The 144,179-nt window shown below is 39.0% G+C and overlaps 2 protein-coding genes and 2 pseudogenes across 10 annotated transcripts in view; 2 read left to right on the top strand and 2 right to left on the bottom strand.

Moving 5' to 3' along the window:
• The window catches only part of BEND6 (BEN domain containing 6), an 89,144-nt gene extending 74,504 nt beyond the window's left edge, over nt 1-14,640 (top strand). For all 3 annotated transcript variants that reach the window (XM_060190008.1, XM_060190006.1, XM_007516485.3), the window contains one exon: nt 13,395-14,640. In XM_060190008.1, the coding sequence (XP_060045991.1) occupies nt 13,395-13,402 (8 nt within the window). In that variant the 3' untranslated portion in view covers nt 13,403-14,640. The remainder of the gene's footprint in view (nt 1-13,394) is intronic.
• Nucleotides 14,641-47,173: 32,533 nt separating this feature from the next.
• Nucleotides 47,174-137,051, top strand: ZNF451 (zinc finger protein 451). Of its 7 annotated transcripts, none has more exons than XR_009549514.1 (15): nt 47,174-47,299; nt 47,828-47,911; nt 66,036-66,116; nt 87,516-87,641; nt 89,383-89,494; nt 91,120-91,270; nt 94,637-94,763; nt 100,098-100,251; nt 100,916-101,063; nt 106,641-108,244; nt 113,235-113,375; nt 116,745-116,875; nt 119,316-119,592; nt 129,533-129,601; nt 136,234-137,051. XR_009549514.1 is itself a non-coding variant. In XM_007516483.3 (15 exons), the coding sequence occupies exons 1-15, from the start codon at nt 47,279-47,281 to the stop codon at nt 136,278-136,280; spliced, it is 3,183 nt and encodes a 1,060-aa protein (XP_007516545.2). In that variant the 5' UTR covers nt 47,174-47,278; the 3' UTR covers nt 136,281-137,051. The 7 variants fall into 7 exon arrangements, 6 of the variants coding, with proteins under 6 accessions (XP_007516545.2, XP_060045982.1, XP_060045985.1 ...); XM_007516483.3 differs by having other exon boundaries at nt 119,316-119,502; XM_060189999.1 differs by having other exon boundaries at nt 119,316-119,502; nt 129,533-129,613.
• LOC107522183 (cytochrome c oxidase subunit 6B1-like) lies at nt 83,625-84,748 on the bottom strand (annotated as a pseudogene).
• Nucleotides 84,817-85,102, bottom strand: LOC107522184 (small ribosomal subunit protein uS14-like; annotated as a pseudogene).
• Nucleotides 137,052-144,179: the final 7,128 nt, after the last annotated feature.

Genomic DNA, 144,179 nt, shown 5'->3' with positions numbered 1-144,179 from the left:
TGTTGTTGCCATTGGATAGGACAGAGAGAAATCGAGAGAGGAGAGAAGATAGAGAGGGGGAGAGAAAGACACTGGCAGACCTACTTTGCCCCCGGTGAAGTGAACCCCCTACAGGTGGGGAGCCGGGGGCTCAAACTGAGATCCTTATGCCTGTCCTTATGCTTCACGCCATGTGTGCTTAACCAGCAGCGCTACCACCAGACCTCCATGTGTGCAATTTCTTTTGTTTTATATTTATTTATTCATTCCTTCTTGTTGCCCTTGTTGTCTTATTGTTGTAGTCATTATTGATGTTGTTGTTGTTGGATAGGACAGAGACAAATGGAGAGAGGAGGGGAAAACAGAGAGGGGGAGAGAAAGATAGACACCTGCAGACCTGCTTCACCACCTGTGAAGCAACTCCCCTGCAGGTGGGGAGCCGGGGGGTTCCAACCGGGATTCTCACGGCTGTCCTTGCCCTTTGTGCCACCTACGCTTATCCCGCTGCGCTACCACCCGACTCCCTATGTGTACAATTTCTTATCTCACATCACTCCAGCCACCACCACCAGTTGATATCTTCCTTCCCCATAGTGCACTGAGTCCCCAACACAATCTCAACACCCTTCCCACTGCCCCCTACCCTTTAGAGTTCTTTTTTTTTTTCATTTTATTTTATTTATTTATTCCCTTTTGTTGCCCTTGTTGTTTTATTGTTGTAGTTATTATTGTTGTTGTCATTGTTGGATAGGACAGAGAGAAATGGAGAGAGGAGGGGAAGACAGAGAGGAGGAGAGAAAGATAGACACCTGCAGACCTGCTTCACTGCCTGTGAAGCGACTCCCCTGCAGGTGGGGAGCCAGGGTTCGAACCGGGATCCTTATGCCGGTCCTTGTGCTTCGCGCCACCTGTGCTTAGCCCGCTGCACTACAGCCCGACTCCCCCCTTTAGAGTTCTTTGCTGTAATGCAACAGGCTGCAGTTAGTCTCAGTTTCACTCTGTAGTTACCCTTTACAGAATATGTCTCTGGGGAGGGAGATAATCATTTATAGTAGTTTACAGTTGTTAACACTTGGGTACAATTTCTCATCTTCCCATGATAGATGTCTTCAGAACATTCTTCTCCTCAATTTTGATCCTTTGCCACCATCATACACCAGCACCCCCATGTCTCCTCCACTCCTTCCCTTCTCTTCCTTCCCCAGCGTCTTCTGCTTTGGTGCAATACACTACACCTAATTCAAGTTTCTCCTTGAGTTTTCCCTTTCTGTCCTTACTTGTTTTTTAATTTTTTTATTCTTTTTCCCTTTTGTTGTCCTTATTGTTTATTGTTGTTGTTGTTATTGTCGTTGGTGTTAGATAGGACAGAGAGAAATTGAGAGAGGAGGGGAAGACAGAGAGGGGAAGAGAAAGATAGACACCTGCAGGTCTATCTTTCTCTCTCCCTTTCTGTCTTCCCCTCCTCTGTCTATCTTTCTCTCCCCCTCTCTGTCTTCCTCTCCTCTATCGATTTCTCTCTGTCCTGTCCAACAACAATAACAATAGTAACAACAACAAAGGTAATAAAACTGGGAAAAATGGCCTCCAGGAGCAGTGGATTTGAAGTGCAGGCACCAACCCCCAGTGACAACCCTGGAGGCAAAACAAAACAAAACAAAACAAGAATTAAATTGCATCATAAAGATGCTCAGTGGTTACATACATGTGTGAGACCTTTGGTTCATTCTTTGATGTCAGGTTACAAAATACTACTACTACTAATAATAAAGCTGGTTATTACATAATGGTTATGCAAAAGGAATTTCATGTCTGAGGCTCAGAAGTCCAAAGTTCAATCTTGATCACCACTGTAAGCCAGAGGTGAGCAGTATTCTGGTTTAAAAAAAATAAAATACCCCCACCTGCAGGAAAGTCACTTCACAAGCAGTGAAGCAGGTCTGCAGGTGTCTACCTTTTCTTTCCCCCTCTGTCTTCCCCTCCTGTCTCCATTTCTCTCTCCTCTCCAACAATAACGATGACATCAATAATAACAACAATAAAACAATAAGGGCAACAAAAGGGAATAAATAAATAAATATTTTGAGAAAAAAAAAAGTAAAAATAGGGGGCCGGGTGGTAACACAGCTGGTTAAGCATACATCACGTGAAGTGCAAGGACCTGTGTAAGGATCCCAGTTCAAGCCCCCGGCTCCCCACCTGCAGGGATGTTGCTTCACAGGCGGTCAAACAGTCTGCAGGTGTTTATCTTTCTCTCTCCCTCTCTGTCCTCCCTTCTTTTCTCGATTTCTCTCTGTCCTGTCCAACAAAATGACAGCAATAACAACAACAATGGTAAACAACAAGGGCAACAAAAGGGAAATAATGGCCTGCAGGAGCAGTGGATTCGTAGTGCAGGCACTGAGCCCCAGCAATAACCTTGGAGACATAAATAAATAAATAAATAAATAAATAAATAAATAAATAAATACTAGATGGGGAAGAAAACCATCTAGCTCACTTAGTGGACCATATACTTTACCATGTGAGAAGACCTAGATTTGGACTCCCAGAACCGCATGAGAGCACCATAGGGAGAACTTCATGAAGCTCATGCAAAGACCCAGTGGTCATCTTTTTTTTCACAAGTGATTCAATTTTTTCTTTTTCTTTTTTTATTTCTTTACTGGGGGATTAATGGTTTACAGTCAACAGTAAAATACAATAGTTTGTACATGCATAACCTTTTCAAACAACAATACAACCCCCACTAGGTCCTCCTCTCAAAAGTTCAGTGTATTGTGACTCTCACACTTTGCTAGCTAAGAGATAAATGCTTTAATGAGCACTCAGAGCTTTACACTTTGACATAAAACTGCCCAGTTATTCTAATGTGTAATAGCCAAGTTCCCTTTCAAAGTGTTACCTAACTAGACCTTCATACATAGGATTGTTTTTGTTTGTTTTTTGGTGCACATCATTTTTTTTATTGAGGGGGTTAATGCTTTACAGTGCAAACACTGACACATGCATACAATTTCATTATGTAAAAGGCCCCCAGAGTTTTCTTCCTACTCTCCCTCCCTCTCCCTCCCCAGAGTCCTTTCCTTGTGCTTTGTGCCACGTGTACTTAACCCACTGTGCTACCTCCTGACTCCCTCTTTTTCCAATTTTAACTAATGCTAGGGCCAGGAGATTACATATCATTACTAGCAAGTAATATGATATGAAACACTTCTAAAAAAATTTTTATTTTTTATTTATTTTCCCTTTTTGTTGTCCTAGTTGCTTTGCATTGTTGTTGTAGTTATTATTGTGGTTGTTGTTGATGTCATCGTTGTTATATAGGACAGAGAGAAATGGAGAGAGGAGGGGAAGACAGAGAGGGGGAGAGAAAGATAGATACCTGCAGACCTGCTTCACTACCTGTGAAGCAACTCCCCTGCAGGTGGGGAGCCGGAACTCGAACGGGGATTCTTTCCCTGATCCTTGCACTTTAGCCACCTGCGCTTAACCCACTGCACTACCGCCCTACTCCTTTTTTTTAAATTTATTTATTGGGGAATTAATGTTTTTTAATGTATTTCTTTATTAATGTTTTACATTAAACAGTAAATACAATAGTTTGTACATACATAACATTCCCCAGTTTCCCATTTAACAATACAATCCCCACTATGTCATTTATCATCCTTCATGGACCTGTATTCTCCCCACCCACCCACCCCAGAGTCTTTTACTTGGGTGCAATATGCCAATTCCATTTCAGGTTCTCCTTGTGTTTCTTTTCTGATCTTGTTTTTCAACTTCGGCCTGAGAGTGAGATCATCCCATATTCATCCTTCTGTTTCTGACTTATTTCACTCAACATGATTTTTTCAAGGTCCATCCAAGATTGGCTGAAAACGGTGAAGTCACCATTTTTTACAGCTGAGTAGTATTCCATTGTGTATATATACCACAACTTGCTCAGCCACTCATCTGTTGTTGGACACCTGGGTTGCTTCCAGGTTTTGGCTATTACAAATTGTGCTGCCAAGAACATATGTGTACACAGATCTTTTTGGATGGATGTGTTGGGTTCCTTAGGATATATCCCCAGGAGAGGAATTGCAGGATCATAGGGTAGGTCCATTTCTAGCCTTCTGAGAGTTCTACAGACTGTTCTCCACAGAGGCTGGACCAATTTACATTCCCACCAGCAGTGCAGGAGGGTTCCTTTGACCCCACACCCTCTCCAGCATTTGCTGCTGTTACCTTTTCTGATGTATGACATTCTCACAGGAGTGAAGTGATATCTCATTGCTGTCTTGATTTGCATTTCTCTGACAATCAGAGACTTGAAGCATTTTTTCATGTGTTTCTCAGCCTTTTGGATCTCTTCTGTGATGAATATTCTGTCCAAGTCCTCCCCCCATTTTTGGATGGGGTTATTTGTTGTCTTGTTGTTGAGTCTGGCAAGCTCTTTATATATGTTGGTTATTAAACTCTTGTCTGATGTATCTTTACATGTATGACATGTAAAGATCTTCTCCCATTCTGTGAGGGGTCTCTTGGTTTGGGTAGTGGTTTCTTTAGCTGTGCAGAAGCTTTTTAATTGGATGTAGTCCCATAGGTTTATACTTGCCTTAGTCTTCTTTGTAATTGGATTCATTTCATTGAAAATGTCTTTAAAAATTATGCGGAAAAGAGTTCTGCCAATATTTTCCTCTAAGTATTTGATAGTTTGTGGTCTAACATCCAAGTCCTTGATCCACTTGGAATTTACTTTTGTATTTGGTGAAATATAGTGATCCAGTTTCATTCTTTTTGCATGTTTCAACCCATTGTTTCCAACACCATTTGTTGAAGAGACTCTGCTTTCCCCATGTAATATCTGGGCCCCTTTGTCAAAGATTAGATGTCTATAGGTGTGGGGCCTCATTTCTGGGCTCTCAATTCTATTCCACTGGTCAGTGTGTCTATTCATGTTCCAGTACCAAGCAGTTTTGATGACAATGGCCCTATAATACAGTTTGAGATCTGGGAGTGTGATGCCTCCAGTTCTGTTCTTTTTTCTCAAGATTGTTTTGGCAATTCTAGGTCTTTTTTGGTTCCAGATAAACATTTGTAGCATTTTTTCTATTCTCCTAAAAAATGTGCTTGGGATCTTGATGGGGATAGCATTAGATTTGTAGATGGCTCTGGGTAATATATTCATTTTGATGATGTTAATTCTTCCAACCCATGAACATGGAATATCTTTCCACTTCTTTGTGTCTTTTTCAATTTCTTTGAGTAGTGACTCATAATTTTCAGTATACAAGTCTTTCACTTCTTTGGTTCAGTTTACTCCTAGATATTTTATTGCTTTTGTTGCTATAGTAAAAGGAATTGATTTCTGGATTTCAATTTCTTCTAGCTTAGTGTTTGCATAAAGGAATGCCACTGACTTTTGAATGTTAATTTTGTAGCCTGACACTTTACTGTATTGCCTGATGATTTCCAAAAGCTTCTTGCTGGATTCCTTAGGTTTGTCCATGTATACTATCATGTCATCTGCAAATAAGGAGAGTTTGACTTCTTCTCTTCCAATCTGTATCCCTTTAATTCCTTGCTCCTGCCTGACTGCTATGGCAAGAACTGTGTTGAATAGTAATGGTGATAGTGGGCATCCCTGTCTAGTACCTGATCTGAGTGGAAATGCTTCCAGTTTTTCACCATTGAGTATGATGTTGACTGTAGGTTTGCTATATATAGACTCCACTATCTTGAGGAATTTTCCATCTATTCCCATTTTTTGTAGTGTTTTGATCATAAAGGGATGTTGTATTTTGTCAAAGGCTTTCTCTGTTATCTGTTGATATGACCATGTGGTTTTTGGTCTTGCTTTTGTTGATGTGGTGGATCACATTGATTGATTTACATATATTAAACCAACCTTGCATGCCTGGGATAAACCCCACTTGATCATGATGAACCATCTTTTTGATATACTGCTGTATCCGGTTGGCTAGAATTTTGTTCAATATTTTCGCATCTATGTTCATCAGAGATATTGATCTGTAGTTTTCTTTTTTGGTTGTGTCCCTGTCTGCTTTTGGTATCAGGGTGACGTTGGCTTCATAGAAGCTGGCAGGGAGTATTCCAGTGTTTTCAATCTTCTGGAAGACTTTTAAAAGTAGAGGTATTAGTTCTTCTTTGAAGGTTTTGTAGAATTCATTTGTAAAACCATCTGGTCCAGGACTTTTATTTTTGGGGAGATTTTTGATAACTGTTTCAATTTCATTAGCTGTGATGGGCCTGTTCATTTAATCGACTTCCTCTTTACTTAGTTTTGGAAGTTGGTAGGTATCTAGGAAATCGTCCATTTCTTCCAGGTTCTCTAGCTTGGTGGCATATAGTTGTTCATAGAAGCCTCGCATGATATGTTGAATTTCTGTGGTGTCTGTTGTGATGTCTCCTATTTCATTTACTATCCGATTTATTTGGGTCTTCTCCCTTTTTTGTTTTGTTAGTCTGGCTAAAGGTTTGTCGACTTTGTTTACTCTTTCGAAGAACCTTTCGTTGATCTTTTGGATGGTTTTCCTATTCTCAATGTTATTTATTTCTGCCATAACTTTAGTGATTTCTGTCCTTCTGGTTTCTTTAGGGTTCCTTTGTTCTTCTTCTTCTAGGTCTTTAAGATGTGCAATCAGACCGTTTATTTGTGCTTTTTCTTGTTTCCTAATGTGTGCTTGTATAGCTATGAACTTCCCTCTTAGGACTGCTTTAGCTGTGCCCCAATTATTTTGATAGCTTGTGTCTTCATTTTCATTGAACTCTCGAAACATTTTGATTTCTTCCTTGATTTCCTCTTTGACCCAGAAGTTGTTAAGAAGTGTACTGCTGAGCTTCCACATTTTGGCACTGTTACTAATCTTTTGTTGATTGTTAAGTGTTAGTTTAATTCCACTGTGGTCTGAGAAGATGCTTGGGATGATTTCAATGCTCTTGAATTGGCTGATGCTGTCTTTGGGGCCTAATATATGGTCTATCCGTGAGAATGACCCATGTGGATTTGAGTAAAATGTGTATTCCAGTTTCTTGGGATGAATGATTCTGAAAATGCCCAATAGTTCTGGTTTATCTATCTCTTCATTTAGCTCCCTTATATCTTTACTGATGTTCTGCCTGGATGATCTGTCAAGTTGAGAGAGTGGGGTGTTGAAGTCCCCTCCTATGATTGTGTGGCTGTTAATATATTGCTGTAGCTCTTTCAGTAGAAGTTTGATGTATTTAGATGGCTTCTCATTGGGTGCATAGATGTTAATAATTGTTAAGTCCTCTTGATTGACTGATGCTCCGAGCATTAAGTAGTGTCCATTCCTATCTTTTTTAATGTTATCTATTTTAAAGTCTATCATGTCAGATATGAGAATAGCTGCTCCTGCCCTTTTTTGTGGGCCATTGGCTTGTATGATAGTTTTCCATCCTCTCACTTTAAGTCTGTGTTTGTCTTGTTGAGTTAGGTGGGTTTCCTGTAGACAGCATATTGTTGGGTTGTGTTTTCTGATCCATCTTCCTACTCTGTGTCTTTTAATAGGTGAATTCAGGCCATTGACATTTATTGATAACAAAGATTGAAGATATTTTAACCCCATTCTTGTAGAGTTTTAGAGTGTTTTGATATATGTCCTATTTGTGGTGGTCTGATTGTTTATAGGAGACCTTTCAGAAATTCTTTCAGGGAAGGCTTGGTGATGGTTGATTCCTTCAACTATTGCTTGTCTGAGAAGGTTTTGATGCCTCCATCTAGTCTGAATGACAGTCTAGCAGGATATAGTATTCTTGGTTGAAAGCCTTTGTCATTGAGCACTCGATAGATATCTTGCCATTCTCTTCTGGCCTGTAGTGTTTGTATGGAGAAGTCTGCTGCTAATCTTTTGGGTTTTCCTTTGTAGGTGACTCTTTGTTTTTCTCTTGCAGCCTTCAGGATCCTTTCTTTATCCTTATTCCTTTCCATTCTAAGTATGATATGTCTTGCTGTCTTTAGGTCTGGGTTAATTCTGTTTGGGACCCTCTGGGCTTCTTGAATTTTTATATCTTAGATGTTGTCTAGACTAGAGAAGTTTTCAGCTATTATGGCCTGGAAAATGCTTTCTTTCTCTCCTTCTCTTTCTTCCTCTGGTTGCCAATAATGCGTATATTGTTTCTTTTGAAGTCATCCCATAGGACTCTGTTGTTGTTTTCAGCATCTCTTAATCTCTTTTTGAGATCTCTTACTTCTTTTTTAGTTGTCTCTAATTCATCCTCAATCTTGCTAATTCTGTCTTCTTCCTCATAGATTCTATTCTCTCTGCCCTCTACTGTTTTCTGGAATTCATCTATTTTGTTGCCCTGCTCTGATACTGTTTTAGCTTGTTCATCTAGTTGCAATCTTAGCTCAGCGATTTCAGCTTTCAGCTCTCTAATAACCATGAGATAATTAGTATTTTCTTCCATATTCTCATTTGTTGTTCCTGCATTTCTGATTACAATTTTTTCAGATTCTTTTTTTATATTTATTTATTTATTCCCTTTTGTTGCCCTTGTTGTTTTTTTTAATTGTTGTAGTTATTATTGTTGTTGTTGTTGTTGTTGGATAGGACAGAGAGAAATGGAGAGAGGAGCGGAAGACAGAGAGGAGGAGAGAAAGACACGTGCAGACCTGCTTCACCGCCTGTGAAGCGACTCCCCTGCAGGTGGGGAGCCGGGGTTTGAACCAGGATCCTTATGCCAGTCCTTGTGCTTTGCGCCACCTGCACTTAACCCACTGTGCTACAGCCCGACTCCCAATTTTTTCAAATTCTTTACTCACTCCTGTTATTATTTCCTTAGCTAATGTTTGGATGTTGAACTCGTTATTTTCTGCTTCACCCTCTGGAGGACTTTTAGCTGGACTCTTGTCCTGGTTCGATTCTCCAATATTTTTTCTTGTTGTTTTACCCATTTTATATATTATGTTATGAGTTCCCTTTATCAGTACTTTTCAAATTATTGATCACTATTGCCTGGATTGACTTGTGTCTAAGTAAGTTAACTAAAGGGTTCACAGTGGTGGAAGTTAACAGTTATTTCAATCCCTGAGTTGGAGCTCAGTGGTTTAAAAGCCTTTTTCTTTTTTTTTTCCTTCCCTGTAGGCTATGGGAGCCTGAGAGCTTTTAAACTATCAATAGGCTTCTTAGCTTAATCATTGACTCCTGACCAAGAGATAAAGCAGGGTGTGGCAGAGATAATCCAGTGGTTATGCAAAGAGACTTTCACAGCCCCTCAGCTATGCCACCGAGGTATAGGTCTTCTGAGTTTCCTGGTTAGATCTCTGTCCCCTGGTGTCCCTTCCTGTCGCTGCTCCAGATTCTGAGTGGTGAGTCTCTGGGGAGTCCTCTCCTCCCTTAAGCTGTCCCCTTGTTGGTGGAGCAGACTGGAGATGGTGTCTCAACTGATAAACTGCTGAACTGTTAGCAGTCACTTAATCTCTCCTAGGTCCCTCTCTCCTCTCTGTCACCAGCCGTGCGTGTTTGTACTCACCGGTGGTTTACTGGGTTCCTGTGGTCATTCTAGTCCTGTCTTGTTTCGGTCCCAGGTGGTCTCCTTTGGTATTCCTAGTTGATCCGGGAGAGGAGATGAGAGGAGAGGAGAGGAGAGGAGAGGAGAGGAGAGGAGAGGAGAGGAGAGGAGAGGAGAGGAGAGGAAGTGATCCGCTGCTCGTAGCTCTGCCTCTGGAGGTCCTACTCCTTTTTTTTTTTTTTTTTACCAGAGCACTAATCAGCTCTGGTTTATGGTGGTGCAGGGGACTGAACCTGCAACTCTGGAGCCTCAGGCTTGACATTCTGTTTGCATGACCATTATGCTATCTACCCCTGCCCGATATGAATCACTTAACTTTAATTTCTTCAATACTATGATGGCTAATAGGGTCAAAGACGATTGCTTACATTTGGAAGTCTGAGACAATAAAAGTGGTACAAGTGCCACCAAGTTGCAGATGTATCATGATGAAAACCTGACTTCCCTGGGCAGACAACCTCACCAATATGTCCCAGAAACCAGCCTCCCCAGGGCCCTACCCAAGAAGGGAAAAATAGAAACAATAAGGGCAACAACAAGGGCAACAAAATGGGGGGAAAAACTGCCCTTCAGGAGCAGTGGATTCATGCTGCAGGAACCAAGCCTCTGCAATAACCCTGGAGGCCAAAAAAAAAAAAAAATTGGAAAAAGAGGGCTTGGCAGGTGGCTCAGGGAGAGAGGAAAAGCTTATGTCTTGCATACAGTAGACCCTGGGTTCAGTTCCCAACACAAAATGACAGCACAAGGGACAGAGGTGGGTAGAGCTCCATGGATGGTGAAGTAGTCTTTAATCTCTCCTGCTTTTTCTCTTCTCTCTCTAAAAATATTACTTATTTAAAAATTGGCCAGGAAAGGAGGTCAGTGTTATTGTACAAGCAGGACGCCCAGGGTTTGAGACCCAGTGCAAGACGGAAGCAACATAGATGGCTCTGGGGAAACTCCATGAGTGACTGGAGTGATGCTAAAGGTGTTTCTCTTCTCTCTCTTCACTCTTGCTCAAAACACTGAAAGTTGAAAAATTGGACTTCTAAGGCTACTTGTGGTATTGCACATGTACAAGGCCTTGTCTTTATTCCCCGGAATTACAAAATGTTAACAAATAAATTGAAAATATTTTGCGATGACACAGTATGAGTGCCTTCTAGATATGAGTCTTGTTTTGAATTGCCACATTGGTTGTTATACAGATGCATATATCTTGGTGGGTGGCATAGCTGGAAGAACACACACATTACCTGGTTCAGTTGTCCCAAGAGAAGTGGAACAAGGTGTTTCTCTTTCTCTCTCCTCTCTTCCTCTCATTCTCTCTTTCTCCCTGTCTCCATCATAAAAGAAAGGGGAAAGTGGCCTCCAGGAACAATGAAGTCTTTGTATAGTGTGAACCCCAATGATAACTTGGTGGATTAAGAAAAACAAAACTTGAGGGTCAGGCAGTAGCGCAGAGCGTTGAGCGCAGGTGGTGCAAAGGACTGGCATAAGGATCCCGGTTGGAGCCCCCAGTCCCCCACCTGCAAGGCAGTAGCTTCAGAGTCAATGAAGCAGGTCTGCAGGTGTCTATCTTTCTCTCCCCCTCTCTGTCTTCCCCTCCTCTCTCCATTTCTCTCTGTCCTATCCAACAACAACGACAGCAATGACAACAATGATAAACAACAAGGGCAACAAAAGGGAAAAAATAGCCTCCAAGAGCAGTGGATTCGTAGTACAGGAATTGAGCTCCAGCGATAAACCTGGAGGCAAAAAGAAAAGAAAAAAAAAGAAGTGGGAATTAGCACTTGAAGGGAAGTTTTTAATTGGCAGGTATCATTCATTTGAAATGCAGCTATATCCAGATTATTTCAAAAGGACTAAGAAAATATTCTGAGAAAAACAGGTTCACATAAAAACCTAATTTAGCCATGCTTGAGGGGTTAGTCAGATATAGCACCATCTAGTGGAATACTGCAACATTTTTTTCGTCTTAGTTAATAAGCAGTTTAAAAGGTAACTAGTTCCACTAATTTAAAAACTACCCCCCCAATGTACTCCTAAAAATGTTTTTTGAAAAAATAAATTTTATTGCATACCTATTAACAAGGCATTGCATGTAGCAAAATCACAGAGGGTTTCACAAAATCCAATTTATCCAAGAAGTTTAGCAATCCCATCTACCCTGTGGTAGACTATGCACCCCACCCAGTACTGAGTTCAGGGTTGCTACAAATGGCTTGTAGTCATTTCCCATTAGGGTTCCACTGCTGCAAGGGCCATCTTTTTCTCCTTCATTGGTTATCATTCCCATACTGCCTTCTGTTTGTCTGCAGCTCACATTTTTCTAAGAGTTTGATCCTGCCAATCTCTGAAAATTTTAATTATAAAAATTTCAGGGTTCTGGGGCAACAGCACAAAAGTTATTTAAAAAAAAAAAAAAGACTCTCATGCCTGAGGCTCTGAAGTACCAGGTTCATTCTCCAGTACCACCATAAACTGGAGTTGAGCAATGCTCTAGTCTCTCTTTCTCCCTCTGCTCTGCTCTTTCTATTTCTCCTCTCCTTCACCTCTTTCTACTTCTCTCTATTATTTTTTCATTTAAATTATACATATATATTTTTGCCTCCAGGGTTACCGCTGGGGCTTGATACCTGCACTACATATCCCCTGCTCCTGGACGCCATTTTTTGCCCTTGTTGTTATTGTTGCCATTGCTGTTCTTGTTGTTGGATAAGACAGAGAGAGAGATTGAGAGAGGAGGGGAAGACAGAAAGGGTGAGAAAAAGACACCTGCAGACCTGCTTCACAGATCGCGAAGTAACTGCCCCTGCAGGTGCGGAGCCAGGAGCTCCAACAAGGATCCTTATGCGAGTCCTTGAGCTTTGCATCATGTGTGCTTAACCCGCTGCACCACCATCCAGCCCCCAAAATAAATTTTAAAAAGAAAAAGAAGAATTTCAGTAACTGGGTAAATAACTGGTAAAGCACAGGACATGCAAACCTGAGGCTCCAGTTCAATCCCAAGCATAGCATGTATTAGAATGGTCTCTCACTCCTCATTCCTCACTCCCTTCAAAATGTGTACACGAACATGCATTTGTGTGCGCAACTGGGTGCTCTTTTTTTGGAAGTTATTCATGTGTATGAGCTTTATTTGTTTCACTGACCTAAATAATTTAGTTTTTCTGCGTTTTGAAGGAGGTAAAACAGAATTAAAGATTTGCCTTATATTTAAACAATCAATAAATTTATTGAAAAATGATAATGGGTATATGGATGGCACAATTAATTTGTGTTTGAATTTCATGTAATAAAAGCCTTTTAAAATAAGAAATGAAGTGTTCTAGTGATTGGAATTTAAGTGTTGGAATTTTTAATAGGTCATAAAATAATTTCCATACTACCTCAATATTTCTTAGCAATTTATATTTTAAGCAAAAATTTGCAGTGGACACAAAAAGAATTCGTACAGGGGTCAGGCAATAGCAATGTCAGGTTAACTGCAGGTGGCACAAAGCTCAAGGACCAGAGTAAGGATCCCAGTTTGAGTCCCCGGCTCCCCACCTGCAAGGGGGTCACTTCACAAGCGGTGAAGCAGGTCTGCAGGTGTCTATCTTTCTCTCCCCCTCTCTGCCTTCCCCTCCTCTCTCCATTTCTCTCTGTCCTATCCAACAACAACGACATCAATAACAACAATAATAATAATAATCACAACACCAATGGCAACAAAAAAGGGAAAAAATAACCTCCAGGAGCAGTGGATTCATGGTATAGGCACCAAGCCCCAGCAATAAGTCTGGACACACACACACAAAAAAAAATTCATGCAATTGTTAAAGTACTTAATGCCTTTAACTTAAATGTGTTCTACTTTTTTTTAAACTTGCTTCTTATATGTATCATAGGAATCTAAACAAAGCACTCTTAGTTCCAAATCTAACACTGGATTTTGTTGGAGAATCTACAATTGCCTTGGCAACAAGCACAGAAAGACATATGCAGTAACAGGCTGCGAGACATCTATAACATCGCTGGGCTCTCAGACTGATGGAGCAACAGGCTTGCTGAAGAAGCTGCATGTAGATTCTACCCTAAATACCAATGATGCATTAAACCAGAGTCTTCCAACAGTCAAATAAGCATGCAGAATTGTTTTGTTGAAAATATGCATTTCCCCATTTTAAAATGCTTCTTTGTGCAGCTTAGTCAGAGCTTCTTATCATAGTAACAAAAAATTAAGCCCTTAAGAGTCACCATTGTCCTAACCAATCATTATGTAATTATTACAACTAATGACTGCCCACTTTAATTTTGACTTTTCTGAATAAGAAACTATTTGGAAAAGTAGACAGTGAAATTACCAATATTTATAATCATAAGGGCAGCAAAGTAAGCCAAAAATCTGATGATTGTATCTAACCAAGTAATAATTTTTAGCAATAAAATGATAAGATCATCCTTATGCCTAGAAATGTGTAAAACAGTACTCTGGGGAAAAAATGAGAGCAGAAAGTTCTTTTATTTTAATGTTAAACTACTCTACCACACACCTGCAAAACAAGTGAAAACAAATTTTGTGATTGTTAAAACAATGCATCAACTCTTGGAAAAAAAAATTTAATTTCCTCTATTCATTTACATGCTTCTAAATTTTTATTGCCCCAAAGAATATTAAACACAGATATATGATGTAAAGCATCAATGTCTTCTAAAACATCCCTTTTAAGATACAAGTATTTGTTTTATAATGTGTTATACTGCTTAGTTTTAACTGGTTTGTATTAATATTATCAAGAAAAACAAATTGAAAATCAAATCTTTTGGGCTTAATAAAATACATAAAAAGAAAAAAAGTGGAGTTTTGTAAATGAACGGAATACAATACATTTTTCATCAAGAGGCCTCTTTATGGCAGGCTGTCAGACATGACAGCTGTGCAATGCTAACTCATGCTTCATCAACGCACAGGACATGTTTAAACTTGTAAAAGAATAAGTACAATAATCACAAAGCTCAGTTCTATGGGTTCAGGGAACATTTCATAAATATTGCTTGATAAAAATGTGATCGTACAAAGTAAATATTCTGAAGGGAATAACTTATGCTACCATTTACTACTTTTCCTTAAATATAATAAATCCCACTGAAAAACCTTCAAAAAAATGTCTGTTTGATTCTTCATTAATAATGCATAAAATCCTAGGGTAGTGCAGTGGGTTAAGTGTAAGTGGGTTAAGAGCAAGTGCAAGGACTGGCATAAGGATCCCAGTTCAAGCCCCCAGCTCCCCACCTACAGGGGGGTTGCTTCACATGTGGTGAAGCAGGTCTGCAGGTGTCTTTCTCCCCTCCTCTCTGTCTTCCCCTCCTCTCTAGATTTCTCTCAGTCTTATTCAACAACAACAACTGTAACAACCACAACAAGGGCAACAAAAATGGGAAAAACAGAGGCGGGGCTACAAGCAGCAGCAGATCTGTTTCTCTGCTCTCCTCTCCTCTCACAGATCAACTAGGAATACCAAAGGATATCACCTGGGACCGAAACAAGACAGGACTAGAACAACTACAGGAACCCACCAAATCACTGCTGAGTGCAAACACGTGTGGCTGGTGACAGAGAGGACCCTAGGGAGAGACTAAGTGGCTGGTAACAGTCTGGCGGTCTATCAGTTGAGACACCACCTCCAGTCTGTGCCACCAACAAGGGGACAGCTGAAGGGAGGAGAGGACTCCCCGGAGACTCACCAAGTGCAACTCTGAGTCTCCATTGCTACTGCCCTCAGAATCTGGAGCAGCAGCAGGGAGGGACACCGGGGGAAAGATATCTAACCAGGAAACTCAGTAGAAGACCTATACCTTGGTGGCATAGCTGTGGGGCTGTGAAAGTCTCTTTGCATAACCACTGGACTATCTCTGCCACACCCTGCATTAGCACTTGGTCAGGAGTCAGTGATTAAGCTAAGAAGCCTACTGATAGTTTAAAAGCCCTCAGGATCCCATAGCCTACAGGGAAGGAAAAAAAAAAAAGAAAAAGGCTTTTAAACCACTGAGCTCCAACTCAAGGATTGAAATAACTGTTAACTTCCACCACTGTGAACCTTTTAATTACCTTACTTAGACACAAGGCAATCCAAGAAATAGTGATCAGTAATTTGAAAAGTACTAAGAGAGAGAACTCATAACATAATATATAAAATGGGTAAACCACCAAGAAGAAATATTGGAGAAACTAACCAGGACAACAGTCCAGCTAAAAGCCCCCCAAAGGGTGAAGCACAAAATAATGAGTTCAACATCCAAATATTAGCTAAGGAAATAATTACAGGAGTGAGTAAAGAGTTTGAAAGAATTGTAATCAGAAATACAGGAACAACAAATGAGACTCGGGAAGAAAACACCAACTATCTCAAGGTTATTAGAGAGCTGAAGCTGAAATAGCTGAGCTAAGAATGCAACTAGATGAACAAGCTAAAACAGTATCAGAGCAGGGCAACAAAATAGATGAGCTCCAGAAAACAGTAGAGGGCAGAGAGAATAGAATCAATGAGGCTAAAGACAGAATTAGGAAGATCGAGGACGAATTAGAGACAACTGAAAAACAAGTAGGAGATCTCAAAAAGAGATTAAGAGATGTTGAAAACAACAACAGAGACCTATGAGATGACTTCAAAAGAAACAATATACGCATTATTGGCTTACCAGAGGAAGAAAGAGAGGGAGAGGAAGAAAGCATTCTTCAGGCCATAATAGCTGAAAACTTCTCTAGTCTAGACAACATCAAAGACATAAAGATTCAAGAAGCCCAGAGGGTGCCAAACAGAATTAACCCAGACTTAAAGACACCAAGACACATCATAATTAGAATGGAAAGGAATAAGGATAAAGAAAGGATCCTGAAGGCTGCAAGAGAAAAACAAAGAGTCACCTACAGAGGAAATCCCATAAGATTAGCAGCAGACTTTTCCACACAAACACTGCAGGCCAGAAGAGAATGGCAAGATATCTACCGAGTGCTCAACGAGAAAGGCTTTCAACCAAGAATACTATATCCTGCTAGACTGTCATTCAGACTAGATGGATATTGTATGTTTCATGTTGGTTTGGTCTCTTCCCCCCACCTCTGGGAGAAATTGGTTTGGCCCTTGCTAGTTTCGCGCCTTACTTTCTCCCCACACCCTATGCTAGATAGTCTGGGAGTTCTTGGCGAGGCCACATGAGGAGAAGGATGCAGGAGAGATCTGTGTGGTGATTAGTTTGGGTTAGTTTATGAATCGTTGTTCGTAAATAAAGAAATACAGCTTCCCAGCCCAGCCGTGTGTCCTCGAATCTTTGTCTACCGCTGCGAAACTAGCCCAGCCTGCTGGTGCCCCCGAACTTAAACGACAGAGGGAGGCATCAAACCTTCTCAGACAAGCAACAGTTAAAGGAATCAACAATCACCAAACCTGCCCTGAAAGAAGTTCTGAAAGGTCTTCTATAAACAGTTAGACCATCATAAATAGGACATATATCAGAACACTCTAAAACTCTACAAGAATGGCATTAAAATATCTTCAATCTTTGATATCAATAAATGTCAATGGCCTGAATTCACCTATTAAAAGACACAGAGTAGGAAGATGGATTAGAAAATACAACCCAACGATAAACTGTCTACAGGAAACCCACCTAACTCAACAAGACAAATACAGACTTAAAGTGAAAGGATGGAAAACTATCATACAAGCCAATGGCCCACAAAAAAGGGCAGGAACAGCTATTCTCATATCTGACATGATAGACTTTAAAATAGATAACATTAAAAAAGATAGGAATGAACACTACTTAATGCTCAGAGGATCAGTCAATCAGGAGGACTTAACAATTATTATCATCTATGCACCCAATGAGAAGCCATCTAAATACATCAAACTTCTACTGAAAGAGCTACAGCAATATATTAACAGAGACACAGTCATAGTAGGGGACTTCAACACCCCACTCTCTCAACTTGACAGATCATCCAGGCAGAAAATCAATAAAGACATAATGGAGCTAAATGAAGAGATAGATAAACTAGAACTATTGGACATTTTCAGAGTCATTCATCCCAAGAAACTGGAATACACATTTTACTCAAATCCACATGGGTCATTCTCAAAGATAGACCATATGTTAGGCCACAAAGACAGCATCAGCCAATTCAAGAGCATTGAAATTATCCCAAGCATCTTCTCAGACCACAGTGGAACTAAACTAACACTTAACAATCAAAAAAAGATTAGTAACAGTGCCAAAATGTGGAAGCTCAACAGTACACTTCTTAACAACTTCTGGGTCAAAGAGGAAATCAAGGAAGAAATCAAAATGTTTCGAGAGTTCAATGAAAATGAAGAAACAAGCTATCAAAATATTTGGGACACAGCTAAGGCAGTACCGACAGGGAAGTTCATAGCTATACAAGCACACATTAGGAAACAAGAAAAAGCACAAATAAACGGTCTGATTGCACATCTTAAAGACCTAGAAGAAGAACAAAGGAACCCTAAAGCAACCAGAAGGACAGAAATCACTAAAGTTAGGGCAGAAATAAATAACATTGAGAATAGGAAAACCATACAAAAGATCAACGAAAGTAAATGTTGGTACTTTGAAAGAGTGAACAAAATTGACAAACCTTTAGCCAGACTCAGAAAACAAAAAAAGGAGAAGACCCAAATGAATCGATACTAAATGAAAGAGGAGATATCACAACAGACACCACAGAAATTCAACATATCATGTGAGGCTTCTATGAACAACTATATGCCACCAAGCTAGAGAACCTGGAAGAAATGGACAATTTCCTAGATACCTACCAACTTCCAAAACTAAGTAAAGAGGAAGTGGATAACATGAACAGGCCCATCACAGTTAATGAAGTTGAAACAATTATCAAAAAATCTCCCCAAAAATAAAAGTCCTGGACCAGATGGTTTTACAAATGAATTCTACAAAACCTTCAAAGAAGAACTAATACCTCTACTTTTAAAAGTCTTCCAGAAGACTGAAGACACTGGAATACTCCCTGTCAGCTTCTATGAAGCCAACATCACTCTGACACCAAAAGTAGACAGGTACACAACCAAAAAAGAAAACTACAGACCAATATCTCTGATGAACATAGATGGGAAAATAATGAACAAAATTCTAGGCAACTGGATACAGCAGTATATTAAAAAGATTGTTCATCATGACCAAGTGGGGTTTACCCCAGGCATGCAAGGTTGGTTTAATATACGTAAAACAATCAATGTGATCCACCACATCAACAAAAGCAAGACCAAAAACCACATGGTCATATCAATAGATGCAGAGAAAGCCTTTGACAAAATACAACATCCCTTTGTGATCAAAACACTACAAAAAATGGGAATAGATGGAAAATTCCTCAAGATAGTGGAGTCTATATATAGCAAACCTACAGCCAACATCATACTCAATGGTGAAAAACTGGAAGCATTTCCACTCAGATCAGGTACTAGACAGGACTGCCCACCATCACCATTACTATTCAACATAGTGTTGGAAGTTCTTGCCATAGCAATCAGGCAGGAGCAAGGAATTAAAGGGATAAAGATTGGAAGAGAAGAAGTCAAACTCTCCTTATTTGCAGATGACATGATAGTATACACAGAAGAACCTAAGGAATGCAGCAAGAAGCTTTTGGAAATCATCAGACAATACAGTAAGGTGTCAGGCTACAAAATTAACATTCAAAAGTCAGTGGCATTCCTCTGTGCAAACACTAAGTTAAAAGAAATTGAAATCCAGAAATCAATTCCTTTTACTATAGCAACAAAAGCAATAAAATATCTAGGAATAAACCTAACCAAAGAAGTGAAAAACTTGTATACTGAAAATTATGAGTCACTGCTCAAGAAAAATGAAAAAGACACAAAGAAGTGGAAAGATATTCCATGTTCATGGGTTGGAAGAATTAACATCATCAAAATGAATATACTACCCAGAGCCATATACAAATTTAATGCTATCCCCATCAAGATCCCAAGCACATTTTTAGGAGAATAGATCAAATGCTACAAATGTTTATCTGGAACCAAAAAAGACCTAGAATTGCCAAAACAATCTTGAGGAAAAAAAAAAAAAAACTGATCACACTCCCAGATCTCAAATTGTATTATAGGGCTATTGTCATCAAAACTGCTTGGTCAATTACAGAAGCCAGACCTTCTACCTTCTGCAACCCACAATGACCCTGGGTCCATGCTCCCAGAGGGATAGAGAATGGGAAAGCTATCGGGGGAGGGGGTGGGATATGGAGATTGGGCGGTGGGAATTGTGTGGAGTTGTATCCCTCCTACCCTATAAAAAAATTTTAAAAATTAAAAAAAAACTGCTTGGTATTGGTCCAACCTCTGTGGAGAACAGTCTGTAGAACTCTCAGAAGGCTAGAAATGGACCTACCCTATGATCCTGCAATTCCTCTCCTGGGTATATATCCTAAGGAACCCAACACATCCATCCAAAAAGATCTGTGTACACATATGTTCTTGGCAGCACAATTTGTAATAGCCAAAACCTGGAAGCAACCCAGGTGTCCAACAACAGATGAGTGGCTGAGCAAGTTGTGGTATATATACACAATGGAATACTACTCAGCTGTAAAAAATGGTGACTACACCGTTTTCAGCCAATCTTGGATGGACCTTGAAAAAATCATGTTGAGTTAAATAAGTCAGAAACAGAAGGATGAATATGGGATGATCTCACTCTCAGGCCAAAGTTGAAAAACAAGATTAGAAAAGAAAACACAAGTAGAACCTGAAATGGAATTGGAGTATTACACCAAAGTAAAAGACTCTGGGGTGGGTGGGTGGGTGGGGAAAATACAGGTCCATGAAAGATGATGAATGACATAGTGGGGGTTGTATTGTTAAATGGGAATCTGGGGAATGTTATGCATGTACAAACTATTGTATTTACTGTTGAATGTAAAACATTAATTCCCCAATAAAGAAATGAATTATTAAAAAAAAAAGTGAGGAAGAAAAAAAAAATGAAAGAGGTTTAACAGGAAAAAAAAAAAACTGCTTGGTACTGGAACACGAATAGACACACTGACCAGAGGAATAGAATTGAGAGCCCAGAAATGAGGCCCCATACCTATGGACATCTAATCTTTGACAAAGGTGCCCAGACTACTAAAGGGGGAAAGCAGAGTCTCTTCAAAAAAATGGTGTTGGAAAAAATGGGTTGAAACATGCAGAAGAATAAAACTGAACCACTATATTACACCAAATACAAAAGTAAATTCCAAATGGATCAAGGACTTGGATGTTAGACCATAAACTATCAGATACTTAGAAGAAAATATTGGCAGAACTCTTTTCCGCATAAATTTCAAAGACATCTTCAATGAAACGAATCCAATTATACTAAGGCAAGTATAAACCTATCCAATTAAAAAGCTTCTGCACAGCTAAAGAAACCACTACCCAAACCAAGAGACCCCTCACAGAATGGGAGAAGATCTTTACATGTCATACATCAGACAAGAGTTTAATAACCAACATATATAAAGAGCTTGCCAGACTCAACAACAAGACAACAAATAACCCCATCCAAAAATGGGGGGAGGACTTGGACAGAATATTCACCACAGAAGAGATCCAAAAGGCTGAGAAACACATGAAAAAATGCTCCAAGTCTCTGATTGTCAGAGAAATGCAAATCAAGACAACAATGAAATATCACTTCACTCCTGTGAGAATGCCATACATCAGAAAAGGTAACAGCAGCAAATGCTGGAGAGGGTGTAGGGTCAAAGGAACCCTCCTGCACTGCTGGTGGGAATGTAAATTGGTCCAGCCTCTGTGGAGAACAGTCTGTAGAACTCTCAGAAGGCTAGAAATGGACCTACCCTATGATCCTGCAATTCCTCTCCTGGGTATATATCCTAAGGAACCCAACACATCCATCCAAAAAGATCTGTGTACACATATGTTCTTGGCAGCACAATTTGTAATAGCCAAAACCTGGAAGCAACCCAGGTGTCCAACAACAGATGAGTGGCTGAGCAAGTTGTGGTATATATACACAATGGAATACTACTCAGCTGTAAAAAATGGTGACTTCACCGTTTTCAGCCAATCTTGGATGGACCTTGAAAAAATCATGTTGAGTGAAATAAGTCAGAAACAGAAGGATGAATATGGATGATCTCACTCTCAGGCAGAAGTTGAAAAACAAGATCAGAAAAGAAAACACAAGTAGAACCTGAAATGGAATTGGCATATCTCACCCAAGTAAAAGACTCTGGGGTGGGTGGGTGGGGAGAATACAGGTCCAAGAAGGATTCAGAGGACCTAGTGGGGGCTGTATTATTATATGGGAAACTGGGGAATGTTATGCATGTACAAACTATTGTACTTACTGTTGAATGTAAAACATTAATTCCCCAATAAAGATAAAAACAGAAGAAAAAAATGGGAAAAATAGCCCCCAGGTGCAGTGGATTCATAGTGCAGGCACCAAGCCCCAGCGATAACCCTGGAGGTAAGAAGAAGAAGAAGAAGGAGAAGGAGAAGGAGAAGGAGAAGGAGAAGGAGAAGGAGAAGGAGAAGGAGAAGGAGAAGGAGAAGTAGAAGAAGAAGAAGAAGAATACATAAAATCCAGGAGGGAAAATCCTATGGACTGCTTATTTATTTAACTGCTCATTGAAGTATCACCATATTTCTATTCATCTCCAGAGCTTTACCACTCTAGGTTGACTTTTCCTATTTCTTTCTTTCTTCCTTTCTTCCTTAATTGAGGGGTTAATGCTTTACATTGCAGTCATTGACATATGCATATAATTTCATTATATAACAGGCCCCAAAATTTTATTCCTGTCCTCCCTCCCTCTCCAGAGAACATTGTTTTGATGCAGTACACTATGTCCAGTACATGTTTTACTTTGTTCTCTCCCTCCCCGTCTCTACTTTCTTAAGTCCCACTAGTAAGTCAGATAATTTGATATCTGTCCTTCTCCTTTTGGCTTATCTAACTCAACATGTCCTCAAGTGTCATCTAAGAGTATGCAAAGGAAATAACTTCATCATTTTTAACAGCTGAGTAGTATTCCACCACTATATACCAGAATTTTTTTAGCCACTCCTCTGATTTTGAACATCTGGGTTGACTCCAGATTCTGGTAATTACAAACTGTGCTGCTATGAATATAGGTATACATAGATCTCTTACGATAGGCACTTCTATTTCCTTTGGGTAAATCCCCAAGAGAAGAATAGCTGGGCCTTAGGGTAGGTTCACTGCTAGATCCTCAATAAGTCTCCAAATTGATTGCCACAATGGTTGGACCATTTTACATTCACACAAGCAGTGTAAAATTGTCCATTTTTTTCTGCACATCCTCTCCAATATATGTGGGTTGGCTTTCAAATACAGAGAAATAGAGAGACAGCAAGAGAATGCAGAGCACCAAAGCTTCCTTCAATCCAGTGGAGGCCTGACTTGAGCTTGGACCATATACTTAGCAAAGCAGTCCACTTTCCAAGTGAACTGTTTTACTGGCTCTTCTGTTATAATTTGGTATGTGGCATTGGCTTCTGGTCTTGATAACAGTCGTGCTATGTAGGATATGTTTACAATGTCTAGTGGAGTTAATGTGTTTATTGTAAAAGGGTAATCTTACAGAGATGCTATTTCCTTTTAAATAACTATTTAGTACAAAAAAATGCTTTCTAAATATAAATAAAACTGTTGGTAGGGAAAAGGTGTTCCAATCCAATAATAAGGAAAAGAGGATAGGAAGAGCTATTTTGCTATCAGATAAAATAGACTTTCAGGAGGTCAGGCGGTAGTGCAGTGGGTTAAGCACACACAATGTGAAGCTCAAGGACTGGTGGAAGGATCTCGGTTCGAGCCCCCAGCTCCCCACCTGCAGGGGAGTCGCTTTGAAAGCAGTGAAGCAGGTCTGCAGGTGTCTGTCTTTCTCTCTCCCCCTCTGTCTTCCCCTCCTCTCTCCATTTCTCTTTGTTCTATCCAACAACAATGACATCCGCAACAATAGTAATAACCACAACAACGATAAAACAAGGGCAACAAAGGGGGGGGGGGGGAATAGCCTCCAGGAGCAGTGGATTTGTGGTGCAGGCACCAAGACCCAGCAATAACCCTGGAGGAAAAAAAAACAGACTTTCAGACAAAGAAGGTAATAAGAAACAGAGATGGACACTGCACATTAGTCAAAAGATTAATCTAACAAGAAGATATAACCATCATCATTACGTATGCTCCCAATATGGGTGTACCCAAATATATAAAATAAGTACTAACTGACCTCAAGGGAGACATGAATAGTAACACAATAATAGTAGGAAATCTTAACGCACCACTCCATAATGGTCTCCATAGGGGCTGCACAGTTTGCAATCCTACCAATAGTATATAACACAGTGCCTTTTTCTCCACATTCTCTCCTGACACTGAGCAATTATTCTGATGCAGTCTCCTCCCACAGGTTTTACCACGCCTGCGAAATCCTAGCAATGCCCCCTTCAACCAATCCTGGCCCCACACGTCACCCCTGGTTGTCGCGCAATAAAAGCCCCCCCCCCTCTCGGCTTCTCTCTCTCTCTCTCTCTCTCTCTCTCTCTCTCTCTCTCTCTCTCTCTCGGCTCCTTCAGCTCTCTCTCAGATCTCTCTCCCTTCTCTCGCCCAGTGGTCAGGTAGTGGGGACGGCCATTGTCGGCTGACTCCACGTGGCCTGAGCCACCCCCCCCATCCTATAATAAAGATTTGTGTACCCCATTTGCTCTGGACTTCCTCTCTTCTCCGCGGTGCAGCCCGACACCTGACCACAACTACAACAACACTCTCCAACTTTTCTTATATCCTATTGTGTATCTTACAAGTGTAAAATGAAATCAAACAGGTGTGGATGGAATCTCAATGTGGTTTTTAATTTGCTTTTCTCTAATGATGGATGAATTGGCTCATTTTTCTTGTCTGTGGACCAGATATGTGTCTTTTTAAGAAGATTGTCTAGGGAGTCGGGTGGTAGCACAGTAGATTAAGTGCAGGTAGCACAAAGTGCAAGGACTGGCTTAAGGATCCCGGTTTGAGCCCCCAGTTCCCCACCTGCATGGGAGTCACTTCACAGGCGGTGAAGCAGGTCTGCAGGTGTCTCTCTTTCTCTCCCCTCTCTGTCTTCCTCTCCTCTCTCCATTTCTCTCTGTCCTATCCAACAATGACAACAATAATAACTACAATAATAAAAACAAGGGCAACAAAAAGGAATTAAGTAAAATTTAAAAAAAAGAAGAAGACTGTCTCTTCAGAACCTTTGCCTACTTTTTTTATTAGGTTATTTGGGATTTTTTTGTTGTTGTTGTTAAGCTGTACAATTTAAATGTGTCTCTTACTGCTAGACTGTGCAGTACAAACGTGGGGAATTGTGAGGACATGGTAGAGCTTGGCGGGACCCCCCATAGAGAAATGAGGGCCTGAAGGGCACAGCCAATCCTATCAGTCTCTCTCTACTAAGAGGTCGATCAAGGAAGGAGGTGGCCTCCAGGGTCTGCCCCACTTCACAATAGCCCATTTCCTTATTATCTACATAATCATTGTTTTGCCTGAAAGTCCCCTCCCTATTTCCCCACCCATTCCATTCCTTTGATCATATCTGATCTATCTTCTCTCTGCCCTTGGGATCCCGCTCTGGCTGCTGGTTACTGATAACCTCGCTTTCTCGTTCCTTTAACCAATTAAACCTCTTGCTCAACAATTACTGGAAAAGTCCCGACCCTCCCCCAGACCCTTTGCCTCCCTACCATATATGGTATACACATATCACTTCCTCCTGTGACCCCTTCTTCCCTACCATATATGGTATACATATGTCACTTCCTCCTGCGACCCCTTATAAACTCTGCTTTGCTACTCAATAAAGGGATTTTTGTGTATAACACGTCCCCCTGGTGATCTCTGGTGGCGCCTCTTGCTACATAGGGAAGGACCCAGTCACTCTCCCCTGCTGCCCTGGACATTCCTTCTAGGGCCCCCACATCTGGTGCCCAACAGAGCGGGTAAGTCCTAAAGTTTTTGCCCGGGAAGAGGCATCCCCACTGAAAAGTCCAACACAAACAAATTAAGGGAGTTGAGGCACTCTCCCTGCAATATTTGAACTCTTATTATTTTAGAAATACTTTGATATTTTTGCTAAGTAAACAGAATTTTAATATACATGTCCATTTTTTCAATTCCATTACAGTAATTAAAATGTCAAATACTCATTACATTGAAACTGTATTCATTTGTTTTTGTTTTTTTAAGTTTATTAATTAATGAAAGGGATAGAAGGAGAGAGAGAAAGAGCCAGATGTCACTCTGGTACATGTGCTGCCAGGGATTGAACTCAGGACCTCATGCTTGAGAGTCCAATGCTTTATTCACTGTGCCACCTCCTGGGCCACGAAACTGTATTCATTTGTAAATCATATGAGAAACTTCTTTGCCAAACTGGATCATAATCAGATATTGTAACCTTATTGACTGTGGAATTTAATAGTAAATTTCTCAAGAAATAGCAAATCATATTGAAGTTATAAACTGAAAATCAAAGTTTTTTTAGTTAAAAATTATTAAATTATATAACTAAGTATATGCAAAAATAATATTTTAAATAGTTTTTTAAATATTTTAAATAGTTTTATCACGAATTTTACTTACATAAATTATTTTTCAGAGTCTGTTCTCTATAGTCCTGAAACTGGGTGATTTTTGCATTTTTAAATGTGAAGAAGATACAAACAGACACAAAAAGTAATAACAGAATAAAAATCATTTTGAATTGTTTAAGTCAAAAATATGAAATTTCAAATATATCAAACAACCAATCATTGAAGAAAAATCACCATTTTCATCAAAGGAAGAAATAGTATTTTGTTTCCAGATTGCTGGAATAGCAAAACAAGCATTTATGTTTCTGGAACAGTACAAACGGCTTGAAATAAAATATATAGTCAGCATTTGGATTTAAAGCAGGAAAACATGTCTGTGTCTCCAAGGAATGGATTGCATATTTAGTAATCTGTATTGGCAGCAATTAAACCATTAGACAAGTTTCTCTGTACAAAAAAACTAGGATGCATGATATTGCCAAAGCCTACAGTAAAAGTAAGGATTTACTAAAAGAATCAGTATTATGACTCAATTTCTAACGTAGTATGTAAACAAAAAAATTAAAATATTGTTGCTACTGTAAAAGTTTTCAGTGGGATTTAGTTTAAAAAAGCATAATGGTCCTTTGTTTCTAAAGAGGTCATAGAATTGCAAGAGAAAAAAAGAGACGACCAACTATTTTTTTTTTACTTTTTTATTAATTTATTATTGGATAGAGACAGACAGAAATTGAGAGGGGAGGGGAAGATAGAGAGAGACAAAGAGATACCCACAGTCCCGCTTAGCCACTCATGAAGCCTTCCCCCTGCAGATGGGGAGCAGGGGTTTGAACCTGGGTCCTTGTGCACTCAGTGTGTATGCTTAACCAGGTGCGCTACCACCTGCCCCCGACTATTTAAATAGAAGGCATAGTGCAACAAAAATAGGACATAATACAAAAGAAATGAAGATGAAGATATTTGTGAACATTGTAAGAAAATAGCATAATCTCTATTGTAATTGACATCTATACTTCCTTCTTTTTTTTTACATTTATACTTTCAAAGAAAGAGCACAGTTCATTTTGTTCCCACACCAATTATGTTATTTGCTATCAGTCACAGGAGAGTTTATTTTCAATACATTATTGTGTACTTTATATGACTGTGGCTTTACTAATGAATATGTGAAAGTAAACTGACAGGACTTTGCCCTTATTATGCTAATACAATGTTAATACAAGTCTAAAGTAGCTACAGAGTTGTTAGAAATTTTTCCTGAAATCGTTATTTGGAACTGTTTTTCTTAAATATTTGTTTATTTATTCCCTTTTGTTGTCCTTTTTTATTGTTGTAGTTTATTATTGTTGTCGTTGTTGGATAGGACAGAGAGAAATGGAGAGAGGAGGGGAAGACAGAGAGGGGGAGAAAAATTTGGGGGGAGAGTGTTTTGCAGACACCTATCATGGTGAGATGAGAAATTTTGCCCATGTGTCAACAAATGTACTATAAACCATTAATCTTCCAATAAAAATTTCAAACAAAATAAAAAACTCAAGGACTGGGACTGGTCGGTGGCACAACTGGTTAAGTGCACATGTTACAGTGCTCAAGGACTCAGGTTCAAGACCCCAGTCCCTACCTGCAGAGGAAAGCTTCATGAGTGGTGAAACAAAGCTGCAGGTGTCTCTCTGTCTCCCTCTCCTAGTCCGCCTCCCCTCTCAATTTCTCTCTGTCTCTATCCAATAATAAATAAATAGAATATTATTTTAAAAAAAAAACTCAAGGACTGACTCTGAATAGGAAATATCTGGTGTGACAGGGTCCCTACTTCCTTGGCATAACTGACTCCATCTTGACCTGAACCTGAACTTGTGCAACTACTTTACTTGCCAACAAGAAGTAGATCTTATTGTTCTGAAATTATTGACTAATTGTCGATTGTTTCCATTACAGGTTGTCCTGGCCACAGTAACAGATCACCTTAGCCACATCGCATGTTTGTTCTAGCTGACTTTCTGCTCCTACCCCTATAAACAGTTGTGCTACACTGAACTTGGGACTGCACTCTAAGCTTTTAGCTGTTGAGTGTAGTCACCAACTGGCTTAATAAAGGCTCTCAAATTTGACTGAACTGGTCTCAGGTGGTCTCTGACACTTATCCTACAACACTAGTATGTTCAAATGTGATCAAGGAAGAATTTACATTCTTCTCAGAGAAAACTTTATTTTTTGACTATTTCAAACTGGGTTTGTCACCTGAGCAAAAAAATATGTATGTAATACACTCAAACAAAACATGGAATTTAAATGTACAGTTATAATTCACTTAAGAGTGTATAGTGGATGGTTCGGGAGGTAGTGCAGTGGCTAAAGCACTGGATTCTCAACCATGAGGTCACGAGTTTGATCCCCAGCAGCACATGTACCAGAGTGATGTCTGGTTGTCTCCTCCTCTCCTCCTATATTTCTCATGAATAAATAAATAAATTATTTTTTAAAAAGAGTGTATACAGGAAGAAATTGGTCAGGTAATGGAACAAAGATTGGCAACTTGTAGTTTACAGTCTGTTACTGCTATATGGCATGCATATCCTGTATTATATTATATATATATATATATATATATATGCATTTTCCTCAGTTTTATTCTGGTTTGGAAAAAAGATTATCTAATATTAATCTTTTTAAAATTTTTTTATTATCTTTATTTATTATTGACTAGAGACAGTCATAAATCGAGAGGGAAGGGGAGGATAGAGAGGGAGAGAGACAGAGACACCTGCAGCCCTGCTTCACCACTCATGAAGCTTCCCCCTGCAGGTGGGGACTCCTTGTGCACTGTAACACATGTTCTCAACTAGGTGTGCCACCACCTGGTCCCTTAGTCCCTTATCTACTATTAATCTTACTAGACTTGGCTTTAATTAAATTCTTAAAGAATTTTCACTACATTGAACTGCATTACCATCAAAGTCAACACAAATACAGAAGCAAAAAAAGTTGAATAAATACACAATAAGGGAATATCAAAGGAGAACACCTAGGACTGCAACAAGATGGGACTAGAACTACTTTGGGAACCCACCAGATGAGCAGAGCATCCAGAGACAACTCTGCCTAGACCTCCAGGTATACGCAGTTGAGAAACTTCTCTAAAGAACAAAGAATATCAAAGATCACCTGAGACTGAAACAACATGAGACTGGGCTACTTTAGGAACTCATGAAGTCATCGGTGAGTGAAAACATGTGTGGCTCGTGGACATAAAGGAGCCTAAGGAGAGATTCCTGGGGCAAAAGCCCACATCTACTCCTGAGCAGCTTTAACAGTCTGGCAGTGTACCAGTTAAGGAGTTACCTCCAGTCTGTTTTACCAACAAAAAGACTTCTGAAGAGAGGAGAGGACTCCCCTAAGACTCACCAAAGCAACTGTGAGTCTTCATTTGCTACTGCCCTCAGAGACTGGAGCAGCAGAGAGGAGGCCCTGTGCTGACATGGGGTGGGGGGTTGCAGAGAACTGACCAGGAAACTCAGGAGAAGATCTACAATCCAGTAGTCTAGCAGTGGAGCTGTATAGTGGGAGTGTTTCCACATTGTTCTGATCAGAACATGGTGAATAATTGCCTCAGAACCTATAGACTATAAACAGGACTTGTTTAGAAACTCCCAGGGCCCAGCAATGATGCCCAACTTGGCAGAGCAGCTGAATTGAACTCAGAGATTTGGATCCTTGGGGTCTCTTTACATAACCACTGTGCTATTTCTCCCTCACCCTGTTTTACCTCTTCCTCAGGAGTGAGTGACTAAGCTAAAAAACCTACTTCTGGGTAAAAAGCCCTTAGGCTACCATAGCTTACAGGGAAGAAAAAGAACAAAAGAGGCTTTAACAACCACTGTGCTTTAACTCAGAGATTAAGATAACATTGAAACAACTGTTAATTTCCACAACTGTAAACTCTTTAAGTACCTTACTTAGACATAAGTCAATCCAGGCAAGAGTGATCAGTGGGCTGAAAAGTACTGAGAGAAGAACCTCATAACATACTATAATAACGGTTAAAACAAGGACAAAGATTGGAGAAATGAACCAGGACAAATGTCCAGCTAAAAGCCCCCCAAAGGTAGAAATATAGAAGGATGAGATCAACATCCAAACACTAGCTGAGGAATTAATCACAGGAGTAAGTAAAGAGTTTGACAGAATTGTCAGAAAAAATGTAGAAACAACAAATGAGACTCTGAAAGCAAGCACTATCAGGGTGGGGGGTAGTGCAGCTGGTTAAGCACACACGGCACAAAGCACAAGGACTGGCGTAAGGAACCCAGTTCGAGCCCCTGGTTCCCCACTTACGGGGGGGGGGGGTCACTTCACAAGCAGTGAAGTATATCTGCAGGTTATCTTTCCCTCCCTCTCTCTCTTCCTGTCCTCTCTTGATTTCTATCTGTGCTATCCAACAACAATAAGAACAATAATAACAAGAATGATAAACAATGGGAGTCAGGCGGTAGCGCAGGTGGCACAAAGTGCAAGGACCAGAGAAAGGATCCCGGTTCGAGCCCCTGGCTCCCCACCTGCAGGGGAGTTGTTTCACAAGTGGTGAAGCAGGTCTGCAGGTGTCTATCTTTCTTTCCCCTCTCTGTCTTCCCTTCCTCTCTCCATTCTCTCTGTTCTACCCAACAATGACAACATCAATAACAACAACAATAAAAAACAACAAGGGCAACAAAAGGGAATGAATAAATAAATATTAAAAAATTTTTTAAAAAAGAATGATAAACAACAAGGGCAACAAAAGGGAAAAAAATAGCCTCCAGGAGCAGTGGATTCATAGTGCAGCACTGAGTTCCAGCAATAACCCTGGAGGCAAAAAAGAAAGGAAAAGAAAAGGAAAGAAAAGAAGAGAATAGAAAAGAAAGCAATATCTCAAGGTAATTAGAGAGCTGATAGCTAAAATAGCTGAGCTAAAAGCACAACTACCTGGACAAGCTAATACAGTATCAGAACAGGGTAACAAAAGAGCTGAGCTATAGAAAACAACAGAGGGGAGAGAGAATAGAATAAATGAGGCAGAAAACAGAATTAGCAAGATTGAGGATGAATTAGAGACAACTAAAAAAGAATTAAGATACCTCAAAAAGATTAAGAGATATTGAAAACAACAACAGAGTCATATGGGATGACTTTAAAAGAAATAATATATGTATTATAGGCCTACCAGAGGAAGAAAGACAGGGAGAGGAAGAAAGCATTCTACAGGACATAATAGGTGAGAACTTCCTAGTCTAGACAACATCAAAGACATACAGGTTCAAGAAGCCCAGAGGGTCCCAAACAGAATTAACCCAGACATAAAGACAACAAGACACATCATATTTAGAATGAAAAGGAAAAAGGATAAAGGCTGCAAGAGAAAAACAAAGAGTCACCTACAAAGAAAAACCCATAAGATTAGCAGCAGACTTCTCCACACAAACACTACAGGCCAGAAGAGAATGGCAAGATATCTATTGAGTGTTCAATGAGAAAGGCTTTCAACCAAGACTACTGTATCCTGCTAGACTGCCATTCAGACTAGATGGAGGCATCAAAACTTTCTCAGACAAGCAACAGTTGATTCCTTCAACTATCACCAAGCCTGCCCTGAAAGTAGTTCTGAAAGATCTCCAATATCAATAAATGCCAATGGCCTGAATTCACCTATTAAAAGGCACAGAGTAGGAGATGGATCAGAAAACACAACCCAACCATACATTGTCTACAGGAATCCCACCTAACTCAACAAGACAAACACAGACTCAAAGTGAAAGGATGGAAAACTACAATACAAGCCAATGGACAGGAAGAAAAGGGCAGGAACAGCTATGCTCACATCTGACAGGATAGATCTTAAATAAATAAAATTTTAAAAGATAGGGATGGACATTACTTAGTGCTCAGAGGATCAATCAATCAAGAAGACTTAATAATTATCAACATCTATGCACCCAAGGAGAGGCCATCTAAATACATGTACTGAAAGAGCTAGAACAATATATTAATAGCAACACAGTAATAGTAGGGGACTTCAACACCCCACTCTCTCACCTTGACAGATCATCCAGGCAGAAAATCAATGAAGAACTGAGGGAGCTAAATGAAGAGATAAACTAGAAGTACTGGACATTTTCAGGGTAGAAATGGTGATTTCACTATTTTCAGCCCATCTGGGATGGAGCTTGAAGAAATCATGTCAATAACAACAATAATAACTACAATAATAAAACAAGGCAACAAAAGGGAATAATTTTTTTTTAAAAAAAGAAAATACACATTTCCCTATCACAAAATAAAAAATTAGGGACACGGGGGTAGATAACATAATGGTTATGCAAAGAGACTCTCTTATCTGAGGCTCTAAGGTCCCATGTTCAATCCCCTATACCACCATAAGCCAGAGCTGAGCAATGCTCTGGTTAAAAAAAAAAAAAATGGTACATAGAAAAAAAATGCTATACACTTACCTAAAATTAAGTTCCAGGAAAAATTAACAATAGTATAAAGAGGTGAAAATAAAGTCATTAAAAACAAAACCAGGAGGGCACCAAAGTAAAAGGCCTGTGATGAGGGGTAGACATGCAGCTTCCTGGGCCAGTGGGGGGTGGGAGTGGGTGGGAGGGATGGGTCACAGTCTTTTGCTGGTGGGAATGGTGTTTATGTACACTCCTAGCAAAATGTAGACATATAAATCACTAATTAATATGAGGGGGAAAATCAATTGTATGTCTCAAAGTTTTTCAAAACACAAACTGAATCTTTTTAATATATAGGCTGTGTATTTGATATGCGGACTCTCTCAAAAGCCTAGACCAAGTAGATTAGAAGCATCCAATAGCACAGCTATATACAAGATACTGGGTACTGTACAGCAAACCATAACAAAAGGACTTTTCAAAGTTAACCCAATTACCAAATAATGTGATGATAACGTTAACTATCGATTGTCTTTTTGAACCCTAAGACAGCAGGAACCTCATATCTCCACTATAGAGCCCCTATTTCCCCCAGTCCTGGAACCCTTGGATAGGGCCCACTTTCCCGTATGCCTCTCCCAATCCATATCAAATAATATTGCATCCACCGACCACAACCTAACCAACGCAACAATTGCCACCTCAACATGCTTCACCTCAGACTGTGTCCAGAGACTTCACGTGTGGAATGACAACCCTTCAGCTTCATTACTCGGGTGAGACCTTTCCTTTCATAGTACACTCTAATTTCATCTCAGGTGGTTCACTTTCTAACAAAGTCCCAAAACCTAGATATACACCAGTTTCTGTGAGAGAGAGCTTATGTTCACACGTATCCATAAACTACTGCAAAATATATACCTGAAAGCAGAAGTACACTAGAGTTTGCAGTGAGTACCTCCCTAACACTTCCTCTCCACTATTCCAAGCTTTGGGTCCATGATTGCTCAACAATTTGTTTGGCTTTGTATGTTAACTCTCTTTTCAATCACCAGGTTCCAGATGCCATCAGGATGCTAGCCAGGTTTCCCTGGATTGAAGACCCCACCAATGTGTTCTGGAGCTCAGCTTCCCCAGAGACCCACCCTACTAGGGAAAGAGAGAGGCAGACTGGGAGCATGGACCGACCAGTCAACGCCCATGTTCAGCGGGGAAGCAATTACAGAAGCCAGACCTTCTACCTTCTGCAACCCACAATGACCCTGGGTCCATGCTCCCAGAGGGATAGAGAATGGGAAAGCTATTGGGGGAGGGGCTGGGATATGGAGATTGGGTGGTGGGAATTGTGTGGAGTTGTACCCCTCATACCCTATGGTTTTGTTAATTAATCCTTTCTTAAATAAAAAAAATTAAAAAAAAAAACAGGGTCATGAGTTAGTTCAATTAGATGGGCATGTTTCTTACCAAGCATGAATCCCAGGGTTCAAGTCCCAGCATCACATGGAAGCACCAGGCCACTAGCACCAGGGAAAGGTCCATGGAGAGTAGAGTGGTACTGTGATGTCTTTCCCTCTCTCCCTTCCTCTCTTCTTGTCTGCCTGGCTATCTCCCTAAATGATTTTTCAAAATAAAAATTAATGGAAATTTTCATGTTCTCTAAAGGGAAATAATTTTCTAAGTCTAAGATTAATGCAGCCAGAGTATATGTAAGTTTCACAAAGTGAAATATATTTTTTGTACCCTTCTTCTTCTTCTAGCGTTTGCCCTTCTTCCGTAGCCAGTCAACAGCGTCAGGTTGAGCCTCATGTAAAGTTTCAAGACCTCCTTTGAATCTGGAGAGGTGGCAGTCGTTGACTATGTGGGTCATTGTCTGTAGCCGCAGGGGCTGTTCGGGTCGTCTCTGGCTCCCCAACGATGGAACATAGTGGCGCACCGGCAATAAAGCTCACCTAGATAGTGTATGCTTTGTCAGGCACTTGACACAGATTCTAGTCAGGTCCCCATTATACTGACAGGATCTTGCTGTGATATTATGAAGTCTCTTCTGGTCTCTTTCTTTCAATCGGAGCCTGGAACAATGAGGCCCTGGTGATGAAGACAACAACAACAACAAAAAAATTTTACCATGATGAAATGTGTAGTCAACTTTCTTTAAATCTGTGTTTTCCTCTGGAATTGGCATGTTGCACCAAAGTAAAAGACTCAGGAGTGGGTGGGTAGGGGGAGGGAGAATACAGGTACAAAAAAGATGACAGAGGACCTAGTGAGGGTTGTATTGTTATATGGAAAACTGGGAAATGTTATGCATGTACAAACTATTGTATTTACTGTCAAATGTAAAACATTAATTCCCCAATAAAGAAATTTTTTAAAAATCTGTGTTTTCCTCATATTTATGAAGTTTAAAGTTTCTTTTTAGTTTTTTTTCTTATAAAATCTTTGTACTGGGAGTCCAGTGGTACTACAGCGGGTTAGCGCACATGGTGCGAAGCTCAAGGACTGGCGTAAGGATCCCAGTTCAAGTCCACGGCTCCCCCACCTGCAAGGGAGTTGCTTCACAGGTGGTGAAGCAGGCCTGCAGGTGTCGATCTTTCTCTCCCCCTCTGTCTTCCCCACCTCTCCCCATTAATCTCTATCCTATCCAACAATGAAGACATCAATAACAGCAATAACTACAACAACAATAAAAAATAACAAGGGCAACAAAAGGGAAAATAAATAAATAAACAAATGTTTTTTAAAAAATCTTTGGACTGGTGTTCTGCCATAACCTTTCCTAAACACTAAGTTATGACTTGCATTTTTCTGTACTAGCTATTTGCAAATGGCTTCATGGATGGTACGTGTAGCTTGGTTATTTTCCTAGGCTTCAAAATCCAGCAAAGGCCTTTTCATGTTGTCATCAAGACCACTGGTACTTTTTCTTTTTAGACATTGATTTGTAACCCTGCTCTGTCTGGTTTTCTAACCAAAGCTGACTGTGGTAGGATTTCTGTTACCAGCCCTGGTTCCCAGCTCCTCAGCACCACCAACAGTGAACAGAGAGTACAACTCCTGCCCTTATAGGTGAGCTCTTGACCTTCAGGATGCAGGTTTTTACTGGAGCTCTCTGAAATCTGCAGGTATTCAGTAACTTTTTTCTCTGTATCTCATCCTGGTGACTTCTGCAGAGGCTCAGCAGGTCAGCAGCACCTCAAGTGTTAGATCACTGTGTAGCAGAGATGTCTTTTCTGGATGAGTTTTCCCTCTTCGGGTGCTATGCTTTTGACAGTATATTCTGAGCTCTGCCACTCATGAGGTACCTTGATATTCTCTTTGCACTGTCAAATTACTTTCAATTGCTTTTCTTTAGGGTCCTGAAGATTTTTGTGTCACCTACTTGCTGAAAAAAGTGGGACAATCATTTGAAAAAGTACATGACTTGTTTTTAATTTTCTATCATGCTTTGTTTGCTTTCTCAGAAGCAGAGAAAGATAGTAAGGTTGCAAGTGTGTTCATATCAGAGAGATAAATCCAGTGTTCAGAAAACCACCAAAACACTGTTTCACATTCTTTTATTCTGGATGTGTCTCCTAAAAGCCTTGAGGTTCTTTTAATCATTTTTCCAAAGAAAAACAAGTGGATAAAAATAAGGCTTTTGAACTCTTTTTTTAAAAAAAATATTGTGCCAGTACACAATGGAAACTTTAATCTGAATACTAGCATTCTTCAGTTCTGGGAAATTTTATTTTATTATTCTTTATGTAACATTTATTTAATGGTTTCTCATTTTATCTCTTTCCAGAATTCCATTATCTTGGGATTCCTATTATTATGAACTAGATCTCTGTGTCTCCATCTCTTCACTCCAATTTTATTTTGCCTTTTAAATTTCTGGGTTCTGTCTCCTATTTTTGTTTGTTTGTTTATAGAGGGACACAGAACTTTGTTTTTGTCATTTCAAGCATTCACTGTTTTGAGCCAACTATTTTATATAGAAAGTGAGAAACAGAAATATGGTGATTATGGGAGGGGGCACAGAACTTTGGTAATGGGTGTTGGTGTGGAACTATACTCTTATAATTTTATAATCTTGTAAACCAGTATTATTTATTGTCATATATATATATATATATATATATATATATATATATATATATGGGAGAATAAGAGAGAGGGAGAAATGGGGAAAAGATACTACAGTACTAAAACTTCCTCCAGTGTGGAGGGGACCAGGTTCAAACCTAAGTCACACACAGCAAAGCAGGTGCATTATCCAAGTAGGCTATTTTGCTGACCCAGGTTCTATTTTCTGTTTTTTTTTTTAATTATCTTTATTTATTTATTGGATAGAGACCGTCAGAAATTGAGAGGGAATAGGAAGAGAGGGTGAAAGACAGACAGACACCTGCAACACTGATTCACCACTTGTGAAGCTTTCCCCCTGTAGGTAAGGACTGGGGGCTTGAACCTAGGTCCTTGAGCATTGTAACATGTGCGCTCAACCAGGTGTGCCACCACCTGGCCCCTCTGTTTTCTGTTTATGGGAGATTTCCTTGGTGAAATAACTTTCAGCCATTAACTGAATGTTTACATTCAACTATAAAAATTCTAATTTCTAATATTTTCTTTCTCTTCTTTCTTTCTTCTTCATCCTCCTCCTCATCTTTTGAGTGGTTAGGGGTTTATAGTATAGTCTAGCACATAGGCACAACCTCTCATCTCTCCTTTATAGGTGTCTAGGAGATATAACAGGACCCCAATGTCCCTTTACCTCCTTCCCCAGAGTCTTTTACTTCAGCACAAAACATCAAGATCTGCTTCTTGTTACTTTCGGTTTTTTTGTTTTTGTTTTTTACCAGAGTACTAGTCAGCTCTGGCTTATGGTGATTGAACCTGGGACTTTGGAGCCTCAAGCAAGAGAGTCTCCTTGCATAGCCATTATAGTCATTATGCTATCTACCCCTGCCGGTGTGTGTTTTTTTTTTTTTTTGGTTACTTATTTCATTTATTACTTGATTATGATTGTTCCTTGTGCATGGTTATGTGTGTACTAAACTGGATGCACCCCCAATAGTCAACTTTTTATTAGCCTCCTGTCACCCAAAACAGATCTGTCATTACATAAAAGTTATTCTTTAGTAGTCCGGGAGGTGGCGCAGTGGTAAAGCTTTGGACTCTCAAGCATGAGGTCCCGAGTTTGATCCCCGGCAGCACATGTGCCAGAGTGATGTCTGGTTCTTTCTCTCTCCCTCTATCTTTCTCATAAATAAATACAAAATAAATTTTAAAAAATATATTTAAAAAAAAAAGTTATTCTTTAATACTCATGAGTGGTAGCCTCAAATCTCTGTCATAGCTTATTTACTCTAATTTTTCCTACAATCAATTATTTATTTGAGCTGAGTTTCACATAAGGGAAACAAAATAGAGCATCACTACAGTTTACAGAATAAACAGGGAGCCTCAAACGTACAAATCCCATGCTTTACCAGTTGTGTGATTTTCCCAGCCAGCCTATTTGTTCTGTTGATGTGATTACAGTAAATGATTTTACTGCATTTTTGAATTGAGGATAATCAGAAGTAGATTAGTGGAGGGAGAGGAAACTTACTAGGCGTACTGAAAGTTGAAGGAAAAGGCAACACCTGCAAAGTGAGTACAAAACAAATTATTGAAGGCTGGGGAGATGGTGTAATAGTTATGCAAACAACTTTCATGCCTGAGGTCCCCAGTTCAATCCCCAATACCATCATAAGCCACAGCTGAGTGGCTCTCTTAAAAAAAAAACTAAAAAAAAAGTACAAAAAGGGAACAGGTAGTGACGCACCCGGTTGAACACACGTTAAAATGTGCAAGGATTGTAGTCCAGGAGGTGGTGCAGTAGATAAAGCATTAGACTCTCAAGCGTGAGGTCCTGAGTTCAATCCCCGGCAGCACATGTACCACTGTGATATCTGGTTCTTTCTCTCTCCAATCTTTCTCATGATAAATAGATAAATTCTTTTAAAAAATGTGCAAGGGGGCCTCAGGTGGTGGCGCAGTGGGTTAAGCGCATGTGGCGCAAAAGCACAGGGACCAGCTTAAGGAACCCGGTTCGAGCCCCCGGCTCCCCACCTGCAGGGAGTCGCTTCACAGGCAGTGAAGTGGGTCTGCGGGTGTCTATCTATCTTTCTCTCCCCCTCTCTGTCTTCCCCTCCTCTCTCCATTTCTCTCTGTCTATCCAACAACAAACAACATCAACAATAGCAATGATAATAACCACAACGAGGTTACAACAACAAAGGCAACAAAAAGGGGGGGAAATGGCCTCCAGGAGCAGTGGATTCATGGTGCAGGCACCGAGCCCAGCAATAACCCTGGGGGAAAAAAGTGCAAGGATGCTGGTTCAAGCCCCCCCATCCTCACCTGCAAGGGGAAAGCTTCACAAATGGTGAAGCAGTGCTGCAGGTGTCTCTCTTTCTATCTCCCCTCCTCTCAATTTCTGACTGTCTCTATCCAATAAATAAATAAAGGTAATAAAAAATTACTGAAAAAGAAACATAGATTGGGCCAGGTGGTGGTGCATCTGACTAAGCGCACATGTTACAATGAGAAAGCACCCAGGTTTGAGCCTCCAGTCCCCAGCTGCAGGGGGAAAGCTTTGCAACTGGTGAAGCAAGGCTGCAGTTGTCTGTCTCTCTCCCTCTCTATCACCTCCTCCCATCTTTATTTCTGAATATCTCTATCCAATAAACAAATAAAGATAATAAAAAAATATATATTTAAAAAGAAACATAGATTAAGAAATAATACAATTAGGATCATTTGATGTAGGGACAAACAACCCTCCCTATTAAATAGCCTAAATTTAAGTATCATAATTACTATTTCACATGTTCTTTTAAATTTAAAATGATTAAATGACAAATAAGTTAATTTTTTTTGAGGTGTGCTTAAAGGAATTATGTTAAGTGAGATAAGCCAGAAAGAGAATGAATATGAGATGATCGTTCTCATAGACAGAAGTTGAAAACTAAGGATAGAAGGGAAAACACAAAGCAGAACTTGGACTAGATTTGGTGTATTACACCAAAGAAAAGGACTCTGAGGTGTGGGTGGGGGTTGTTCAGGTCCTGGAATATGATGGCAGAGGAGGATCTAGTGGGGGTTTAGAATGTTATAATCCTGCCAATAAAGGCAAAAAAAATTATGAGGTGTAATCCTCACACCCTGCCAGTATGATCATAAAATGAAATTATTTGCTAATGAGTCTGGAGTTGGTGACAGGGTTGTATTGCAGGTGAGCTAGAGCTCTTTTTTCTTTTTTTTTTTTTTTCTCTTTTTCCCTTTCGTCTCTGGGTTCTACCACTATCAAATTAAAAAAAAAAAAAAATCCACTCTCTACTTTGAGGGTAGAGTTTGATTATTTACTATGAAGTTCCAAAATATAAAACTCCTAATATTTTTTTCCTTTCATAGGAGTGTGGAGTGTATGTATATATAAATGTGTCCATGTGCTTCTTGGTATTTTCTTGCTAAAGCATTGAAAGTAATGGGGACTAGCAGATAACTCCTAGTAGGGTGAGAAACTTCTGTACAGTGAGAAAACTCTCCCCACATTTGACCCCATCCCCTGCCCTTACCCTTTTGTCAAACTAATGGTTCCTGAGTTCTGGCAGTGGGTGCCCCTTTGTCCTCTGCATTATTCCTCTTGCTCGCTAGCCAAGCTAGTGGTTCTTGAGAGTGGGAGGACATGCTTTGCTGTCATTGTAAGTCACCCCTCGCTCTCCAGTCAAGCTAGTGGTTCCTGAGTGCAGAAGAATTGTGTCCTACTGCCCACTGTTCTTCACCCTTTGCTCCCCAGACAGGCTTATGGTTCCTTGGTGATAGCAGAGGGTTCCTTGTTACTCCTTTTGTTATTTCCCAGACAAAATAATTCTTAAATATGAAGAGCTGCCTCCCTGCAGCTCCCCATGTCTCATCATGTCTCCAAGTCATGGTTTGGTTCCTAAAGGAAGGAGGATGTGTCCTCTACCATCAACTACCATCACCTCTTATTCTAGAGCCAAAGCAGTGATGAGAGAGAGAGAAAGAGAGGGAACAGAAAAAGGATTTAGAGGAGGAGGAGAAGGAGGAGAAGGAGAAGAAAAGAGAAGACTTCCCCAGATGAGCACTGTCTTCACCCTTTGCCTATAGTTGTAAATGGGTGACAGGAGTGCGCTCCCTGCAATAAAACACTGCTGCCTCTTATTCCCCAGAGAGAAAAAATCCATCTCTAAGGAGACTGGAGAGATATCTCCCTGCATCTCCAAACAACTTTGCTTCTTCTAATTCTTTTTTTATTTTTACCTGAGTACTGATCAGCTCTGGTTTATGTCGGTGCAGGGGACCGAACCTGGGACTTCAGAGCCTGAGGCATGAAAGTCTCTTTTTATAACCGTTATGCTATCTACCCCTGACTGCTTCTTCTAATTCTTTTATTTTAATATTTATTTATTTATTTTCCCTTTTGTTGCCCTTGTTTTTTTTCCTTATTGTTGTTGTAGTTATAATTGTTGTTCTTATTGATGTTGACATTGTTGGATAGGACAGAGAGAAATGGAGAGAGGAGGGGAAGACAGAGAGGGGAGAGAAAGATAGGCACCTGTAGACTTGCTTCACAGCCTGTGAAGCGACTGCCTTGCAGGTGGGGAGCCGGGGGCTTGAACCAGGATCCTTATGCCAATCTTTTCGCTTTGCACCACCTGTGTTAACTGCTGCACTACCACCCGACTCCCTGCTTCTTCTATTTCTAATGAGTTTCCTACTTCATGGTCTGACTTTAAATCATCCTATGGCTGGGTAAATAGCCAATTAGTAGAGCACCAATCTTTCATGTCTGTGGGTGCTTGTTCAATCCCTTACATCCCATGCATTGGTATAGTGTTCTCTCTCCTTCTCTCTCCCAAATGTAAAACTCTTTCTCATATGTAATAAATAAAATATATTTTGAGAGCTAGGTGGTAGCACAGTGGTACAGCATTAGACTCTTAAGGTGGACCAAGTCCCAAGTTCAATCCCTACCAGAGTGGTGCCCTGGTTCTCTTTCTTTCTCTTTTTAGTTTAATTTTGTATTATCTTTATTTATTGTTTCAAGACAGTCAGAAATTCAGAGGAGAGGGGGAAATAGAGAAAAAGAGAGACACTTGCAGCATTGCTTCACCACTTGTAAAGCTTTCCCCATGCAGGTGGGGGACCAGGGACTCCAACTGGATCCTTGTGCATGGTAACATGTATGCTCAACCAGGGGTGCTACTGCCTGCTCCCCCTTCCTCTTTCTCCCTCTCTCTCCCTCTCTCATTCACTAATTTAAAAATCTCCCCAAATAGCAATAAATTAAATGTTAAAAAAATCTTAAGGCAAAAATTAAATCACCTAGCCCAATTTTAGCCAAACACATTCATTGGAGGCAAAACACTATAGTAGCAGAATATATGCAAAAGTTAAATTGTCCTATTTCATAATAGTAGAACATTTAGATGCTCTCCCACTTTTGTTATTAATGATGAGTCTGTGATAAATAATGCTTTGCATCAAGCTTTTCCTAAAACTTAAATTATGTACTCAGGACAAATCATTGCAGGGACAAGAACTGAAATGAAGAGTGTTAATACTTTGTGTTCTAGTTACATGCTAATTTTTTCCAGGAGTACTTTTTTCCTTACCCATTAAATTTTACTTGCAAAGGGCTAAAGTTTATGTTCCACTGAACTCTTATCACTAAGAAAATTTTTATTAGTGATTTAATATTGATTTATAAGATAAGAGTGTAGGGATATAATTACATATCATTCCCACCACCAGAGTTTTTTGGTTTTTCAATTTCTTTGATGGGGGATTAATGGTTTATAGTCAACAGTAAAATACAGTAGCTTGTACATGCATAACGTTTCCACATAACAATACAACCCCCACTAGGTCCTCCTCTGCCATTATGCTTCGGGACCTGAACCCTCCACCTCCACCCCAGAGTCTTACTTTGGTGCAGTACACCAACTCCAGCCCAACTTCTGCTTAGAGTTTTCCCCTTTTGATCTTGTTTTTCAACTTCTATCTATCAGTGAGATCATCCCATACTTATCCCTTTGTTTCTGATTTATCTCACTTAACATGATAACTTTGAGCTCCATCCAAGATGGGGTAAAGAAGGTGAATTCACCATGAACCTGAGACTTTGAAACTTTAGGAATAAAGTTTGCATAACCATTATGCCATCGACCCTTGTTCACATTTCTCAGTTTTCCACATAACAATTCATCCCCCCTCTAGTCCTCTGCCATCCTGTTCCAGGACCTGAGCCCTCTCCCCCACTCCCACCCCAGAATACTTTACTTTGGTGCAATACACCAGACCCAGTCCAAGTTCTACTTTGTGCTTATTGTCCTTTTTTTTTTGTAATTGGATTTGTTTTTTGAAGATGCTTTTAAAACTTAGATAGAAAAAAGTTCTGCCAATATTTTCCTCTAAGTATTTGATAATTTCTGGTACCACCAGAGTTTTGTATCCCCCTTCCCCTCCAATGGAAACTAAAGTAGTTATCCCAAGGTCACAGAGATGGATTGACTATGAAGTCACTATCTATCTGTATCTATATGTTCCCCCATTTTTTTCTATGGCCCTGCCTTCACCTTTTTCTTTCTTTTTCTTTCTATCCTTCTTTTTTTAACTTTTTTTTTTTTTTACCAGAGCACTGCTCAGCTCTGGTTTACGGTGGTATGGGGATTAAATTTGGGAATTTGGAGCCTCAGGCACGAGAGTCTCTTTGCATAACACTTATGCTGTTAACCTCCCACATACTTCACTTTCTTTCTAAGTCACACCTACACTTATTTTTTTCTGTGTAATATCAATATAATTTATTTAGTAATTCAATAAATATTATAATCAGTAAAAATTCAAAATAGCTGTCTTTTTTTTCTACACAACCAATGAACACAACACAAACACAACCACTGTCAATAATCTTTCTCAATAAAGACAGGTAGACAGAATCATGGATGTCCTCTATTCTTTTTTTTAATATTTATTTATTTATTCACTTTTGTTGCCCTTGTTGTTTTATTGTAGACACCTACACTTATTTTTATTATCTTTATTTACTTATTTATTGAATAGGGACAGCCAGAAATCGAAAGGAAGGGGGAGATAGAAAGGGAGAGAAACAGAGACACTTATAGACCTGCTTCACCACTTGTGAAGCTTTCCCCTTGCAGGTTGGGACCGGGGATTTAAACCTGGGTCCTTGCACACTGTAACTGATGTGCTCAACCAGATGCACCACCACCTGGCCCCACACCTACACTTATTATTACCTCCAAGCATCTTTCCTTTTTTCCTCTTCTCTTTCAGATAAGAGAAACAGTGCCTGACTTCCTCTGGTGTTTTCCAGATTTGCCTCCCTTTCTGGGATAGTATAAAAATGAGATTTTTGGTGACAAATACTGGTGGCATCAGGTACTTGTGAAATTGGGGTTCAGAGGTGGGGGTATAGCATAATGGTTATGCAAAGAGACTTTCATGCCTGAGGCTCTCAAGTCCCAGGTTCAATCCCCCACATCACCATAAGCCTGAGCTGAGCAGTGCTCTGGTTAAAAAAAAAGAAAGAAATTGGGGTTCAGAGCCCTTTGGTCTTCTTCCCCTATAATTTACCCCTCAGGAGATATGGACCAAAATTCTTTATGGGGTGCAGAAGGTGGGAGTTCTGGCTTCTGTAATTGCTTCACTACTAAACATGGGCATTGACAGGTTAATCCATACCCCCTGCCAGTTTCTGTCTTACCCTAGTGGCACAGTGTTCTGGAGAGGTTCCAGGACACATTGGTGAGGTCATCTGCCCAGGGAGGTCAGGATGTAATCATAAGTAGGATCTGCAACCTGGTGGCTGAAAGGCAATAAGAGGTAAAGCAGGACAAAATGTTTAATAAACAGTAATCAAAAATTAGGAATAGAGCAGATGAGAAAAGGAACCTTAAGGCACTAAGATAATTTTTAAAAATTATTTATTTTAATGAGGGGAAAGGAGAGGGAGATAACAGCATTGCTCAACTCTGGCATATGGTAGTGCTTTTGATTGAATATGGGATTTCTGGGACATCAAGCATGAAAGTCTGGTGTGCTACCATTATGCTATCTTCCCAAACTTAGAATAATTTTAAATACAAGTTTGGCCTAGACATGTAAATATCTTGGAAATATTTATGGTACACATAGCTTTTGAGAAATTCAATAGCCAGGTCTATGATTCTCAATTTGCCGCTAACTTTTCAAATGTATGAAGTAGAAAAAAAACTGAAGCCATAAAGTACTGGAAGACAGCCTTTAGTAGAATGCAAAAAACAGCAAATGATTATCATAATTACAACAAACATAGGCAATCAGATGGTAGATTTGCATATAGATAAAGATTTAAAAGAATTTTGAGTCAAGGGGGGTAAATAGTGTAATGGTTATGCAAAGAGACTCATGCCTGAGGCACTGAACTCCCAGGTTCAATCCTCTGCATCACCATGAACCAGAGCTGAGCAGAATTTTGAGTTAGTTCTTTTTCTTCTTTTTAATTTTTTTTTTAATTTATAAAAAGGAAACATTTGACTAATCATAGGATAAGAGGGGTACAACTCCACACAATTCCCACCATCAGTCTGTATCCCATCCCCTCCCCTGATAGCTTTCCCATTCTTTAACCCTCTGGGAGTATGGGCCCAAGGTCATTGTAGGATGCAGAAGGTTGAAGGTCTGGCTTCTGTAATTGCTTCCCCGCTTGAGTTAATTCTCTTAAAAAACGTTGACAGTTATTGGTGTATAAAATTAAAACAAATACTTTTTTTTGATAAGACAGTGTGAATGAAAAAAAGAAGAAAAAAACAAAGAAAAAAAAATCTCAGGATCCTACTACTGTTCATCTGAGAAATTCCTGTCCTGGGAAACCATTGAACTGGTGGTGCTGTAAACTGGTGGTGCTGTAGTGGCCTGAAGTCAGTAAAAGAAAAAGAACTATATAAAACAGCCAGTTTTCTGTGAAGATGCTGTGCACCAAGGTCAGCAAACTATCATGTTCCAAGTTGTGGAGGAGGGAATCAGAGATAAGTTACACAGCCTGGCCTTCATATCTGCAAAAACAGTCTCTAAGACAAAAAAAACCCAACTTACTATGTTTCAGTTCTTGTGCTATTCCCACAAAGAAAATCTGACTCTGCAAGAATAAAAGATCACTTTTGATATTATATATGCCATTCTTTCTCTTTCCTGTAACTAGAATATCCTTTTATCTCTTCTAGGAGAATTATGTTGCTTTTTTTTTTGAACACATAACCAACAGTATGAACTGAAATCAAGGCTATTTTCAGTTAATAAACATCAAACAACAACAACAACAAACTAAGCAGCATAGTTGAGTATAAGTAAACTCTTAAGGGCTGTGTGTGTGTGTGTGTGTATACAATAAAAACATTTATTTAGTGTGTGTGTGTGTGTGTGTGTGTGTGTACAATAAAAACATTTATTTATTTCTAGTCACTGCTCATCTGTGGCTTATGGTGGTCCTGGGTACTGAATCGGAAACATCTGGTGCCTCAGTATGAACGTCCTTTTGCATAACTCATGTTATCTTACCAGCCCCAACCATCCTATATTGGTAAGGCAATGCTTGAGACTATCTTTTACATTTTAATATCGTAGTTCTAGATGTTAGTGCTAACTTGGTAGGTCTGGGCTCCCTTTTCCATTAGTTGGTCTTCCATGGGCTTCCTTGATGTACACTAGTATATACTGCAGCTGGAAATTTGAAGCTGGGGAGGGAAAAAAAAGAGTAAGAACACACTGGACTTCATTCCTGATTTTAAGATTCAGCTTTTCCGGAGGCTGGGAGATAGTTCAGTCAGTAGAGTGCACACCACATGAATACATCACACAAAAGGGGAAACTTAAGAAGTGATGAAGCAGTTCTGTGGTGTCTCCTTCACTTTTTTTTTGGTCTTCCCCATCTCTTATTTCCTATCTTTAAAAATAGGAAAAGTCTGTGTGGTGGAATCTCAAGGCTTAAATGACAGAAAAGCCCTAGACACAAAAATAAGCAAATAAATAAATAACTGTACCCCAGGTTCTGGGAAGGTTGAGTGGAAAAAAGGAAAAAAGAGAGAGAGAATTTATACCCGTCATATTTAGAATATTTGCCCTTAACGCTAAAAAAACAAGACGAAAACCTTTCTCCCCAAATCATACCAAATCTAACTTTGAAACCCATCTCCACATTCCTATTCTGGACCTTCCGTATAAAAACAAGATTTGCCCGCCCCCATTTCTTCCGTGGAACAACTAATGCCACGGCGGAGGAAGCACGCGCCCGCACCTTCGCAGCCCTTTTTATATTCTCTCCCTGTGAGCCGCGACCGCCAAGGGAGCACCAGAACTACAACTCCCAGCATCCTTCGCGGAGGAGAGGACTACTGAGTTAAAAAGCTCCCGGGCCATAGCCGGCCAGAGCTAAAGCTCTTCCTCTTGAAGTGGATTTGCACCTCTTTCCGCTAGCGGCGTCTGCAGCGTAACGCTTACGTAGGGCGGGACTGGGCGGTGCGAAGCGGTGCTGGGCGGGAAGGGAAGTCGTGGCGGTGGCAGTGGCGGTGGCAGCAGCACAGGCAGCAGAGGCTGCGGCGGTGGGGACACCTGGAGCGCGGCGCTGTCATTTCAGCCTCGGGAGAAATGGGAGAACCAGGGTCGGAGGTGAGAGAGGAGCGTCGGGCTGTGGCGTCTCGGTTGGAGCGCACAGGGTTTTGTGTTTTCTCGGGTCTGAGGCCTAGAGCTGGCGGCCGCCGCGGGGCGATGGCTGAGGGTCGCCTGCCGAGCTCTGCGCGGGGCCTGGTGCGCGTCTGAGCGAGGACCCAAAGCAACAATGGCCGCCCTGCCGCCCCCACCCCGGGCTCCTGCGCCCCAGTTCCTCGCTGCTGCCGCGCCGCCACTGGGAGCGACATTTTGAGACACGGTGGATTGCTCCGCAGCGGCGAGCTTGCAGCCATCCCATCCCGCCTTGAGTCGACGGGCAGATGCCGCGGTGCTGCCGGGGGCTTCCCCGGCCGCGGATCCCCGTGGACCTCCGCGTCCCCGGGAGCCACATAATTCGGTCGGGTGTGCGTGGGCTGGTGCTCACTTGGGTTTCCTCGAGAGCTTTGTGTTTGAATGGCTCCTTTTGGAAAACTCTGTTCGACAAGTCCATGCCTGTATAGGTGAGCGTGTCTTGGCTTATTTTTATAGATAATAGAATCTGTCCCTCCAGCTGGACCAGAGGCATCCGAGTCAACCACGGATGAAAACGAAGATGACATTCAGTTTGTTAGTGTAAGTAGCTGCGATATTCGTGTTTCTTTTCTTTTTTCTTCCCCCAGATTGAAAGTCTGCGTGCTATAACTCTCCTGTTCGTCACTCAACAAATGTGTAAAATGTCTGTCTGTACAGTAGGTACTAGACAGCTGTGGAGTCTGGAACACACACACACAACTTGCCTTGGCATTGGCACCTACTTGGCATTGGACTGGAACACACACACACACACACACACACACACACACACAGAGAGAGAGACACACACACCTACCTGAGAAACCACAAGAGCCATCACAGAGAATGTGGGTAAAAGTGCATGTTGTATACTTGGTCACATTAATCATGTCTTCACATAGAACCATTTTTTGCTTCAATTACTAATGCGAGGTTCTGGTTTCTTAAGACTGTTTTGAAATGGAGCCAAGCTATCCTCCAAAAGATGACACCCACCCAGGTTAGGGAGAAGGGCAAGGAAAGACATAGAAAACAAAGCACTGCAGGATCTCAAAAGCATTATGTAGTTTGAACAACATGAAGACAGCTAGGTTGATGAAGTAAGTCTTCAGTGACCTCTGAGATCATCATGTTACAACATAATACAGCAATTGTTCATAATGGAGATCTCTGACCCACCAGGAACCACTACATTTTTCTGAGTTTGTTCCCTTTGGAACAGTACTTTTCAAACATTAGTAAGTGAAATGTGCAGATCCCTGTGCCTTTCTTCGGATCTACTGAACCAGTGTTTCAGTGCGGGACCAACATATCTTCATGTTGGCTGGCACAAATGCAGGGACATGACTGTCTGAATCACCGTTTAAAGAATTGGTGTAGGAGAAAAATAGGGCATAGCATTAAATGGCATTTTCTTTCAAAACTTAAGATTTTTACAAAGATTCTTAAAATAGTACATTAGCTAGAGAATACATCTCACTTTTGAATATTGTATTTGGGTCATGGTATTATAGCTTTTTTTTTTTTTAATGGAGTATAGTATATGATGTTTATTTGTACTTGCTGGGCCACTGTATAAAACAAGTTATTAAGTAAGTTTCCTGTATGTACCCCCACATTGTGACAGTTCTGGTCTGCTATTGTTGTTGGTGTGTGTGTGCGTTTCTCTGAGCATTGCTCAGCTCTGTCTTATGGTGGTGCTGGGTATTGAACCTGGGACCTTTGTTGCCTCAGTCCTGCAAGTCTTTTTGCATATGTTCCATTTTGCTATGTTCCATTTCCCCTGCCCATGTTGGATTGTATTTTAATGAACATCTTTAGAAATCTTTCACAGTATAATTACTAGCTTTTGCCAGTGCATATTGTTACTTTTGTCCTTTTCATTTTAAACTTTAGAGCATTTTGGGAAGGGAGAGCAGTAGCAGTGTGGATCCTGTGTCTACTTTCATTTGGAATTAAGTAATTTGCTTGGTAATAGGGTTCTGTGATTATCTGTGACACATTTTCTGGATATTAGTATATTTATAAATGGAAAGTACTTACCCTGAGATTTTGTGAAAATGAAAGGGTGACACTCTTTTAATTCTTTGCTCCCAAGGTTATCACTGGGGCCCTACCTTTCCTGGAGATTTTTTTTTATTTTATTTTATTTTTTTAAGATTTTTTTCTTTTTTATATTTATTTTTTCCCTTTTGTATTGTTGTAGTTACTGTTATTGATGTCGTCATTGTTGGATTGAACAGTGAGAAATGGAGAGAGGAGGGGAAGACAGAGGGGGAGAGAAAGAGACACCTGTGGACCTGCTTCACCGCTTGTGCATCGACTCCCCTGCAGGTGGGGAGCCGGGGACTCGAACCAGGATGGTTACACCGGTCCTTGGCTTTTCGCCACATGCGCTTAACCTGCTGCGCTACCGCCCAACTCCATATTTAATTTTTTTGAGAGAGATGCAGAGAGAGAGAGAGAGAGACAGACACACACACATACATACACACACACACATACACACACACACACACACACACACACAGAAATACCAGAGCACTGCTCAGCTCTGGTTTATGGTGGTGCAAGGGATTGAACCTGGGATTTAGGAGCCCTAGGCATGAGAGTCTGTTTGCATAACCATTATGCTGTTTCCCCTGCCCCATTTTTCTTGTTTTTTTATTTTTTTAAATAGAGGGAAAGACAGAAATACAGAGGAAGAGAGGGGCAGTGAGAAAGAGGAATTACTGCAGTATTACTACGCTACTTATGAAGAGTCCCCCAAGTGGGGGGATTTGAACCCCATTCTGTGAGCATGACAGCTTGTGCCCAATACCATGAAAGCCACCGCCTGGCCTGTGACACACATTATAAACTGAACATTACCTTTGAGAAATACAGATGAAATCTATAAAAAGTTGAAAAGGGTTTCATGTAATGAAGAATTAATGTTGCTTGTACTAAGCTGAAGTTTAAAAATACTCTTAATAAGTTTTAGTAGTTTTTTTTTTTAATGTTTGTATCTATATCAAACTATGGGGCTAGGTTATTAGTACAGCAGAAGGTTCCAGGGCTTATTTACACTGGAGAGGTTCCAGGCTCCACCTTCACACTGCAGATAGCCAGACCTCTGGCTGTTTGGTCCCTTCTCTCAGCCCACCTCAGAAAAAATTAAAAGCATGTAATATATATTGTGTCTGATTTTGATACAGCAGCTAGTATTTGTTCCTGTTCCAAATATAATTTGAGAAGTTTGATAGTTGCACATAGAGATTACCAGTGAAAGCCAATCTGCCATGTGCATTTGTGGGGGTGGGGTGGGGTGGGGTCACGTCTTGGTGGTTTGACCCTACCTGGCTTCTCTTTTGATTCACATAGAGAAATGGGGGTGGGAGAGACATCACAATACTAGGAATTTTCCCCTATGCCCTGACAACTTACATGAGATGCTGGGACGTAAATCTGGGCCACTCATGGCAATGCACTTAACCTACCACCTGAGCTACCTTATTGGCCCTATCTTGACTTCTTGAGAGCTTGTTTGGAGGTTCTAGTGGGGGAGCGCAGTTATTTGCATACCCTCAACCAACCAGTCCATCTCTGTTTGGAGAAGGCTGTCCCCTTTAACCCAGGGAGGGACATACATGGAGCAGTGAGGGAGGAAGGGAACACCTGCCTAGCCAGCCAGATCAGCTGAATCAACCCTGGCAATCATTGGGGTGACGAGTTGCAGCCAGATGGCTCTCACATTCTTAATGATAACCCTCATAATACAATGATACCTTTAAAATCCTATTTTGAGATATAGAAACTGTTCTCTAACATTTCCTCAGATTAAAGAATTTTATGATGTCACTTTATTCTGGTTTGGATTTCTTAATTCTTTTTTTTTTTTTTTTGCCTCTGGGGTTATTACTGGGGCTCAGTGCCTGTACTACAAATCCACTGCTCTTGGAGGCTGTTTTTTTGCTGCCCTTGTTGTTTATCGTTGTTGTAGTTATTGTTGTTGTTATTGCTGTTGTTGTTGGATAGGACAGAGAAATCGAGAGAGGAGGGAAGACAGAGAGGGGAGATAGACACCTGCAGACCTGCTTCACCTCCTGTAAAGTGACCTCCCTGCAGGTGGGGGTGGGGTGGGTGCTCTAACCGGGATCCTTATGTTGGTCCTTGCACTTAGCACCATGTGCGCTTAACCCCATGTGCTACCACCCAGCCCCCAATGTTTTTTTGTTGAGTTTTTTGGGAAGAGACAAATTAAGAGGGAAGGGGGAGTTAGGGAGAGAGAAGGACACCTACAGCACTGCTTCACTGCTCATGAAGATTCCCCCCATAGGTGTGGAACAAAGGGCTTGAACCTGGGTTTTGCACATTGTAACATGTGTGATCTACTGCATGTGTAACCAACCTGACTCCTTAGTTCACTTTTATTAACCTCATTTTCATGTCTTTTTAATATTGTAGTTATTGTTGTTGATGTCGTTGTTGGATAGGACAGAGAGAAATGGAGAGAGGAGGGGAAGACAGGGAGTGAGAGAAAGATAAGACACCTGCAGACCTGCTTCACCACCTGTGAAGTGACTCCCCTGCAGGTTGGGAGCTGGGTGCTCAAACCAGGATCCTTATGCTGGTCCTTGCGCTTTGCGCCATATGAGCTTAACCCACTGTGCTACCACCTGATTCCAAAATTCATAGTTTTTTTTTTAATTTAATTATCTTTATTTATTGGACAGAGACAGTCAGAAACCGAGAGGGAGAGAGATAGACACCTGCAGACCTGCTTTACCCCTTGTTGAAGCCTTTCCCCTGCAAGTGGGGACCGGGGGCTTGAACCTGGGTCCTTACGCATTGTAAGATGTGTGTTCAACCAGGTGCACCACCACCCGGCCTCCGTTGTTATTTTTTATTGCCACCAGGGTTATCACTGGGGTTCATAGAGAAGTGGGGGAAGGGGGGGAGAGAGACCTGCAGACCTGCTTCATCATTCATGTGTTCCCCCCAGCAAATGGGTACAGGGGCTCAAACCCAGGTCCTTTGCACATGGTAAGAGGTGCCTCTTCATTTTCATATCTTTAATCTACATGGTGGGACAGATAGCTTTTTGTGATTTGTGAGGTACAGAGCCTGAAACTAATTATAGCACGCAAATTAAAAGGAATAATATAAATTTAGAGGTACAAAAATGCACCTTTTAGATTTTATTGAATTTTATAGCATATATTACAGAGAAGTATGCAATTTTTTTTTTCTTTTTTGCTTCCAGGGTTACTGCTGGACTTGGTGCCTGCACTACAGATCCACCACTCCCTGTAGGCATTCCTTTTTTTTTTTTCTTTTCCTTTTTCTTTATTTGATAGGACAGAGAGAAACTAAGAAGGGAAAGGGAGGTAGGCAGTACCTGCTTCACTACTCGTGAAGCATCCTCGTTCAGGTGGGGAGTGGTTGGTCCTTGTGTCCTCATGGTAATGTGTGTTAATTGGGTTCACCACCACCTGGCCCCCGAAGCATGCATTTTTTTAATTGTGCTGTTTGATTTTTGTGATGCTTGTACTCCTAAGTAGCACTCAAACAAAATGCTGCTATAACACAAACTTTACATTTAGCTCTTTTGCTTTCATTTTCCTTTAAGTTTACTAGTCTGATCTTCTACTACTACTACTCAGCCACCATTTTGCCTTACTTTCAAATTGTAGCTATTTTAATTTACTTACAGAGGACTTTTAGCTAAGAATTGATAACATAATTCATAGTGCGGTTCTAGTTACAAAAAACTAAAACTTTTTGAGGAAAAGTATTAGAATTTTGATAGCAGTGCAGGAGATCCAGATTTCAGCTAAGATTGTTGGTATAATGTATCACTGAATGTGTGCAAATAGTAAGAGAAATTAGGTATGATTTTTATAGTTTCAGGATCAAGTGTCCATATATGTTTGCTGCAGTAGAAGAGAGTGGGGCAAAATATGATGGTATCTTTTGAGTATAGGGGACTGTAACTAGAATAAAAATAGTGTGCATTCATAATATTCAAAAAGGGGCATAGTTCAGGGGTAGATAATATTCAAAGTCATGGGTTATCTTAAAGCAGGGGTGTGGGACATCCTGAAATCGTTTGGTCAGGCCCTGCTGAGGCAAGGGCAGGGGAACTTGAAATGCAGTTAAGTATAGGAGTTTTTTTTCACAGCAAATTAAATGCTAATTTTTTAATTGTTTATTATTTTTTTTAAACATGGCAGAGTGTGAACCTGGGGTCATTATTTATTTATTCCCTTTTGTTGCCCTTGGCGTTTTTTATTGTTGTAGTTATTATTGTTATCGATGTCGTCCATTGTCGTTGGATAGGACAGAGAGAAATGGGAAGAGAAAGACAGACACCTGCAGACCTGCTTCACCTGTGAAGCGACTCCCTGCAGGTGGGGAGCCGGAACTAGAACTGGTCCGTAAGCTGGTCCTTATGTTTTGCATCACCTGCACTTAACCTGCTTTGCTACCACCTGACTCCCGATTTAAAATTTTTTTTATAGTATATTTATTTGATAGAGATAGCCAGAAACTGAGAGGAGGGGGAGATAGAGAGCAACTTGTAAACGTGTTCCACCACTTAAGAAATTTTCCCCCTGCAGGTGGGGACTGAGGGACTTAAACCTAGGTCCTTGCACACTGTAATGTATGTGCTCAACCAGATGCACCACCGTCCAGCCCCAGTGTTAATTTTTTTTTTTTAGTTAATTTCTTTATTCTTTTTGTTTTTTTCTGCTTCTGGGTGGGGCTTGGTGCCTGCACTACGAATCCACTGTTCCTGGAGGTCATTTTCCCCATTTTGTTGCCCTTGGTATTGTTGTTGGATAGGACAGAGAGAAATCTAGAGAGATGGGGAAGACAGGAAGAGACAAAGACACCTGCAGACCTGTTTCACCGCCTGTGAAGCAGTCCCCCTGCAGTTGGGGTGTCAGAGTAGGCAGGTCCTTGCACTTCATACTAGCACTAAGTGCACTTAGCCCAGGCCGCTTCTCTGTGTACTATCCAGCAACAACAGCAAGGGCAACAAAATGGGAAAAATGGAGAGAGGAGGGCAAAACAGAGAGGGGAAAAGAAAGACACCTGCTGACCTGCTTTACCACCTGTGAAGCGACCCCCCAGGGGCTTGATCCTTAACACCAGTCCTTGTGCTTCTGGTCATGTGTGCTTAATCCACTGCACTCCTGCCCGACTACCCCCCCTTTTTTTAATGGATAGGATAGAGAGAAATTGAGAGAGGAAGGTGGATAGAAAAGGGAAGAGAAAGACATCTGCAGACCTGCTTCAATGTTTGTGAATTGACTCCCTGCAGGTGGGAACTGGAGACTTGAACCAGGATCCTTGTGTGGGTCCTTGCACTTCATACTATGTGTACTTAATCCATTGCACCACCTCCCGACCCTTGTGCTAATTTTTAAGTTGATAAATTTTTATGTCCCTTGAATATACATATCCAGATGACTTTGACAGAAAAAAGGTTCTCCACCCTTGTCTTAGAGCTACAAAGATTAATTGGAAATAATGTCTTGTCTATGTATTTCAGTGTGGTAGATGACAAAAGGCAGGCAAACTAGGTAAATAGATGCACTAGAAAGTATATAAGCTTTGAAAATAACAGCTATAAAGAACAGATTATATATATATATATATATATATATATATATATATATATATATATATATGGACTTTCAAATAGACTTGAGTTTAAGTTTATAATTTTTACGTAAGTAGGAGCTACTGTGTGTGTATGTGTAAGAGGCATTTTGAAAAGAAATAAGGAGTCCTCATGGCAAAAGAATATATATACATTTTTGGGAGTTGGGGGTGGCGCAGTGGGTTAAGTGCATGTGGCACAAAGTGCAAGGATGGGTGTAAGAATCCCGATTTGAGCCCCCGGCTCCCCACTTATAGGGGAGTTGCTTCACAAGCGGTGAAGCAGGTCTGCAGATGTCTTTCTTTCCCCCTCTCTGTCTTCCCCTCCTCCCTCCATTTCTCTCTCTTCTATTCAACAACAATGACATCAATAACCATAACAATGTTAAACAAGGGCAATAAAAGGGAAAAATAAATAAATATAAAAAAATTAAAAAATATATATATTTTAATTGGGAGAGAGAAAAATGAGCCAAATAGTGTGTATATCTTGAATTGTGAACTAAGCTTGAAGTCTTTGTTGTTTTTTTATTGTTACCAGGGTTGTCACTGCAGTTTTGTGCCAGCACTATGAATCTGCTGCTCCTGGCAGTCTTTTTCACTTATTTATTTATTTGATAGGATAGAGAGGCATTGAGAGGAGAGAGAGACACCTGCAGGTCTGTTTTACCCTTCTTGAATGGGTTGGGAGCGGGGATTCCAACCTAGGTCCTTATGCATGGTAATATGAGTGTTCAACTGAGTATGCTACCCTCTGGCCTCCAAGCTTGAATTTTAATTGGGAATTATTTGAAATTTTTAGATTGGTGGAACTGCAAGACTCACTTGTGTCCTTCTTTGGGGTGGAGGGGACTTAGTAGTTTAAGACTTTTGCATCTGTGTTCAGATTCATAATCTTTGTCTTAGAATGGAGTAATTTTTCACATACTATATTTTAATTTATTGGTGCCCAATAGTAGGTAATTGATATTTTGATTTTGTAGTAATGTCACTTTTTAATAATAGGAATTATTTCATTAAATTTTTTAAACTGCTGATACTAATTCGTGTGTCCTCATACTATTATGTTTATCCTTGTGCTTCTGTCCTTAAATTCAGTCACTTTGGAAGTAGAATTTCTTTTATTTTGTTAGTGGTACAGAGGGGAGGAGAATGGTGGTTTTACTAGTTGATGTAAAGAGCAAATATAGATAAATATCTGGTAATTGGAGGGCCATGTGCATCCATGTCTATTGAGACTATAAACATAAACTAAAATAGCTTTTCTTAATACTTCTAAACATTACCTTTTGGGGTGGAGCTCGTGTTTTGTGTGTATATGTTATGAGTTATTTAAATCTTTTCAAAATTTTTGTTATTTATTTATTTATTGGATAGAGATAGAACTCGAAAGGGAAGAGGAAGACACCTGCCACACTGCTTCACAGCTTGCCCCAACAGGCTGCTTGAATCTGGGTGTGTGCACCACCACCTGGCCCCAACAGCAGTTCTTTTATTGAAGAAAGTGAAGTATTTGAATTTAGAAACCTGGGGAATCATTGATTATTGAAAGTAAAAATACTTCAGAAGTAATAGTAACCACATAGCCAATTATGTGTCTAGGGAACCTCACAATGTTTTCTTTCTCCTTTGTTAAATGGAAGAATAACATCTCACTATCTTACTTGAAAAGTAATAACTGAAGCACTGATGTATTTCTTTGATCAGAGCACTGCTCCGCTCTGGTTTATAGCAGTGCTGAGATTAAAACTAGGACCTGGGAACCTCAAGCAGTAAAGTCCTTTTTTGCATAACCATTATGCTGTCCCCCAGGAACCCCCCCACACACCTTTTTTTTTTTTTTTTTCTTTTGCTATCAAGATTTTTCCCACTTTGCTCCTGCACAATTTCACCATCTAATGGGCTCTTCTTATTTTTATGATAGAGGGTGAATTACAAGGGAAGGGAGAATGAGAAACACCACAGCACTATTCTACCACTTTTGAAGCTTCTTCCCGTTTTCATGGTGCTCCCATATGGTGTCAGGGAACTTGAACCCAGGTCCTCATGCATTGTAAAGTATGTACTATACCAGGTGCACCATCTCCTCACCCTAGTGTACTTGATCTCTTAAGTTCATCACAGTGGAAAATTTCCATATTCAGGGATGAAAATTAGCTGAAGTATAGAGTTTCTGTTATAATAGGTCTATTCCAGATGTTTGTTTATTGTTCAGGCTCTTTGCCTTTTTGACAGTCTCTATCGTGTTGTCATTTCCTTCAACTACTTAAAACTCTCAAATTATTTGAGAAGTAAACGAACAAATATATTCTAAATAACTCCTGCTTTTGCTCATTTTTGCACTTCCTATCCTGATTCTGTTCATTTTCTTCTTTCTTTTAGTGTACCAAAACCTCACATGTGCAGTTCTACCACCCTTTGACCAATATTTTAATTCTTTTTTTCTTCTTCAGAGAAAGGGAGAGAGAGAACCACAGTACATACTGCTCTATCATCCATGTAACTTCCTCCTGTGCTAATGCTATGATTCTGCTGTGTGGTACCATGGCTTGAACCTGGAGTTTTGCGGTTGTCACATATCCTACCTGGTAACCTATTTAGCGTGTGTGTGTGTGTGTGTTTCTGTCTGTCTGTCTGTCTGTCCTCTTTTACAGCTAGGTCCTTAGGTATTCCATTTCACTGTTGCAAAACTTTTCATCCCAGTAGGAAGTTACCCTAACGCAAGAGGTTTCTTGAGAGCTTGTTTGGAGGTTCTAGCAGGGGAGCACAGCTACTCGTATACCCTCGACCGAAGACCGGTCCGTCTGGTGAGCTATCTCTATGGCCAGCTTTCCTCTCTCTCTCTCTCTCTCTCTCTCTCTCTCACTTATTTCAGAAAGGAGACATTAACAAAACCGTAGGATAGGAGGGGTATAACTCCACAGAATTCCCACCACCCCATCTCCATATCCCATCTCCTCTCCTGATAGCTTTCCCATTCTCTATCCCTCTGGGAGTATGGACCCAGGGTCATTGTGGGTTGCAGAAGGTAGAAGGTCTTCTGTAATTGCTTCCCCACTGAACATGGGCGTTGACTGGTAGATCCATACTCCCAGTCTGTCTTTCTCTTTCCCTAGTAGGGTGGGTCTCTGGGGAAGCAGAGCTCCAGGACACATTGGTGGGGTCATCAGTCTAGTCGGCATCCTGCTGGCCTCTGGAACCTGGTGGCTGAAAAGAGAGTTAACACACAAAGCCAAACAGATTGTTGAACAATTATGGACCTAAAGACATATAGTGCAGATGAAGTGTTGGGGGGTACTCACTGCAAACTCTTGTGTACTTCTGCTTTCAGGTATATATTTTGCCCTAGTTTATGGATACATGTGAACATATGCTCTATCTCAGGGTACCTGGTCTATATCTAGGTTTTGGGACTTTGTTAGGAAGTGAACCACCTGGAATGGAATGAGAGGATACTATTAAAGGAAAGGTCTCACCCAAGTAATGAAGCTGAAGGGTTGTCATTCCATACCTGAAGTCTCTGGATACAGTCTGAAGTGAAGCATGCTGGGGTGGCACTCGTTGCGTTGATAAGGTTGGGATCGGCGGGTGCAATATTAATTGATATGAAATGAGAGAAGCATGCAGTAAAGTGGGCCCCACCCTAAGGTTCCAGGACTGGGGGAAATATAGGCTCTAAAGTTGAAATTTGAGGTTCCTGCTGTCTTAGGGTTCAAGAAGATAATGGATAGTTACTGTTATCACATTATTTGGTAATTGGGTTAACTTTGAAAAGTCCTTTTCTTAGGGTTTGCTGTATAATACCCAGCATCTTGTATATAGCTGTACCACTGGTTGCTTCTGTTCTCCCTGGTCTAGGCTTTTGAGAGAGTCCACATATCAAAGACTCAGCCTATGTATTAAAAAGACTCAGTCTGTGCTTTAAAAAGTTTGAGACATACAATCAATTTTTCCCCTCTCATATTAATTAAATAGTGATTTATATGACTACAAATTAATAGGAGTGTACATAAACACCATTCCCACCACCAAAAGACTGTGTCCCATCCCACCCACCCATCCCTGCTCCCCTGCCACCCCGGGAAGCTGAATGTCCACCCTCCCCCTCACCACAGGGTTTTTACTTTGGTGTCCTACTCTAGCTTTTTTCTCTTTAAGTGTGAATCACAATCTTGTTATCATCTAGTACTTGGTGGCATATACATTTACTATTCCATCCAGTACTACATTTCTAGTAGTCTTCACTCATCTGTCTTTACTCCTACCTTTTTCTAGTAGTTTTGCAGCCACCTTTAAATTCTATTTTGTGACTTTTGTTTTGCCTGCCAGGGCCTCACACCTATGTGATTCCTCTGCTTCTGGCAGACTCCCCCCCCCCCCCCACGCGCTTTCAACTTCAGCCAGAGAGATGGAGAAGAAATACCACAGCACTGCTCTGCCATTCATAGATCATCTCCCTCTGTCAGGCACTGCCCTCCCATGTGGTGGCTCAAACCCAAGCCCTCTCACTGGTAAATTGTCAGTTGTCCTGGGTAAACTGTCTCTTGTCCTCCTCTGTGTGCACACACTCCCCCACCCCGTCTCTTTTTTTCTCTAAATATGATTCTGGTCAGTAAACTTGGCCAAGTGACCTCCTGGACCTAGTTTTTTAATTTCTTTTTTTTTTTTTTTTCCCTCCAGGGTTATTGCTGGGCTCGGTGCCTGTACCATGAATCCACCGCTCCTGGAGGCCATTTTTCCCCCTTTTTGTTGCCCTAGTTGTTGCAGCCTTGTTGCAGTTATTATTGCCATTATTGATGTTGCTTTGTTGTTGGATAGGACAGAGAGAAATGGAGAGAGGAGGGGAAGACAGAGAGAGAGGGGAGAGAAAGATAGACACCTGCAGACCTGCTTCGCCGGGGGCTCGAACTGGGATCCTTACGCTGGTCCCTGCGCTTTGCGCCATGTGCGCTTAACCCACTGCGCCACCGCCCGACTCCCGTTTTTTAATTTCTTTAGAGAAAAGGAGAAAGGGACAAAAATGAGAGAGACACCACTGCCCCCCCCAGTGCTGTCCTTGGTACTTTACCCTTTACCTCTTGTGATGCTGGAGTTCAAGTACAGGGCCTTGCTTACTAAGGTCCACAAGCTCCTAGATGAGCTTCTCTTAGTCCCTGTGACTTTTTTTCCCTCCAAGTAATGCATTCATGGAAGCTCTGTCTTGCTTTTGTGTTTCAGGTAACTTGGTGATTTTTTTGGTAAGCTGTTTCTATGGGTATACAAGAGAGATTCCTAATACATATTTCTTTTTATTGTTTTATTAGGGAAATAATGATTTGCAAGACACATGGCTACAGTTTATCTTTCCATGATAGTTGTCTACACACCACTCTCACCACCAACCTATTGGGTCCCCAGTGTTCCCCTCTCCCTGTGGATTCCCCCAGCCCCTTCATCTAGGCTTTGCTGTAACAGACTGCATCAAGTCCAAATTTTACTCTGTTTTGCCTTTCTTTCCTTGTTTCTTAAGTTCCACCCATAAGTGAGATCACTGGTATTCATCATTCTCCTTCTCCTTCTGTCTGATCTCACTTTATAGGATGCCTTCCAGTTCCATCCAAGATGAGGCCAAGGATGTTTTAGAATTTAAAAATGTTTTCATCATCTTTTTTTTAAAGATTTTTTTAAAAGTATTTTATTTATTTTATTTTTGAGAGAGACGCAGAGAGAAACACCAGAGCACTGCATAGCTCTGGCTTATTGTGGTGCAGGGCATTGAATCTGGGACTTCGGAGCCCCAGGCACAAGAGTCTCTTTGCATAACCATTATATTCTCTAACTCTGCCCTCATCTTTTTTCTTCACCCCTTTTGTTGCCCTTGCTTTTTTTTTTTTATCATTGTAGTTATTACTGTTGTTATTGATGTCGTTATTGTTGGATAGGACAGAGAGAATAGAAATGGAGAGGGGAGGGGAAGACGGGGGGAGAGAAAGACACCTGCAGACCTGCTTCACCGCCTGTGAAGCCACCCTTCCTGCAGGTGGGGAGCTAGGGGCTCGAGCTGGGATCCTTATTCCAGTTCTTGCACTTCATCATCTTTAATAGATGAGTAGTATTCCACTGTATATACACACAACATAATTTTCTTAGCCACTCATTTTTCATGTGTATGGGTTACTTCCTTGTCTAGTAGAAATAGTGCTTCTGTGAACGTTAAGTGTACATAGAACTCGATTTTTCTTTTTAAAATCTTTTTTTTTTTTTTTTGATAGGACCGAGAGACATTGAAGGGAGAAGGGCTGATAGGGAGAGAGAAAGAGACATGCCAGTGGCACTGCTTTACCGCTAGTATAGTCCCTCCTGCACCCCCAGCCCCTACCACCACCACATGCTTTACTGAGTGAACCCTGGGTCTTTGTACACTTAACATGTACATGTACACTTAACCTGGTGTGTCACTGCCTGGCCCCCTACATAGATCTCTTTAAATAGGTGCTTTTTAAAAAAAAAAAAAAGATTTAAAAAATATTTATTTATTTATTTATTCCCTTTTGTTGCCCTTGTTGTTTTATTGTTGTAGTTGTTGTTGTTGTTGGATAGGACAGAGAGAAATGGAGACAGAGGGAGGAAAGACAGACACCACCTGCAGACCTGCTTCACCGCCTGTGAAGCGACTCCCTTGCAGGTGGGGAGCCGGGGCTCGAACCGGAATCCTTCTGCTGGTCCTTGTGCTTTGCACCACATGTGCTTAACCCGCTGAGCTACCACCCGACTCCTGTGCTTTTGTTTTCTTTGGAGAGATCCTTTGAAGATGGAATGCCTAGTCATAGGGTAGGTCCACCTCAGATGAGATCAGGTGTGTTCAAGGTTGAATGGCTGTAGACAGATAGGAAGGACCATTTCTAACATTTCTGGAGGAGAGCAAACTAAGGAGATTATACAAATAAGGAGAGCTACTATAATTTAATCTACTATGGATTGAACATAAAACTTTGAGAATCTCACTACTAGGTTTTAGGCTTAAGTAATTTATCTGTTATGACCATCTATGGGAAACTCTGCCCCCACCCTTTTTCCTTCAAGTTTGAGTTTGTACAGTTTAGGAAAAGTAACACTGGCATATGTGATGCCAGAGGTTGAACTCAGGACCTCATGCTTGCAAATCCAGGCATCTACCTGTACCACCTTGAGTGTCGCATAGTCAGAAATCTGAAATTGTTTTACTGTATGATGCTTGTGGGATTGGATGCCTCTTCAAAGGAAGAGGATCTTTCAACTTGAGACCAGCTTCTGTTTCCTGAATAGAGACTTTTCCGTAGTTTTTCCAATGAATAATTCACTTAAGTTTAACAGTAACTAGTTTTCCCCACCCTAAGAAGACTTTCCCTCAGCCATGTTCCTCAGCTGTGTTTCTTTCTCTTGTTTTCATCATAGTATTTTAAAATATATTTTATGATTTATTGGATAGAGGCAGATAAGTTGTGAGGGAAAGGGGAGATGGAGAGGGGCAGAGAGAGAGACCTGCAGCCCTTCTTCACCACTCATGAAGCTTCCCTCTCCAGGTAGGGACTAGGGGCTTGAACCTTCATCTTTGCACATGGTGACATGTACATTCAGCCAGGTGAGCTACTGGCTGGCCTCTCAACAGTATTTTTTAAAGGAATTCTTTTTCTTTTTCTTTTTTTTTTCCTTTATTGCCACCAGGGTTATTGCTGGGCATTAGTGCCAGCACTAAGCCTGCTGCTCCCAGCATCCTTTTTTCTTGTTTTTGATTGACAAGACATAGAGAAATTGAGAGGGGAGGAGAGATAGCGAGGGAGAGAGAAACATAGATACCTGGTGACTTAGAAAGGAAGAGAAGGGTCGGGCCAAAGCACAGTGGGTTAAGCACACATGGCCCGAAGCGCAAAGACGAGCCAAAGGATGCCAGTTCGATCCCCTGGCTTCCTACCTGCAGGGAGTCGCTTCATAATCGGTGAAGCAGGTCTGTAGTTGTCTTATCTTTCTCTCCCCCTCTCTGCCTTCCCCTCCTCTCTCCATTTCTCTCTGTCCTATCCAATAATAATAGTAATAGCCACAACAATGATAAAAAAGGGGGGAGGAATAGCCTTCAAGGAGCAGTGGAGGTACCGAGCCCTAGCAATAACCCTGGAGGCAAAAAAAAAAAAAAAAAAGGAGGAAGAGTAGATGGGACCATAGGAAAAAAATTGGAGGGTGGAGGGTAGATAGCATAATGGTTATACAGACAGATTCTCATGCCTGAGGCTCCAAAGTCCCAGGTTCAGTCCCCTGTACCAGTGCTCTGGTAAAAAAATAATAATAATAATAAAAATTAAAAGAAAAAGTTGCCAAATATAGACAGATAATAGAAATAATAGTTAAACTCATACCTGCAACCTTAGGAAAATTGTTATAGCTTCTAGTGGAGAGAATGAGGATACAGAACTCTGCTGTTGGAAGCAGTGTGGAAATATGCCCAGTATCTTATAATTTTGTAAGTCAATGTTAAATCACTATTAAAGTTAAAAAAGAAAGGCACACCTGCTTCACCACTCATGAAGCATCCCCCCTGTAGGTGGTGAGTTGGGCTTGAAATAGGATTCTTGCACATGGTAATAATATGTTCTTAACCAGGTGATTCACCACCTGGCCCCCAAATAAATAATCTTGACTCATGACTTTTTTTTTTTAATTATCTTTATCGGATAGAGACAGCCAGAAATCGATAAAGAAGGGGAGATAGGAAGAGAGCCTATAGCCCTGCTTCACCACTCATGAAGCTTTCCCCCTGCAGGTGGGAACGGGGCTCTTGAACCTGGGTCCTTGTGCACTGTAACAAGTGTGCTCAACTACATGTGTTACCACCCAGCCCCGACTCATGACTTTTATAGACTTAATTTCTATTTAAACTTTTTTTTTTTTTTTTGCCTCCAAGGTTATTGCTGGGGCTTGCCTGCACCATGAAACCACTGTTCCTGGAGGCCATTCCCCCACCCCCATTTGTTGCCCTTGTTGTAACCTTGTTGTTGTTGTTGACGTCGTTCGTTGTTGTATAGGAAAGAGAGAAATGGAGAGAGGAGGGGAAAACAGGAAGAGAAAGATACCTGCAGACCTGCTTCACCGCCCGTGAAGTGACTTCACTGCAGGTGGGGAGCCGGAGACTTGAACTGGGATCCTTATGCCAGTCCTTGCACTTTGTGCCACATGCGCTTAACCTGCCCGGCCCCCTATTTAAATTTTTTAAAAGAGTTTGGCTTCTATGCTGTTTTTCTTGAATGTTGTTCTCAAAAGTGTTTAAAAATCTTTTTGTTGTTAAATCTAGTGACTTTTTCTTCAAGACACAGCCCCCTTTCTTTTTTCTCCTTAAACTAGAGAACCACTCAAGTCTGATTTTTCTTAGAACAGGGATTTGAACCTGGGACCTTGGAGCCTCAAAGAAGTTTTTTGCATGATCATTCTACTATCTTCTCCATGTCATCAGTGGCACTTTTTTACTTTATAACCTGATACTCACATTTATTATTATTATGGAGAGAGATAGGAGAGAGCAAACGACAGCATCACTCTGGTACATACACTGTTGGGGATTGAATCTGGGATTGGATACTTTAGAATTCAACACTTTAATGTACTCTGCCAGCTGCTGGACAGCTAGCAGACAACTTCTGTTGAGGTTTCATTTTTAGCTTCTTTGAAATTATACATTCCTACTCTCTGCTATAATCTGATGAGCTGTTTAGCTTTTCTTAAGTCCTAAAATTTCAACATTTCCTTGAGAGCCTCTTGGAATCTCTTCTTCTTCTTCTTTTTTAATTGACTGTACCATATCTATCTAGAGTTTAGTAATGGATAGGGGAACAACTCCCAAATCTCTTATTTTCCACTTAATGCTCATTCATATAGATTACCATTTTGCATTCCCAGTTGTCTGTCAGATAACTTTGTGACACTAGGTTTCTGCGTTACAGATTTTATTAATGGCATTAGTTTCTAATGGCATTAGTTTCTTCCTTCATCTAAGCTTGAAAGACCAATTAAGTACTGTTTATCATTGGAATTTATTTTTTTATCACCTGCGATTTTTTTTTTTAATACTGATATATTTTGTACATGTATCCCCAACAATGCTCTTTACTAAAATATAGCTGTCATATTCTCATCTTAGTACCTGGTGATTCCCTTTTGACTGTAAAATAAGATCAGATTCTTTAGTATTTAAGGTCTCGTCTATGATGAAGCCAATAATGATGAAAGGAGGAAAACAAGGTTTGATGTTAGTCTGAGGGTTGGAGATTGAGCCAAGCTGGTCATCTGAGAACTCCAGTCCATGTTTTTGAGCTTAGACATAACAAACTATTGGATCATCCATTTCATCTGAAAAGCACTACATCATAATATCTGTGTCTCTACATAAACACCTGAATTAACTATTTTTTATCAACAAAGAATGGCCATGATCAGGTTTGAACTCTTTTTAAGCCTGTTTTCACCCCACCCACCCACTTGATGACCAGTGCCTACACAACTTCAATTCTTGTGTCCATCTTCCCCCACCCCATTTTTCTTTCCTCTAGGCAGAGGGTGTGTGTCTGAGAGAGGTAGAAAGTGAAACAGAGAAGGAGAGACACTGCAGGTGCTCCCATGTGGTGACCTGGAGCTTCACCTGGGTCCTTGCGCGTGCTATCTGTGGTGTGCTTTACTGAGTGAGCCACCAATAAACCCCATCTTGTCATCATTTCTTACTTATGTATAGCAGATTCTTGAATAATATCATTTCAACATTGTTTCTACCTTGAATAAAATTAATTTCTTAGAGGATGGTATTTCATTATGTATCATTTTGCCTAAAATTACAGTTTTTAAGAACCTGTCAATGATTTTAAATGAGGGCTTACTACACTCTGAGTACTTTCCTCTCTTACTGATTTTATTTATTTTCTGCCATCATAAGCCTTCCTCAGAGGAGTTCTTACCAATCTATTAAAAAAAAGAGATAGTCTTAAATGCTAGCTTAGCTTGAATATATAAGTAACTTGATATACTTATTCTTTCATAGGAAGGACCATTAAGACCTGTTCTTGAATACATTGATCTGGTCAGCAGTGATGATGAAGAGCCTAGCACCTCTCACAGTGAGGTAAGTACATTATATTTGATTTACCTTTCTTCATCTTCATCATGTCAGAGGTATTCTTTAAGGAGAGATGATAAGTTAATGTTGGCTATATTTAGGGACTATAGTGCTCTAGACAATGGTTCATCTTTGCTGACCTTTGGTTCTAATAGAAAGTGCAGGGGCCTTTAGTAAGAATATCTCCTGCCTCCACCTTTGTTTCTCTACTCCCATGAGAATGTGAAATGATAACTAGCAGAGTTTTAAATTTTGAAAGTAATATCTGGTAAAAAGGAAATCAGATAATAAACAAAGCTTTTTGGCTCCTTGTGCCCTTCTACTTTCCTATTTCTGTATTATATCTTTAGGCACCTTTTTTTAGGCAAGTCCTTTTTTGTCAGAACCACCTGACCACAGAAAATTTGTTTTGTTATGGAAGAAAGAATATGTAGTAAACTTTCAAGAAAATGGAATGTGGGGAAGGGTTTATAGTGGGGAATGTCAGGCATCATTTGTTTAACCTCCTCTATCTCCCACATTTTTAGTTATATCTCTTGCCTCTGATTTATTTGTTGTGACTTTTACCTTTTAACAAATGCTTCCTTTACTCTGAAAACCATACTAAGTCCGTTGTGGCAGTCTTGTCTTTGATTTGTCTTTACCCAAGAATATGTGAATGTAATATCTTCTTAATGGAGTAGAGAGTTTGCATTTGTTTGAGGTAGCAGAAAACTTCTTGTTCACACAGGGAATTGAGGATTGGACTTGGAGTAAAAATATCTAGCCTTTAGTCTAGACTTTACTCCTTACTAATTCTGTGACTTTGGATAAACTAAGTATCCTTTTAAGCCTCAGTTTCTTAATCACATAAGAATAATACCTACCTCACAGGGTTGTTGTGAGGATGAAATTAGGTGACAAATACACGTAAATGCTTCTTGGAACCTTCGTTACAAACCACAGAGCAAAGCTATACAGCAGGAAAATGTTCTTATTCCTGGAGAAGGAACTTGAGAGAGCTAGAATTCTATGCATATTGAATGGTTGTGGTTTTTTCTGGCTTATGGTGGTGTGAGGGATTGAACCTGGGATCTCAGAGCCTCAGGTTTGAGAGTCTGTTTGCATATACATTATTCTATCTTCCCTGCCCTTGGATGGTATTTTTTAATTGTTATCACCAGTATCCTACCATGAAATCACACAGCAGGTTAGGATGGCACCACTTGAACTGGGCTTAATTTTCTTTTTTCATAGGCAATGCCAGAATAAAGCCAATATTTGGCATTGAGCCTTTGGGGGAGGGGGTCAGTAAAGCTTGTGAATTGAACTTTTACAATCCCTCTATTTACTGTAGTGGATTGCATCTTTCATTGTTATTTGTTATGATTTAAAACATTGAGTTCTACTTACTGGACATGCATCTCTGAACTTGAAAGTTAATATATTAAAAAGCATGTTTTTTTTCTTCCTTGGTTTTCTTGTTTATGTGGAAACCCAGAGAATGCCTGAGTCTAAGGTGCCATCCTCTGAGAATCATCGCCCAGAAATGTGCTCTAGCTTCAGTGTTCCTCTTCCCATTGGAGACAGCAATTCCTCCTCTGGGAGTTGCACCAGCAGTCCACAGAGGATAGTTTCTCAACCTTCTTCTGTTGAGAACTCTTTGGAGAACCAGAAAAGTGATCAAAATAATTCAGACATTAAGATCCTTGAGACAGAGGCACTTAAACCATCACAAAATTTTCAGACTCTGCCTTCATCTCCAATTCTGATTCCCCAAGAATCTTTGGCTTCTTCAGAAGTCAAGGAGGACTTACCCGTAGAGTCTTCTTCAGCTTCACAGCATGGACAGGATGCCATCCTCTATCTCCAGACACAAGTGGCTGAGATGTCCCGAGTGATACGTGACCTGCAGTCCAGGAGCTGTTTCAGATTTCATCACTCTCGGCCAAGTGAGAACTCATCAGTTCCTTGGGACATCTCCAACTCCAAGGATGAAAATTTATCTATGGCTGAAGAAGAAACTGAGTGCAAATCCCCTTCAGCTGAGGAAAAAGGGCAACCTGCTGACCCCAGTCAATCTAGTTTCACAGGTCTTTTGAAGAGAATGGAACAAAGAGGTGTAATAAAAAGAGTAACATTACAGTCTGAAGCAGAATCATGTGAAGGGAAACCTGATTATGTAACATCTAAGAAACGTTTGGTTCCTCCACTGCATCCTCTTTTGAGAATTGCCACCACTGAAGTTTTTAAAGATCCTGCTGATTGCCATCCTTCTTCCTTCATGGGGCACAGAGTATATCCTGTGGCCAAGGATACTTCTCCTTTCCAGCCAAATCCACCAGCGGAAGGCCCCATTGTAGAAGCATTAGAACATAGCAAAAGAGGAAGTACAACATCTCCTCTAGATTCTACCTCAAAAGAGATGGAGATCATGGGTTGTAGGTTCTACCATGCTGCTTCCATTGCAGCTCGAGCTGCTAGCTACATGGCTTATATGACTCAGTATCAGCGTAAACTATGGGAAGATATGGAGGATCTGGTCCATGACCCTGAGTTTGACCGTGGAAAAGCTAGGTGTATAATATCTGATGGTATGGATGCAGGCCTTTGGCAGCTTTGTACTACTAGAGACATTATGGACTCTGTAGTCAGAGTTATGGCAATGGCAGTTGACTATAGAAGGCAAGCCTGGCTCCGACTTACATCTCTCACTAAGAAAACCCAGGAGAAGATCTCACACTTGCCCTTTGATGGTACTTCCCTCTTTGGACAAGATGTGAATGCTGTTGTTGCAGAAGAAAATAATATTAAAGAAAATGACTATAAAGACCACAACAGATACTATAATCAACATCGATACTTTTACAGTCATGATCAAAAGACACATTATCATAGTAGAGGATACTCCAAAGGGGATTGGTACAAGTCCCGCAACCATCCCTATAGATATAGAAAAAAGGGAGAATCTCCAGAACGTCATGGGTACAAGAATTAACAACCTCATTCATGTTTAGCAGTAGAACCATTCAGGAGCCTAATTGTTTCACATACTCTTATCCTCTCAAACAGGATTTGCAGGTAGATCACCACAGAAACTGAATGCATGTCTGGAATTACCACAGCTAATACTTGAATTCCAGACTTTGGGATGAAGTGTATAATAAAAAGGCTCATATTTTATTAGCCAAGTGAGCAGTAGGGCTGGACAAAAGATTTTCCATTCTTTCTAGTCCAAAAATCAGTCCAGAAAAGGATACTCAGGAATCTGAATCTGCCTGTGATAAACTTTGTTCGTCAGGACCATCTTTCTGGTAAACTGGGGACTAGCAGATTATAGATCTGGAAATAACCTACAACAGGCTTATTTACTAACACAAGAAGTAAATCCTTTGTTTTCAGGCCACCAGTGCTTCCTTGTTCAGGCTTAAGCTTGTCTGATCGTCACAAAGTTACCCATCTGTTACAATCTCTTTATGTCTGGATGACCATTCCATCAAGAGCCAATACTAATTTCAGGCTCCATAAGACTTCAGAATCCTATATAAAGCTCTGTCAAGAACTGGAATTCACATCATATTTTGCCAAATCCAGTTTGCTTCCAGTGGAATGACTATATGTCACACACGTTTTCTGTGGACACCAACTGGAAAAAGACTGCTTCTTGAAACATCATTGTAAAAATTTTCATAGCAACTCTTTATCGAGACTAATGGCTGCTGTATTATCACCACTCAAAGCTACATGTGGTAGAACTTCACTGTTAATCCAAACATTTGGTCTGTCAAGCTCTCTTAATAATATCAGTGTGCTGTGAGATGCCAAAATGGTGGTCTCAGGATAATCTAGGCCTTTCACCAAGATGACCTTCTTAAATGAACTTATCTTCTTAATCAGCCAACTTTTTTGAGCTTTATAATTCATTATTCTCAAAATAAAAAAATAAAAAAAACAAAAAAACCACACACATTAGTGCTCTGAAAATAGAGGATATTATACCATCCGGGCATGCAAATCTAAACTCTTAAAAGAACAAGAATTCTAAACATGCCTGACAATCTGATCCTCTTATGTAATAAAGAAAGATGCTATTTATCTAGATGTTACTGAGAAATCTTAAGGGATTTTAGAGTATAAATGTAGATATAGCCAAAAACAACCTTGCATAGTTACATTTTTGGATATCTTTTTAAAAGATATCCATTAATTTCTTGGCAGTCTGAAATCAGAACATCAGTGACATATCTTGGTTTGTTGGTCCGTTAAGTCTAGTCAGTCTCTTACTGTGAGAGATGACTTAACGTTTTGCTCCTGGTTGGTTCCAGTAATTCTAGACTAGATTATGTGGGAACTAATGCAGATACCTCACTTAATATGCCTCATAGTATCTTTTTTAATCTCAAGGCAATGGCTGTATGACATAACAGCCCTTAGACTCTTGTTTTTGCAGTGTGACTTCAGAAAAGGAGAAAATGCTAAGTTTGAGGGGTCTGAAGTACATCACATAGTAGTATTTGCTTCGTAGCCAAGAAACAACCAAAATAAATGAAATACATTATTTTGTTGACTTTTTGGTTTTTCAAATATCTTCATTTTAAAAAGTCTTGATCAAAGTATTTTGGGTTGGCTACTAGTGGAATATAACTTTGTTTAGTGTCCATATAGTTCCTCGCCATAGTTTTTGCACAGTGGTGATTAAAATTTTTCCTGGTGCCCTCTCTGAACTGGTTAATGGTTTTATTGTAAGCTCATTCTCCCTATCATAACTGTATTCAGCATTCTTCATTCCTACTTCATTTCCCTATTTGCCTTTTTTGATAGAGATTGAAGATGCGATTTTCCCTAATTGGCAGCAGTTATTAAAATTTGTCATAATTTCAGGGTATTCTGTTTAACTTATTTGTAGACTAAGTATAAGCTGTATAATAATAGAGGGTATTCTCTTGGAAACTTGACTTAGTTATATTTAGGGTTAACATTTACTTTCTATGTTTTCCATAAAATTTGCTTATACTCTGTGCATAGATGCCAGTATTCTAGAACTCAAGCATTGGATAGCCACCTGAAGAGAAACCCAGGCCTAAGAAATCAGACTGAGAAACTTGTGGTTTATAATGTGTATTTTACCGGTTGTATATGCTCATATGCCTTTGGTAAGACACTATAGTTTCTTCTGGAAAAGTACTAGCCATGACAGAAATCACTATAGAGAGAGAGAGAGAAAGAGAGAGACTGAGACCATTAGTATGACTTGGGTATAGATGTTCCTAATTAGATAAGACTACTTCATATTCCTCCTCCTTTCCCAGTCTCCCTTTCCTTCCTTTTTAAAATACTCAATCACAGACTTAATAACTTTTGACATACTCTTTCCAAAAATCTTCACAACAATAAGTGATGCTTGGAGATGTGATTCCCTGAAATTTTTTGACACTATACTTTATATATATACTCCTTGATTTTTAAAAATTTCAATTGTGATTTAAATCAGAACCAAAATTTGCCATTTTAATAACTTTAACTTTATAGTTCAGTAGTGTTAACTGTTTATTGTTGTGCAGATCTTCGTTAAATATTTATAAAGATAGCATTGTTATCCTCTTCCTTATATGTTATGTTGCTCAGTAGTAGCAGATAATATTGCTATTCTCTAATGATGTCTAAGCATCTTCAGAGAAAAATGAACATTAAAAATTGTTGAATATGTAGGCAGTTGAATTAGGGATAGGAATAGTGCAGTAGAATGAGAATACTTTCAAGCTATTAGTTTCTTAACTGCACGAGAAATAAGTGTTTAACCTGTTTTATTATTATTTAAAATTTTTTTCTCTGGCATACTTGAATGATGACTGTGTTAAGAAATTAAAAACTGGGACTTGAACTTGGGAGACAACCCCAGTAGTGTTTGGTACTTGTAATTTATCAGATAATAAATCTTTGTGTGCAGAGCCTGCAACAAAATTCTCAAATAGACCACCTTCTTATGATTAAATACTTCTAGGTTTTCTAAGAGGCCTTGGAATAATCTCAAGTTTAATAATGATTTAGTATTCTTAAAAGATGCATCTTCATAGTTTTTTCTTCATTTCTTGGTTAGATAAATATGATTTTATAGTTACAATGTATAGAGAAATACTGTTTGTATTAATTGTTAAATGAAGTGCCTTTTGAAATTTTACAGTTTAAAAAACATTTTGATGTCTTACATATGTTGCTGATATTTATGTAAATTCTGTACAGTAATTTTTAATTCTATAGTTTGTTCATCATCTGTCCAATTGCACTATTTAAATGTACTCTTCTTCTGAAAATTATTTTTTTTCTTTATAGCATTGTTTCATTTCAGAAGATTGTAGAGTATGTCCCTTTCCCCTTTATTTAAAAAAAAGAAAACTTAACAGTAGTGATTTTTTTTAGTTATATTTTGTTTCTAATTATTAGCTTTTTTTCTTTTTACATTTTTAAAAAAATATTTTATTTATTTTATTAATGAGAAAGATTGGAGCAAAGAGAGAAAGAGCCAGACTTCACTCTGGTACATGTGCTGCCGGGGACTGAACTCAGGATCTCATGCTTGAGAGTCTAGTTCTGTAGCCACCGCGCCACCTCCCGGACCACATTAGCATTGTTTTCTGAGCATTGAAGAAGCTGTGTTTTCTCTCAGCATGTTTTAAGTTTGCTTGCTTAGGTCTACCTTGTTTTCAGCCATGGTAACACAACCTATATTTGATAAGTAAGTTTATGTGGTAAGAAGAAACAAAAAAATGTTAGGATAAAGCAGTAAATTTGCTACATTTTAAAGAATCTGTGTGATAGCTTTTTTATCAGTGTAATTGCACTTAAACTTAGTTTTTGTTTTGCTCTGTCACAACTTCTTGATCAGGATAATTCCATTACCTACTTAGTCCTCAAAATGATGTTTTGAGGGAACCATAAGCTCTTTCAGGCTACTTGGATACTATTTAGTATTTTTAATATTAGTAATATACTAGTAATTTACTGAATGATACCGAAGTGACCTGATTGATAATGTCCTTAAGGGCCCAATAAATACATCCAGGATAACCTCTCAGGTACTGTAAACAAGGAGGTTGGAATAGACACAATCCAGAATCCCTTCTAGCTATAAATACTGGATACTAATAGGGGTGAACATAGCTAAATAACATTTAGAACACATTCAGTGTTCTTGAGGAAATAATTAATTGGGATTCTTATGGTTAGAAATTATGGATTATCTCTTTGTAGAACTAGTTTAAAGGTTGCAATAATTGAGAACTTTTTTAAACAAGCATATTTTGCCCCAGATTTGCACTGTTTAGGTACCCTTGGCTTTTGAAGTTTACTCATTCTTCATTTCTGTTAGTGGCTAGTAATTGTCATATTTTTATGCGACTCATACTTTCAAATCTGTTTACCTGTTCCATTCAATAATAGTTTTTCATTAATATATGCACAAAACAGTCAATTCTAAGGTTTTGGCATAATATATAGGTGGAAATTATCAGTAAACTGATGATAACCACTGTCTTAAAACACAAACCCTTTCATGATTTTTTTCAGCTATCATAATGAGTTTTCTAATCCATTAAAATGTTAAATGTTCTTTTGTAGAATTTCCCGTGGGTGAATTATGAGAGTATTGTTTTCACTAAGTTGTTTTTCTCTTACTGATTAGTGAGGTGATGTTTTAACTTTATATTCTTGACTTTATAGTATGAAAACCCTTTTATAGTAGTGTTTGGTACCATTGAGATATCTTATTACCAGAAATTGTTTGCTCCCAATGGACTATATCTGGAAGTGAACACAGTCCAGCCGTGTCCTTTTGATGCTAGTACATTATTGCATTCTTTGTATTGATCTTTTCTTTGCCTGTAGGTAACACCTTTTTTTAGAAGACTATTTGATCTTCCCTTAATCTCTTTGATGTAGATCATATTTCTTAATCAGCAATACTACCCAGAATTTTAATGTGGCTTTGTATTTGTAAATACAACATTATTGAAAGTGATTTCCCAGATTTTTTCTTATAAAGTCCTTAAAAAAATAGTGACGAGTTTAGTTTCTCAAATGATTCCTAGATTATTAACGACCATATTATTTACTATCAGTAGTTTTCTACATATTCTTCACACAAATGTATTAGTACATACAGTTTATAGTCAGGGGCATGTTTTTCTCATGAGCAGTTTTTAAATAAATCTTCATTATTTTATTTTACCAGAGCACTGTTCAGCTCAGGCATATGGTGGTGGAGAGATTCAACCCGGGCCTTGGGAGCCTCAGACATGAGGGTCTCTTTATATAACCTTTATGTTATCTCCCTTACCCTCTTATAATACTGTTCTGGCATATATTGTATTTAAAAATTAGTTTACTGTAGGTCTCAAGGACTTTATTGGTTTTGTTGAGGTAGCTGTCTGTTTCAAATAACCTATTGGCTTTTCTGATGCCTTGTTAAGAATTCAGCAAGAGTTCTCAGGTTGTATTTAATTTTAAGGCTTTTGTGCTCTCATTAAATTATATTGAGTATTTTAGTACTCATGAATATAATTACTTGGTAGAAGTTAAAAGTAATTTATATGTGGTGAAATTTTTAAAAGACTTCTTTGATTTTAAATATTTCAAGTGTTTCTGTCTTATAAATTCTGTTTGTAAAACTTTCATATGCTGTTTGTATCACATAAGTCATCATGTCATCATATGCTTTCTGTTTTCTCTCATAATTAAGAACGACAATCACAGTATTCAGCTTTGAGGGATATAGTTAGCCTCTTGGTTATTCCCTCTCTTAATCTGTGACTGCTGTTTTATATCATTTTGAGTTATAATGTTAAAATAAGTGTTATGTTTTTGATTACTTTATATACTTTTAAGTCTGTGAGGTTATAGTGATGATGATGGTAACAGGGAAACATTTTCAAATCAGTAAATACATTTTTAGGTTTTCAGTTCCTTTTTTTCTAGATCTAATTAAATTTACTGCTTATAGGTCTGTGGTCCATTGTTTTCTGCATTGGGTAGGATATAGTTAACTTGTAATCAGTCTCATGTATACGTATATGTATATATATATTTTTCTTTAATGGCTTATAACATTTACTGGTTTGATTTTTGCAAAACTATATTTTGACAGATTTTAGAAGCACTTAGCCTTGGGTCTTGTTGTCTTCCTGCCTGGGAGAGAAATATTACAAAGTTCTAGTAAATATGCAACAGTTAAAAAATATTTAAGCTTTATTTATCAATGACTGAGAATCAGTACACCAGTCTAGCACATGTGATGCTGCGACTCATACTTTCAAATCTCCCAGGTTGCTATGCAAGGCATTCTTGAGGTAGAAATTCATTCTTATTTTAAAGATGAGGAAATGAACTTATCATTATTTGCTCAAGCTGTGGAACTGAGTTCTGAATATAGATGTCACCTCTCTGATAAACTAATTTGGCTCATACTTACTTGTACTCTTTTTCTGTATAAGTACCGTGTGCTAACCGATTGTGCCATTGGAGCTCCAACTTGTACTCTTTTTCTTTCCTTAACTTTGTGTCTACAGTTGTATCCTCATCCCTTAAGGTCTTGTATTAATGCACACTCATGTTTTATATATACATGTGTGTGTGTTCACTATGTATAACTTGTATTATCTAATTCCTGGTTATCTCACTTGTCAGATCAAACACCTCTTAGTTCTTCCATTGATCTTTCATGCTAGATTCAGATTATTCTTGATGCATAATTTGCTTTATTTTATATATCATTCATTTTTAGTGCATTCATTTTGAGAATTAATTGAGTAGTAGTTCTTATGATTTTTTTAAATTCTACCTGTTTTAACACACACACACACACACACACACACACACACACACACACACACACACACCTTGATCTGAGTGTTATTCTCAGAAATTCAGTTTCCTTGTTTTAGGTGATCTATAGGATGATGCTCAGAAGCACTTTGAAAACTGGAAAGCTCAGTGCAGGCTTTATCTCCCTCACCCCCTTCTAGGACCTTGCACCTGTACAATTCCACTGCTTCCAGTGGCCTTTTTAATTACACCCCCCTTTTTTTTTTTAATAAAAAGCACGTTTCCTGTTTCAAGCAGAAAAAGGAAGAAAGAGTGAGGAATAAAGGAGAGACATAACAGTACCACTTCAATGCTCATGGAACTTATACATGGTGCTCCTTTGTAGTGCTGGGGGCTGGACTTTGAGTTCTTGTGCATGGTAAAATGTGCATCTGTTGGATGAGATATTTTCCAGCCCCTCAGTACAGATTTCTTTAGTAGTTTTTTTTTTTTTAATCCACAGTGGTAGATTTCTTAGAATTGTGGAGTACTGGGTAGAAATAAAGATACGCTTAAAAGATGTATTCAGTAGCATGTAACGATTTATTTCGTATTATCTAATCATATCCATTTGTTTATATATATTTTTTAAAGGCTGAACTATTAAGCTATATTGCAAGCTGGTCTAAGTGTTGAAGGTTATTTGAAGCAAAATAATACCAAGTGCAAGTCAAGAAATGTTCATAATGATAAAAGAATATAGAATAAAGGGCTAGGGTATATAGATACTTGTATTTGTCAGGTCAGTCTGTTAGAAATGATCTTTTCATCTGTCAAACATTTTTTTCGATACCCGGTGCAGGTGGGTAGTCATTGAGGAAGGTCTGGAGATACTGAGAGATAATGCTATACTCTTTAGGGAGAAATAAGTACTAATAAAATGTACTTGTCTTATTGAGGTTAAAACAAAAGAGAGAGCCAAGGAGAGAGGTCAGGAAAGCTTTCTTATTAAAATCGCTTGAACTAAGGTTTAGGAGATGACTCAAAGAATTGGACTAAGGAGAAACAGAAGCCAGGCATCCAGGTGAAGGGATCTATGTTAACAGTAAAGGGAATATTATGCTTTTTGTTTTCGAGTTATAAGGAACAACCTTTGTGAGAATATATTTTAATTATTCATTAGAAGATACTTGTTTCTACCTGTTAAACATGTACTAAGTTTGTGTATCTATTACTTGTAAGGTTATAGAAGTAGTTTCTCTTGAGGTTGGTTTCTGCTGTATTCCACTATGAACATCTAGAGCATTTCTTTTTCTTGGAACTGAGCCACAGGAGGGCTCTCATCAGTAATCCTCTTGCCCCAGAAACAGCACAAATAGTGAAAAAGAACTGAGAGAACAACTTAGAAAATGAACATGATGATGCCGTTAAAGTAGATGTGACATCCCATTATGGGTATGCAAATATCTACCTCTGGATCACCTATTGGCAGTGCATTCTCTGTATAGTTCAATGTGACTAATTTTCTTGTGTCTTAGTTTACAAATGAAATAAGGTTGAATTTGGGTAAAGGAGGCTATTTCTAAGAGTTTGGAGGTGTATATAGTTAAGACCTGTGAACCTTATGCCAATGGCATCTACAGTAACAGCCCAAACACATGTCACCTGTTTTTGCTCTGGTTTGAGTTCTTTCCTTTCCTTTGTCACTCTTAATCTTTGTCTCTGCTTAATACATAACATTCTGTTAGTGGCACTGAGGGTTAAAAAATTATTATCCTTTGCTTTATTTCAGCTTCATTTTCAGAGAAATTAAAAATTTCTCTTAAATTATAAGGTTGCATATTTCTGTTTATTTATTTGTCCTGTTCTGAAAAAGAAAGTAATTTTTTGTTCTTAGAAGGAAATTTTATATATGACAATAGCAATTTACCCAAAAGACAATACGGGAAGCATTTCATTTCACAGGTTTAATGGTACTAGCCTTCTTAACTGAGTAAAATACAGAACGGGGCATATCTGTATGTATGTTTGTTTATATGAAGCAGATGTTCTGTGTACTTTGTATTTGTATACTATAAAACACTTGAGGGTGGGAAGGAGACTGCTTTGTACAAAAGGGTTGTTTTCTGCTTCCAATACTTTGCTGCTGGAGATGGTAAATAAATATTGTACTGCTTTGCTGTGTTTATCTGTTTCTTTTTTTCTTTAAATTTTTAAAGTTATCTTTATGTATTTATTGTATAGAGACAACTAGAAAGGATAGAGACAAAAGGGGGTGACAGAGAGAAGGAGACAGAGACACCTGCAGCACTACTTCACCACTTGTGAAGTTTCCCCCCTGCAGGTGGGGACCAGGGATTTGAATCCGGGTCCAAGGGCATTGTAGCATGTACACTCAACCAGGTGCGCCACCACCCAGCCCATCTTTTTTTAATGTAAATTTTCTAAGAAAAATTATTGGTTTTCAGACTTTCATTTGGGATGTGGTTTGAGTTGAAAGTAGAGCAGAAGGAACCCGGTAAAGTACTTCCGGCAGAGCCACCTTCGTAGTAAACAGACCAACACTTTAGATAGAATAGTCAGTAATAAGGCTTTGGAATTTGAGTTTGTAAGCAATAATACATTTGTTTCAGGAATCCAGTTTAAACCAAATGCACTGGTTAGGTAAATGATTCATGAAATTAATTTATCCCACTTTGTTTAGTTGACTGCTTTTGAGGTGTTTTGAACATGAAATTCTTTGCATTGTTGATAAAGATGGTGAAAGCAATAATCATTTTTCAGTTGGTATCCTCTAGTCAAGGCCAGGTGAGCAGATAAGTAAATAGTAAGGTTTAAGATCTGTTGGTATTTGCTATTTGTAAAATTTTTAATTTATGGGGTCTTTTAAAAAAAGTTTCATATTATGAAACAGGTCTTTAACCTGTTGTCCCAGCATTCAATAAAAGGCTATTTTTTATTTTTCTTTCCATTTTATTGGGAGGGTTAATGCTTACAGTACAGTTGTTAACACATGGATACAAGTTCCCATCTGCTCATAGTAGGTATCTGCAAAATAGTCTCACCTCCAACTTAGTACTGTAACCATCTCCCCCACCCTCCCCAGAGTTCTTTGCTTCTGATCTTCATAAGGTTAACGTTAATATGAGACTTCCCAGGAGGCAGGGCAGTGGTGTACCTGGTTGATTGCACATGTTACTGTGCACAAGGAGCTGGGCTCTAACTTCTGCTCCCCACCTGCAGGGAAGAAATCTCATAAATGGTTAAATAGGTTTGTAAGTGCCACTTTCCCTCTTTTTCTGTTTCCTCCTCCCAACTCAATTTCTTACTATTTTTTTTCTTTTTTAATTTTTTGTATATATTTTCTCTTTTGTTCCTTTGTTTTTCTATTTTTGCTGTAGTTGTTGTTGTTATTGATGTCAGAGAGGAGGGGAAGACAGAGGGGAGAGAAAGACACCCGCAGACCTGTTTCACTACCTGTGAAGCGACCTCCCTGTAGGTGGGGAGCCAGGGCTCGAACCCGGATCCTTATGTCGGTCCTTGCGCTTTGAGCTATGTGTGCTTAACCCGCTGCGCTGCCGCCCGACTCCCTATTATTATTATTACTATTATTATTTCTTTTTACCAGAGCACTGTTCAACTCTGGCTTATGGTGGTGTGGGGGATTGAACCTGGGACTTTGGAGCCTCAGGCATAAGAGCCTGTTTCCATAACCATTAATGCTGTCTACCTTCCACCTCATCTCAATTTCTCTCTGTCCTATCTAATGAAAAAGAAAGGGGAGGGAGGAAAAAAAGGAAAAGTAGCCTGGCTACCCGGAGTGGTGGGTTCTTACAAGCACAGCTCTGGTGCCAAAAGAAAAAGAAATTCTAAGGGAAACTTAAACATTATCTTGGTATCGTGTTTTCTCACCCTTCCATCCCCTCCCCCATTTTCATTGGGGCTTTGCACCTGTACAATTTCTCTGCTCCCAGTAGACTTTTTTTTTTCCTTTTCTAAGAGAATGGGGCAGAGAGAGAGTGAGACAGATTGAAGTAGAGATACCACAGCATTGTTCTACCACTTGTGAAGCTTTCCCGCTGCATGGTGCTCCCATGTGGTAGCTGGACCTGGATGCATGCTGTATGGTTATGTGTGCACTCTACTGGTTGAACTATTTTCTGACCCTGAGATCTTTTATTTTTTTCCTCCAGGGTTATTGCTAGGGCTCGTTGCCTGCACTACAAATCTGCTGCTCCTGGATGCCCTTTTTGTTGCTGTCATTTTTATTGTTGTTATTGCTCTTGTTGCCAGATAGGACAGAGAAAAATTGAGAGAAGAGGGAAAGATGAGGGGGAGAGAAAGATAGACACTTACAGACCTGCTTCACTACTTGAGAAGCAAGTCCTTGCAGGTGGGAAGCTGGGGGCTCAAACCGGAATCCTTATGCCAGTTTCTGTGCTTCTCGCCATGTGCACTTCATCCCAGGACCTGGGATCGAATCCTCCGGGAGCCTTGGCCCCCTCCTTTTTCTTTTTTAATTTTTTTTTTTATTGAGGAATTAATGTTTTACATTCAACAGTAAATACAATAGTTTGTACATTTCCCAGTTTTCCATATAACAATACAACCCCTACTAGGTCCTCTGTCATCATTCTTGGACCTGTATTCTCCCCACCCACCCAACCCAGAATCTTTTACTTTGCTGCAGTACACCAATTTCAGTTCAGGTTCTACTTGTGTGTTTTCTCTTCTGATCTTGTTCAACTTTTGCCTGAGGGTGAGATCATCCCATATTCATCCTTCTCGTTCTGACTTATTTCACTTAACATGAATTTTTCAAGCTTCATCCAAGATCAGCTGAAAATGTTAAGTCACCATTTTTTATAGCTGAGTAGTATTCTATTGTGTATATACCACAACTTACTCAGCCACTCATCTGTTGTTGGACACCTGGGTTGCTTCCAGGTTTTGACTATTACAAATTGTGCTGCTAAGAAAATACGTGCACACAGGTCTTTTTGGATGGGTGTGTTGGGTTCCTTAGGATACATCCCCAGGAGAGGAATTGCAGGATCATAGGGTAGGTCCATTTCTAGCCTTCTGAGAGTTCTCCAGACTGTTCTCCACAGAGATTGGACCAATTAACATTCCCACCAGCAGTGTAGGAGGGTTCCTTTGACTCCACTTCCTCTCCAGCATTTGTTGCTACTATCTTTTCTGATGTATGACATTCTCACAGGAGTGAAGTGGTATCTCACTGTTGCCTTGATTTACATTTATCTGACAAAGACTTGGAGCATTTTTTCATGTGTTTGTCAGCCTTTTGGATCTCTTCTGTGGTCAATATTCTGTGCATGGCCTCTTCCCATTTTTGGAGAGTGTCATTTGTTTTCTTGTTGTTGAGATTGGCAAGCTCTTTATATATTTTGGTTATTAGCCTCTTGTCTGATGTATGGCATGTAAAGATCTCCCGTTCTGTGAGGGGTCTCCTGGTTTGGGTAGTGGTTTCTTTTGCTGTGCAGAAGCTTTTTAATTGAATATAGTCCCATAGGTTTATGCTTGCCTTAGTCTTCCTTGTAATTGGATTTGTTTCATTGAAGATGTCTTTAAAATTTATGCAGAAGAGAGTTCTGCCTGTATTTTCCTCTAAGTAGCTCATAGTTTCTGGTCTAACATCTCAGTCCTTGATCCACTTGGTATTTACTTTTGTATTTGGTGAAATATAGTGGTTCAGTTTTATTCTTCTGCATGTTTCAACCCATTTTTTCCAACACCATTTGTTGAAGAGACTGCTTTCCCCATTTAATAGTCTGGGCACCTTTGTCAAAGATTAGATGTCCATAGGTATGGGGGCTTACTTCTGGGCTCTCTGTTCTACTCCACTGGCAGTGTGTCTGTTTATGTTCCAATACCAAGCACTTTTGATGACAACAGCCCTATAATACAATTTGAGATCTGGGAGTGTGATGCCTCAGTTCTGTTCTTTCTTCTCAAGATTGTTTTGGCAATTCTAGGTCTTTTCTGGTTCCAGATAAACATTTGTAGCTTTCTTTCGATTCTCCAAAAAAAATGTGGTTGGGATCTTGATGGGGATAGCATTAAATTTGTATATGGCTCTGGTTAGTCTATTCATTTTGATGATGTTAATTCTTCCAACCCATGAACATAGAATATCTTTCCAGTTCTTTGTGTTTTTTTTTCAATTTCCTTGAGTAGTGACATAATTTTTAGTATACAAGTCTTTCACTTCTTTGGTTAGGTTTACTCCTAGATATTTTATTGTTTTTGTTGCTATAGTAAAAGGAACTGATTTCTGGATTTCATGTTCTTCGAACTTAGTGTTTGCATAGAGGAATGTCACTGACTTTTGAATGTTAATTTTGTAGCCTGACACCTTATTGTATTGCCTGATCATTTCCAAAAGCTTCTTGCTGGATTCCTTAGTTTTTTCTATGTATACTATCATGTCATCTGCAAATAGGGAGAGTTTGACTTCTTCTCTTCCAATCTGTATCCCTTTAATTCCTTGCTTCTGCCTGATTGCTATGGCAAGAACTTCCAACACTATGTGGAATAGTGGGGATAGTGGGCATCCTTGTCTGTACCTGATCTTAGTGGAAATGCTTCCAGTTTTTCACCATTGCATATGCTGTGGCCTGTAGGTTTTCTATATATAGACTCCACTATCTTGAGGAATTTTCCATCTATTCCCATTTATTGTAGTGTTTTGATCATAAAGGGATGTTGTATTTTGTCAAAGGCTTTCTCTGCATCTATTGATATGACCATGTTGTTTTTGGTCTTGCTTTTGTTGATGTGGTAGATCATGTTGATTGATTTACATATATTAAATCAACCTTGCATGCCTGGGATAAAGCCCACTTGATCATGATGAACAATCTTTTTGATATACTGCTGTATCTGGTTGGCTAGAATTTTGTTCAATATTTTCACATCTATGTTCATCAGAGATATTGGTCTGTAGTTTTCTTTTTTGGTTGTGTCCCTGTCTGCTTTTGGTATCAGGGTGATGTTGGCTTCATAGAAGCTGGCAGGGAGTATTCCAGTGTCTTAAATCTTCTGGAAGACTTTTTAAAGTACAGGTATTAGGGAGTCATGTGGTAGCGCAGTGGGTTAAGCGCAGGTGGCGCTAAGCACAAGGACCAACATAATGATTCTGGTTCAAGCCCCCGGATCCCCACTTGCAGGGGAGTCACTTCACAAGAAGTGAAGCAGGTTTGCAGGTGTCTGTCTTTCACTCCCCCCCCCCCCGTCTTCCCTTCCTCTCTTCATTTCTCTCTGTCCTATCCAACAACAACATCAATAATAACTAAAACAATAGAACAACAAGGGCAATAAAAGGAAATAAAGAAACAAAAAAATTTGTTTTTAAAAATGTTAGAGGTTTTAGTTTTTCTTTGAAGGTTTTGTAGAATTCATTCGTAAAACCATCTGGTCTAGGACTTTTATTCTTGGGAAGGTTTTTGATAATTGTTTCCATTTCCCTAGCTGTGATGAGCCTGTTCCTGTTATCTAGTTCCTCTTTACTTAATTTTGGACATTCATAGGTATCTAGGAAATCGTCCATTTCTTCCAGGTTCTGTAGCTTGGTGGCATAGATACCTCTCATGATACATTGAATTTCTGCAGTGTCTGCTGTGATATCTCCTCTCTTATTTACAATTGGACTTATTTGGGTCTTCTCCCTTTTTTGTTGTGAATCTGTTCACTGTTTCAAAGAACCAACATTTACTTTTGTTGATCTTCTGTATGGTTTACTTATTTTCAGTGTTATTTATTTGTGCCCTAACTTTAGTGATTTCTGTCCTTCTGGTTGCATTAGGGTTCGTTTGTTCTTCTTCTAGGTCTTTAAGATGTGTAATCAGGCTGTTTATTTGTGCTTTTTCTTTTTTCCTAATGTGTGCTTGTATGGCTGTGAACTTCCCTCTCAATACTGCCTTAGCTGTGTCCCAAATAAAATTTGATAGCTTGTGTCTTCATTTTCATTGAACTTAATCCACTGTTTACCCCCCCTAAAATTGAAATTCTTAGTTTATCATAATTTATTCAGGTCCCATGTTCTTCTTTATATAAGAGTTTCTGATCTTTATCATTTTCCTTCTCTTTGGGAATTTTTTTTTTTTTTTTAGTATCTATTCATTAGAGCCATAAAAGGGGTAATAGAGAGGGAGAGAGATACCTGTAACACTGCTTCACCATTCGTGTAGCTTTCCCCCTGCAGGTGAGAACTGGCGGCTAGAACCCAGGCCCTTTTGCATTGTAGCATGTGTGTTTAACCAGGTGTGCTACCATGTGTCCCCTGGAAAACCTCAACATTCGTGAAAGAGAAGGATTTAGGCAAAATATTTCCTACATTTTTATTTACGTAAGAATGTCTTTATTTCTCTCTCTCTTTACTTTTCAATAAGTACTTACTAGGCGAGTTGTGGTTCAGGATATCAGGATCCCAGGATGGGAGTTGCCATGCACCCCAGTCTCCCCTTCACCACCTGGGATAAGGATGAAGATCAGGACAAATTGAGTAGAGCAAGTTCAACCTGGGATAAGGATGAAGATCAGGACAGATTGAGTAGAGCAAGTTCAGATCTTCCTTGGGAATATGCCTTCTGCCTGGCAGTCCCAGTTGGATATCCAGGATATAGGGCAGAGGTACTTGTGCACTAGTACCACTGGTACACAGAGATATCACCCCCTTTAGCTGTCATTCCCTTCTCACACCAGTGGAAATCCAAGTAGTTCTGCCAGCAGTGCCTAGTTTGGTTCTGGTTGGGGAAACGGCAGTCAAATGGGGCAGTCTTGTAGTTCTTGATTTTGGTCTTGATGTCTTTTGCCATGGCACTGACTAATGACAGTTGTGATGCGCTTCGCAACTCATTGTGACCCCTCAGCAAAGATGGCAATTCTTTATTTCTCTTTCACTTTTAAAATATTTTATGTATTTATTTTTTAACTGAAGTTCTTTTTATTTTAGGTACAGAGATGTCATTTCTACTGTAAATGTCTTGAATGGCCAATTCCAGGAAGTACACTCAGTCCAACTTAATGAATCCAATGTCCTTCGCGTACTGGCGGAAACACTGATGGCACATGTTGAGGCCGTATTTCTGGATCAGACCGTGCCTGTTTCAGCAGACTTGGCAAGAGCGAGAATTTTCTCGCTGGCCGAATTTTCTCAGGTGGCCCCAGTAGAGCTCCTGATGACCCATCTCGCTTTGTCGAGCACAACAGGACGAAAGAAAATATTTTATTTTTTAATGACAAGGTTTTTTAATATCTTATTTTAGTGAGAGAGATACAGAGAAAACCATGAGAGCACTGCTCAGTTCTGGCTGTGGTAGTGCTGGGAACTGAACCTGGGAGCTTGGAGCCTCAAGTATGAAAGTCTTTTTTTTTTTTTTTTAATGTTTTAAAATTTATTTTAAAAAGGAGACATTAACAAAACCATAGGATAAGAGGGATACAACTCCACACAATTCCCACCACCAGATCTCCATATCCCAACCTCTCCCCTTATAGCTTTCCTACTCTTTATTCCTCTGGGAGTATGGACCCAACGTCATTGTGGGATGCAGAAAGTGGAAGGTCTGGCTTCTGTAACTGCTTCCCCGCTGAACATGGGTGTTGAAAGGTCGATCTATACTCCCAGCCTGCTTCTTTCTTTCCCTAGTAGGGTGAGGCTCTAGGAAGTGGAGCTTCAGGACACATTGGTGAGGTTGTCTGTCGAGGGAAGTCTGGTCGGCATCCTGCTGGCCTCTGGAACCTAGTGGCTGAAAAGAGAGTTAATATACAAAACCAAACAAATTGTTGGACAGTCATGGACCTAAAAGCTGAAATAGTGCAGATGAAGTGTTGGGGCTTACTCACTGCAAACTACTGTGTACTTTTGCTTTCAGGTATATATTTTGCCCTAGTTTATGGATACATGTGAACATATGCTCTATCTCACGGGACCTAGTCTATATCTAGGTTTTGGGACTTTGTTAGGAAGTGAACCGCCTGGAATGGAATTAGCGAATCCTGTGAAAGGAAAGGTCTCACCCAAGTAATGAAGCTGAAGGGTTGTCATTCCATACCTGAAGTCTCTGGACACAGTCTGAAGTGAAGCATGCTGAGGTGTGGTACGCGTTGCGTTAATTAGGTTGGGATTGGCGGATGCAATATTGTTTGATATGAATTGAGAGAAGCATGCAGGAAAGTGCACCCCACCCTAAGGTTCCAGGACTGGGGAAATATAAGCTCTAAAGTTGAAATGTGAGGTTCCTGCTGTCTTAGGGTTCAAGAAGACAATAGATAGTTATTGTTATAATCATACTATTTGGTTAACTTTGAAAAATTCCTTTGTTAGGATTTGCTGTATAATACCCAACATCACCATTATTTATGTCCTTTGACATTTTTTGTATATAGCTGTGCCACTGTTCTCCCTGGTCTAGGCTTTTGAGAGAGTCAGCATATCAAAGACTCATGTATTAAAAAGCCTATGTATTAAAAAGACTCAGTCTGTGCTTTAAAAACTTTGAGACATACAATCAATTTTTCCCCTCTCATATTAATTAGTGATTTATATGACTACAAATTAATAGGAGTGTACATAAACACCATTCCCACCACCAAAAGCCTGTGTCCCATCCCACCCCCCTACCCCCCACCCCGACGCCCCAGGCAGCCCAGGGTTTTTACTTTGGTGCTCTGAATGTCTTTTGTATAACCATTATGCTGTCTCCCCAGCCCTAAAATATTTTCACAGGTTACAGAATTCTTGTTTGGTAAATTTATTCCCTCCCTCATCCCACCCCAACATTAAGAAAATTTTGTTTTAATTCTCTTGCTTGCTCTGAAATGCTTGTATTATAGTTGAGGTATATATATATTTTTTACTCTTGCTTCTTTCTTTCTCCCTTCCTTTTCATTTTATTCTTTAGAACAGAGAGAAATTGAGATAATTCTAACATTCCTGTCATGTCTAGGTCTTGTTTTGATACTTTGTTTCTTTAAACTTTTTTTGCCTTGTAATTTTTTAGAGGAAGTTTATAGTCACTAAATAAATATGTATATATATGGCATATACTGTTTATTTTTGGATAGAGACAGAAATTGAGAGGGGGAGGGGAGATAGCACCTCAAAACATTTCTCTACTCCAGAAGATTATAAAACAAATAAAGATAATACATGTTTATAAATGGAAACCAAAAAGGAGCTGGGGGGGGGGTTTGGCATACTGGGTTAAGTGCACATAGTACAAAGCCGGTTTGAGCCCCCAGCTCCCCACCTGCAGGAAGACCACTTCACAAGTGGTGAAACAGGTCTGCAGGTGTCTACCTTTCTCCGTCCCTCTCTCACTTCCCCTCCCATCTCAATTTTACTCTGTCCTAGCCAAAAAATTGGGGGAAATGGCTGCCAGCAGTAGTGGATTCATATAGCACTAGCACTGAGCACTAGTTATAACCCTGGAGGCAAAAAATAAAATTAAAATAAATGGAAAGCAAAGATATTGGCCAATTAAACAACACATAAAGTGTAAATATACACAAGACAGATTCTTCAAATTTAATGATATAACTAAATTTTTTAAAACATAATGACAGTTGTAAATTAATATATGCCATCTTCCCCCCCCCCAATAATAGGATAAGATTAAGAAAAAAGACTATGTTGACCACCAGAAGGATAAGGTTGCTTTAACTCTGGCTCGTCTGGCCCGCCATGTTGAAGTGGAGAAGCAACAGAAGGAAGAGAAGAACAGAGCATTCAGGGTATGCAACTATTTTACTAGTGTTTTTACTAAAGTATAGAACTCTGTATGGTGAAGATAAGAAAAAAAAAAAGTTTAAAATATAACTAAATCCAAGTTTGTCATGGACCCTAGGTAGATAACTAATCGATTTTAGTAATAATTTATGATAGGTTTTTTTTTTTTTAATGTGGTGTTAAGGGATAAATTCTGGGACTTGCCCATGTGTGACTGACTATTAAGCTGCCTCCTGGCCTGCTTTTTTATAGTAAATGTTTCTTGAGAGGCACCAAAACACTGTTACATCATCATAAAGTCACCCTCTTCCCCCCATCCTTGTGGTGCCTGGGATTAAACCCATAGCCTGATGCTAGATATAGTATGTGCTCTTCCCATTTGGTCATCCCCTAACCCTTATAATAGCTTTTATCTTTCTGGGTTTTAGTTATTTAGATTCTTAGTATGTGTTATATAAGGGAAATGGAAAATTAGAACAAATTGCATGGGCTCTTACCTGTTTTAAAGACTTTCTCCAAGCAGGTGAGTTTAAGGATTTCTGGTTACTTTTGTCACTGGAGTGAAAAGAGTTTATTAGGGCTTCATAGATAAAAGTTTTGGGATGTTTTTTTTTTTTTTTTTTTTTTCCCCTATCATATAGAGCCAGATCACTCTTAAAGTTACCATGTCCTGGGTAGGGGAAGATAGCATAATGGTTATGTAAACAGTCTCATGCCTGAGGCTCCAAAGTCCCAGGTTCAGTCCCCCACACCACCATAAGCCACAGATGAGCAGTGTTCTGAATTTAAAAAAAAAAAAAAAAAAAAGAAGTTACTTTGTCCTTCTGGTTAAATCCATCACAAAAAGGACATTTGAATCAGAATTGTTGACGGACTCCTTTGTGGATAATGAAGCCTAATTTTGAATCTTGTGTGCACTACCACCCAACTCCCAAAATAACTTTTATATTAGCACTTTAAATTCTGCACTACATAAACATTTTTAAATATTTATTTATTTATTTATTCCCTTTTGTTGTTTTTATTGCTGTGGTTATTGTTGTTGTTGTTATTGTTGGATAGGACAGAGAGAAATGGAGAGAGGAGGGGAAGACAGAGAGAGGGAAAGACACTTGCACAGTCCTGTTTCACCGCCTGTGAAGCGATACCCCTGTAGGTGAGGAGCTGGGGGCGTGAACTGGGATCCTTACACTGGTCCTTGTGCTTTGCGCCACGTCCGCTTAACTCATTGCGCTACCGCCCGACTCGCAACATAAACATTTTAAACTTTGTGTTTTCTATCTTTTTTCCTCTTCTGCAGATACAGTAACACATAGCTTGAAATTGATCTTTTTAATACTTGTTTTATTTGTTAAACTCTTTGGTGACCTACCTAATATCAAAAGTATGTTTCAGTGTCACTGAAAAAAATCTAGGTAGCATTTTTCTCTCTCTCTTAATTTTTTCAGAGAGAAAGCAATATAGAGAGGCAAAAAGAGAGAGAAAGAAGAGAAACCACAGCACCAAAGCTTCTTTCAATGCTATGGAAGCCCAGCATGAAACTGGGTTGCATACATGGCAGTCAGCACACTAACTAACCATTTTCTTTAAATGTACATGCCAGAATGTACATAAACATGACTATATTCTTGGAGATTGTGAGTTGCAGTGAACTTTGTGCAAATAGAGGTAATATTAGGATCAGATCATAAAGCATTAATCTTCCCATTTGTCTCTTAAGGACAGATTTTTTTTTAATGTCTTTAGGAACAAATTGATTTTCAGCAGGCTCATGGATTGCAAGAGTTGGAATTTATTCAAGGACATTCTGAAACAGAAGCAGCAAGATTGTGTGTGGATCAGTGGCTAAAAATGTCAGGTATTCTTTAGACATCTAAGTGGAACACTATGGTTGCAGAGCTTCCCTAATGTGAAATTGTGTGTTTTGGTTAAGTATATATTGTATTTAAATTTGGTTTCACTGACATTTACTTAATAATGACCCTCTTTACCAGTTGTCTATTTTGCAAAAGTTTTTTTTTTCCTTATTAGGGGAGTAATATTTTACAGTTGATAGTAAATACAATAGTTTGTATATGCATAACATTTCCAGTTTTTCACATAACAATACAACCCCCACTAGGTCCTCTGCTATCATGTTCCAGGTCCTGAACCTTCCTTTTACTTTAGTGCAATACACCAACTCCAGTCTGATCTCTTCTGATCTTGTTTTTCAACTTCTATACTTTGGCAAAAGTTTATGTTGAGTATAAGTAACATAGGTCATCTGTGACCTCTTAGCTCTTTTATTAGATGCCAGAAAAGACATCTCTAAGGAAATGGAATGTAAGCTCAAGTCTAATGACTTCATGTCTTCTTCATCATTTCTGCCTATGTAGTTCTTTTGTAGGAAAATATTCACATGGGAGGCTTGTCAAAAGCAGTGGGTAACTTCTTTGTTGTTGTTTGCAGATGCTAAATTCCTAAAGGTCTCTATAAAACACCCTTTCCTCTGCCCCCAGATAAGTTGATGCTATTTGTAAGAGCTTTGGCAACTTTTCTTTTTAAATTTTATTGTCTTTATTTATTTATTGGATAGAGACAGCCAGAAATCAAGAAGAATGGAGAGATAGATAGAGATAGATAGATAGATAGATAGATAGATAGATAGAGAGAGAGAGAGAGACATCTGCAGCCCTGCTTCACCATTAGCAAAGCTTTTCTCCTGCAGGTGGGGAGTCAGGGTTTGAACCTGGGTCCTTGCACATTGTATCGTGTGTTAGACTAGATTTACCACCAGCCAGCCCCCTTGGGCAACTTTTTAAGCCTGCTTTGTAGAACACTCACAGATCTCTTAAAGACTTGGGCTATATGCATAGAAATATTGGCTGAAGATTTAATCAACAGAAGGTGTAATTGCTGATCCAAAAATCATTAAAGATATTGCAGCCAAGGAGATAACAGTGATTATGCAAAAGACTTTCATGTCTAAATCTTTGGTGTCCCCAATTAAATCCATGGTACCACCATAAGCCAGAGCTGAGCAGAGGAATGAAGAGAGCAGAGAGAATCCATATCAACATCTGGTACATGTGGTCCAGGGGATCAAACTAAGAACCTCAGGCATGAGAGACACATACTACACTTGTTAAACTATTTCCCTAGCTACCTATAAGTGCATTTCTAATGTATTTGATCTTTGACATTTTTTTTGGTTGTTGTACTTGAGGAAACATTTTTTTCTTCAAAAGAATTCTACATAGTAAAATTAAAGACTTTGTCCCAGTAAGTACTTAATATACTTATGACCTGTTGCTGTTAGATTGTTATTTTATGAGAAAACTTGTAAATATTTAGTATTTAAAGTATTTAGAAGTACTTACAGTAAAAGAAACTCAGTTGATGTTGTATCTTAATTTTCATTGTTTTGTAATAATTTTATTGTTAGTCCAAAGGGCAAGTATCTGAAATAGAAAATTAAGAATTCATATTCCAATTATGCAGGACTCAAAACAGGCATGATTCATTCTGGAACAAAAAATTCATTTCGAAGAGGTGGTCGGATGCAGGTGCCTGGGAAACCAATTTCATGTCCCATAATGCACTGTAACAAGGAATTTGATAATGGGCATCTTCTCTTAGGGCATTTGAAAAGGTAAGAGTGATAGAATAATGGACATGGAAGGAAAAATTAGCTACAAAGTGATTTCAAAAAATGAAAATGTGTTAGACTTCTGCCATTAAACTATATCTTTATGTTCCAAATTCAAATTGTCTTGAACTATGATGATGCAATTTTTTTTTAAAATATTTATTTTATTTATTTATTCCCTTTTGTTGCCCTTGTTGTTTTATTGTTGTAGTTATTATTGTTGTTGTCGTTGTTGGATAGGACAGAGAGAAATGGAGAGAGGAGGGGAAGACAGAGAGGAGGAGAGAAAGATAGACACCTGCAGACCTGCTTCACCACCTGTGAAGCGACTCCCCTGCAGGTGGGGAGCCGGGGTTCGAACCGGGATCCTTATGCCGGTCCTTGTGCTTTGCGCCACCTGCGCTTAACCCGCTGCGCTACAGCCCGACTCCCGCAATTTTTTTTTTCTGATGTATATTTCCTAGGTTGCTCTGAAGATTTAGTGAAGTCAGATTTTTCCAGTGATATTCTGTCTTTAAAAGTATATAGGTTTGGGGCTGAGTGGTGGCACACGGGCTGTATTATACATGTTACCATGCTTGAAGACCTGGGTTCAAACCACTGGTTCCCATTTGCAGGGGGAAGTTTCCCAAGTAGTGGAGCGGTGTTGCAGATATCTCTCTTCTTTCGCTCGCGCTCTCTCTCTCTCTCTCTCAATCTCTGTCTCACACTCTACCAAAAGAAAAATTTTAGGAAAGCCACTGGGAATGGTGGAGTTATGCAAATAACCCTAGTAGCTGGAAAAAACAAATATGTGGTTAGCTTTTCAATATGTATATTTTTCCTAATACAACTCATAAAATTGTGAAAATTTTTTGCTGTGATAGGGCAGTTGGATCTGTTCTAGAGAAATCCAGACCACAAATGGAAAGTTTAAAAGACAGAAAACACTTAAAAATACTTGATGTAGGAGCCAGGCAGTGACACACCTGTTTGATCACTCATGTTACCTTGTGCGAGGATCCAGGTTCAAGGGCCTGGTCCCCACTTGCAAAGGCAAAAACTTCATGAGTGTTAAGGCAGTGTTGCAGATGTCACTTTCTCTCCATCCTTCTTAATTTGTTTCTGTCCTATCAAATTAAAAAATTATAAATATTTAAAATTGAAAAAAGGGGGAGTCAAGCGGTAGCACAGCGGGTTAAGCGCACATGGTGTGAAGTGCAAGGACTGGGGCATAAGAATCCTGCCCTGTTTGAGCCCTTGGCTTCCCACCTGCAGGAGGGTTGCTTCACAAGCGGTGAAGCAGGTCTGCAGGTGTCTTTCTCTCCCCCTCTCTGTCTTCCCCTCCTCTCTCCATTTCTCTCTTGTCCTAACAATGACGACATCAGTAATTATAACAACAATATAAAACAAGAGCAACAAAAGGGAAAATACATAAATAAAAAAAAATTGAAAAAAGAAAACAGATTTTAAAAGATACTTGATCTAGCTTAAAGAAAGCAAACATGATTGGGAAGTTAGCTCAGCAGGTACAGTTCAGAAATTGCATGAGGTTCTGAATTTGATCTCTGAAACTAAATATACTAAAGAGGTCTGGTGTCTCTCATTGGCGGGGGGCACAAAAGCTATCAATAATATGGCATTAAAAGATGAATATGAACAGGAGTCGGGCTGTAGTGCAGCGGGTTAAGCGCAGGTGGCGCAAAGCACAAGGACCGGCATAAGGATCCCGGTTCGAACCCCGGCTCCCCACCTGCAGGGGAGTCGCTTCACAGGTGGTGAAGCAGGTCTGCAGGTGTCTATCTTTCTCTCCCCCTCTCTGTCTTCCCCTCCTCTCTCCGTTTCTCTCTGTCCTATCCAACAACGACGACAACAACAATAATAACTACAACAATAAAACAACAAGGGCAACAAAAGGGAATAAATAAATAAAAATAAAATATTAAAAAAAAAGAAAAAAAAAGATGAATATGAACAACAAACCAAATGAATTTTTTTATAGTACAGCTTGAATAAGTAGATAGTAAGGGATATTTGTATTAAGAATTTTAGACATTCTTCACAATTTGTCTTCTCAGATGTCTCATCCTTCATCTACCCCCAAAAATACTACAAAAAAACCATTTAGAGAGAAGTTTAACATACTACAAATAAACTTGGTTGCATGTACTGTATCACTGTATCTTAATTTTTTTTTGTTTGGTTTGTTTTTCCCTTTTGTTGCCCATGTTTTATTGTTGTAGTTATTTTTGTTATTGATATCATTGTTGTTGGATAGGACAGAGAGAAATGGAGAGAAGAGGGGAAGACGGGGAGAGAAAGATAGACACCTGCAGACCTGCTTCACCGCATGTCAGGCGAGCAGCTGAGAGCTTCAACCAGGATCCTTACACCGGTCCTTTCACTTCGCACCATGTGCACTTAACCCGCTACATTATCGCCCGACCCCCATCTTAACTGTTTTACAAGTCTTTAGGGCTATTTAAATTGTCACAAGTTTGTTAAATGGTTAAAATGAACATTAAAAAGGTTAAAAGTCACTTATTGATAGCCCAGGAGGTTGCAAACTGAATGAAGTTTTGTACTCAGCCATGAGGCACCAAGGTAAAGCCTCATAGTAAATCATCTCATGTGTCTGAATGATGCTTTAATTCTCTCTCTATTAATTAAATAAATAAAATTAATAAATTTTCATTAATAAATAAATGCTGGGAATGGGTGGTGGCACACATTAGCATTCTCAAGGACCTGAGTTCAAGTCCCTGCTCTCCACATCCAGGGGGAAACTTCACAAGCAGTGAGGCAAGTTGGCAGGTGTTTTTTCCCCTTCCTGTTTCCCCCTTCCATCTGTTTCCTATCTGTCCTATCAAATAGTAATATTAAAGTGAAAAATGACCACCGGGAACGGGTTTGTTGTGCAGGCACCATGCCCCAGTGATAATCCTGATGGCAACAAAAATATATAAATAAAACTTGAAAAAGTCATTTAATGGAATTATGTATGCCAGAAATCTTTGTATGAGAATATCATTCTGTTTTGTTTAAAAATATTTGTGGATTAAAAAAAAATTGGGGAGTTTTATAATAAGCAAGTCAAGGATTAGATAACAGTTTCTGTAATTTTAAGGCTGGAAATTGGCCAGGTTGGCAAGACAGGCTTAATCCATTTTATTGAATCTTGAATACTTTTGTGAAATCTTGAGTTTGTTGATCACTGGCTGAAGGGGCTAAAGGGCATATAGGAAGTACTTGATGTTTCTTGAATATGAAGGACATTATTTAATATTTAAGGAGAAAAGTATAAAGTTCCAATAGCATTTATTTCAACAAATGAAACAATAATTCTTTCCCTAGAATGTTTTTCTAAAGTCACTTTTCTTTGCCAAGTAGGTTTGATCACTCTCCATGTGACCCAACGATCACCTTACATGGACCTAGCTTCAGTTCCTTTGCTTGTGTAGTATGCTATAAAAAATTTGTTACTCAACAGCAATATAGGGACCACCTTTTTGCTAAGGTAAGAACACACCCTAAGTTAAGAGTAGATGTTCCAAATAGAACCACTGAGTTGGGTATAGGTGTTTTCTTGCTGCTCTTAAAGTTCTGATCACCAGTCAAAATGTTAAAATTGTCATCGTTTATTGATGGTAAAATGGTCTGGAATATTAAATAACTATGGGCAGGTGAAATTGATAGCTGAAAGCCACCAGTCCTCAAAATTTATTACCATACACTTTTCTTTTATGGAGTTGCTCTATGAGGTAAGTTACTGTATTGAAAATGTTCTGTGAGTTAGTCTCACAATAAGAACTTTAAAAATAAAAAAAAAAATTAATGAGAGAGTCAGAGGAGAGAGAACTAGCACATGAAATGTCAGGACTTGAACTTGGAACCTTATGCTTTTAAGTCCAACACTCCATCCACTGTGCTACCTCTTGGGTGCAAGAACCTTGTTCTTTTTTTAATTGTTTGATTTTTAAAATTCATGATTTAATAATAGTTTACAATATCCTAAGATTATAGGGGTATAGTTCTACACCACATCCACCATTGTAGTTCTATGCCCTTCCCTCGACCCATTCCAGCCCTACCTCTCCCCTTGAGGATAACTTTTTGATAGTTTGAGTCCTTTTTTTTCTGTTTTTTTTTTTTTTTTTTTTGCAAGTTTATGTGTTTCAGTTCTCTGTATTGTATATGAGCAAAACTACCCAGTAGTTGTTTCAGAGAAATACAGATCATTTGGTAGTAAATATAAACTATGGTAACAAGAGTCCTCAAATATAAATAGCAAATTAAAGGACTTTAGGTATTAAATGATAAGACATATGAGGTAAACAGACAAAAAGATATAAGAGAGATTAAAAAGTATGAGAGGGAAAAATGAGACATAATTTTTAAAAGACATGGAAGACTGTATGCATGTCACATAAATGTTAATAATAGATTGCAGCTGCTATGCTAAATCAGCCAGAAGAGGTCGCTAGAAAGTGGTATACATATGAATCCTATTTGATCGATAGCTTGCTTCTTGGGTGGGGACCTGCTTCATTCAGAAATATTTATTTATTGAATATGTTCTGGTAGTCCTTTCTACCTTTTAGAAATCATTTGATAGTCCTAAGGGATTTCCTTTATAAATAACACTTGCCTTCTTTTTGGCAGCATAATCTTTTAGGGAAAATTTTTAACTAGAATTTTTTTTTTTAATTTTTATCATCTTTATTTATTTGATAGAGACAGCCAGAAATTGAGAGGATGGGCATGATAGAGAGGGAAAAAGACAGAAAGACACCTGCAGCATTGCTTCACCACTTGCAGAGCTTTCCCCCTGCAGGTGGAGACTAGGGGCTTGAACACAGGTCCTTGCACATTATAACATGTGCACTCAATCAGGTACACCACCAGCCCACCAGCAGGCCCCTGCTAGAATTTCTTCACATGTGAATTCTTCCCTTCTCTCTGCTCCTTCTTTTAACCCAATGATGTAAATGTTGTTCTCCCATAACACTATTATTATCTTCATTCATTTTAGTGTTTTTCTTTTTTCTGCAGCCTTGTTTTGGGTGATTTTTATTACCTTAATTTCGTTGTCTCCACATTGATCTTTGGAGTTCTCTCTTTTTTTTTCCTCTGTCACTTCACACACTTCTGAGCACAAGTATGGATTTATTAATAAATTTCCTGTTTATTTCTCTGAGCTTTTATTTTATTTTTGCCTCCAGGATTGTCACTGGGGCTTGGTACCTGCACTATGAATCCACTGCTCTTGGAGGCTATTTTTTCCTTTTGTTGCCCTGTTGTTTATCGTTGTTGTTGTTACTATTATTGTTGTTATTGCTGTCATTGTTGTTTGATAGGACAGAGAAAAATGGAGAGAGGAGGGGAAGAGAAAGACCTGCTTCACTGCTTATGATGCGACCCTCCTGCCAGTGGGAAGCCATGAGCTTGAACTGGGATCCTTATGTGGGTCCTTGGGCTTTGAGCCTTGTGCACTTAACAGGTCCCTGCTAGAATTTCTTCACATGTGAATTCTGCCCTTTCTTCTCTCTGCTCCTTCTTTTAACCCAATGATGTAAATGTTGTTCTCCCGTAACACTATTATTATCTTCATTCATTTTAGTGTTTTTCTTTTTTCTGCGGCCTTATTTTGGGTGATTTTTATTACCTTAATTTTTTGTTTGCTACTGCCCGACCCCTAAGGGCTTTTTTTTTCTTTTCTTTTAACCACTTCAAAGATTATAACTTCTAGGTTGTCACTTGAAGATTTATATAGTTCTTTTGAATTAGCCATTGAGACTTTACTGCTCCAAGTTGACTTTTTCAAATAAAAAAGGGAGAGAGGGAAGGAAAGATATTACAGCACCAAATTTTCCTCCTATGTGATAAGGGTTAGGCTTGAATCTGGGTAGTGCCTATGACAAAGAAGGTGCACTTCTCAAGTCAGTTACCTTGCTAGCTCTAGTAAATACCATTAGTGCTCTTACCATTTAGAACCTTCTCCTCCTTCCCTTCTCCCCTTTATTTTTTATTTTCTTTTTCTTTTTTTTATGATCAATATTTATTGGAGACAACCAGAAATTGAGAGGGAAGGGGGAGATAGAAAGGGAGAAAGACAGAGAAACAGACACCTGCAGCTCTGCATTACCACTCATGAAGCTTTCCCCCTGTAGGTGGGGACCAGGGGCTTGAACCTGGGACCTTGTGCTCAACCAGGTGCGCCACCTCCTGGCCCCTTACTTTATTTTTCTTATATTTGATAGGACAGACAGAAATTGAGAGGGGAGGAGAAGAAAGAGAGGTACCTATAGCATTGCTTCAGTGCTTATGAAGCTTGACCCCTGTAGGTGGGGACCAGGAGCTTAAACCTGGGTCCTTGCACATGGTAATATATGTGACCCCTCATTTAGAATTAGAATATAAAACATCTTCTTTGGTATTACCTTCTCTGTGTCATTTATCAAAGATGATAGAGTATAGTGGAAAGACCATAAAGTGTATAATCAGCTATACAGCTGAGTTTGAACAGTCATACTCTCCTAGGGGTACAACATAATAGAAGGAGTGGCATTTTGATGACTAATCTTTAGTTTCCTTATTTATAAATAATGAAAAGGAAACTGGGATAATTCTCCTAGTAGATTACATACTTTCCCATGCAAAAGGGTCCAGGTTTGAGCCCCCTAAGCCCCAAATGGGAGCACTGTGCACATCAACGGGAAATTTCATGAATAGAGGAGAGGTGCTATGCTGCCTCTTCTTATTATCATTGTCTGAAGTTAAAAGGGAAAGAAAGAAAAATCTAATGGAAGCATGCATAAAGCCCTGGTTGCCCAAAAGAAATAAAAATATAACAATAGGGGAGTTGGGCTGTAGCGCAGCGGGTTAAGCGCAGGTGGCGCAAAGCACAAGGACCGGCATAAGGATCCCGGTTCGAACCCCGGCTCCCCACCTGCAGGGGAGTCGCTTCACAGGCGGTGAAGCAGGTCTGCAGGTGTCTATCTTTCTCTCCTCCTCTCTGTCTTCCCCTCCTCTCTCCATTTCTCTCTGTCCTATCCAACAACGACAACAACAATAATAACTACAACAATAAAACAACAAGGGCAACAAAAGGGAATAAATATTTAAAAAATAAAAAACAAAAACAAAAAAATATATAACAATAAATAAGAATATAAAGAATAAAAAAATAATAACCTCATGGGTTAATTTAAGGATTAAATTGAAAAATATATTTGAAGTGTAGTGTGTGCTCTCAATTGATAAGTCTGTCCCTTCTTCTTTGGATACTGTAAAAATGATTTTGATATCTGTCATGTTAATGATATAAATTTAAGAAGACACAATATAGTTTTAAAGGCTGTTATTTAGAAGTTTAGCAAGTTATATACATAAATATATATATCCATATATATATGTACATAAGATTAAACATTTTAAGGGTCAGGGAGGTTGCTTAGTGGAGGCTTACCTGCCTTGTATGGGCGAGGCCTGGCTTTATTTAACAACAACAATAAATAGATTAGCTTTGGGCTTGATCATTGGTGCCACCTGAGAGCAACAAATATCAAAATAATAGTAACAGTAATAATAATGGTAAATAGGGTATCAGGTGGTAGCACAGCGGGTTAAGCGCACGTAGCACAAAGCACAAGGACCAGTGGAAAGATCCCAGTTCGAGACCCCGGCTCCCCACTTGTAGAGGAGTTGCTTCACAGGTGGTGAAGCAGGTTTGCAGGTGTCTATCTTTCTCTCTCCCTCTCGTGTCTTCCCCTCCTCTGTCCATTTCTCTGTCCTATCCAACAACAATGGCATCAATAACAACAATAATAACTACAACAACAATAAAAAACAAGGGCAAGAAAAAGGGAAAAAATAAAATGTAAAAAAATAGTAAGTAAATAAATTGGCAGTATATATCATAGAATAGTACTAATTTGAGTACAGTGAGTATTACAACATCTGATACAAAGTATTGTTGTCAGGCCGCTCTTTTAGTGCTAGCAGGTATTTGAGGTTATTGAAACTTTTTGAAAAGCAGCCATAGAGTATCTTTTAATACTTAAGTAATATAGCTTTTAACCCAACAGGGCTACTCTTGATAATGAGAAAAAATGCATCTATGAATGAGAACATATTTAAAGATGCTTAATTGCAACAACAACACTTACAGCAACAACAACAACAAAAGGAATGAATGACTAACTGTAATGAATCTACACCACAAAATAATTAGGAAGAAAATTAGAGATTTTTATTAGATATTTCAAAATAGGAAAAGAGGCAGAAGATATTTCAAAATAGGAAAAGGGAAGAAGACAACAATATTTGATAATATGACATTGGTAATAAAATGACAGTCTCCCATAAACATTTACTTCTGTATTAATTTTGTAAACAAGTGAGCATGCAGATATTTAGGAGAAAACATTTGTAAATATGTAGATTATAGAGTCAACAAAGCAAAATGTTAGCAAAGGTATGTGTTGTGATCACATTTATACAATTAAGTAATGTTGTGAATGAATATGTACAAAAAAGGTAAATATGGAGAAGTAAATATACTTGTGTATGGCTACAAAAGGATGGGCACAATTTCTTTTTGAAGAAAAACAGTTCAGTTTCACAGGTAGGTCCTCTTTTTTTGGTAATATGTGCACTCAACCCACCGAGCCACCACCTGGCCCCTCTTTTTTGATAAAATTCCACAGTTCACACTCAGGAAACATAAGTATTAATGTTGAGAACTGATATGAATATTCCAAATAATAAATAAGAAATTTTGAAAGTTAAGTTTAAGAAATAAAATAATTGATTTTAGTTGTCTATAATATAGCTTTACCTTATGTTTTAGGAAGCTGAAAATGATGGGCATAAAAAGAACCTTCTTCCGCAGATTATTCAGTGTTTTGCGTGTCCAAACTGCTTCCTTCTTTTTAGCAGCAAGGATGAATGTTTGAAGCATATGTCTGGAAAGAATCATTTGCATCAAACTTTTAAACTGGGTGGTATGTTCATGTTCTCTTCTGAAGATCATTAAACTATTTTAATCTTTGTTGATTTACTAGTTTTCAGATAATTCTTTTATCTTTATTTACTGGATAGAGGCAGTCAGAAATCAAGGGGAGGGGGGGATAAATACATCTGCAGACCTGCTTCACTACTCACAAAACTTTCCTCCTGCAGGTGGGGACCGGTGGCTCAAACCCAGGTCCTTATGCTTTGTAACATGTGCTCTCTACCAGGTGCACCACCATCTGGCCCCTTCAGATAATTCTTTATGTTATCCTCACACTAACGAGAATCATAAAAGATTTTTATCTATCTACATATACATAAATATATATATATATGTATATATATATTTCTTTGTAGCTAAGACCATTGTTTGCTTTAAGTAATGAAGACAAACTTTAAAAACTTTTATTCAGGGTAATGATTTCTGTGTAGCTGTTATATATCTGAAAAGTTGGGTGTTTCTCAGCATTTGAAGTTCATATTTTATTTTGGATATGAGGTCAGCATCTTTTGTACCTGAGGTTAGAAAATTACTTCTCTTAGATTTTTATTGCAGAAAAGTCTCATTGCAATGTTTAGAAAGGCATAGGGAGGAAGGCTGGCTTGCTCTCAACTGAAACGATTTTGCAAGTTACACTTTATTTTGTCTTTCAGATAACAAGGGAGTAGCACATCCAATATCATTCCCATCTTTTGCAAAGAAAATTTTGATCTCTCTATGCAAAGATGTCCCATTTCAGGTTATGTGTGTAGCCTGCCACCAAATACTACGTTCCCACATGGAGCTTACTGCCCATTTCAGGTTTGTACAGGTCTAATTCTTAGCTGTAAGTCAATTCCACCTGACTGGTTCTTTAATATCAATGAAAGAATTTAATGTATACTTTTCTATTCCATGTTTTTTCCTTTTAACACTAGACTGTATCCTTGTTTAGAAATTTATCAAATTTCTACTGAGAGAAGTTAGAACTGCAGAAAAGTAGATACATTGTTATTTTTGTGAATGGAAACTAAGTTACTTTTTTCCCCCTGAGGTCTTATAGAGAAAGATTGCGTTAAAATAGAACTTTGACTGTAAATCAAACATTGAAAATTCTATTTACTTAAATAAATAAGTAAATAAAATAAAATTCTATTTACTTAAATAAATCGGAGCTCAAATAATTGAGAAGATTTCAGTTTAACTGATATTTATGTTTAGAGTGGATATTATGAAGCAGTTTACAAAATTAAAGAGAATAGCATTATGAACCCCAGTATACCCAAAACTCAGCTTCATTAATTACCAATACATGACATGTGTATTATGGCTATCCATTTTTTCCCTGTCACTTGACTTCACCACTTTGAGATGACTTTTTTTCTCCCTCTCCAGATAGAGAAGTGGAGCTAGAGAGAAAGGGAAGGACACCAAAGTACCAAACCTTCCTTAAATGTGGAAGGGGCTAGACTCAAATCTGGGTGACACACATGGCAAAACAGGCACACTGAAGTGAGCTGTGATGCAGATCCCACAGTTATAGCCCTCTCCTGTAAGTTTTTGTTTTATAACAGACCCTAGACAAAGGCTATTTTATTTATAACTATTCCATATGTAAATGACAGTGCCTCTTTAAAAAACTAGTATCATTAATCAGGCCTCAAAAACTAATAATTTAGGTTTTGTGGGAGGGTAGTGCACCTGCCTGAGTGCACACACAACCATGTGCAAAGATCTGGGTACCTCCTACTTGCAGGGGGGAAGCTTCAAGAATGGTGGAATAGTGCTGCAGATATCTCTCTTTCTCTCCCTTCTCCTTCTCTCTTTTTAATGCTTTTAATATTTCTTTTTTCTAGGGATTTAATAGTGATTTACAAGATTATAAGATAATAGGGGTATAGTTCCATACCACTTTGTACACTGTGCTATATTACTATATTTTCTTTATTATTATTATTATTACTATATTTTCTAATGATTCCTACAAGTTTTCTTTTTTAAAAAATATGTATTTATTCTCAAGTCCCAGGTTCAATCCCCCACACCACCATAAGCCAGAGCTAAGCAGTGCTCTGGTTAATATATATTCTCTTTTGTTGCTCTTGTTGTTTTATTGTTGTAATTACTGCTGTTGTTATTGATGTTGTTGTTGGATAGGACAGAGAAATGGAGAGAGGAGGGGAAGACAGAGAGGGGGAGAGAAAAATAGACACCTGCAGACCTGCTTCACCACCCGTGAAGTGCCCTTCCCCCCCACCCCCCGCAGATGGGGAGCCGGGGGCTCAAACTGGGATCCTTATGCCAGTCCTTGCGCTTTGTGCCACCTGCACTTAACCTGTTGCACTACCGCCCGACTCCCTCCTACGAGTTTTCGGATGGATTCTTTAGGATTTGCTGTGTGTGTTGTCATGTCACCTACAAATAGAGATAATTTTACTTCCTCTCTTCCAATTTGAATTCTACTCTTCCCCCCTCCCCCAACTCTGATATTGTTATGGCTAAAACTTCAAACACTATATTGAGTAGTAATGATAATGCCTTATTCCTGATCTAAGAGGAAAAAAGGGGGGGATTTTGTGTGTGTGCTTTAAATCTTAAGTGTAATCTACTAATTTTTTTGGTTATGCTTTTCTTTGCTTTCTGAGAAATTTCTTTTTTTTATTTATTTATTTATTTATTTTTTATTTAAGAAAGGATTAATTAACAAAACCATAGGGTAAGAGGGGTACAACTCCACACAATTCCCACCGCCCAATCTCCGTATCCCACCCCCTCCCCCGATAGCTTTCCCATTCTCTATCCCTCTGGGAGCATGGACCCAGGGTCATTGAGGGTTGCAGAAGGTAGAAGGTCTGGCTTCTGTAATTGCTTCCTCGCTGAACATGGGCGTTGACTGGTCGGTCCATACTCCCAGTCTGCCTCTCTGAGAAATTTCTTATTCTTGCTTAAGGAATATATTCTGTTTAATTAGTTTTTGAAAGGATTTATTTATTGGGTGGGGGCAGGGCACCAGAATACCACTCTAACATTTGCAGTACTGCGGATTAAACTTGGAACTTATACATCTTGTCCAAGGCTTTACCCACTGCACCACCTTCCAGGCTACTATTATTTTATCTTTTTTACCCCACTTAAATTTTTTAAAACTTATTTATAAAATAAAAAATATCAGCAAGACCAAAGGATAAGAGGGGTACAATTCCTACTACCAGAGTTCTACTCTGTATCCCATCCCCTTCCTTGAAAGCTTTCCTGTTGTTTATCCCTCTGGGAGTGTGGACCCAGCATCATTATGGGGTGTAGAAGGTGGAAGATCTGTCTTCTGTAATTGCTTCTCTACCGGACATGGGCATTGGCAGGTCGATCCATACTCCCAGGCTATTTCTGTCTTTCCCTAGTGGGGCAGGGCTGCAGAGAGGTTGGGGTTCCAGGGTACATTGGTGAGGTTGTCACCAGAGGAGTTAGGTTAGTGTCATGGTATATTTCTTGACTAAGATACCTACATAAAGTTTGCCTTCTTTAATGTAATGGACTTCCTTACGAAGAGTATTAACTAGAGGTCTATAAAGAGTTTTTGAATATTTTATTTATTTGATAGCAACAGAGAGAAAACGAGAAGGGGAAGACAGAGATAAAAATAGAGATACCTGCAGTACTGTTTCACTGCTCTCAAACTGTCCTCCTGCAGGTGGGTATTGTGAGGTTGATCCAAACTCCCAGCCTGTCTCTTATCTTTCCCTAGCAGGGCAGGGCTTTGGGAAGATGAGGTTCCAGGACACATTGGTGAGGTCGTCTGCCCAGTGAAGTCAGGTTGGCGTCATAGTAGTGTCTGTAACTTGGTGGCTTAAAAAAGAATTCAGATATAAAGCAGAACAAATTGTTTAATAATCAGGAACCTAAAGAAAGAAGTATAGCAGATGAGATGTAGGGGTCTCCATTTTGGACAAAGCTATTTAAGTATATTCTAAGGAGCCCATGACTTTACTAATTTTTGCCTGAGCCTGACAGCTGACTTGCAGATAGGCCAAAGGTATTGTCTGGGGATATGGTGTCAGAGTTGGAAATAGGACTAGACAGCTGGATCAGGTTGAGTGCACCTGGTTGAGTGCATATTATCAGAGACAGAGATCTGTGTACAAACCTGCCCACCTCACAATCTACAGGGAGGAAGCTTAATGAGTGGTGAAGCAGGGCTGCTGGTATTTCTTTCTCTCTCCATTTCTGTCTTCCTTTTGTCTTTCAATTTCTCTATTAGAAAAAAGAAAAAAAAAACTTTGGCTTTACTTTGCTTATTATCTTCTATCTTTTTAATATAAAAATAATTTGACTATGGAATTTTTTCTATATATATAAACATTTAAAGGTATACCCTTCCTTTAATCATTTCCTCATCAAATTTTGATAAATTTTCATTTCCATTCATTTAAAAATAATTTGCATAGCAATCCAAAAGGTTGCTCAGTATTTAAAATGTCGGACTCTCAAAAATGTGGTCCTAAGAGCACTCCCTAGCATTACATGTGCCAGAGTGGTGCTCTGCTTCTCTGTCTCATTGAAAAATAAATCTTGGGGTTGGGTTGTAGCACATCTGATTGAGTGCACATGTTGCAGTGCTCAAGGACCCGGATTCAAGCCTCCAGCCCCCCACTGCAGGTGAAAAGCTTCATTAGTGGTGAAGTCCTGTAGGTAGCTGTCTATCTCCCTCTCTGTCTCCCCCTTCCTCTCAATTAAAAAAATATTAAATAAATAAATCTTTTTAAAAAATTTTATTTTCAGTTGATTTTATAGTTGTGGGTGGTCTTAGTTGAGCTTGATTTAGGTAACTATAAGCATGGTGTATTTCTGACATAAAATCAGTCAATTTTTAAAGAATAGATTTTGGCAAAAGTTTTTAGGTTATTAAGTATCATGCCTTGGTCTTCCTCTTTATAGTTTAGTTACCAAAAGAATTTAATAATTTGCTTGTCTAGGGGCTGGGCAATAGAGTATCAGGTAGACCACATACTTTACCAGGCATGAGGAACCTGGGTTGAATCCTCTGAGCAGCACATGAGATCACCATGCAAAAGAGAAGCTTTCTCAATGGGAGAATGCTGCTGTGGCATTCACTTCTCTCTTTGTCCTGTCTCTCTACCCCCTCTATCTCTTACCTTATTTATATATTTATTTATTGCCATCAGGGTTATCACTGGAGCTTGGTGCTAGCACTACGAATCCACTGCTCCCAGTGACCTTCCCCTCCCTTTCTATTATCTTTGAGAGGACAGACAAGAAATTGAGGAGGGGGATAGAGTGATGGGAATAAAGACACATGCATACCTGCTTCACTGCTTGTGAAGCTTCCCCCCTACAGGTGGGGAATTGGAGCTCAAACCTGGGCCCTTCTGCTTTGTAATGCATGCAATCAACCGGGTATACCACCACCCAACCCCAGTCTCTTACCTTGGGGGAAGCCGAGGCTAGATAGCGAAATGGTTATGCAAAGAGACTCTCATGCCTGAGGCTCCAAAGTCCCAGGTTCAATCCCCCGTACCACCATAAACCAGAGCTGAGCAGTGCTCTCATAAAAAAAAAAAAGTAGTGAGGGGGGGAAAAAAACTTCATCAGGAATAGTGAAATTTTGTAAGCACCAAGTCCCAGTGAAAACTCTGGTGGCAAAAATAAATGAACTCAGGGCTTTGTACATGCTGATCACCACTGCAGAGCAACTTCCCCAGGCGGATATTTTTTATTCTTCAATTTAGGGGAGATAGGGAAAGATAGAGAAAGGAGAGACAGAATAGCATTGTCCCACTATCCATGGAGCCCCTTCCTGATGCTGTCTATGATTCTTCCATGTGGTGTTAAAGCTTGTACCTAGATCCCTGCATTTGGTAGGCACACGCTTTACTGGGTGAGCTCTTTACTGGCCCCTGGATTTGATTTTAGTCTTCTAAGGCTTATGTGAAGTGTTTTTGTGTTCTACTTTTACCCTATTGAGTGTGGGATAGAAATAGGTAAAGTGTTGGACAGGGACAGCAATATAGCTCACTTGATAGGATACCTTTCTTGCCATGTACACAGTCCAGATTTGTGCTCTTGATATACGATATAGCACCAAAGGAAACTTTGGCAGTGTGGTGAATCCCCCCACACACACACCTCTACCATCTGTCTCAATCTCTGAATAAGTTGGTTTAGAGTGGAGTCACAGATATACAAGACCTTGATGACACCAATAAGATTAAGGCATACTCAAGTATTTTGAGATGATGGAATATTAACATATAACCTGTATTTTAATTTTAAAATGCTGTTTAGAGCTCATATCATTTGCTTGATAACTACTGCATTGAAAAGTAGAAATGTATTTAGCAAATACTTAATGAAAGATTTTATCTTTTTTCAAATCCAATTTAGAGTTCGTTGTCGAAATGCTGGCCCTGTAGCTATAGCTGAAAAGAGTATTGCCCAGGTTGCAGAGAAATTCATAGTAAGGGGTTATTGTCCAAGTTGCAACCAAATCTTTGTGGATGAAACCAGTACCCAAAATCACAAGCAGAATTCAGGACACAAAGTCCACGTGATTAATTCAGTGGAAGAATCAGTCTTACTTTATTGCCACAGCAACGAAGGGAACAAACCTTCTGACTTAAATCCATTGCTCAGACAATCCAAGTTTTCATCACTTAAAAGAGCTATGTGTATTCAAGATTCCTGCTCACAAGATTGCAACATTATTCCAAAAAAGAAGATAAATTTAGAAGATCAAAGCCTTGAAGATATTGTTTGTGTCCAGAAAGAAAAAGCAGTGATTAAAACCTGGTTTTGTGAATGCCATCAGCAATTCCCAAATGAAGATGCAGTAGAGAAGCATGTTTTCTCTGCAAACACAATGTGCTATAAGTGTGTGGTCTGTGGAAAGGTATGTGAAGACTCAGGGGTCATCCGCTTACACATGAGCCGATTTCATGGAGGAGCACATTTGAATAACTTTCTTTTCTGGTGTCGAACATGTAAAAAGGGTTTAACAAGGAAAGAGTCAATCATGGCACATGTGACTGAGTTTCATAGTGGGCACAGATATTTTTATGAGACAGATGACGTAGAGGGTCAAACATTGCCATCATCTTCTACAACTGTGGTGAGTAATTTGGCTGTTGAAAATCCCTCTTCATCTGTTACCATTGTTGATCCCTCCCCAGTAAATAGTTCTACAAAAGGTAAATGGCAATGCCGAATTTGTGAAGATATGTTTGACTCCCAAGAATGTGTAAAACAGCACTGCTTGTCTATAACAAGTCACCAGTTTCATAGGTACAGCTGTACACATTGCAAAAAGACTTTTCACAAGATAGAAACATTGTACCGCCACTGCCAGGACGAGCATGATAATGAAATAAAAGTTAAGTACTTTTGTGGGCTTTGTGATCTCATTTTTAATGTAGAAGAAGCTTTTTTGACGCATTATAAGGAGCATCACAGCATAGATTATGTGTTTGTGTCAGAAAAAGCTGAAACTTCAATTAAAACTGAGAGTGATTTTCCAGTAGTAGAAACAAGCAACCTGTTAACCTGTGGTTGCCATGAGAGCTACATCTGTAAAGTCAATAGAAGAGAAGATCACAGTAGATGTCTCCAAGTCATGCTGCATACAGGTAAACTGTGGTTTCGCTGCAGTTTATGTTCAGCCACAGCACAGAACATAGCCGACTTGAACTCTCATATCCTTCAAGTACATGGAAAAGAAATGGTCGCGGAGGAGGAGCAGCAATACATAGTAAAGTGTGGCACATGTACCAAAGGATTTCATGATCCTGAGAGTGCTCAGCAGCACTTTCATAAAAAGCATTGCTTCTTGCAGAAACCCAATACTGCTCATTTTGGATCTGAAAAAACAAGTCCATACAAGTTTGCTGCTAGTCCTTCAAATAAAGAGAAAAAACCGAAACAGGCAGTGAACTATCAAAAAAATTCAGATGTGGAGAAATCTGCTGAGAATGACCTGAGCTGTCAGAATATAGGTATGACTTTATAACTGCTGTCTATGCAGATTCCTTATACTAACGTGGACATGCATTGTAGCTGGGTTTTGTTTGTTTGTTTTGTTTTTTGGTATAATGTTACAGTTAAGAAGCAAGAAATTTGAAAGGATGATACCTACTTTAGTTGGTTAATTACTATAGTGTATTCTTTAGGGATGAAAAAAAATGCTTATTTTTATTTGGTAGGACAATGAGAAATTGAGAGGGGAAAGGAGAGAGAGACAGACCTGCAGTGCTGCTTCACGGCTAGTAAAGCTTTTGCCCTCAGATGGGGGGTTAGTGCTTAAACCCAGACCCTGTGCACACTAATATGTGTACTCAACCAGGTGTACCATTCAACTGCCCCTACTTTAGGAGTTTTTACTTAAGCCATTTTACATTTTAGGGACAAGAGTACATGGTAGTTTTGATAGCCTTGTTCTAAATAATCTTTTCTTTTATGAAAGGCATAGGATTTTGAGAGATGAGGAAACTGAAAATCTGACTTGAGCATTACCCTAGATGTGACACTGTTGTTGTTACCCTGTTTTCTTATCATTTAGATTTAGATTCCTTAAAAATAAATTCTTGGTGGCCAGGCAGAAACGCAGTGGGTTAAGTGCACATGGCACAAAAGGCAAGGACAGGAGTAAGGATTCTGGTTCGAGTCCCTGGCTCCTCACCTGCAGGGGGTCGCTTCACAAGCAGTGAAGCGGGTCTGCAGGTGTCTACCTTTCTCTACCCCCTCTGTCTTCCTCTCCTCTCTCCATCTCTCTCTGTCCTATCCAACAACAATGACAGCAGCAACAACAATAATGACAACAATGGTGAACAACAAGAGCAACAAAAGGGAAAAAATAGCCTCCAGGAGCAGTGATTCATAGGTAGTACAGGCACCACGCCCCAGCAATAACCCTGCAGGCAGGAAAAAAAAACTTTTGTTTATATTTTGGCTTTATAAATATGAGGGGCCTTAAAGGTCAGTTCAAAATGTTTATCTTTGTTATGGTTTTCTTGGAACAATCTTTTATTTACAATTAACTATTAGAAGTAGTTGCAGGGGACAGGCGGTAGCACAGTGGGTTAAATGCACAAGGTGTGAAGTGCAAGGACCAGTGTAAGGATCCCAGTTGCAGCCCTCAGCTCCCCACCTGCAGGGGGTTTCCTCACAAGCGGTGAAGCAGATGTGCAGTAGTCTCTCCCCCTTCTGTCTTTCCTTCCTTTCGTGATTTCTCTTTGTCCAAGAACAGCAGCAATGGCAACAATAACAAGGGCAACAAAATAGCCTCCAGGAGCAGTGGATTCATAGTGCTGGCACTGAGCCCCAGTGATAACCCTGGAGGCAGAAAAAGAAAGAAAAAAAGGGGGGGTGGTTTTGAGCCCCCGGCTCCCTACCTGCAAGGGAGTTGCTTTATAGGCGGTGAAACAGGTCTGCAGGTGTCTGTCTTCCCCTCCTCTCTATTTCTCTCTATCCTATCTAACAACAGCGACATCAGTAACAACAAGGGCAACAAAAGGGAAGATAAATATATTAGAAAAAAAAGTAGATGGAAATGCTAGCAAGAAATTATGGGAAAAGTTGAGGTCTCAGTCTCCATAGAAGTTTCTTTTTTCATATGATAAAATTAAGTGAAACGATAGGAATATGTCTTTATTCTGTGTAGAAGAATAATTTTCTTGTTTAGTTTATAAATCTATATCCTTTTAAAAATATTTTTTAACATTTATTTATTCCTTTTTGTTGCTCTTGTTTTATTGTTGTAGTTGTTTTGTTATTGATGTTGTTGTTGGATAGGACAGAGAGAAATGGAGAGAGGAGGGGGAGACGGGGAGAGAAAGATAGACACCTGCAGACCTGCTTCACCGCTTGTGAAGCGACTCCCCTGCAGGTGGGGATCCGGGGATTCGAACAGGGATCCTTTTGCCAGTCCTTGTGCTTTATGCCACGTGTGCTTAACCCGCTGCGCTACCGCCCAGCTCCCAACTAATTTTTATGGACCATTGAATTTAGGCTTTTTCTATAGCGTATGCTAATCTCAGCATAACCTTTAGTGGTGGCATGCTTTATATAAGAAATGATTAAGTAACATAATACAGATTTATTCCGTTCCACTACAGACAGTGAAACAGCGGTCATACTATTTTATGTTCTATTTCTTTTCCTTTGTTTTTTTCTGGCTACTGTTTGGAAATATGTTTTATTTTCTGATAGACAATGGTTATAGTATTGGAATCTATAATTACTGAGATTTTTCAGAAAAGATAGTAGTAAAATGAACCAGAGTGGCAGGAGTAGTGTGTTTTAGGGAATCTGCTATGTGGAGTGGATGCAGTCTTTCTGTTACTATTATTTTATTTTTTGCAGTGCTTGGGAATGAACCCAGGACCTCATGCAGATATAGTACTGCTGAGCAGCTTCTGTAACTGAAGTTTGTATTTTTTATTTTGTTGAGGGAGACAGAAAAAGATATATTATACAGTAGTACTCGAACCTTAGCAGTGCGCTATCTCTCCACCCTTCTAGCGTTTGCCCTTCTTCCTCTCCACCCTGAAGCTATCCATTATTTATTTATTTTTGCCACCAGAGTTATTGCTGGGGCTTAGGGCTACAACTACAGATCCACTGTTCCCGGTGGCCAGTTTTTCCTTCTTGTTCATTTTTCTTTCTATTTTTATTTGATAGAATAGCTAGATTGAGAGGGGAGAGGGGGATAGAGAAAGAGAGATACCCAAAAAAAAAAAAAGGTAAAAAACTGGGGGTAGATAGCATAATGGTTATGCAAAGAGTCTCTCCTGCCTGAGGCTCCAGAGTCCCAGGTTCAATTCAGTCCTCCACAAAACCATAAGCCAGAGCTGAGCGGTGCTCTGCTAAAAAGAGAGAGAGAGGAAGAGAGAGAGATACCTGCAGACTGTCTTTACCACTCATAAACCATCTCCCTGCAGGTAGGGAGTGAAGTCTTAAACCTGGGTCCTTGTGCATGTTAACGTGTGCACTCAACCTGGTGCTCCATTGCCCAGCCACCTGGAGCTATTCATTTTTAATAATTTAATATATGCACCACTTTACAGTAACAGTTTTAGATTGTCTCATTTTTGCCCTCTGGAAATACTTGATTACACTCAAAGGGCAACTGATAAGTCAGTCTAGATTAGGAGAAGAATGGAATTCTGGTGGGAAGAACCTTCTTAGGAAGTAATCTTAAAATTTTGTTTTGAGAAGTGGTACAGCTTTTTGGTTATGTAGTCATAAAAGTTGGTCTCTGATACCCTAAGAGGTGGCACAGTAAATGGGATATTGAACCCTCAAACATCAGTTCCCTGATTCAACCCCTGGTTTCATATATTCCAGACTAATACTCTGGTTCTCCTCCCTTTCCTCTCATTAATAAATCTTTTTAAAATGTGGCCCTTGTTCTTCTGATACATTAATTAAATTAATTATTGTTCTTTTATAAATGATTTTTTTTTAAAGCTTAAAACCGGGAGGTAGTTCAATGTTACAGTGAGTGATTTGCATGCATAAATCTTGGGCATGATGTAGCAAAAAACAAAAAGTATTTAACTTGGGTAGTGTGCCTGCTTTGCCATGAAGGTGACTCAGGTTTGAGCCCAGTTTCTAATACTCTGATGCTGGTGATATCCTTCCAATACTATCTATGTCTCTCTCCTTCCCTCCTTCTCTCCATTGTTATTATTTTTCTTTTTTCTTTTATTCACCTCTAAGGTTATCACTGGAACGCAGTGCCTGCACTATGAATCCACTGCTCCTGGAGGCCATTTTTTCCATTTTTGTTGCCCTTGTTACTGTTGTTGTTGTTATTGCTGTTGTTGTTGTATAGGACAAAGAGAAGTCAAGAGAGGAGGGAAGACAGAAGGTCAGAGATAGACACCTGCAGACCTGCTTCACTGCTTGCAAAGAGACACACCCCCCCCCCGCAGATGGGGGGCTGGGGGCTCGAACCGGGATTCTTCTGCTGGTCTTTGCACTTCGCGCCTTGTGCACTTAACCTACTGTGCCCAACAGCCCCCTTTTTTTCCTTTTTCAATTTTTGTTGCCATCAGGATTACTGCTGGGGCTCAGTGCTTGCACTACAAATTCACCACTCCCACTGGGCATTTTTTATCTTCTTTTTACTTGATAAGATATAAATGGACAAGGGGAGTCAGGCGGTAGCACAGCAGGTTAAGTGCATGTGGTGCAAAGCACAAGGACCGGCATAAAGATCCTGGTTCAAGACCCCAGCTCCCCACCTGCAGGGGAGTCGCTTCACAAGCGGTAAAGCAGGTCTGCAGGTGTCTTTCTCTCACCCTCTCTGTCTTCTCTTCCTTTCTCCATTTCTCTCTGTCTTATCCAACAACGACATCAATAACAACTACAACAATAAAACAAGGGTAACAAAAAGGAATAAATAAATATAAATAAATTTTTTTTAAAAAGATGGAAATGGACAGGAGGGTGTAATGGAGAGGGAGAGAAATGGATCTGTTGCCATGTTTCACCACTGGTGAAGCTTTACTCCTGCAGGTGAGAACTTGGGGCTTGAACCTAAGTTTGAACTGGTTATGTGTGGGCTCAACTGGCTGCACCACTGCTTGACCTCTTCCTATCTGAAAATGTAATCCTAGAGCAATAAAGTCTCATTGATGATTAAAAAAATAATAAGAAAGAACAACATAAGTGGAAGAGTAATATTGTAATATTTCTCTCCATCATCCCTTCTTTCACAATCTAGAGAAAAATTCTTAAGATCAATGACATATTTGTAGGAAAGACAGATAATTATGTCTCTAAAATACCCAGAATATTTTTAATCTGATCTATAGTATGTTATATACAGGTGTGTACAGCATGAAAAAGTTTAAATAGAAATGAATAAATACAAGATTAATATTTTTATAAATTAATTATCTAATATCTTTTTAGAATTGAGTATAATTCAATTGATTTTTGCCTTATTCTTAGTGAATTCGTGTTAATATTTCTTTTTAGATGAAGAAGTTGAGCTTCCAGATTTGGATTACCTGCGAACCATGACTCATATAGTCTTTGTAGATTTTGATAACTGGTCAAACTTTTTTGGACATCTGCCAGGACAACTTAACCAGGGAACATTTATTTGGGGCTTCCAAGGTATGGTTTATAAGGAAAATATTTGAGACAATCCCTTTTATTTTTCTTTTTAAAATAATCATTTATATAAATAGCCAGAGTGGTGAATCAATGGGTAGAGTTCTCTGGACTTGTGGGCTGGAGCACCAAATTTGTTCTCTGACATTTGCTTATGTTGAAATGGAATATGCTCAGGTCACTTTTTCTCACAGAATAAATCTCTCTTTTTCTTTTCTCCCCCATGTGTCCCTTCCCACTTTGAAAGTAACCCTCTTAAGTGTGGTTTAATAAAGAGGATCTGTGGTTCCCTCCTGTGTCAACAGCAAAGCTACAACAATACATTAAAGGGGGGCGGGGCCTGAGCCAGGTGTTGGCACACCAGGTTAAGCGCACAAGTGCAAGGACCTGTGCAAAAATCCTGGTTTGATTCCCCAGCTTCCTATCTGCAAAGAGCAGTGAAGCAGATCTGCAGGTGTCTATCCTTGTCTATCTCCCTTCCCTCTCAATTAATTTTTGTCCTACCCAATAAAATAGGGGGGGAAATGCCCACCAGAAGCAGTGGATTCATAATGCAGGCACCAAGCCCCCATTAAAACCCTGAAGGCAACAAACAAACACATAGAAACAGACTTTCTGCAGCAAGAAGCAAAAGGTCAGCATCCAGACTATGGGGATATTGAGAGATGCCCTCTCCAAGGGGGTAAAAAAAAAATCCCAGGCAGGGGTAGATAGCACAATGGTTATGCAAACAGACTCATGCCTGAGGCTCTGAAGTCACAGGTTCAGTTCCCTGCACTACCATAAGCCAGAACTGAACAGTGTTCTGGTTTAAAAAAAAAAAAAAGGACTCGGTCAGTAGCGCATCGGGTTAAGCACAGGTGGCGCAAAGTGCAAGGAACAGCATAATGATACAGGTTCGAACCCCCTGCCCCCCACCGGCAGGGGAGTGAGTGGCTTCACATGCATTGAAGCAGGTCTGCAAGTGTCTTTCTCTCCCCTTCTCTGGCTTCCCCTCCTCTCTCCATTTCTCTCTGTCATATCTAACAACGACAATAATAACTACAACAATAAAACAAGGGCAAAAAAACGGAATAAATAAATATAAAAAAAAATTCCCCTCCAAAAAGCAAAAAGCTGAAGTGAGGAAGAAATGTATAAGGTCTGGAGCTTGAATCTGGTGATAAGAGGGTCACTCAATCCTTCTGATACCCAGTCTTACAGCACTATGAATCCACTACTTCCCTCAGCCTTTTTTTTTTTTTAACCAGAGCACCGCTCAGCTCTGGTTTATGGTGATACTGGGAATTGGACCTGAGACTTTGGAGCCTCAGGCTCAAGAGTCTCTTTGCATAACCATTATGCTATCTGCCCCTGTCCCCTCTGGCCATTTTTTTCCCTTTTCTTTTTCCTTTCTATTTTGTTTGATAGAACAGAGAGAGAAGAGAGAGAAATTGAGAGGGGAGGGAGAGATAGTGAGGGAGAACACCTACAGACCTATGTCACCACCCATGACGTATCCTCCTGCGGGTACATGGTAAAGTATGTGCTCAGCCAAGTATGCCACTGCCCAGCCCCCCTCTACTAGAGGCTTTTTAAAAATAAAAGTCATTTATTTATTTTCCCTTTTGTTGCCCTAGCTTTTTTTATTGTTGTTGTTGTTATTGATGTTGTTCTTAGATTGGACAGAGAGAAATGGAGAGAGGAAGGGAAGACAGAGACGGGGAGAGAAAGATAAACACCTGCAGACCCACTTCACCACCTGTGAAGCGACTCCCCTGCAGTTAGGGAGCTGGGGGCTCAAACTGGGATCCTTATGCCTGTCCTTGTGCTTCACGCCACATGGCTTAACCTGATGCACTACTGCCCGACTCCCTTTTTTTGTTTTTTGTTTTTGTTTTTTTGCCACCAGGGTTAGCTGGTGCTCTGTACTGGCACTATGAATCCACCGAACATCCACTTTTACCTCTTTTTTTTTTTCCTTTGTATTTTATTTGATAGGACTGAAATTGAGAGTGGAGTGTGGGGAGAAATAGAGTGAGAGAGAAAGATAAACCTGCAGACTAGCTTCACTACTCATAAGTGTCCCCCCTGTGGGTGAGGAGCGAGGACTCAAAACAGGTATCCTGTGTATGGTACTGTGGGCGCACGTAGCCAGGTGTGCCACCATCCAAGCCCCACCTAGAAGAGTTCTTTATCTATAACTTCATAGCTATACGAAAATTAAAAGTTCTGAGCCAGTTGGGAGTTTGCAGTAGCTTTTTTGACAGCCACCATAACCTGCTGTATTGAAATTCAGGCTCAAGGCCAGGGGGGAGGCATACCTGGTTAAGCAGACATAATACTAAGTGCAAGGATCTGGGTTTAAGCTCTCGACTCCCACCTGCAGGGAGGACACTTCACACATTCTGTGTTCCCATTATATCCATGGGAAACTGCATTATTTTTCCCAATATCACAGATAAGGGTTGTCTATTATTTCTATAACTATCAATATTTGTATATTTGCCCCCCCTTTTTTCAATGACCCTGCCTTCTCTTCCTTCCTAAATTACACCTACTGTTTCCGAGTATCCTTCCTTTATCTTTTAGTCTTTTCTCTCCAAGTCCTGATGGAATTAAGAGTTCAGAGCCCTCTGATCATTGTCCCCTAATGCCTTCCCTCCCCCACACCCTTCTACCCTGAAGTGAAGGACAAAATTCCATGGAATATATATCTCATAACTTCTTTAGTCAGTCATCTATTGATGGACATTTTGACTGCTTCCACTCTTGGCTGTTGTGATTAATGCAGCTATGAACATTGGGGTGCATGTGTCCCTTTGAATTAGTGTTTGAGTGTCCACTGGATAAATGCTTAAGAGTGATATTGCCAGAACATAAGGTACTTCCATTTTTGTTTGTTTAAGGACTGTCCATACATAGTCTTTCAAAAGTGCTGTACCAGTTTGCATTCCCACCAGCAGTGTAGCAGAGTTCCCTTTTCTCCTGTGTGATCTTTTTTTTAATATTTATCTATTCCCCTTTTGGTTGCTTTTGTTGTATTGTAGTTATTATTGTTGTTCTTATTGATGTTGTCATTGTTGGATAGGATAGAGAGAAATAGAGAGAGGAGGGGAAGACAGAGATAGGATGGAAAAAGATAGACACCTGCAGACCTGCTTCACTGCTTGTGAAGCGATTCCCCTGCAGGTGGGGAGCCGGGGGCTCGAACCGGTATCCTTACACCTGCCCTTGTGCTTTGCACCACATGCACTTTACCCTCTGTGCTGCCGCCTGACTCCCCCTGTGTGATCATCTTGATAGAATTCTCAGTTGTATTTGCGCTCTATTCTTTCCTTTGCTTCTCCTATTTGACTACTATTTACGTTTTTATTTTTCTAAAATTCATAGGAGGAAATACCAACTGGAAGCCTCCAGTCAACTGTAAGATTTATAACTACTTAAATAGAATTGGATGCTTCTTCCTTCACCCTCGCTGTAGTAGAAGAAAAGATGCTGCTGATTTTGCCATATGTATGCATGTGAGTCATTGTTTAATTCATAATCTAATAGGACCTATTTGGATTATTTTTGGATTATAATCACACCATAGGTCAGTCATTCTTCAGTGCTGCATTTTGTGCCAAACATTCTGTGGATACCTAAGACTACTATGAGAGCAAGGACTATAATTTTTTTTTTAATATTTGTTTATTTACCCTTTTGTTGCCTTTTTTTTTTTTTGTAGTTATTGTTGTTAGGAATATAATATCTTGTTTGGTCCTTTATCCATGATTCCTGGAAGACCTTCAGCCACAGTAGATTTCACAGTTATTTGTAGAACTAATGAAACACACACACACCACACACACACTGTACTTGATATTTGCTAAGATAATTTCACATTTTAACAGGTTTGACATTCCGAGTTTCCTTAATAATCCCTACTGATCTAGAAGGCATTTGCATTTGCTTCTGTCTACCAGGTCAATTAGAAAAGCAACCAACCTAAGACAGAGTTTTATTTATTTGTTCTAGTACTCTATGGCCACGCCTCCAGAAACATGCATTTATTTATTTATTTATTTATTTATTTGGAAGAGAGAACCAGAGCTTCACTGTAGCACCTGTAATGCTAGGTATTCAACTAAGGTCCTCATGCTTGAGAATCCAGTGTAGAGGAGGTAGATGGCATAATGGTTATGCAAAGAGACTGTGGTGCCAAAGGCTTCAAAGTCCCAGTTGCAATCCCCCACACAACCATAAACCAGAGCTGAGCAGTGCTCTAGTAAAAACAAATTAAAAACAAACAAAAAGACATCTGAAAAGAGAATCCAGTATATTCTTCATTGTGCCATCTCTCAGAGCTCAAGGCCCACTTTATTTTAATTAATGCCCCATCCCGTACTAGGGCTTTATGTCTGTTTATTTCCACTGCTTCCAGTGGAGTCGTGCCTCCCCCACCGCCAACAGACAGACCATACACACACACACACACACACACACACACTTTCCCTCTCTCTCTCTCTCTCTCTCTCTCTCTCTCTCTCTCAAGCAGCTAGAGATGAAAAAGCAAAGGACAGACAGACACCAAAACCCTGCTTCACCCTTCATGGATCTCTCATGTGGTGTGTTGGAGGTTGGACTTAGGACCTTTTGCATATGGTGTAGTGCATTCTACTGGGTGAGCTGTTTTGTCTAGCCTGCTGAGACCCAGTTTAAGTTCTCTGCTTAAAGGTTTATGTCATGTATTTGCCCTGTAAACTTGCAGATTCCTGGTGTCTCAAACCACAAGAAATTTCTTTTTCCATCTTTCCAGCAGCAAGAGTGAGTCATATCAATTGCCTTGTCTGTGGCAGATTTTTTGTTGCTGCTGCTGGAGTTTCACTGCTCCAGCTGAATTTTTCAGATAGAAAGGGAAAGGCAGAGAAACAGAGAGATACAACCACAACACTGAAGCTTCTCCTCAGAGCTGTGGGGAGCAGGGACTTGACTCTCCCTCTTTTGCATAGCAAAGCAAGTACCCTTTCAGGTAAGGTATCTCATCAGCCCTAGATTGATTTATTTACTTTTAGATTAAATAATATGTTTTATTTAACCCCTTTCAGTATTTCAGCCTTAGGTGGGGATCTTTGTGTATCATGTGTGAGGCTTGGGGGGGTCTTGAACATGCATGATTTTACTACTTCTAGCTAACTTTTTCATTTTGAGGGAGAAACACCACTTGTGCCAGTGCCATAGAACCTCCCATATTCCAAGACTCTTCTTTTAGTTTTCTTTTCTTTTCTTTCTTTTTAAAAAGGTTTTATTTATTTATTAATGAGAAAGATAGGAGAGAGATAAAGAACCAGACATTTGTCTGGTACATGTGCTGCTGGGGATTGAATTCCGGACCTCATGCTTGAGAGTCCAGTGCTTTATCCATTATGCTACCTCCTAGACCAGTTTTTTTTTTTGCCTTAATGACACACATAATTGCTTATCTTAAAATAAATGACTTTCTTTTTTAAAAATATTTATTTATTTATTCCCTTTAGTTGGCCTTGTTGTTTTATTGTTGTAATTATTATTGATGTCCTTGTTGTTGGATAGGATAGAGCGAAATGGAGCAAGGAGGGGAAGACGGGGAGAGAAAGACAGACACCTGCAGACCTGCTTCACAGCGTGTGAAGCAACTCCCCTGCAGGTGGGGAGCCGGGGGCTTGAACCAGGATCCTTCCTCTAGTCCTTGCGCTTGGTGCCACGTGCGCTTAACCCGCTGAGCTACCGCCCGACTCCCAATAAATGACTTTCTATAGTTGATAAGATGTGGTGTGTCTTCTTTACAAAGGAGAGATACTAGATTTCAGTAAGAGATAAAAAACAAGCTAACTGTTATCTTCACAGGTATGTGTTCATGTTGAAATAGATTTTTTTTCCTAAAAAATGCAAATGCAATTTTATTTTTATTTTAATCAACATATGCCATTTATTCCAATTTAGGCTGGCCGTCTAGATGAACAACTGCCCAAGCAAATTCCTTTCACCATCCTCTCAGGAGACCAAGGTTTTCTGGAGCTAGAAAATCAATTTAAGAAGACCCAGAGGCCAGCACATATATTAAACCCTCATCACTTAGAGGGAGATATGATGTGTGCCTTGCTAAATAGCATATCTGATACCACCAAAGGTATGCAACTGCAGTCACAGTGCAAACCGCCCAAAAGGAGAAGACTTCACTGCTGAAAGAAAAGGAAAACCAATAAACTGCTGTCCACTAGTAAATTGTTGCTTGCTTACTGCATTACTATGCTGTATTCTTTTATTCAGTTTTATCTTTTTCTCTCTTTCCTTACTGTTTTAGATATAGAATGAATTCATATTTTTGGGAGCTTTTTCCTTACCTTAATAGGTAAAATTAATATTCATGCTACTACACACATATATACAACATATTTCAAAGGATTGAAATGTGTTAGTACAGTTTTGTTAAACTCAGAATGCAGATCTTCATTTTGTTTTTTGAAATTCCAGATGTATCTTCAATTTTTCAGAAAGCTGTGTATACACAATGAGAAAGCACTACATAATTTTAAAGTACCAAAATTAGATATAGTGATGTAATCTAGGATGTTGACAGTGACAAAATTAAGTCCTGAAAGTTACTTAGTTCCATGGAATGGGTAAATACCACCTTTCTGATTCCTTTTATTCTCTTATTTACTTTACTGGTTTCATTAATAATTTCATTATTGGATAGAGATAGAAATTGAGGGGGGAGATAGAGGGGGAAGAGACAGACATCTGTAGCCCTACTTTACCATTTGTGAAGCTTTCCCCCTGCAGGTAGGGACCAGGGCCTTGATCGTGGGCCCTTGCATGCTGTAATGTGTGCACTTAACAAGGTGTGCCATCACCTGGCCCCTCACTAACCCATATTTAAGAGAGATGTAATTCTAGGAATTTAGAAGGATTCTCTCCTACACACACCGCCTTCTATAATTACAAAAATTAGTGTGGTTAGTTTTTTAAAAAGTCTTAAAACTTTGCAGCCATGAGTAAAATTGGAAGGTACTAATGGTTGACCTCACTAAAAAACTAGATACTCTTTGACATTGTTAGTTATATACCTTAAATTTTTCCAACTTTTCTAGCCTTTTGGCTGTTTTTTCTTTCGACATAGAACCACATTTCATTGTAATCATTCATTATAATGACTCAATTCATTTTTTGCTTGAGAATCCAATGCTCTATCCACTGTACCAACTGTAGACCTCAATTCATTTCTATAAAGCTAAGAGCTAATCTACTAGTGTAACTGTACTCTTTAAAGGAAAATGAATTGTTTTTCATATTTATGTTATTTCTTAGTACCAAATTTTAACTTCTGATTTGGTTATTTTTGTTTTCATATACTTCCCATTTTGATCACTGCTTGCTTTTGAAAAATTTTATTTTCTTACTCTTTTTTGCCTTCCATTATCCAGTCTTTATCAACATCTATTTAATGTTCTGTAAAGTTCTAAAATTTTAACCTGTGCCACCCTTGGTCAATCCCCTTTTTTTTCCCTATTCCTGCTACTTTGGGGAGCATATTTTTCTGTTATTTATTTATAAAGAAGATAGGAAGAGAGAGAGAAAGAAAGAATCAGATATCACTCTGATGCTGGGGGTTGAACTCAGTAACTCACACTTGAGAGTCCAATGCTCCATCTGCTTTGCCACCTCCCGGACCACAAGACATGGACTGTTGTTATATGCTGATTGTTTCCTTCTAAATGCTTCTTATCTGCTGAATATTCATGTTAATCATTCTTAACAAGTACTCTCATGAATTTACTACTGTTGAGTACACATATGTACTTTGAATTTTTTTAATTTATTTTTTAAAGATTTTATTTATTTATGAGAAAGATAGGAGGAGAGAGAAAGAACCAGACATCACTCTGGCACATGTGCTGCCGGGGATTGAACTTGGAACCTCATGCTTGAGAGTCTGAAGCTTTATCACTGCGCCACCTCCCAGACCACTGTACTTTGAATTTTTGTGAAATACAGTGATCATACAGTGAGTGCATAAAGAAAGGCATAGGCTTTGGTTCAAATGCTAATTTTATTTATTCTTATTATTGCCTCCAGGGTTATTGCTGGGGCTCCGTGCCTGCACTACAAATCCACTGCTCCGGGAGGCCATTTTTCCCATTTTGTTGCTCTTGTAGTTGTTGTTATAGCTGTTGAATAGGAAAAAGAAAAATCGAGAGAGATGGGGAAGAAAGAAAGAGAAAGACACCTGCAGACCTACTTCACTGCCTGTGAAGTGACCCCCCTGCAGGTGGGGAGCCAGGAGCTGGAACACTGTGTGCACTTAACCTGAAGCACTACCACCCATCCCCCAATCAAATACTAATTTTATTACTTCCTTGTGGTGTGATTTCAGGCAGGGCCCTCAGGTTTTTCTGAGCCTTACTTTTTTATATCTACACATTTGTAAGAATTAGTGGTATTAAAAGTCTAGCACAGCATATTTAACCTCCATAAAAAGAAAAAAAAAATCATCTCTAGTGAGTACTTTTTTTTTAGTTTTTTTTCTTTTCAAAAATGTTTATGGTAAAATATAAGATATATCATCATAGTATTCTACCTTTTTTTTTTTTTTTTAATAGGACAGAGAAATTGACAGGTACTTCAGTGCTTGTGAAGTGACCTCTCTGCTGGTGGGGAGCTGGAGGCTCCAACTGGGATCCTTGTGTGGGTCCTTGCACTTCGTACTATGTGTGCATAACCCAGTGCGCCACCGCCTGGCCACTTCTGCCACCATTTTTAATGGGTCCTTGCATTGTATTCATATTAAATGACTGTAAATAATGCTGTTATTAGCATATGTATACAGATAATCTCTTTGAAACCCTGATTTCAGTTATTTTGAATACACAGATACGATATTACTGGGTCATATGATAGTTCTATTTTTAATTCTTTGAGAAACTACTACACTGTTGTTTACTGGAACTGTACCAATTTACATTCTTGCTAACAATGGACAAGTGTTCCACATCATTGTCAATACTTATTTTCTTGGGTTATTAGTTGGTCAGTTAGTTTTTTATCATAATTGTTCTAGGGGGGTTGATGCAGTATCTCATTGTGGTTTTGATTTGCATTTTCCTAGTTATTAGTGAAGTTGCGTATCTTTTCATGTGCTGTAGTCACTATTTTTGAATTAAATGTCTTGCTAAGGAAGGGTGGAGTTCTTAAATCATGATTTATTTTGATCTATATATTTTTTATTTATTCCCCTTTTGTTGCCCTTGTTTTATTGTTGTAGTTATTGTTGTCATCATTGTTGTATAGGACAGAGAGAAATGGAGAGAGGAGGGGAAGTCAGAGAGGTGGGGAGCTGGGGGCTCAAACCGGGATCCTAACGCCAGTCCTTGCCATTTGTGCCACTTGCCCTTAACCCGCTGCGCTACTGCCCGACTCCCTTGATCTAAATTTAAAGATGTTTTTGTGACACTGAAAAAAATAACACTGATATGATATGTGGCCCCAGTGATAGTGCACTGCTTAGAGCATGAGACTTGCCTGCAGGAGGTCCTGAATGTGATCTCTAGCATTACATATGCCATGTTTCTTTCTCCCATGTTAATAAAGTTTGAAAAGTAAAGAAATACTGATTTATTTTATGAGAGAGTGAGGCTAGAGCATTGCCTTGGATATGGGATGTGAGGGTCAAACTCGGGCCCTCACACATTTAAGTCCTGTGCTACTCTACTACTGAACTTTCTTGGCTACGATTTTTTTTTTTAACTTATAGAATATTTAAAAGCATGAAATGTCCTTGTAGTGAACTTGATCAGAAAAATACAATTTTCTTTGATCACCCTATTTTGTTACCTAACAGTTAACTTTGCAGTAATTGCTATGGAATGATAATTTAGTATATATTGGGTCTTAGAAAATCTTTCATTGTCCAAAGATGCTATAATACTTGTTTAGTTACCATCAGAATGCTAGTATAATTCCATTCATGTAACGTAGCACAGTATTCCTATCTTCAGTTAAGACAACCACACATTTCTTCATGAGTCAGTAACCTTTTTGGAGACTCTTAACAAAAACTAGCTTTCTGTACTACTTTTTTCTCCATGTGAAAATAAATGTATAATCTAAGGTACAATTTCAGGGCATTTTAGCTTCATATCTCCTAGTTGCAAATCCATAAGAAATCACTAGGATGTGGGAAAAAAAAAAAAAGCTCACAAGTAATAGACAGTGAGCTCCTTTCATTATTTTACATTACAAACAGGCTAGTAGCCTTCTAGGTTTTTAAGATTTCCACAGTAGCACAGACAAAAGATTTAAGCTTGAATTAATTTCTTTCTGACTTTTCTGAAATTTTCCATTAATTAATAGCAGAAAATTACATTGTTGGAGTAGACATTTCTATATACATAGAATTAATTTGCTGAATGTATGAGGATAAGTGATCATATTATGCTATAATTAGTTTTTACCAGTTTTTCAGTTAATTGAAAGATTTTTCAGTATTTTCTCTGTCCAAATACTTGGTTTTCTGGTTTCATTCTAGATAACCAGCTTGACTGCTTTATTATTTACTTGGAAGGGGACAGATAATTATTGCTTTTATTATTTACTTGGAAGGGGACAGATTGCTAGTACTCTTTTAAGATCTCTTATTTGCTTAGAAATAGTTGTATTTTACTCTTATAGCAAGCTGAGTATTTAGACTGAAATTTGAATGTCATGGTTTTGACTTATAAAATCTTCTTCTAATCATTAGGGTTCCCGTACCAACGTTGTGATTATATTTTGTGTGTGTGTGTGTGTGTGTATGTGTATGTGTTATACATATGTTTCTGTGGAAGTAATAAAACTGTTTATTAATGTGTCCTTTATTGATAATCTTGATATCACCAGTTCTTCATCAGTTTATTTTGGATTCATCCTATATATCTTGGTAAATTTTTAAAAAGGGTAAGTCCAAAATAAACTGAAGAATCAGATATATATATATATATATATATATATATATATATATGAATCCTTTGTAGTAATCCTAATCAGAAGAACCAAGTAGACTGTGTTGCTTTTAGACTTTTATATTTTTCCCCAAATATGTGTTCATTCTAACTGAAGCATCGTGTTTCATAGATAAAGATATAGTTTGTTTAAATGGTTTTTTTGTTTGTTTGCTCCAGGATTGTCAATGAGGCTTGGTTCCTGTAGTACACACCACTCCTGATAGCCATTTTTTCCTTTTTTATTTTATTCTATAGGATAGAGAGAAATTGAGAAGGGAGGGGTAGATAGGGAGAGAGGAAGACAGATATCTGTGAACCTGCTTCACCACTCCTGAAGCATCCCCACTGCAGGTGGGAAGCAGGGACTTGAGCCTGGATCCTTGCACAGGTTCTTGAGCATATTATTTTGTGTGCTTAACTAGGTATGCCACCACCCAGCCCCCTCTCGAATGTTACTATTATTGCCTCCAGAGTTATTGCTGGGGCTCGTTGCCTGCACCACAGTAACCACTGCACCTGGAGGACATTTTTTCCCCGTTGTTGCCCTTTTTTTTTTTTTTTTATCATTGTTGTAGTTATTGTTGCTATTGGTGTCATTATTGTTGGGTAGGACAGAGAAATGAGAGGAGGGGAAGACAGAGGGGGAGAAAAAGACAGACACCTGCAGACCTGCTTCACCGCTTATGAAGCGACTCCCCCCTGCAGGTGGGGAGCCAGGGACTCAAACCGGGATCTTTATGCTGGTCCTTGCGCTTTGTGCATGTGCACCTAACCCACTGCACTACCGCCAATCCCCGAGTGTTATTTTTTAAAAACAGAATTGAACAAACTTTTTTTTTTTTTTTTTTTTTTTTTTCCTCCAGGGTTATTGCTGGGCTCGGTGCCTGCACCATGAATCCACTGCTCCTGGAGGCCATTTTTTTCCCCCTTTTGTTGCCCTTGTTGTAGCTTCGTTGTGGTTATTATTGCCCTTGTTGGATAGGACAGAGAGAAATGGAGAGAGGAGGGGAAGACAGAGAGGAGGACAGAAAGATAGACACCTGCAGACCTGCTTCACCGCCCGTGAAGCGACTCCCCTGCAGGTGGGGAGCCGGGGGCTCGAACCGGGATCCTTATGCCGGTTCCTGCGCTTTGCGCCACATGCGCTTAACCCACTGCGCCACCGCCCGACCCCCTGAACGAACATTTTAAAAGGGTATATTTTTAACAATTTTTAATGTTTATTTTAATTTTTTATTCTTTATTTATTGGATAGAGACAGCCAGAAATCAAGAGGGAAGGGGGTGATAGAGAGGAAGAGAGGCAGAGAGACACCTGCAGCCCTGCTTCACCACTTGTGAAGCTTTCCCCCTGCAGATGGGGACCAGGGGCTAGAACCTAGTCCTTACGCACTGTAATGTGTGCTCAACCAGGTGTGCCACCACCCGACCCTTAAAAGGGTATATTATGTGCCAGCTACCATGCCAGTTGCTTTTTACATTCGTAGTACTTGAAGATGTATAAATATGTTTAAATAACGTTCCACATAGTATTTGATTCCTGTTGCAACACTGAGGTTGTTACTTTAGCCCAATTGTTAGATGAAGGCAATGATAACCAGACATATTAAATGTTACCCGTGACCACAGAGCAAGGGTCTATCTCCTACCAAGGCTGAGAATTTCAGTGGTGTAGAGAATGCTGTGAAGTGGTGGATTTCTCCATAAATAAATAATAAAATAAAATAATGAAAATATTTTTAAAGAATATATATTTTAATTTTTTTATGGAGGCAGAGATTGAGAAAAAATGAGTAATCCTTGAAGAATGAGTAATAAGTTACAGGATCTTCTGTAGCCTGATGACATCACACAATTTATGTTAAGATAGTGAAAATAAGAATTAAAAATTTTGAATATTCAGGGAGCAGAGGAACAGCAGATGAAGAGACTTGATCGTGGGTTCTAGTACTTTTAAAAAAATAATCTCATGGGATCTGGGTGGCAGTGCACAGGCTGAGTGCACACATTTTCATGCACAAGTACTTGTGTTCAAGTCTCTGGTCCCCACATGCAGGGAAGAAACTTCATGGTGTCTGTCTCCTTCTGTATATCCCCCCTCACCTCTCAATTTCTCTCTGTCCTACAAAGTGAAATATTTTATATAAAAAAGTCTCATGTAAAGCATAACCAAGGGATGTGGTTAGTATTCTGAATTCCCTAGGATTTTTGTCACAACTAAATGAGTGAACTCCATTTTCATAGTCATAGATGGTAGAAATGCCAGCCCATTATGATGAACACATACTAAGTTAAAAGTACTGTGTCACCACTTTTTATTTTAATCACCACGTGTGCTCCCTTGTGTGTAGTACATTCTCTTAAGGGTAATCTTTCCTATGATGCTTGTTTGAGCTTGATATTTTAAGGATTTTTGTTTGCTTTTCAGATTGTTCAGTTATACCAACCTCAATCATATTTCTTGATAACTGCATTTCTGAGTTACCTTCCACTCTTTCACTGATGATAATTAGTGCTTATATTTTTTTTTAAAAAAATCTATGGATTCCTAGAGATAAGTTTGCAGAAATTGAGTATATAGATCTCTTGATCTATGTATGAGTTATCACTAACTCTTATATATGTTATCACAAACTTGATTAATGAAGGATTTCTCTTTCTTTTTAAAGATATATTTATTTACTGGAGAGAGGAAGGGTTTAAGAGAGAGAGAGTAGGGGGAGAGAACTAGAAAGAACCAGAGCTTCACTTTGGTATACGCCATGCTGGGAATTGAACTTGGGATCTCAGACTTCCAGCACCCAACGACCAGATTTTCTTCAAAAACTTTTGTATATTTCACTCTTCATAGATCCTAAGTAAATTATACACCTTCCTTGAAGATATCTTTGTTTGCCTAGCCAGGACTTTGCTTATGAGCAATTTCACTACTTCAGAACACTTTCATTCAGAGAGAGAGAAGGAGAGATGCCACCATACAGGACTTATTTTGGTGCTGGGCAATATACTGTGACTCATGCATGGCAAGGCATGTGCCATTCCTACTGAGATGTCTCTCCATCCAGTTGCAGTTTTATGTAAAATGTTAATTTATCTAGTATATATAGATATAGATATAAATGTATTTCCTGGTTAATTGGATACATTACTGTGCACAAGGACCCAGGTTCAAGCCCCCTGTAGGAGGGAAATTTCAGGAGTGGTGAAGCAGGGCTGCTGGTGTCTCTGTTTCTCTCCTCTATCTCCCCTCTTTTCTCAATTTCTGTCTCTAGCCAATAATAAATAAAAATATTTTTTAAAAGGATATATATTTAAATTTTTTTTATGGAGGCAGAGATTGAGAAAGAACAACATCCTTCTGGCACATGTGATGCCAAGAATCAAACTCAGGACCTTATGGTTGAGGGTTCAATGCCACTGTGTGTGTGTGTGTGTGTGTGTGTGTGTATATGTGTATTAGGTTTTATAAGAATCAACTTAAGCATAGGCTATTAGGAATTAGTCAATTCAACTTGAGCATCAATTTAGCTATACTTCAAGATAATTTTTGTTTAAATGTTCTTGTTAGATTATCCTATTATAGGCCTAAAACTTTGTTGGTTCTATTTTTGGCTTCATTTTGGAATGAATAGGATGGAAGCATTGGTCTCTATAGAGCCATACGAATAACATAGGTTTTTAACACTAGATTATTTTAAAACATTGAACATAAAAATTCCCCCATTCTGTAAAAGTTTTAATTATTGGAGCAGCATGTCAAGTAGACAAAAAAAAAATAATTGTTATCTTTAATAGTAAACATCTGCCTCAAGTTTCCTCACCCTATTAATGAAATCACAGGTCTTTCTTTTGGCACTATCATAAAAATATAATTCCATACAGGGGACTGAGAAAAGAATAATTTTCTTTGTTCTACAAGTGGAGGTGATTGAGTCAACAAAAACTTCTTTTTAAAATATTTATAACCAATTGAACCTTGTGATTCTAACCTTTAATTTTGCTTTAGGTTTTGTGTTAAGTGATTTATTGCTTGAGTCAGGCTATTTTTGACTGACCTTTGACTTGATAATAACAGAAACTTTGGGTGCACTCCCTTAAACTAAATTTTAATACTTAATTTTTCTGTTTTTTGATTTTAAATATTATTCCCCTAAGACATTGCTTTACTTATATGAAGGAGTATATGTAACAGATTGTAGAAAAAAGCAATAGAATTTTTCTAGTATGGCAAAAAATAACATAATACATTTAGGAATAATTAACAATTTTTGTTACTAAACAGTTCTAAATCATGGTGTGGAAGGTGCTGCAGTGGGTAAAGCATTGGACTCTCAAGAATGAGGTCCTGAGTTCAATTCCTAGCAGCACATATACCAGAGTTATGTCTGGTTCTTTCTCTCCTCCTAGCTTTTTCATGAATTAATAAATAAAATCTTTTTAAAAAATTTAAGTCTTTAATTTTTAAATGTATACGAAAGACTTAAATATTTCTCAGAACAAATAATGTCAATATGACTTGTATTCTTTATTTAAAACATGATTCAACCAATATGGTTTAGCTATACTTAAAATGCTAGGCTAAGTACTAGATTATGGTACCATAGTTCAGAATCTAAATCACTTTTGCAATCATGTCATTTTTATAAAGCCTTAAGTCTCTTTGATAGCAGGTAAGTAAGTTTATCCTGTGCAGAGACTATCAGTTAAAACCTATGGTCTCTATAAATATAAATGTATTTGATTTTCCAAATAGAAGAGCATTGTATTTGTTACTTTTTTTTTTTTTTTTAATTTCCAGGTTTTTCTTTTTAATGTTAGAATCTTACTGGGTTTCCAGGAAAGTCATGATGTATATTTTGTTTTTCTGTGCAAACAATGTGTCATGACTTTTCCAACAACCGAATATTAGTCCTTAACAATTATGTTAGGCATTTTTCAAAACTTTTTTAAAATAAGAGATCTGTAATTGATTTCTTCCCCTTGATGTAAGTAGCATTGATAAGCTTTTTTTTTTTTTTTTTTTTAAGAAGCATATTGGGGAAGTCATAGGATGCTAATAAATTGTAATTAGTAATCTTGGGTATGAAAAAGTCATCAAAATCTATTGTTTAAGAATACATCGTTCTAGTATAACCACTTTTTCAGAAGTACATCTGCATTTATTGATTCTACTTTACAGAATGTGACAGTGATGATAACCTGAGTATAAAAAGTACTTCAATAGGCGAAGAAATCAGATCCACAGAAGGTAACCTAATAGGTAACCCAAGTCTTTTCCCTACTTGGCTGTATCTAACTGTCTGTGTGTGTATGTGGTTTTTTGTTTGTTTCATTTCTCCTAAAACCCCTTTTGTCACCCAACTCCCCTCCATTTGTATTTCTTAAATGATTTCCTCTTTTAAAGAGCCACTTGCATTTCCATATGTAAGATTATTCAGGAGCAATAGTAGTCTAGAAAATTAGAACAGGAATCAGCCAGTATGGGACTTCAACCAAAAACAGTCTACCACCTGCTTTTGTAAATGAGATTTTTTTAGACGAGATCAGGCATGTTCAGGGTGTTATGGCCATAGGCCAAATGAGATTTTTAAAATAAAATTGAAACCACATACTATGTATTGTCTGGCTGGTTTCACACTGCAGGTGCATTGTTGATTATTATGACATAATTTAGAACACCCTACTAGTGCCTTGCATAATTTTTATTTTTTAACCCTTTGTAAAGATGCATCTATGTTCATTACCACCGATGCCATCTTTTGTAGGAAAAGTTTACTAATCCACTAACTAGACTACCACTAAATTAAAAAATATTAAAAAGTTAAATGGTAAAACAATGAAAGCATGTATAAATCTCAATATGAGTGAAATGTTTCTGTAAATTAATACTTTCCAACTATAGAGAAAAATTGAAACAGTGAATTTTAGAAAATAAGCTACCCTGAAGAAATGGAAAGTACTGTACTAGTATCATTAGACACTAATGGGAAGAAGAAGACTCAGATGTAAGGGCATAAACATGACTACAAAGCACAAACAGAAAGTTAATTTGTTTTCTGTGTGTTTTCAATTCGTTTGACTAAGAGCATGCTAAATCTTTGTGCTATCAGGAGTCTGAAAATTTGAGTCTGGCAGTAGAATTGACTCATCCATTGAATGAAGTAGAAGAATCTGATCTTCTCGTTTAGCCATAATTCATTAGTTAAATAAAATTGGCAGTGAAAAAAACCTAATTGGAAGCAAGTTTTTTGACAACTTGTTTTCCCACAATAGTATTTTAAGATCTCAACCCAGTGCTTAATAGCCACATAATGAGTAAACTGAAAGAACTTTGTGAGTTTTAAACAATCACCAGCTAAGTTGTTTATAAGACCATTAAAAGATAAATACGATTGAACATGGAAATAGTTCAGACTTTTGCAACCTTAATCCCATGGAAAATGCTAGGCAAAATTATAGCTTAAGTAACTATGCAGAAGCCTTCAGTTTTGTGTGTTCTTACATTTTTGTGATTGTTTAGTTTAGCAAAAGGATTACTGCTAAAGAATTCAAGAAAAGATAGGGTGGTATGTGTGTGTAGGCTGGGACCTCAGTTATGTGTGATATCACTACTCCTAGACGACTTCTTTATTCAGGAGAGAGAGACCAGATTATAGAAGCTTCCCTCTCCGATGCCATAGCACCTGTATTGAGATACTAGGGCTCAAACCTGGACCCTATGTGTGGCAAGGCATGTGCCCTTCCTTGTGAGCTGTCTCTATAGCTCTCAAGAAAAGATACTTTAAACATTTAACTATAATAGTTATGAGGTAGAGACGTCATGCTCTAATTCCAAGAAAACTCATTTTAGCTCATTTAAATATAAATAGGCACATATAGTCAGTGTTGATCATATTGTACTGTGCAGGTAAGGTCTGTATCATTTTGTGTCTGGATGTCCTTAGTCAAATTTGTTTCACAGTTTCATCTTAGTTTTGACTTACAGCTTTAGTTTGTGAAATTACATGGATTTGAGTTTCTTATAGAGAATATTGTATAGTCAATGCCTCTCCTGGATTTTTATTCTATAGGGAAAGATTTCCACTGTAGACTCCCTCTGTACCATACCATGTGAACTTTAAAAATGTCTGTCTATATCTCACCATTACTTGATTGTGAACTCCTTGAAATGTTTATTTTGTTTATCTCATCATTCTTGTCTTTATTTCAGTAGATGGCATGGTATTTGACACTAAAGGATTGTTGAAGGAATAAACTTAAAACAAACTGAAGTATGTTAGAGCTGAGCTGGTGAAATAGCTCACTTGGATAGTATGCTGCTTTGTCATGTGTGCAGCCCAGGTTCTAGCCCAGCCCACACTATTGAAGGGAGCTTTGCTATTGTCATCATGTCTCTCTCTCTTTCCCTTCCTCACTCCGTCCCTTTTTCTTTCTTTCTTTTTTTTTTTTTTTTTTTAAGATTTCATTTATTTACTGATGAGAAATGAGAAAGATAAGAGGAGAAAGAGAAAGAACCAGACATCACTCTGGTACTTGTGCTGCCAGGGATTGAACTCAGGACCTCATGCTTGAGAGTTCAGTGCTTTATCTATTACCCACCTCCCAGACCACCCTCTCTATTTCTTTGTAGAAGGAAAGGGAAATGGAAAAGGAAAAGAAAAAGGAAGGAAAGGGAAAGGGAAGGGAAGGGAAAGGAGAGAGAACAGTACCAGGACCTACCTCCTTATAACCAGGGAAATTTAAGACAGTCTATTTGATCATAAGAATTCTGAGTGATTTTGTTAATCTATCACCGGGTAAGGAAAATGATGTTGTTTAAATACTTTCCAATGTCTTTTCTTATTTATTTTCTTCATAATACTATACATACCTGGCAAATGGTGGCAAATTTGCTTATTTTTTTTAGGGAAAAGTTAATACCCATATTCACCTCCCTCCACCTGCCATGTATATGCTATTCTATGTATATCACTATCAGACAGTGACTGCCCAGGATAATCATAAAGATCCTAGTCAATTCACTTTTAAATAAAAGGAGAAATAGAGGGTACATAGTACAGTTGTGAAGAGTGCAGGCTTTTGATTCAAATAGTCTAACTAAAATTTAGCTCTGCTATTTACAAATTATGTATTTAGATAACCCACTTTACTGTACTTCATTTTCCTTATTTTAACACTGAGAAAACTGGTACCTATCACATTAGTATGGTGTGGCATATGGTGAGTAGTTACATGTATTGGTTAATGCTGATGATACAATTTTTATCATCATTATCATCATTCACTGTTAGGTATTTCTCAAGTCTACTCTAGAGGTGGTCCTACTTAATAGACTTTCTAACTCAAATCACTGGAAAAGAAAAGAATTCAGCATTATATGGATGGTTGCTAGTGATATTTTGGTTTTATGTGAAATTATCCTCATTGTCGGTCCTTTCAGTGTTGAAGAATATTTTGTGTGGCTTTAGAATTCAAATTGACTAAATTTTTTTGTTCCTTTTAGGACCTTAAAGGTATCATTCCATTGCTTTTTGGACTGTACTATTTATCATGAGAAGTCAACATAATTTGTGTTATTGCCCCCCAAATGTGCAGTATATACCATGTGTTCTCCTCTATTTGACGTATTTATTTGTCCTTTTATTTTAGCAGTATTGATAATATTCCTAGATGTAGCTGCCTTTTTATTTACCTTGCTTGAACTTTTTTTTTTTTTTTTTTTTTTTTTACCAGAGCATTGCTCAGTTCTGGCTTATGATGGTGTGGGGGATTGAACCTGGGACTTGGGAGCCACAGGCATGAGAGTCTCTTTGCATAACCATTATGCTGTCTAACCCCACCCTAAACCTTTCTTAGTGCCCTATATCTATAAGTCTTTAGGTCCTCCCATATTTGAAAAATCTCCAACCATTATTTCTTCATATTTTTCTGCCCTACTTTTCTACTTCCTTTTCTTCTGGAACGCTAACTATATGTTAGGGATTTTAAATGTATCCAGAGGTGTATTTTTTCTAATACCCCCCCACACACTCATACACATACATACCCTGTTCTTTTTTTTTTAGTTTTATTTATTAGTGAGAGAGATTGGAGGAGAGAGAGAAAGAACCAGACATCACTCTGGTACATGTGCTGCCGGGGATTGAACTCGGGACCTCATAGCTTGAGAGTTCAACACTTTATCCACTGTGCCACCTCCCGGACCACCATATCCTGTTCTTTATATTGGATAATATCTGTTGCTCAGACTTCAGGCTTATAGGTGATTTAAAAAAATATTAGTGATTTACATATGAGTGAAACCATGCAGTAGTTATCTTCCCTTTATTACTTACTTCACTAAGTATAATCATCTCCAGTTCCTTGAAGGACATAATTATAGAGGTTTTTTCCCCCCTACTAACACCAATGTTAAGCATACCTAGACAGTCTTCCATTTTAGATCATTCTTTTTCAGTTATAGGCTTTTCATGTTTTTTTTTTGCATACAGTTTTTGTTTCTCTGTTGAGGCTGTCCATTCATTATTGTTCTTTCTTTGAAAATAGGTATTTTCAAAGATCTTTTAGCCAGTTGCAATAGCTTGATTAACTTGAATGGTGAGGTAGTTTCTATTGACTGCTCTTCACTATAGGTCACATTTCTTGGTTTTTTTTTTTTTTATTCCCTTTCGTTACCCTTGTTTTACTGTTGTAGTTATTATTGTTGTCGTTGTTGTTGGATAAAACAGAGAAATGGAGAGAGGAGGGGGAAGACAGAGAGGGGGAGAGAAAGTTAGACACCTGCAGACCTGCTTCACCGCCTGTGAAGTGACTCCCCTGCAGGTGGGGAGCCGGGGCTCGAACCGGGATCCTTTCGCCAGTCCTTGTGTTTTGCGTGGTGCCACCTGCACTTAACCCACTGTGCTACAGCCTGACTCCCACATTTCTTGGTTTTTTGGTAAGTCAAGTACTTACAATGAATGTTAATTACTATTGTTTGTTTTTTTTTCCCCTTGAAAGTAAAATTTCTTGACTTAAATTCCAAATATTCTCCTTTGAAACAAGAAACAGACTTTTCTTATTTTAGCTCCCAGTTGTTGCTCTTTGAGTATCTTAGGAGTCCTCATCTGTAAATGCTCAGAAGTTAACCAATAATTTATAGATTTGGTGGGTCTTCTTTCTGTTGCCTTCTGATTTCTACTGGAATCTCCAGACGTTTTTCAAATAGTGATGAATCATTCCTAATTCTAAAGTTATAAAAGGATTCCTTTGCTTATCTCCTAGAAGTTTTTTTTTTTTTTGCCTCTGTTAATTTGAAGTAAATTTATTTGTGAATATTCCATAAGGTGGGTAAATGTGTTTTTTAATATTTATTCCCTTTTGTTGCCCTTGTTTTATTGTTGTAGTTATTATTATTGTTGATGTTATTGATGTCATCGTTGTTGGATAGGACAGAGAGAAATGGAGAGAGGAGAGGAAGACAGAGATGGGGAAAGAAAGATAGACACCTGCAGACCTGCTTTACCACCTGTGAAGCGACTCCCTTGCAGGTGGAGAGCCGGGGCTCGAACCGTGATCCTTATGCCAGTCCTTGTGCTTTGCGCCACATTCGCTTAACCTGCTGTGCTATCACCCAACTCCTCCTGGGGTAAATTTTTTTTATCACAAGGTTTATCAGTTGACCAACCATCATTTATTCATTTATTCATACCATTTTGCAGTGCCACCTCTGTCATAAATCAAGATTCTAAATAAATAAAACATAAATCAAGTGATCTGTTTCTGAGCTGCCAGTTCTCCTTCTATAATGTTCCCTTGTTCATCTGTTCCTGTGTTCATACTGCATTAGTAGTTACTATACTTTATAATAAGCTTCATATTCCTTACGAGTCTTAGCACTTTGTTCTTTGTTTTTCTTTGCATTCCTCTATACAAAACTTACTCCATCAAGTCCACAGTCTCTCAAAGAGACATGAGAGACTGTGGAGATGATGGTATGAGGTTTGTATAGTGTGAGAAACTAGTAAAGACCAAGGAATTATTTTGACCTTCCTGGTCTTTAGCATTGTTTTCATTGGAACAGATCTGTGATCCCAAGAATTCTGTCATATTCACTATTACTTTGCCTGATTTACAAGGTTTTTAAAAGTAAATCTTTGTTAAATGAGTGCATATGTGTATAGCATATATTTTTCTCAGATGATATTATATAGCCACAAATTTCACTCTTTGCCTTAGATGCTAGAAAACTTAGATATTTTTTTAAGCTTCATTTACTTATTGAGTGAGAAAGGCACTGGGGTATCACTGTCATCTAACTCAGGACCTCACTGTTGAGAGTCCTGTACTCTACTGCTGCTCTAGCTCTCTGACTGCCTTAAAGCTAATTTTCTGAAAAAGGTTTATTTACTATGAGAGGACCAGGATACAGCTCAACTCTGTTAGGTGGTACAGACAATTGGAATAGCAGTCTCTGACCTCAGGCATGCTATATTGGTGCTCTAACAGACTGAGCTATCTAACTAGCCCAGATCTCTAATAGTCTGTTAGATTTTGCCATTTTATGGCTTTGTCTTTTTATTTTTCTCTTATATGCACTACCACAAATCTTTTTTTTTTTTTTTTTTTTACTATTGAATCTAGTGATCACCTGACTTTAATTCTGTGTTGAGTGAAAATAGCTTGCTATTTCCTTAGCACTTCAAATTATGTAAAGATTCTGTTTGAGATTATACCTACATCCTCATATTTCAAATTATGGAGAAAATCCAAGTTATAAGTTTCTTCATTTTGATTTTTCCTTTCCTTTTTAAGGGACAAAGTTGATGAGATATATTTTAAAAGCTATGTGTTTATTGGTTTACTGCACTAAAGATTAAACTATTCTGTCTTTCAATGCAGATATGGAATTAGAAGAAGCTATTAGAAGAAGTCTTGAGGAAATGTAACTACATATATTATGCAACGTCAAGTGGCCTTGAAGAAACTCAGGATAATAAACTCTTGACTTTGTTTTCTTAAGGAGACCAGAAATCTTTTAGTACAAATGTATTTAAAACATGCCTTTTTTGCTTTTACATCTACACAATATGATTTTTTGTCTTATTTCACAAAATGTGGAAAGGATTAGAATACATATTTATACAAATATAATTTATGTATTATAATACATGTATCATAGTTTCCTAGTTAATTTTAGCTTCATATATTTAGATTAAAACAAATTAAGAAAATAAAAAGAAAACCTTTACTGTTGTTTATGTTCCCTAAATAGCTTTAGTTCTTTAATTTTATTTGTACTGTGTAGATGCTTTAGTTTATTTCTTTCAGGAATGAAAATTAATGTAAACAAAGCCAGCTTGGTTAAATTTTTCTATAAAACCAATTTATATATCAGCAATATACCTTTAAGACTTTGGAAGTAAATAATAGGGTGTCAGGTGGTGACACCGTGAGTAAAACACATATACTACAATGTGCAATGACCCAGGTTCAAGTCCCAGGTCTACTCTTGCAGGGTAGAAGCTTCACAAGTGGTGAAGCAGTGCTTTGCCTTTTTATCTCCCTTTTCTCTCTATTCCCCCCCACCCCAGAAAAAAGAAAGATAAATTAATAGAAACATTAAAATTTTTATCAGAATTGCTTTGTATGTTTCACTCAAATGTATATTCCTGCGTTTTTAGAGCAGCATATTCCTGAAATGATTAAAAAAATTTTTTTTATCCTTTTGTCTCTTAGAGTTTTATATGACTTATATTATCTATTCTTTAAGGGGAATATAATTTTTTTGCATAAAACTAAACTGATTTTGTTTAGCTCTTTCTGTATTTGTGTAAATATTCTTCAAAAAATGTTGATGCACATTCAGGAATAATCTTCCTTAGCCCTTCAACATTTTTATTTCATATGAAAGTGTCTTCATTGTCAGCTTCCTCCATTTGTTTTTATATATTTAATTTTCAAATGTTGAGACTGTTGTAAGTACATTTTAAATTATATATTTAGAAAACTAAGATGGATTTGTCATACTACTTTGTGTATATGTTCCCTATTATTTGACCAAAAATGTCAACTCTAAAAAATTTCAGGAGTACCTGCTTACCACAGTTAGTATTTTCTTTTTTAAAAATATTTATTTATTCCCTTTTGTTGCCCTTGTTGTTTTATTGTTGTAGTTATTATTGTTGTGATTGATGTCATTGTTATTGGATAGAACAGAGAGAAATGGAGAGAGAAGGGGAAGTAGAGAGGGGGAGAGAAAGACAGACACCTGCACACCTGCTTCACTGCTTGTGAAGCAATCCCCCTGCAGGTGGGGATCCCGGGGCTCGAACTGAGATCCTTACATGGTTCCTTGGGCTTTGCACCATGTGCGCTTAACCTGCTGTGCTACTGCACGACTCCCTCTTTTTTTGTTACTGTTGTAATTATTGTTGTTGTTATTGATGTTGTCATTGTTAGAACAGAGAGAAATGGAAAGAGGAGAGGAAGACAGGGGGAGAAAAAGGTAGATACCTGCAGACCTGCTTCACTGCCTGTAAAGCAGACTCCCCTGTAGGTGGGAAGCCGGGCTCGAACCAGGATCCTTATGCCGGTCCTTACACTTAACCTGTTGTGCTACCGCCCGACTCCCACAGTATTTTTTTTTATAAAGTTTTATTTATATTTATTTATTTTCCCTTTTGTTGCCCTTGTTGTTTTAACATTGTTGTGGTTATTATTGTTGTTATTGTTGTTGTCATTGGCTAGGATAGAGTCCCCACAGTATTTTCTATAAACATAATTTTAATATAAAAAAAGGTGACTAGAGGGGATGTGTGGTGGCACACCCAGTTAAGCACACATATTACCAAGCACAAGAACTGGGGTTCGAGCTTCTGCTCCCCATCTGCAGGGGGGTTGCTTCACAATTGGTGAAGCAGGTCTACAGGTGTCTTTCTTTCCCTCTATCTCTCCCTCCCCTCTCAATTTCTCTGTCATGTCTAATAAAAAAAATTAGGGGAAAAAAGTTGTGACTAAAATGTCCTTTCTCTGCAAGCCAGGAATCTTAGTGTGAAATAGCATTATGTTTTTGTTGTTAATGCTTTTTCAGCCTTCCCAAGTCTTAAAGATTAATTTGTTTTCACTGCTTACATGTCAATTCTGCCGTATCTATTTGCACTCATATAAGTAGATATTATAGCTTGAAATTTCACCATGTTAATATGTGTACCAAAGTGTTCAAGCAAGGCTTAGGAAGTAATCACAGAACTAAACCTTAAAGACATTTGCTGGAGTTTGCCTATTTGTGAATGGCAATGGCTATGCAGATGTGGAAGAGAACATAACACCTTTTGTGAGTGGTTATACATAGGTGTGATGTATAATCTAAGATTTTATGGGGCTACTGAAATGAATCACTAGAGCATTGCTTTGCATTATTCAGGTTCAAGCCCAGCAAGGAAGGAATATCTCTAAATGAGCCTTAAGAAAAAGTTGTTTCCCAGAGGAAGCCAGGCAGAGAGAAGAGGAAAAAATGGAAGAACACTCAAGTAGTAGTAAGTGGGATTCAGGCGGTAGCGCAGCAAGGATCCCGGCTTGAGCCCCTGGCTCCCAACCTGCAGGGTAGTCGCTTCACAGGCGGTGAAGTATGTGTCTATCTTTCTCTCCCCCTTTATCTTCCCCTCCTCTCTCCATTTCTCTCCGTCCTATCCAACAACGACAACATCGACAATAATAACTACAACAATAAAAATAAGGGCAACAAAAAAGTAAATATTAAAAAAAATTACAAATAAAAATTAAAAAGTAGTAAGTGTAGGTGTGACTTAGAAAGGAAGTAAAGGCAGGAAAGAAAAAATGGACAAAATCTATCTATATATGTCATGTAGATACAGTTATAAAATCAGACCACATCTTTGACCATGCTAGAACTACTGCAGTTTCCAGTGAAGGGGATGAGGACACAGAAGTCTGGTCATAGGAACGTCATGGCATTATGCCCCTATAATCTTAGAATTTTGTAATCAATATTAAATCACTAATAAAAATAAAGGTTTGACTTTTTTATTTCTTATGAGTGATTTAATAATGTTTTACAAATTATAATATTACAGGGATAAAATTGCACACCACACCCACTACTAAAGTTCTGTTTAATGTTTTAATTAATAATTATCACTCTTTCTACTTTTTGGTTAAACAATTCATAATTGAAATTAATTCAGGTGCATAGGCAAGTTGTAGTCAGGTGGCAATATAGAAAGCTACATGGATTATTAAATAGCAAAAGTAGATGTTTTAAATCTCTTTATTGGGGAATGTTTTACATTCGACAGTAAATAACAATAGTTTATACATGCATAACATTTCTGAGAGTTTTCCATATAACACTACAACCCCCACTAGGTCCTCTGTCATCCTTTTTGGACCTGTATTCCCCCCCCCCCCCCCCACACACACACACACACTTACCCCAGAGTCTTACTTTGGTGCAATATGCCAATTCCAGTTCAGGTTCAAAAGTAGATGTTTCTAACTGATAAAACTACTTACTTTCATTACATCATTAATCATTCACTCAGGAGGTATTTATTGAATACTTACCATGTACCAGTGACTGTGCAAAATACTTCAACAAAAACAACTGGGCAAAGCAAAACCCACTTTCCTTTTTGGAGTTATATGCTGGAGGTGGGGAGGAGTTTGAATAATTTAGATAATAAATACACCTGATGATGACAAATGAAGAAAATTGGAAAAGGGTACTGAGGAGATAACAGTGGTATACAAAAGACTAATACCTGAGGGAAGTCCTAGGTTCAGTCCCCAGTACCACCAAATGTTCTGGTAGAAAAAGGGGGGGGCAAGTGGTGCACCTGGTTGACCACAGACACCCTAGAGATGACTAAATAAATAAAGATAATTTCCCCCTCCCAAAGGCCCTGAGGCAGAGAGTATTTCCCGACTCCAGCATATAAATATGAACTCCCTCTTTAGATTTTGCTTAAGAAGACCTCAGTTTGGATGTTCTCTATGAAACATATTGAACAGTCTGGTGGAGGATTATTTTTTCTCTTTAAAAAATTTATTTGGGGGTTAATGGTTTACAATTGCGGATACGGATACAATTTCTCTTCTCCCTGCAATAGATGGCTGCGGAACACTCTTGACTCCTCAACTTGCTTCCTTTTCCATCATGCATGCATCCCAAGCCACCCATGTCCTCCTCTTTCCCTAGAGCCCTTTGTTTTGGTGTAATACTTTATACCAACTTGAAGTTTCGCTTTGTTTTCTCTTTCTGTCCTTGTTTCTGAAGTTCCACCTATAAGTGAGATTATTTGGTATTTGTCCTCCTATGGCTTACTTCAAGTTCTACCCAAGATAAGGCAAAAATGGTTTCATTTTTAACAGCTGTGTAGCAGTCCATTTTTTATTTTATTTATAAAAGGAAACACTGATAAAACCATAGGATAAGAGGGGTATAACTCCACACAAGTTCCACCACCAGAACTTCATATCCCATCCCCTGATAGTTTTCTTATTCTTTAACCCTCTGAGAGTATGGACCCAAGGTCACTGTGGGATACAGAAGGTGGAAGGTCTGGCTTCTTTTTTTTTTTTTTTTTTTTTTTAGGTCTGGCTTCTATATTGCTTCCCTGATGAACATGGGCGTTGACAGGTCTCTCCATACTCCCAGCCTGCCTCTCTCTTTCCCTAGTGGAGCAGGGTTCTGGGGAACCGGAGCTACAGGACACATTGGTGGGTTGTCTGTCCAGGGAAGTCTGGTCGGCATCATGTTAGCATCTGGAACCTGGTGGCTGAAAGGAGTTAACATGTAAAGCCAAACAAATAGTTGACTAATCATGAAACTAAAGGCTGGAATAGTGCAGATGAAGAGTTGGGGAGGGGGACTCCTCCATTTTGTAGATAGCTAGTGGGCTTATTTTAGTGTTATTCCAAAGGGCCTGTGGCTATACTAGTTTTTTGTTTGTTTGTTTTCCCCTGAGCCTGAAATCTGATAAGCAGGTGGATCCAAGTTATTGTCTGTAGAGATGATGTCATGGCTGGGAAAAGGACCAGAAAGCTGGATCAGAAAAGTGTACCTCCCAAATATGGGAAAGGAGTATAAATATTGTTAACTGTAAACCCCATCAAACTGATGTGATGTGGGGCCCATATTCAGCTTAGGAGCCTATGTGACCTCTGCATCCCTATAGATCTGAGCTCACATTCTGAGGTCATAAGTAGGAACGTTCCAAGCTGCCCCAATATCAGGACCCATCTTCCTCAGGTGTAGCATAGAGTATATTGTCCAGCCTCCATTCGGAGGATGGAACATTTTCTACCGTTGTTGATCCAAGTTGAGGGCAAGGTCCTATGGGGGCCCACAAAGGGGTCTATTGTGTTATTCCTGATACAGATGACCAGTAAAAATGGGGAGAGGGATTTATTCGATGTCTAGGCCCATCATGTCTGTTTGGGAATCTCAGGACTTCCCAAATAGGGTCCCAGAGCAGTCCATTTTTATACATATGACCACTTTATTAGCCACTCACCTGTCATTGGACATCTGGGTTGCTTCCAAGTTTGAGCTAATATAAATTGTGTTACTGTGAATAGAAGTGAGCAGAGATCTCTTTGGGCAGGTGTTTTTACTTCCTTTGGATAAATTATCAGGAGAGAGATTGTCATGTTACAGGACAGTTCCATTTCTAGTGTTCTGAGACTGAGATTTCACTGCTCCTAGTGAACTTTTTTTTTCCATATGGAGAGAAACCGGGGAGTCGGGCGGTAGCGCAGCGGGTCAAGCACAGGTGGCACAAAGCACAAGGACCTGCTTTAAGATCCCGGTTGGAGCCCCTGGCTTCGCACCTGCAGGGGAGTCCCTTCACAAACGGTGAAGCGGGTCTTTCTCTCCTCCTCTCTCTCTTCCCCTCCTCTCTCCATTTCTCTCTGTCCTATCCAACAACGATGACAACAATAAAACAACAAGGGCAACAAAAGGGGATAAATAAATAAATATTTTTAAAAAAGAGAAAAACCATAGCACCACTACTACGAAACTTCCACGTTAGGTGGTCTCAGATGGTAGCCCAGAACTAGAGCCTGGGTCCTAGGTCATGGAAAAGTGTACGCATTACCACATGCACTATCTCCTGACCCCAGCAAAGTACTTAGTTTTAATAAAAACAAATTGACAGGGAAGGGATTGATACCCTGAAACTACACAGAATTTTGTTTCATAGCTTTCACTAGGTTCTGGGTAAGCAAAGAAATATATGTAATCCCCAATTTTAAGAAGCACTGGCTGTATGTCTTTATTACCTTTGGTTAAACTACAAAACAAGTAGTATTTGTTTGCCAAAATAGTACATTAATGTTCACAATAGAACTTAGCAAACAAGGCAGTTATTAAATATTACCCTGAGAAAGGACTCAGAAGATGAGAAATTCTCCCACAATGACTTCATGGGTGGCAACAGAGAATGCTAAGCCAGAGCTCAGGCAAAACAGCTTTCTGGGGTTCTGCTCAGGAGGAGACAGATGGAAAACAAATGGAAAAGAGAAAACTAATCTTTACCCATAATTGAGCCAGACACATTCATATCACCCCCACTCCCCACCCCCCAGAGAAAGTGGAGCAAAACTAGAAATCAGGAGTCTCAGTTGCTTAAATGCCTCTCCAAGGAGTAATATTTTGCTCTTTATTAATTAAAAAAAATTTTTTTTAACAAGTAACTTTCCCATCTCCGCAGTCTTTGAAACTTTAAAGACCTCTTCTTAACCCCTTCAAGTATATGGCACCTCTAATCAAAAAGTATTGTTTTTCTTTCTCAAGAGAATGAAGGTGTTGCCCCTCTTTTCTTCAAGCTGAGTCATTGTCCTTAAATTTGGACTGATGCCTCACAGTGTAGTAGGCACAAAAGCAGCAAGTTCTCATCTTTAAAATAAAGTCTCTGATTTGGGGAATTCTTATATTCTAATGTTTGATTATTTCATTATTATTTTTTAAATTTTATTTATTTATGAGAGGGATAGGAGAAAGAGAAAGAACCAGACATCACTCTGGTACATGTGCTGCCGGGGATTGAACTCAGGACGTCATGCCTGAGAGGCAACGTTGTTTTTTTTTTTTTTTTTTTTATCTTTTTTTATATTTATTTATTTTCCCTTTTGTTGCCCTTGTTTTAATGTTGTAGTTATTATTGTTGTTGTTATTGATGTCATCATTGTTGGGTAGGGCAGAGAGAAATGGAGAGAGGAGGGGAAGACAGGGGGAGAGAAAGATAGACACCTGCAGACCTGCTTCACTGCCTGTGAAGCGACTCCCCTGAAGGAGGGGAGCCCGGGGCTCGAACCAGGTTCTTTAAGCTGGTCCTTGCGCTTTGCGCCACGTATGCTTAACCCGCTGTGCTACTGGCGACTCCCGAGACCAACGTTTTATCCACTGCGCCACCTCCCGGACCACTGATTATTTCATTATTAGCTTAGTAAAGTGACAGGACAGGTCAGGCAAGTACAGACTGCCTAGGAACTGTACTTAAATATCTTTTGTACTACAAAGAACTTCTCTCGCATCAAAGAACTTACACATTTTTTTTTTCTTTCTTTCTGTGAATCATGAGTAAATACTCTTTCAACGTGACCCCAGATCCCCTTGCTTGCGTGCGTGCGTGCGTGCGTGTGTGTGTGGTGTGGTGTGGTGGGGGGCAGAGTTGATTCCATTCAGGCAGCCTTGAGAGTTGAGTCTCAAGGGTAAGGTGATGGCTGGCTGGCTGGCTGGCTGGGTATTGTCTACAAATCTGCTCATCTGTTATGGTGTTGCCGTCCCGGACGAGAGAGTAGACCGATCGGCTGCCCACCTT

The sequence above is a fragment of the Erinaceus europaeus genome, chromosome 4, assembly GCF_950295315.1.
Source record: "Erinaceus europaeus chromosome 4, mEriEur2.1, whole genome shotgun sequence".
NCBI classification, from domain to species: Eukaryota; Metazoa; Chordata; class Mammalia; order Eulipotyphla; family Erinaceidae; genus Erinaceus; species Erinaceus europaeus.
This window is presented reverse-complemented; position numbering and strand designations above follow the sequence as displayed.

Excerpts from the sequence above, each read along its gene's own strand:
- ZNF451 (XM_060189999.1), top strand. The coding sequence starts at position 47,279 with ATGGGAGAACCAGGGTCGGAG. Across the intron at positions 47,300-47,827 it reads TGGGAGAACCAGGGTCGGAG|ATAATAGAATCTGTCCCTCC; the intron begins GTGAGAGAGGAG and ends TTATTTTTATAG. Across the intron at positions 89,495-91,119 it reads TCAGTGGCTAAAAATGTCAG|GACTCAAAACAGGCATGATT; the intron begins GTATTCTTTAGA and ends CCAATTATGCAG.